This window comes from Sprattus sprattus, assembly GCF_963457725.1.
Source record: "Sprattus sprattus genome assembly, chromosome: 2".
NCBI lineage: Eukaryota > Metazoa > Chordata > Actinopteri > Clupeiformes > Clupeidae > Sprattus > Sprattus sprattus.
Genome location: NC_137921.1, coordinates 24,936,619 through 25,080,797, shown reverse-complemented (window position 1 = coordinate 25,080,797; position 144,179 = coordinate 24,936,619). Strand labels below are relative to the sequence as shown.

General features: G+C 40.9%; 2 protein-coding genes across 3 annotated transcripts; both read right to left on the bottom strand.

Annotated features, from left to right (window-relative positions):
- Window positions 1-17,900: 17,900 nt before the first annotated feature.
- Window positions 17,901-21,258, bottom strand: sf3b6 (splicing factor 3b, subunit 6). Its single transcript, XM_080831875.1, has 4 exons — window positions 21,125-21,258; window positions 20,567-20,685; window positions 20,263-20,401; window positions 17,901-18,468 (listed from the first exon to the last, which is right to left on the bottom strand). The coding sequence occupies exons 1-4, from the start codon at window positions 21,152-21,154 to the stop codon at window positions 18,379-18,381; spliced, it is 378 nt and encodes a 125-aa protein (XP_080688001.1). The 5' UTR covers window positions 21,155-21,258; the 3' UTR covers window positions 17,901-18,378.
- Window positions 21,259-23,735: 2,477 nt separating this feature from the next.
- On the bottom strand, window positions 23,736-112,491 carry vsnl1a (visinin-like 1a; the record flags this gene model as incomplete). 2 transcript variants are annotated; one of them, XM_080833145.1, is made up of 3 exons in its annotated part: window positions 23,736-23,933; window positions 25,076-25,291; window positions 112,330-112,491. In XM_080833145.1, the coding sequence occupies 3 exons, from the start codon at window positions 112,489-112,491 to the stop codon at window positions 23,736-23,738; spliced, it is 576 nt and encodes a 191-aa protein (XP_080689271.1). The 2 variants fall into 2 exon arrangements, with proteins under 2 accessions (XP_080689271.1, XP_080689272.1); XM_080833146.1 differs by lacking the exon at window positions 25,076-25,291.
- Window positions 112,492-144,179: the final 31,688 nt, after the last annotated feature.

Genomic DNA, 144,179 nt, shown 5'->3' with positions numbered 1-144,179 from the left:
AGGACCATCTTTTATAGGGCACAATACTGTAAACATAGTGACAGTCAAGCAGTAATGACGTTACAACAGTCTCAGAGAAAGAGTCTCACAGCTCCCCAACAAATGACAACTCTCAGACTAGAGAGTTAATAGTTGGAGCTCTCCTTTTAGTCATGACAAGGGACGTTTACCCATTACTTTCTCCAGATCCCGAACATCTATACCCCTGACACAGACACAGTCTACTCTTATTAATACCTGATACCACTCTGCTGCATTTGTCGCTTGATAGTGCGCTTGGACACTCGAAAAAGGTTCGCAATATCTTGTATTTTCAGGCCAGAGAGTGCGAAGTGTTCAATTGTGCCAGCCGAAGATCAAACAGAGTACGACCACCTCCAGGATGTATGACCTGTAGGCTATCACTCATCTGCTACCATCTCGCTGAGGATCGTGAACACATTTTCATCTATGTCTGTGTCAGTCAGGGCCGATACCGTTGATATAATCTCAGCGAAGCCCTCAATATGATTTTAAAAACAATGTGAATTGCAGTTGCCTCCATCTCCTCAGCTACAGCCAACATTTCGACTACTGTAGCATGCAATATTCCATTTATTTAATCCACACCGGGTGCTGCCATCTTGAATTAGTCAAAAGCAGTCAATTCAAATTGAACCACCAATCAGAGGCTTCAACCCGCCCCCTGACTTGGTGACGGGGGATGACGGATTTATTTTGCTGCAAGCAAGTTACACCGTGGACAATAAGTATGACAATAAGTATGACAATAAGTATGACAAAATGTATGACAAAATGTATGACAAAATGTAAGTATGACAAAATGTATGACAAAATGTATGACAAAATGTAAGTATAAATAAATATATGTAAGTATAAATAAATATATAAGTATAAATAAATAAATGTAGGTATAAATAAATCTAATTATGTATTTATCCAAGTATTTAACCATTCATTTATTTAGTTATTTATTTATTTAGTTTTGGCCCCGATAATCCTCCATAGGCTAGATCTGGGCTTATTCTACGTTGATTGACGGTGCCAGTGTTTGTTCGTGCTTGTTGAGAATGTAACGTATCGAAATATTTTATTTCTGCCATTATTTGAAGCACATTTGTGTGGGGGATAGGGCTGAACGATTAATTGCATTTGCGGTTTAATCGCGATATGATGAGACGCGATTTTCAAACCGCAACTTAAATAAAAACCGCGATTAAATATATATATATATATTTTTTTTTTAAAGATGGAAAATTTTGCACACAGTGACTAAAGCAGCAAAACATATCACTTGCTAATCACTAACGAGATGCTAGTGGCTCAAACTAGCGAAATCTCTTGAAATGTGCTTACTTTGACATTATGACCAACTAGTCAACAACTGTCCTAACACAGTCAATCATCAAGCAAGTGCACCACAAGACGGCAAATAAGCTACTTACTAGTTCGGCAGACAGTAAAAACCAGGCGGCTACAGGCACACCTACATAACGCAGTCATTTGCCTACGGACCCTGGTATGGCAATGGCACAGAGGCGATTCTCCATATTAAAAGTCATTGTAGCGCTCCAATTTTCAAAGCTGTTATTTTAAGGTAAAACTGCTTATCCTAACACTAACCCTGAAGTACAATTACTGCATAAGGCCAATTTAAAAAGTGCATACCTTGTGTTTATACTTGACTTTGTTTAAATAACTTAAATGCACAGTGGCAAAGCCACCGATTTGTTTCTGTAATGAGCAGTTAAATACAACTGTAAAATGTGGGAAAGAATATTTCACACAAAATGTATCTAATATTGGGTCATTTAAATCATTCAGTACGTTTTGTTGGAGAAAAAAAGAGGATAACATTTAAAAAGTCAGTCTAACAACAGATGCATGGACAAGTATTGCCACGGAGGCATACTTGGGCATAACGTGCCATTATATCAACAATGACTGGGAACTCATAAGCTATAGTTTGACTACTATGCCTCTTGAAGAGCCACACACTGCAGTGAATATTGCATCCTGGATTGAGACGGCAATTGAGAGGTTTGGGATTCCTACAAGCAGGATCAAGGCTGTGGTGCATGACAATGCAGCTAATGTTGTAGCAGCCCTCAAGTTGTTGGAAGAGAGGCATGGGATATCTTCAATCCGCTGTGCTGGCCACACATTGCAAGTAGTGGTGAATCAAGCACTGAAGAATCCACAAATTAACAGAGCAATTGGAGCGGCAAGATGCTTGGTGGAACATTTCAAAAAGAGTGAAATGGCCAGCTCCAAGCTGAAAACGAAACAAAAACAAATGGGCAAACCTGAACACAAGCTGATTCAAGACGTTAGTGTAAGATGGAACAGCTCGTACTATATGATCAGCCTCCTGCTAGAGCAGAGGTGGCCTGTTACAACAACTCTGTCAGACCCAGAGGTTACAGAGCAAAACGTTTCCTTGACCTCAAAGCTGAACAGTGGAGCCTGCTGGAAGAGCTAGAACAAGCTCTAAAGCCATTTGAGTGTGCAACTGTTTATCTTAGTGGGGGGGTCATACGTGACCCTCTCCTCTCTACCTGTACTCATTAAAGGACTGCTGAAGTCTACACAGAATGCAGCCTTTGGGCTCAGATACACATACGCGTTTTTGTAAAAACGGGACGCAAGCAAATGCATTGATTCCTATGGTACGGCGCGTTTAAAGCGTGCGCCCCTTCTCCACCACGCGTTGCGTCTTTGAAGCGTTTTTTAGGTGCGCTTAAAAGTTGAACTATTCTCAACATCAGCAGGTGTTACAGAGAAGAGGTCTGTGTCTTTGCTGGACACATTGCTTGGGTCGGACTCCGAGAAAACATCCAGCCAGAATGACAGTGTGGACGAGGCAGATGTCATCAGTCATTCTGTGAGAGAAGAGATTCTCAAGTATTTTGGGGAACAGCCTCTGCCTAAAAGTTCAGATCCTCTGCAGTGGTGGAAAACAAATGAGGCAAGGTTTCCCTCTCTGGCTGTTCTGGCAAAGTCATATGTGTGTACCTGCAACATCCACCCCTTCAGAACATCTTTTCTCCATAGCTGGTAACATAGCTTCCAAGAAAAGAGCTAGCCTGAGCCCAGAACATGTGGACATGTTGACGTTCTTACACTACAATACACATGTCTAACTGACATGATATTGATTAATATTTGAGTTGGATTTTGAGCTGGACACACTTACACTTACTTTAAACATGTTGCACTTTTACTTTAATAAGGGGTTTAATAGAAATAATAGAAAGGAGTTTAATAGAAAGAAAATATATTTTGGAGTTGCACTACTGACTTATAACAAGTCCTCTTTTGTATTTATTTTTATCATGTTGGGAGTTGCTAGTTTAAACCTGCAGTTTTGCACTTTAATATGTCAGCCTTTGTTTACATTTTGTTTTGTGCTGCATACACATCTCTCACTGATATGATATTAATATTTAAGTTAAATTTTGAGCTGGACACACTTACACTTTAAACATGTTGCACTTTTACTTTAAGGGGTTTAATAGAAAGAACATTTCTTTTGGAGTTGTGCTGCTGACTTATAACAAGTCCTCTTTTTTATTTAATTTTTTATCATGTTGGGAGTTGCTAGTTTAAACTTGCAGTTTTGCACTTTAATATGTCAGCCTTTGTTTACATTTTGTTTTGTGCTGCATTATGTACAAATAAAATGAATGAACTGAGCTGAAATGGTGAATTAAAAAAAAATAAAAATGAATCGTTTAGATTAATCAACTAATCGATAAAATAGTCTATAGATTAATCGATAGAAAAATAGTCGTTAGTGGCAGCCCTACATCCGTGTGCATCACCGTTCTCTCTTTCTATCGCTCTATCACACCGAACCCTGTAGCCCAGTGTTTCCCAAACTTTTTTTCAGGGGACCCATGTTTTAAAAGTCACAAGCCTTCGCGACCCAAGCCAATAGACATTATTCATAAATAACTAAATAAAAGGTGGATTTGACCATTATTAAACATTAATGGGGATATTTTATTGTTATTTTAGAAATTATATTATTATTGTTATTTCAGAACTTGTAGGCCTACTGCCATTGTCAATAAGCTCTCAGACTGAGTGACCACTTCTCTCTGAACAATTATCAAGTTTTAAACAATGAAAAGCAATGCAATTGAACCAGCAATATTAAAACTAGAATGCGTTTCGTGAACGAACTGCGAGAGTGTGCTTGCTCTGTTTTTCTCTCATGTTTGCTCGTTTATTGTGAAAGGGTCTAGTGTGTTCGTTGGCATAAAAAGTTAGTCTTCTCTTATAAGCCTAGTTAGTACATCTGATTAGAGCTAGCAACCATGAATTGCAGATTAAGGGGTCCCCTATCAGTGTTCATTTTGGCAGCTATTTTAGATTCAGTCTTAAGACAAAAATGCATATTAGTTTTAGTCGAAATTTAGTAATAGTTATCCTTCTTAGTTTAAGTCTAGTTTTCGAAAACTGAGCACACTACAATAGCTACGCTGTGTCCAGGTATCCTCAAACGTTTTTCAGGTAACCTAATGGTTCAAGGTCTCTCATGAATCATTACTCCCAGGACACGGGTTAATGTTAACTCACGCTATCGGTCCTCTCCAACCACATTAGCAACAAAATAAACTGGTGAGCTAACAAGTTAACCATTCTTTCAGTATAAGCTACTTTTGCATATCTACAACGTATAGGTCTAGGTAGCTTACGTTTAGCCCCGTACTCAGATATTACAGCTGCTTAACACAGCTAGGATAGCTAACGTTACCGTAGTAGGAATACAAGCCTTAACCCACTATATCCACACAACTAAATTCATGAATTACTTCAAAGGTTTACTTCACAACTTGAATTAAGGAAAATTATCCCCTGTTACGGCTAGCTGAAACTGCCAGTGGATACTCCCATGGATGGGAGACGTTAGCTGCTACGGCTAACTAACACTATCAGTTTCCATTAAAATTTCAGTCAGTACACTGAAAATGCTGCCATTCAACTCACCTTAACGAAGTGGAAATACGGTAGCTAGGTTAGAAACTGTAGTTACTCTTATTCTTTCTCAAAGTTGAATTGAGAGGGACAGAGAAATACGGTTCCTCTTATTCTTTTTCAAAGTTGAATTGAGAGGGATAGAGAAAATGCGGTTCCTTGGATTTGGCGGAGGTGTCAGTGAGAAGCAGTGCACAGGTGCAAGCCAGTTTAATGAGCCTATTATGATGTCATAATGCACAGAGTTCTGCCATGCAAGTCTATGGAGAAAAAAGGGGATGAAAAAGAGGAATAAAAAAGGAGTGGCAAGGAGTACCGCCACGAAAAGTCATAGCGGCTTGCACCGGATCGAGCCGGACATTTCGGTGTTTGAATGGCGTCTCTATCTCAAACGGGCGAGGAGTAGTTAGCTGCATGAAAAACGGGGAGAATAAATAAATAAATAAATAAATAAATAAAGAAAACTTGACGATAACAATACTGTGCTTCCCTTCGGGCAAGCACACTAATAAATAAGGTATCCAATAAGTACTTATTTGAACATTATTTGAACAAATGTAGGCTATTGAAAAAAAAGTATAGCCCATTTCTAACTCTTTTCAACATTCAAACTGACACCAGCTATATTGGAACAAAATATGAAATCATTACAAAAAGATTACAAATGATTCAAAGCATCATCATTTCTTAACATTTCAACATTGATAATAGGAAAGGTGGGCCTAATGAAAGCCTGAACATTTTTCCAATTAAGGAAAACATTGTCGTGACATCCCTGTAATTTCAATTCAGTTCAGTTCGTTGAGGGATGAAAAGATATCGGCCAGATAAGACAAATTGAGAAGCCAATCATCAGTGAATAATTCGGCAGGAGGGGACTTTTTCTGGATAAGGAACGCATGAATTTCATGTCTAAGTTCATAGAATCTGGTCAAAACTCTGTGGGAAACAGTAAGTGCGTGTGATCTGCTCCCATCTCACTGCACAGTTGATCGAACAGCCGGTTGTTAAGTGCGCTGGGCCGGTGGACTAAATGAAGTTTACAACGCAAATAACTTTGCTCAGTGTTTTGTCGGCGGGCGGTATGCCTGGCGGTGTATGAAACAATGATTCCATGTCATTTCCTTGCCTGCTGCCTCCTTCATTCGTTTTACAACTCCGCTTTTCCTGCCGATCATATTTGCAGCCCCATCGTTCTAAAAGTTTAAAAAGTAAAAAGCAGTAAACCTATGTCAATATGAAATGCACTCGTTGAGAAATTGTGCGGAGAACCACGCGATTTGGCCCGCAAAATACCCACATTAAACAAAAATAGCACTAGTTAGATCAACGTTTGCTTGTCAAAACATAATGTGACAGTCATTTGTACAGAAGATTGGTATATGTAAAAGCAGGAGGAAAGCCTATTATCATCATCTCGAAAACCAACACGGTGAGTGGAACGAAGTGCCAATAATTGACGCAGGCAAAACGTAGCCTACTCATGTAACGTGTCACCGTAAACATTAATAGAAATATTTTGAAATACGTTTTCTTGCGGTGTTAAACGAGTCGTACAAACTAAAGAGGACATATCTATCTCGAAAACCGTTAGTTTGGGTAAGATAATACATAACGTTAATCTATAAATAGATTTTTTAAACAACTATCCGATAACTGACACAGCTACAGTTGCAGATCGTGACAAGGCGACCCCAAAAAAATATCTTGCGACCCAGCTGAGGGTCGTGAACCAGTCTTTGGGAAACAATGCTGTAGCCTACGTGTTGCTCTTAAAGAAGCCGCACTATTATACAACACAGTTTTAACATTAGATGGGGGGGCAGGGATGAAAATGTGACCTGCAACCATAGTGCAAAAATGTTGATTGACGTCAGGGTATTAATTGCAGTGGGATTATGAAAAAAACTTTCCAGGCGCATGAAAGTGTAGTGGGCGATAGGCTAATATTGACGTTATGGATACATGTGTGACACAAAATACAGTCGCGGCCAAAAGTCTGCATCTGCAAATAAGCTTATCCGGAGAAGACAAGGTGAGAGCTACCATCAGTCCTGTGTCAAGCCAACAGTAAAGCATCCTTAGACCCTTCATGTGTGGGGTTGCTCCTCAGCCAAGGGAGTGGGCTCGCTCATAATTTTGCCTAAGAACACAGCCATGAATAAAGAATGGTACCAAAACATCCTCCGAGAGCCACTTCTCCCAACCATCCAGGAACAGTTTGGTGATGAACAATGCCTTTCCCAGCATGATGGAGCACCTTGCCATAAGGTAAAAGTGATAACTAAGTGGCTCGGGGAACAAAACATTGATATTTTGGGTCCATTGGCCAGGAAACTCCCCAGACCTTTATCCCATTGAGAACTTGTGGTCAATCCTCAAGAGGCGGGTGGACAAACAAAAAAAAACTATTTCTGACCAACTCCAAGCATTGATTATGCAAGAATGGGCCGCCATCAGTCAGGATGCGGCCCAGAAGTTAATTGACAGCATGCCAGGGCGGATTGCAGAGGTCTTGAAAAAAAAGGGTCAAAACTGCACATATTGACTTTTTGCATTAACTTCATGTAATTGCCAATAAAAGCCAGTGACACTTATTAAATATATTTAATTATACTTCAGCCTTCAATAGTAACATCTGACAAAAATATCTAAAGACACTGAAGCAGCAAACTTTGTGAAAATGCATATTTGTGTCATTCTCAAAACTTTTGGCCACGACTGTACAGAGGTTGACGATTCAGTGCCAAATCCACCTAAACCACCAAAATAATTTGCCATACCAGGGTCCGTATGCATATTACTGCGTAATGCAAGTTTGGCTGAAGCTGCCTGATACTACGGTCTGCCGTACTAGTAGCTTATTTGCCATCTTGCTTTGTCTTGTGTTGCACTTGCTTGATGTTTGACTTTGTTGGGAAAGTTGTTGACTCACTAGTTTGTCATTGTGTCAAAGTAAGCACATTTCAAGAGGTTTCACGTTCGTTAGCAATTAGCAATTCCTCCATTGTGTGCTTCAAGCCTGGCCTACCATAGGTAACACAATTTAATTGTAGGCCCTTTTTCAGGCCATTTGAGGCACGGACTGACCCAATGCATTTTTTTTCTCAATTTCTGAACTAATTGTATTGATTAAGATTTAGAACCTATCATTATATCAATACATTTGACCATTTTAAGCCTGGCCTACTAGTTCTTATGAGCAATGAGGAACTGGTGGGGCTTGAAAAGGTCCCATTGTTCAAAGTGGGGATGGACAGAAAAGGTTTGAGAACCACTGGGTTAGGCTAGGTAGCTTATCTCAGCTCTGGACCTCATGTGATGGTACACATAGGCTTTTTTCTCACTTGTCAGTATTATAGTGCACACATGTTTACATTTACATTTCGTCATTTAGCAGACGCTTTTATCCAAAGCGACTTGCAAGGATGTATACACATTTTACATTTTTACACAGATGGTACACTGCACATCAGGAGCAATTTGGGGTTCAGTGTCTTGCTCAAGGACGCTTCAACAGGGACTTGATCCAGCAACCTTCTTTTTTACTGAACGACTTCTCTATCTCCTGAACCACTGTCGCCTGTTTAAAGTAGCAGGGCTACAAAAGGATAGAAAACACGTTTAGGTTTGTCAACCATGGTAGCCCATCTTCTCAAACCTCAAACTGTTTCTCTCTCCCGCTTATCGGTCATTCCTCTTTTATGAAAACGATCAAAAAAATGTGTGCTTTGCACATTATCCTCGAGAAACAGTAGTATTTAGCAGTCAGATATTGTATATAGGATCAAAACAGCTCATTTCATTCACGCAATCCCATCGAAGATTCTTACAACAAGTATTTCTTACAGTTACAAGTAAAATGTTGAAATATTTAATACTGTAAAAAGGCCTTTACTGCCTCCTTTTTTCTTACAATTCACACTGACTGCCAAATGTGCGTGGGGCAGCGGGTCACAATGACATTCCAGACTGATGGGTCACGAGGGGGACTATTATTACACCTATCTCATCAATATTCATTGTGTAGGTCACTGGCCTTGAAAAAAATATTGCACACTTTAGTAGTCAAACCACATGATTTCTGAATCACCTAAGCAACACCTCTGTTTACAAGGTTCAGAGCTCAAACGTCATGGTTTTTATAGTGTTTGTTTTTTTAAACAATCTCAGAGAATAGTTTTTTTTAAATATATATAAAAATGTCAAGGCATCTCAGTCTACCTTAAATGTGGCTGACACACCTCCAACTCCACAGGGTTTATATACCTGGGCAGCCTGCTCAAGTTAAGTCTATGTGTGGGAAACACTGGGAAATCCCATGAGCAATTACAGACTTTACAACACAGTTTATATGGCATTTTGACATTATACGAACCAACACGTCCAGTCCAAGCATGGTTCCATTTTGTGAAGTAAACGCTGAAAAACAAATGTTACAAATGGGCAAAATCATTTCCTTCTAGGGATGCAAATGATTAATCGACTTTAGATTAATTGTCGATTAAGAGGTTGCTCGATCAAAATGTATTAATCACGATTAATCGCTAGAGGGCGCTAGCGCGAGAGACCGGTTGAAAACAAAATGAAGCGAGCGAAAAGAAGTGCGGTGTGGGACCACTTCAACATTGTTAATTCAGGCAAAGAAGTCAAATGTTCTCTGTGTAATGCGGTATTGAAATACAATAGTTCCACTAGCTCACTCGGTTATCATTTGAACACCGTGCATGCTGCTGTCCGGCATGGCACCACCAGTTCACCTGGTCAACCTAAAATCACAGCTACACTGTATTATACCTTCTCTCGCTTACTGCCGCGAGTTAAGGCTTAAAACTCAGGTTAGCTGTTAGCTCGTTAGCGGGCTAGCTCACCTTGCTATGTATGTGAATATCTCTCTACTCCCGTGCTAACGTGTGCCCGCGAGTTTGGCTCATGAGAGTTAGTAAGTAAGTAAGTAAGAGTTGAGTTGGCTATTTAGCTTGATAGCGGACTAGCTCACTCAGGCTTAATGATATTATATACCTAGCTCGTTAGCGGGCTAGCTTACCTTTGCCTGATGGCTTGCCATTAAGAATGTAACTACTCTATCCCTCACTACCGTGAGCGCGAGTTAAACTTCAGAGATGCAGTTTCTTCATAATCTATAGGCTCAATAATATTCTGTTTGGCTCTCTATTTAATTTCTTCTATTCTTTTTTTTTTATGTCTGTTTCAAATGCAAGAACTGAGCCAGTCCATAATTTATTTCTTTGTTTCAGGGTTTAAAGCAAAAAAAAATCCTGTGCCTGAACTTTGTTTGAATGTGGTTGAGTGCGAGGGGGTGTGTGGTCCGGTGGTTCACACATTTACAGGGTCAAAAAAAAAAAAAAAAACATTTAGAAGTGAATGATGGCAGATTATGGTGGGACTTTTGAAACTGCAATCCCAAGAAGGTCAGCAATAGTACTCCACCTCACTACAATATGGTACTAACACATGTAGCATTTACGATTTCTCTTGATATCAAGTTTTGCTGCTAAGCTTTGTCCTTGGAAGATTTCAAGATGACCTACAATCATAAGGTGACATGTTATAAGGGTATGTGAAATTCAGTCAGTGGAAGAAGATTTGATTTGCAACCATTTCATTGAGGATCTATGAAAAAGGACAGTGATCCACTTTTTAAACCGTTGAAGTGCAACAGTGTAGATAATACTGTGGATTTATATTGCAACAGTTCCATAATTACTTTGTTCAAAAGAAATAATCGTAAATTAAAATGTACATATTTTATTCTAGCAGTAAGTGCTGAGGCATTGGCTATATTCATGTTCCTGCCTGGCAAGTGTTACGTTTTGAATGCATTGTCATCTTCATCCAAAAAACGAACGAGGACATTGTCTATGTTGTTGTTGGTGAATTTGTCGACATTTAAGAAAAACATGCCGTTTTTTAGCTTTTCCGAAATACGTCTTTTGGACTCTGGTGTTATGCCATGTGTTAAAATAGCTGGCATGCTGATTGGATATTGACAGTTTATTCAAAGCAATTTTGACTTCAGCGATTTTTTTGGCATATATTCAACAGGGGTTGGGCGAGCCTGGAAGACAGATTGTGTTCTGCGATGAACGTACACAAGCGTATTTCAGGGCACATTAACGGTCAGTTATTGATGCTGGTACATCAGATGTGGTTGTAAAAGCGTTGTGTGTTGGATATCGCGAACTGCTCTATGAGCGGGTGATGAAGTGGAAGCACTGGAAGCACTTTTCCCCCGCTAGTTGCATACAGAAGCTTTCTTGAGCTCAAGAGAGCACCTGCTTCTCTTAACTTCTTACACCGGCTACCAAAAGGCTTACCGTCCTTCCCCATCTCTTCTATCCATGCCCAGCGCCATGTATTTTTCAATCCTTTATCAACTAGGAGGGCATCATCCCAAGGATTCTTGAATTTACTCTGCTTCGGTGTGACAGTATCTCTACGTTTGTCTCTACGTAGCATAAGGCAGAGCCATATAGAAAAGCCGGTGCTGAAAGCACATTTTCACAAGACCCGCCCCAATCTACTTCTGATTGGCTAATAATGTTATTTTGAGCGCCTGAAAGTTGTGCTCCTTTCATATCATTGGCAGACGAACTCATAAACTCGAAAGTAATGGTGATGATATCGAGACGTGTGTTAAAAATATATATATATATATATAATTATATTAGACTTTTTTTCCGCAGCCAAACGCCACACGCCGGAAATCCGGCACGGTGCCGGAATGCTTTAATCCCTGTTGTTTTAAATTAAAGAATGTATTTTGTTATACCATAAAAAAACTTTTCTGCTTTCTTTTCCTAATGCATAATTACTTGAGGAATATATAATAGAATATAATTATCATAATGTAATGTAATATAATAACTCAACTATTTAGCTGATATTTGTAAAGGCCCTATTGAAGCACTGAAACTCAGGTGAAAAACGCCGCTTATCAATTAATCGAAAGTCGATCGATAAGATTATCAACTAATGATTAATGAATTAATCGATAATTTGCATCCCTATTTCCTTCAGGGTGAAGTGTACATTGAACATTCTAAAACTGATTGTTCAAATCCTTCATTGTGATTGGCTAAAAGCCGTTGTAAAATCCAGCATAACCTTACAGTTTGTCCTCATAACATTCTATGACAAAATTCCATATTACTGCGCAGCGAATGGCAAGCAAGGCAATTTTAATCATATAGCGCATTTCATACACATGTGGGGCAACATCATCTGGGACACTGAAGCATCAAAATCAGGATACCCCTGTCGCTGCACCAGCAAAGAGGAGCCCATTTGAAAACTATTTCAACAATTGCACTATTAATGGCGATATACAAATTAATGTGAATATATAAGCACCCCTCTTTTGTCGGTAGCGCAAGTGTTACATCTGGCTGTTGCGTTGCTTCAAGGGTTGCATGGCAACGATTTATTTATTCATATAGCGCATTTCATACACATGTGGGGCAACATCATCTGGGACACTGAAGCGTCAAAATCAGGATACCCCTGTCGCTGCACCAGCAAAGAGGAGCACATTTGAAAACTATTTCAACAATTGCACTATTAATGGCGATATACAAATTAATGTGAATATATAAGCACCCCTCTTTTGTCGGTAGCGCAAGTGTTACATCTGGCTGTTGCGTTGCTTCAAGGGTTGCGTGGCAACGATTTATTTAGGATCTATATTTTGTAGTGGCGGAAGAATGACGGTTTAAATTGAATTGTTTTTCTTTAATGAAACCATATCAAATATTTGTCGTGCCAAACAACTCCCCTTACCTGTTCTAAAATCAGCGCAAACCACGGCCCGCTTGGGGCTTATTGCTTAAATACAAAACATTTACTGCAGCCCGAAACACTTTACACTTGAATTGTAATTATTTAGAAATTTGTGTTTGTAACATTGAAATATGTCTGTATGAAGTATTATGGCTACCCAGCACAAGTTTTTGAGCTTTATGTAATTTTTAAGTCCTGTCCATAGATTGAATGGGTTTTGCTGACTTACACTGTATGATTGTCAAGGTGACAGACTTACAAAATGCTTTGGAATTTTCAAAACCATTTCCTTTTAGTATGGATATGGACTATATCCAAACAATCTAACTAAGGTTCAACGGCCCTGTTCTTAAACCCTTTCAACATGCAACAGACAGTGTTTAAGTGCACTGACTGTAGTAAAATAAGAACTTACAAACTGGATGGTAAGACAACTGGGGCATTCCTCTGAAACACTACTTGTATGGCTGACAGCAGCACAGTAAAGCATGTTTTAAGATCACATCTTATTAGGGATGCAAATGATTAATCGACTTTAGATTAATTGTCGATTAAGAGGTTGCTCGATCAAAATGTATTAATCACGATTAATCGCTAGAGGGCGCTAGCGCGAGAGACCGGTTGAAAACAAAATGAAGCGAGCGAAAAGAAGTGCGGTGTGGGACCACTTCAACATTGTTAATTCAGGCAAAGAAGTCAAATGTTCTCTGTTTAATGCGGTATTGAAATACAATAGTTCCACTAGCTCACTCAGTTATCATTTGAACACCGTGCATGCTGCTGTCCTGCATGGCACCACCAGTTCACCTGATCAACCTAAAATCACAGCTACACTGTATTATACCTTCTCTCGCTTACTGCCGCGAGGTTAGCTATTAGTTCGTTAGCGGGCTAGCTCACTGAGACTTCATAGAGTTAGCTACCTAGCTCGTTAGCGGGCTAGCTCACCTTGCTATGAATATGAATATCTCTGTCTACTCCCGTGCTAACGTGTGCCCGCGAGTTTGGCTCATGAGAGTAAGTAAGTAAGAGTTGAGTTGGCTATTTAGCTTGATAGCGGACTAGCTCACTCAGGCTTAATGATATTATATACCTAGCTCGTTAGCGGGCTAGCTTACCTTTGCCTGATGGCTTGCCATTAAGAATGTAACTACTCTATCCCTCACTACCGTGAGCGCGAGTTAAACTTCAGAGAGTTGTGTTGGCTAGTTAGCTTGTAATAGCCTAGATGCAGTTTCTTCATAATCTATAGGCTCAATAATATTCTGTTTGGCTCTCTATTTAATTTCTTCTATTCTTTTTTTTTTATGTCTGTTTCAAATGCAAGAACTGAGCCAGTCCATAATTTATTTCTTTGTTTTAAATTAAAGAATGTATTTTGTTATACCATAAAAAAAACTTTTCTGCTTTCTTTTCCTAATGCATAATTACTTGAGGAATGTATAATAGAATAGAATTATCAGAATGTAATGTAATATAATAACTCAACTATTTAGCTGATATTTGTAAAGGCCCTATTGAAACACTGAAACTCAGGTGAAAAACGCCGCTTATCAATTAATCGAAAGTCGATCGATAAGATTATCAACTAATGATTAATGAATTAATCGATAATTTGCATCCCTACATCTTATCCACCAACTGTTGTCTAAATATTTTACCTTCACCTTGTTAACTTTGAGTTCTAACCCCTAGCAGTGGCGTTTCTACATTAGGGGCACTGCCCCACCAGATCCAGATGGCAATGTGGAGCAGATAGCTCAATACATTGGTGCTTTGTGGCCAAATATATATTATTTTATTAAATATGCAAATTAGCGATTCAATCATGAATGTGTTTGCGTGAATAAACTAGACTCGTAAGCATTATGGTGCTGTTTTGGAGTAATTTGATTTGTGTGTGTGCTTGCTCTGTGAAATGCTTCTCTCTGCCGTCCCTCTCTGCACCGTGGGGCAGTACCGCAAACTTAAGACTGTTGCTATGGAAACAAAATGCAAGCGTGATCAAGACCTCCCAAAATTTACACCGGGTTTAGGGGCAGTTGTAATTGTGCCCCCTGAATTCTGCATAGCAACCTGTGACCAATACAAAATAAAATCACACATACTCCGCAGTGGCGGCTGGTGACATTTTAGGACACATCCAATAGATCAGTCGTTCTCAAAGTGTGGTCCGCCAGTGCCCCGTAATGGTCCGCGACGGCCAAAAGCTAATTATTGCGACATTTCTACCATGAAGGTGCATTGACAAGATGGTTCAGCCTTATTGGGCATTATCTCGCAGCAGAGCTGCATTCAAACAGCGTTTTTTTCTCCCGCTGCGGAGACAACAAGATGATAACTATTTTCTGTGTTGTGTGACCTTGGATAATGACAGCTCTTAATTCCGAAATGATGTCTACTAGGATGCATTTATGAATTCCAATGGGCTAGCCTACTGTTGGTACTGAATTACTGCGGTCGTTGTGCGCATCGTTGTATTTTGTGATACATTGGCCTGTCTGAGTGTGTGATGGGAGTATGAGGCTGTGAGCGAACTATAGTTTGTAACATAACCAAGTCACGCATGGAGCAGGGTTCCAGATGCTTTGCCTTGTGCATTGTCATATCTATAACCATTCTACCGGTACGTGAAAAAAGGAGAGCCCACCCGCGTAATTCTCGAAATGTGCCGCTAACAATGAGGCGTATTCAGTCACGTGACCCATATCCATGCCAACAACCTTTGGCGGCCATGTTGGGGTCCATGCACAGCATTGTTTTGCAGTGTTTTATACCGCTCTTCTCAAGAAGCTCTTCTTTTCTCTTCTCTTCAAGTCTAAGTGTTCAAAAATGTGTAAAATGGCAGGTGATTCATGGCATCTTTTTTCTCTTATCGGGATGATCTTGTAAATAGCAATGCTTTTGAAGTCAGAAAGAGAGAGAGAGGTAATTTCCCTCCATGAAAAAGAATGAGATCCCCTACATGGTCAAGGTAGCAAGATAAATGCAACAGATGGGAAGAATTGCTACATCGCTAACGAGATGTTCGCGGCTAAGCCTGTTGACATTTCTCTAACCGGGATGATCTTGTGAATAACAATACTTTTGCAGTCAGAAAGAGAGAGAGAGTGACAGGGCAGTTGTGAGAGCGAGGGCATTTCCCTCCATGAGAAAGAATGAGATCCCCTACAATGTAGCTACTTTAGCTACTTTAATACGCTAATATATCGTTAGCGATGTAGCAATATATTCCTCCCATCTGTTGCATCTAACTGAGCTACCTTGACCATGTAGAGCTTCTACAGTATTTCGGCACATCCATGTTTGGTGAATTTCATAATAGTCAAGTAAATTAACATGATGCTGACGGTGAGTTGCAAAAAAGTATCTATTAATACCCCGGGTTATAGGGGTCAAGGACAGAAGAATTGTGGTCCATTCTCCATCCATCCTTAGCCTACTCTTGGTATGAGGCACATACATGACCCCAAGACGGCGCGATTGAGCATGTGGCGTCAGATGAATTCGCCGGATTGTCTGGCGCCAGGTTGTTCCGGGGATTTTCTATTTATTTAGATGGTCCGCGAGTTTTCTTTAATTGGCTGAGTGGTCCTTGGTCTGAAAAAGTTTGAGAAATACTGCAATAGATAGATGGAAGGGACACCCTGCTTTGATTATATCTACCTAAAGCAGGCAGACATGCCCTTTGCTTATGGTGGATGCAGACACAACACTGTCGGCATTTCGATCTTAACAGTGCAATAGCCACCACTTTCCACCACTGAGAAATAAGTTAATTTATCATAACATTATTGTGAATTACCATGTTGGCCGCAATACACGCTTACATTTTCCCGCACACAATCGTTACAGCCAAGTCCTCATTGCAGAACCACTAAAGACACTTCACGGTAAATGCACGACTAAGAGTTTTACTAATGTTGACCATATTTACAAAATGATTAAAACATTGGCATCTTGCAGTATTAGGTCAAGTTCCGGAGTTTCACATTTGCACTTAAATAATACACAAACTATGGCTTCATCTAGCATAGACTGTTGCATTACTTAGCTATCGGTTCTGACAGTCAGCACATGGCCAACTAGGCTCAATTAGCTTGAAAGCTAGATGACTAGCGATAATTAACTAGCTAGACAGCTAATTGTTCCTGACACGCCACTAAGCAGTGTCCAAATCGTATTGGGGCCTTTCAATACATTCACTCAATTAAACTAGCTAAGTATTGTTAGTTCAGTAAATACAGTTTATGTGGAAACAATTTGTGCTATTCAGTGGCTAATTATAGAACTTTTGGCTAACTAATAGTTTTGCCGCTAAAATGGGTAGCACCAAGGTTAGCCGTCCTTAGATGCTAGCTACTGGCATTGAGTAGGCTAACTGTAGGAGCAGGTGGCTATTTTAGCTAGCTAATCAACAAGTGACTTGAGGAAACGCTACAAACAGCCTCATGGTACACCCTAGCCATATCATTTCACAAATTGCGTTTCTAATATCGCGCGTGTTCGCTTGTAGGCTTTACTACTTTTCTTAATATATTTAACTTTTTGTATGAAGAGGCGCTTACCTGTGGCTTCATTTCAGGTCCGCCAGCAAATGCATTCCTGCTGATTTGGGCGGTTTTTAAATGAATTCTTCACTCCACTTGGTAGGGTAAATGATTTAGCAGACAAGACAATGTGTATAAATTATGTTAGCCCTCTGCCAAAACCAGCAGGTTTTAGGGAAAGCGTAATTGTAGTAAGGGGTTTTCCAAAAGTGGACAGATTTCACGGTTGGTAAATTAGGAAATGTCGCTTTACACATATCCACATGCCTTCCTTTGCTCACTCACCAACACAGGTTAATTCTGATTGGACCAGAGACATAAGTACTTTTTATGTATTGGACGTACACTTGGAGGGTTCCCATAGTAGTTTATATAATCATTAAGATATGAACAATTAATGTTTTTCTTCAAAGTTCTTTAACCAACCCGCACAAAACACACTATGTTTATGTATTGTATTGAGTCGTATTGAGTTAGTAACGTTGTATGGCCTTCATAGGACTTAACAGTAATTCGACGTGCTTTGCTGCCATGTTCTTCAATTTCTACTGGTGAATGATTACAATGTCAGAGTGGACCACAAGTTTTATTGTCATGTCACGGTCAAGACTCAAAAGCCAATGAGAGTTGCAGTGCTTTTGCATCAGCATGATCATTAATATTTGATGAAACCTTATATCTAAAATATTGTCATATGAATGGCATAAACTAATGCAAAACATCATTACTGATATGCAGATGTATTCATCATAGTCAGTAAGACTTAATGACGTGAATATTTGGTCAAAAAAAAGCTTATTTTTAATTTAGTAAAATAATCATCCAACAGCACCCATTTCTATGCTGTTTTCAATCTTTTTAAAAACCACTGTATTAAAGAAATACTGCTACTGCTTGTTATGTACAAAATTCAATGCAGTTTTATATGCTTTATAAAAGCGGAAACCAAATTAACAATACAAAATAGAAGGAGCAAATATTATGATGTAACAAAAAAAACACAAAAAAATAAAATGTAAAGTTGCACTTGGCAGGATGGTCGTGACTACTTTGGTGGGTCTGTGTTTATTCCATATTTTTCCTTGAGAAGTTTTAGCTGTTCCTCTTTCTTCTTTGTGTCCATTTTCTGGAAGGCCTACGAGAGAAATGTAATAATATATAACATATCAAACCACAATCCAAACACATTGTAAGCATCCAACATATACCAAGTCTTATTTCCACCCAAACGAAGCATTCAAGCACCCACTCTTGCATAACAAGAGGCTTAAATTATGTCTGCACAAATGTATTGTCTGTCCAGTTCAGAGTCTGAGATATTTCCAAGCCATTTTAAGGAAGGATTTACTGAGGTCAAGCTAGACCAGGGTTTCCCAACCCATGGGCCGCGTAGCACTATCCATTGGGCCGCGGAAATGTTTCAGATTCCCCCCCCCCCCCCCCCCATTGGTGGGCCGCGGAGCAAGTAACTGATTTTAAATTGAGAACAATATTAATTAAGAACTTCAAAGTTAACGCGTACATCTATGATATTATTGTGCCCGAGATTAATGTGATACAAATATTTTAATGCAGTTAACGCAACTTTGTTTACTTCCGGTGTGCGTTGACCACTGACACGAAACCATCGCGTACCTACAGTCAGTTAGGCAGGAGTGACCGAGACGGTAGTGAAAGATGGAGAGCTGAGGGATTGTTTGGCGGAAAGTTTCTGTTTGAGAGGCAAAATGACGGAACAATCGACAAATCTAAAGTTGTGTGTAGCATTTGTCAAGAAGCAACCCGTCTATAAGTTATCACCTTAATGCAAAGCACCCGACAGAAAGCAGCCCCAGGTTAGATGATTGCCAACCCACACTCCACGTCGTTTCTAGGTAAATAACTAGACCAGTCCGTGAAAAGGTTACCAACGCTGTATCAGTTTAGGTTGGTGGTGACGGTCGGATTTACCGTCGAGTGGCAGCATTGTGTTTCGCATATATTCCTTGCTTGACGGCAAGAGAGCACGAAAAAAATACCATTAAACAACAGTGTCTTAAATACACGCTGTCTGAAGTGATTAGCCTACTCGTAAATGTATAGGATTCGACGGGCGTCAGTAAAGTTGCATTAGTGCTGTTTTTGTGCGTTATCATTGGAGTGGTTATGCTTTTCTGTGGACAGCTACCAACTCAAACGACTGCCCAAGAATGATTGGTGCTATTTATGTTGATAATAGATTGCAGCCACAGATTTAATTCATTATTTAAATTATTCTGATCATTATATTGACCTATTTGAACCTATTTGTTTGCATGTCTGAAGCATCACCTATTTTAATTAGGCCTAGCTGAGTGGTCTTGTTTGCATGTCCCATCACTTGTTTTGAGTGCATGCTATCTTTTGGGTCTTTTCTGGTTTGATTTCCTTGCTTGTTTGCTGTGCACAAATAGGCCGAGGCCTACTGAAATTAAGTTCCCCGTCTGTATTTTTGCTGTTTTCTGGTGCACAATACAATTTTGATGCAATATCTAGAGTTAGATTTTCTTTTATTTATTTATAGGCTTCCACCTGTGGCAGGTGCTGATGTTGCTTTTTCTCACACATAACAATTGCTTATTAATTAGAATGAATGGATTATAGATTCAATTAGCCTAATGGAATTTAGATTCGCTAAAATAAGCGAGATGTCTGTTGGGCCGCGACCTGTTACAAATACAAAAAGTTGGGCCTCGGAGTCGAAAAGGTTGGGAACCCCTGAGCTAGACCCCACCCTAAAAGCCCTTACTGAACATGGATGCCACGGCAAAATATCTGGCATGGCCTTGCCTTAGCAACTAAACATTAGGCTTCAGCACACCAAAACTGTATGACATTGGACACAAAAAACAAACATTAAACTGGAAGGCTAGTTGATGAAGATCCATACAGTTTTTTCTGTTACACTTACCCTGTTGGCGTTGTAGTACAACACTACCAGGTATCTGTTGCAGACGTTAAATCCAGACAAGTGGTCACAAGCATTCTTAGCATCAAAGATGTCCTCATACACAACATAGGCGGTACCCCGTGACTCTGGTGTATTCCCACTAAAAATGGGAACATAATGACACCGCAGTTTAAACTTTGTGGATGAAATACACGAGATCAACAGAGAGACAGTGTGTGTCAACAGGCTCTTGACGAAAATTCATCAACTCAAAGTAAACACAGCGATGGTTTTAGGGTGTACGCAACACACTAATACTACTTACACTCGGATTTGACGAATGGGTCCATATTTCCCAAAAATGTCGTACATTTCTTCAGCCGTTATTTTATAAGGTAGATTACGAATGTACAATATTCTGTTCACTTCAGGAGGTAACCGAATCTGAAAAAGAACACGTATTATAACATTGAATCATAGTATAGACCAAAGAGCCTGAGTTTAATTAAAACAAAGAAAAGGGCAGGCACAAAATACTGTAAGAACAGTCATGCCAACTACGCAAAATAAGCGCGTGCTATTCAGCTAGTTAGCATGCTACCAAACATAAAGCCTCGAATGGGCAGGGGGCAAACGGCCATCAACAATAAAGAAATGATAGAAGCATTAAAGTATCTTATGATGATGGAAACGTATGATTAATGTACGTATTTCGGTACGTCATTCAACATCGCCAACAAAAGTTTTTACACTGTTTTGATATGTTGCTTAGCCCAACAGTAAGCTAGCTGGCTTGGTAACGTAATTTTTTAATCACGGGCTAACTATAATTCACAGAAAACCCAAGTAAATGTATTCTCCTGACACTTTAGTTTAAACTTACATTCGCACGTTTCGCTGCTTGCATGGCCATGATTGGATCTTATTTCGAAATCAGCAAATAAACAAAAAAAAAACTGAAATACACCAGCCACAGAAGCAGGCTACAGAAACTGCACAACAGTCCGGAACTGACGGAGTTTGATGACTAGCTTCCGGTTGAAGACATCATTTCCGGATAGCTTTTGTGGGAGCTTGATTAAGTTATTGTAGCTCAATATGCCCTTTCCTACCATCTAGTGGCTAATTTTATACATGCATATGTTTCTCAGAGATTTTAACGCATTTAAATATTCCACTGTTACACCATTTACAAAATATTATCATTCATTAATTATCGATACTGATGTGTCCGGTGTGTACACCGAATTCATTGAGTGAGTGCTATTGTTATGAAAATGGCATGATGGAAAAAACAAACAACTACATACTGGAGGATTATTGTTGAGGAGATATTAGGGCATGTTCAATTAAATTCACAATTTGAAAGCAGCCTGTTAATGTTTTATTAATTTAAACCACAACACAAGGAGTAGTGCAGCCATGTCATCAAGGGAACAATACGTGCTACATGTACAAAATAATCCTTGACGTTTTTTTTCCGACAGTTGCCAACAGTTGTTCGATCTGGAGTCTGATAATAATACAGTATTTAAGTACATACGGCTTGGCAAAGTTTTGGATCATCAACAAGACCCAATGTTTCTTATCATCATTGACCTGATCCGGAAACACTGTGTTTTTCATTTTAAAATCCAATCTATGTTGGAAAATGTTCTTAATGTGTCAGACAGTGCATGAACTAACAGCTTTGTTTCCAGACTACACAAATGAGAGAAACTAGGCTGGAGACCCTCTAAGATGTTTTCATCAACATTCACAAGCAAAGACACGAAAGGACGCTTCACCCACTCTTCACAGAGACGTACAGGAAAAAGAGCAGGCATACAAGTATGTATCGAGAGACGAGGATAGAAAATTAGAAAGGAAAAAGTTGAAAAGAAAAGAAAAAACTAACAAAAAGAGACACATCAAGCTCAGGGTAACACTTAGCAAACCCATTTGTCCTATTACCACAAGTGATTGAAAAGGATGCATTGTTGACTCTATATGTATTTTTACCCTCACCTCTCAGTATGTGCTGGGAGAGATTAGGAAGTGAGACGGACCAGAAAGCCAAACAATAGCTTTTGCTCATTTTTTAACCTCTCAATTCACTGACTGAGTAGCACTGTTACTGCTCTGATATGCAAGGTGTGCCTTTGTGACAGGAATACGGCTTGAAGAGACAGTGTTGGAAAATATGTACACTAAAGGCAGTGGAGATTCATGCTATATCTGTGCTTACAGCATGGTCTGTAGGTTCTTGAACAAGACATGACACTAGATAGGTGATTCTGATGCTCTAAATGACAATTCCTTCATCAGAGGCTCAGTCTACAGGCCTTACAGATACAAAGCATATACAGATTCATGTAATATGACATACCACTATAAGGAGTTTGTGTGATTGGTAGAAATTTGGTTATTTGCAATTTTGAGTTTAAATTGACCATTTCAAGTTAAATAGATAGATTTAAAATGGGAAGTTACTTTGATGGGAATTAGCAACATTGGTATGCACTATATTGACGAAAAACATGCTCCTACAGATAGAGGGGGGGGGGGGGGGGGGGGGGGGGATGCTCAGACAAATCACAAACATACATCCCTCACAATAATGTATCTAATGTAACATGAGTATCCTGCTTGGTCTTTTAAATCCAGTTTTCAGTTGCATTTTCCAATAAGGCGTTTTCTTCATCAGTCTTGGAAGGATGCAAAATGTGTAATTTCTTTGTGAGGCAAAACTTAACAGCATGCAAATAAACTACATTTGTAATCACTAACATTACAAGCACATTTGGAAGGTGAAATTGGACAGATCAGAATCCAGCGTGTTGTCTATTCAGCTCAAAAGTTTCATCAGGAGTGGATAGATTAATTAATTAGGAGACAGGATTACTTTGGAGTGAGATTTTGGTTTTCGTCAATATTACTCTGTAAATGAACCACATAGCTAGCATCAGTAAACTTGAACAATAAATAGTAGCTTAATTCAAAATAGCACATCACTGATGCGCAAGCTCCAGTGGAATGGGACTCCACGGGAAGTACTTTGCACACTGTTCACATTTTGGCAGTTTATTTTAAATAATTAATATATATTTATAGAACTATATATATATATTTGTGCATGGTGTTTTGTGTGTGTGTGTGTGTGTGTGTGTGTGTGTGTGTGAGAGTATGAGTGTGTGTGTTTGTGTATGGGACAATTCTGAAGTGTGTCAAATATTTGTCAGCAAATAACATTCTCATGCACACAAGTGTTTCAAACACAAGAAGCGGAATCTGTTAAAAGGTAGTCCAAGCATTATATCATCATCATAATTATATATTTTTTCTTCTTTTATCGGTGGGAATAGCTGCAAACTGAATGGAACATTAATCTTCTGTGCAGTCCACGGCGCCTTCGCCTTTTATCTCTCTCTCTCTCTCTCCCTTTCTCACTCTCTCTCACTCTTTCTCTCCTTCCTCTTTCTTTACAAAGAAGAGGAGAGGCGAGGGGTGGGCACTCATTTCTGTAGGTCGCACTGCAGCAGTAGTACAATGGATGGGTCGCTCTTGGCCGCCTCCTTGAACTCATCCAGTGAAATCTGGTCGTCGTTGTTTTTGTCCATCTTGGTGAAGATCTTATCCACGCGCTGCTCTGGCGTCAGGCCGTCCTCGTTCATCTTCATCATGATCACAGTGCCCACCATCTTATATATGGCCTGCAGAATGGGAGAGAGATGAAACACAAACCGACATAAGGACAGGTGCTCTCAAATCTTTCATCAATACTTGCAAACATTTTCATAACTTGGTACTTTGACATTATTTTCATTTTAATGAAAAAAAAACGTGGACTGCATTCATGTAAATAAAAAGACTTCGTAAGTTAATGAATGGTTGAGGACTCAATTCTGAATTCACTTATTATATCCTTAATTTTTCTTAGACAACAATGAGATTTAAAGTTGAGGCTTAAATCTCCTGCTTCTCAGATTTCTATATGAGCTAAATTTCACCTATGAGGTTGTAGGAGAGATCTCAACTGAGTTACACTCAGTTTTTTATTAAATGTTTAAACATCTCTGTAATACTTCTTCTGCTCCCTTTCAAGAAAACATTGGTGTTTGGGGGCGAGGCACACATTTTCTTTTTGTCAATAATGGTAGATTTTTACAACGAAGTGCCTCATCTCTTCTCATCATTTGAGTACAGGCAAATATGGCTTCTCTTTACTTCGATGCCCAGACACTGCAGTGAAAGCTCCAGGGCAAAAATAATTACTCTCAGATGTAATGTAACTGTTCAACAACGTAGCTGCCTGCCATTCTCCACAACCTAATTAGGTTTCCTGAGGAAAGGGCCGAGCAAGTTCATCAAAGTATGCCAACTCTCTGCCGAGGACAACTGGCAGAAATGCCTGGAGGTAGCAGAGTTATCAGACTCCTTATGAGAAAATACATATAAAGTGCCATTATTCATTTCAAAGTGTGCGTTTAAGGACATGTGTGTGACAGACTTGCAAATTCAGAGACTTTCTTCATTGGTCAGGCTACTGTTAAAAGTTGTGTGTCAATACAACAAAACTGTTTCTAGTTTTCCACTAAGCTTTGAGAATATATTCTGTCAAATCCACAAGTTGTATAGACTGTAGAATAAGCAGAGGTTCGAGTACATTTTCTTTATACTCATACCCAGCACTTTGTCGTAAAAACTGTACTTTACTGTAAATAAAAACTTTTGCTAAAGAAAAGAAAATATCAGTACATATAAGCATGCTCTGATGTCTTCATGGCCCAGGCATCAATTTAAAACAGACATCTATTGGAGCTTGCAGATATCAGATTGAGATTGTTTCTGTCACCTCAATGATCTCCAGCATCTCCACTCGCGTGATCTTGCCGTCTCCGTCCAGGTCGTACATGTTGAATGCCCAGTTGAGCTTTTGCTCAAAGCTCCCCCTGGAGGTGATGGACAGCGCACAGATGAACTCCCGGAAGTCAATGGTGCCATCTCCGTTCTTATCAAAGGTCCTGAAGGCGTGCTGGGCAAACTTGGAAGCGTCACCGTATGGGAAGAACTGAAGAGAGAAGAATGAGAGAAAGGGCCATGACGTGATGTTTGTTATGGAGGACACATCTAAGACCTGAAGTAAAATACAGAACATAGTACCAAGCCGCTCATTTTAGAGATTATTCCATGGCGTTTTGAACTACCATGATATATGTTTGGGCACAGCATATAAGGCGTAAAAATTACTGTACAGACAGATGTGGACATTGTGAAGTTTTTCTGTTAATGTAACACCTTACACCTATAGGCTGTCTGCTTGGGGTGCTGTCATGAGCGAAAAGTTCCGGGCTAGCCAAAAGTTCCGGGTGACGCAACAGAGACCGATCAGCTGTTTATCCGGCTAGCGAGAAGTTCCGGATGACGCAACAGACGTGATAAAGAATTTTAATATGACACCGAACATTACTAGGGAATTACGGGGATAAATACGATCAAATACCTTAATATCTCCGATTCTGTTCATTTAAAGCTCGCTTTGGACGTCTCAAAACTTAATTTGGATCGCGGACTTCACTGTTAAAGACTAGTTTGGCTGTGAACACAAAGCTATACTTTATGTATTAGGTAATTGGTTAGCTTAAACTACAGTATCTTGACCTAGCTAGCTAGCAATTGTCGTTGTAATCTCACCAGCGGAAAATACACGAAAACGTAAATAACTTGGATGACTGATAAAAAGATATATGTTACACATCACAAACACACGTAATCGATGTTTTTTTGTTTGAGAATAACGTAATTGGTTAGCTTATTTTACGCGAGCTAATTGACCTAGCTGGCTATACAGTGTTTGGTGTTTTGGGTAGCTCAAGCTAGCAATCTCACAGACACACAATTGATGTTTTGGGGGAAATAAGGTAATTGGTTATCTTAAATGAATGCATGCTGTTCACTTGGTCATTGTCATTTATACATTTTATTAACCCGTTGTGTTGCTCAGACGACTACTTAGACATGGTCAATTATGTTAGCTAGGAGTATGGTGTTACTAGTTCTAATGAACTCCGATGAAGAGGGGTGCAGTGCAGGAGTTTGTGTGTCACGGTCCTCATACCATGTGTCAGAGGAGGGAGCCCACCACTTTATTTTCATTAATCCTGGACTTTGGAAAACTCATCTCTGTCGAAGTGTCAACTTTAACAGGAACCCACACGACCTCCGGTCAAGGTATGTTGATTTACTTGCTTTGCAATTACAGATACAATTTGCATTTAACACGGTTCATTCACGTAAACGCTGGATTTAATTGTGTGTTAACTTCTGTCCACGTTTACCAATCCATCAGGTAGGCCTACTTATGGAACAGATGCACATTTCGCAAAGTGACATGGTCATAGTCAACATCGGAATTTGCCAAGCCACATTCCGAGACTTAAACGGTCAACTGAGTTCATCTGGATGACCGATGATGTAAGTAAAACTTTTTCAACAACCGAATGAAGTCTTTAGAAATGTAATAATGTAACACAGTATCATCGTAACTGGTAATTGAGCATACAAATTGGTCTTGCACCATGAGGATGCAGTTTGCAACTGGCAATTCAACTTTGCATTATTTTGATTCAAGGTCAATACTTGTTTTGACAGTGGTTCTGAGCAACCTAAAACTTGAAACTAGAATTGCTATAATTATGAGGCTGCTTAATCACTACGGACAAGTACACAAATGCTTTGTCAAAGTCAGAATTTCTTATTTCAAGCAACCTTTTCATCTCTACAAAAGGCTTTAAATGATTTTCAATTAGTTACTTCAACCTAGACACAGTTGCTATGGTAAGAGCAGGTGCAAACACTATCTGCACACTCTATTATCTCAATGATCAATTTCACATATGCATTGACTTCCAAACTCTCCAAAACAAATGGCAATATCCTCAACAGGACAAGCATCTGCCCAGATGACTGTTTTAGGTAACCAACACTTGAAGTTAATGTACCAACAGAAATTGGGTATGGCCGATCTCTTACCTCTAGAGGGGAATAAGGGAAACCAGAAATAGCAGAATTCACTGAGTCAAGACCTGTCTGCCTAGACTGAACAAGATGATTCACACGCATTTGATTTTTTAATGCCCTCCAGAATTGCATGCATAATGATTCTATTCATAATTTTATCACACTGTCTGACATGTTTCACCAATGTCCTTTTAGTATATGCATCCTCATTGAAGTGTGACTGCATTTCCTCCATAGCACAATACATTGTTTTTTCTCGGTTAATAGTTTGCATTTTACCACCACTGTACAATGCATCCACGTCTCCCTTGATTCTATTCAATATTACATCTACGACAGATTGACGGAGGTCTGCTGATCTAGCCATGGCAAGTAGCCTAATAACAACCAGTTTAGACCTGTATTTTGGATTTAGGTAGTATAATGTTAACAATTTGTTTTCTGATGGAAAGGATCCTAGTGTTTTACAGATCTCTCTTTCATCCGTGTACAAAACTATCTGCAATTTAGCATTGCTGTGTCTAGCCCTAGTCAAGACTTTACATTGCCCACCCCCCTCCTCACACTTTGCTTTACCTCCAATTCATTATCTATGTTGTACGAGCTCCCCTTATGATGTTACCTAAGTACTAGCTTTGAGTCTTTGCTACAGTGCAATATTAAATATGTTTGTGGATAATACAATGGAAAACTTCACCCCATTGCTTAAGAGAGGTGGCCGTTCAACTGTATGGACATCTTGGGGGATGATTAGACACAAACGTTATTTAAGCCCAGCCCCACTAATTGGCATGGGTTGGTCAAAATAATGGAAACACTCGTCAGTACAAGGCAATATTTGTCTTTCATAGGTATATCTTATGTTTAGTACTTATTGTTAAGTTATGTTATGTTATATTATGTGGAGTACTTATATGTTATGTTATGTCTTGTTATGGTAGTGTGGTACGGTGTCCTGTCCTAAGAATTTCAGTGCCCAGACCGACTCTGTTGTTCTGTGCATCTGACAATAAAAGACTTGACAATACAATTAAATTCAATAGCACTACACACTGCAGCCTCTTAAAAAGTTAAATGGTGTTAGGTTTATCATGTGAACCATCTTTTCCATTAAGTAGTAGTTTGGGGTGGCCATTATGTGTGCTAGCTTCTGTACGCATGCTTCCAAATCCATCAGGTACTGACACAACAGATCCACAATGCTGAAGCCAACAAAGACGTGGTCATGTTCAGTATTGGAAGTTGTCCTGCCATGTTTCGCGACTTTCTGGCAGGCCCAGATTTTAACTGGCTGACCGATGATGTAAGTAAAACTTAAAAAATACATTTTTATTTTTACTTTTTTCCAATCATGTTGTCATCAGATTTCTTTTTTCGTTCTTGTACATTGTAAATATGTGCATTGCAGCAATTGTTTCAGATCACAAACTACATTTCACTGTAAGAAGTTTCTATTTTCTCTCTAGTCTGACAAACTACTAGTATCTGTAATTGTTTTGTTATTGTTTTTTTGTCTTCACAGGACAAAGCAGTGTTCCATGCCCTTACCACAGACGCATACACGTTATGATGTCGTGACAGCACATAGTTGTGTTAATAACGTGCTCTATCAATGGCGTGGTGCTACTGCCCCGTCTCGTTGGTCTTGGCTCTCCTGACCGTGGCAACTTTGCTTTTTCATTAACGTTTTCTAGTCACTAACACCCCACCCATAACATGTATTTTTCAACTAAACAGGTCTTGCTTTGAATAGTGTAAGTTAGCAGGTTTTTAAAACAAGTATGCTTTGCAGTTTGTCTTGTATATTTCCATAGGTCTACAGAATTAAACACATTAAGTCTCAATTCATTTTGACTGACCACAGCATACAAGACCCTCCACCTGAAGACTGGCACCTATCTTCCTTTAATCACCAGATACTAAATGACTGACATTGAAATTAAAAATAAATCTTGTACACTGGCATAGTTCTGCAACATTGTCTATTGAACTTTAAGTTAAAATTCGTTCAGATATTGCTTATCATGTGTTTACATGAACATCTGCACCCTATTATAATTACTGCACTTGGTTTGGGACTGTACTGTTAAGGTGCATTCATGGGCTCAGCTACTGTGCTTTATGAACATTGCCTTTAAAAGCAAGCAACCAACCTGTAAATCAATGTGAAACTCAACCCAAGATGAACAGAAATTGTGAGTAAGAATGCTCTTTTTTTCGCAACAATTTGTGAAATAAAGAAACGTCAACATGCTTCAGTGTTCTGCTTCTTGTTTAACAAACAAACACAATTTTCATCTTCAGGAACTCATTTCAATAACATGATGCATACGAGGAGGTGTTCAGGGCTAGTCTAGGCTATTGCATTGATGTGCTACATGGTTTTGTATGTAACGCTAGTGTTACGGACAGTTAGCGTAATCACTTCGTGACATGAGCAACAGACGTTTAACCCGATGTGAAATAAACAGGCAAGCCAAGACGGCAATACGTTTATGTAGGCTAGCTTGTCACTATTAAAAGCTTATTTGACACGGTGTAAAAGTTTGATTAGCATGCTGGCTGTGTGTTGGTCGTATAGCTTCGTAAAAGTTCACTTGTGTGTTTAGTTCTATGACTTCGTAAAAGTCTAATACGTACTGTCTGCCGACATAGGCGATTAGGATAATGAAGATTATAATATAATAAAGAATTGAAATTGAATGCAGTCGCTGTCGCGGTCTCTGTAGCTGTCCGCTTGTGTGTGCCTGCGTATGTCAACCGCGACGTCATAGCAACCAACATAGCAACGACTCAAAGACGATTTGATAAACAGTTGATCGGAACGTCTGTAGCGTCATCCGGAACTTCTCGCTAACCCTAGTAATGTTCGGTGTGACATGAAGATTCGATAATCTTCACGTGAAAAACAAAACAGCTGATAGGAACGTCTCTATTGCGTCACCCGGAACTTTTGGCTAGCCCGGAACTTTTCGCTCATGACAGCGCCACCATTTTTTCAAATGTATTCATTCGTCAGTCATTACAGTTTTTGTGAAAACAGTCTATTTCCCCTAAGAGACAACCGTAATGATATTGTATTGTATTTCATTACATGTGTTAGACTTAATCGAATTGTGGTATATTGTCTGAAACTGGACTGGACAGAATAGAGTGTCAAGAGCAATACTTTCCTAAGAGGCTAGAGGAGAACTGTTATGTAATATCCTTGGAATGGATTCTCTTGGGCTGTATTTAAATCCTCTTGAGTTTTTCCCATCTCAGAAAAGTATTTTGGGAAAACACATACAGCTTCCAAGCTAAGCTAAAGTAGAAGGTTCTTATTTGGCATGCTTGTGTTTATGTACATCTGAATACTAATTTGTATGTGTGAACCTGTGTGTGTGCCTATGTGTGTGTGTTGGGCTGACACATTACTAGGCTGTGGTAATGGGCTGCAATGCGGCTCTATAGTCTAACTGACATGGCGGCTACTAGGCGCAGCAGATAGGGGCAGCAAAGAGCTAAGTTCATCTTTGAAGAGTAGGAACACTGACTGTTTCTCTGTCACTCTATCACACACACATGCACACACACACAAACACAAACACACACAGGCACACAGCATTTTCCAACACATGATTCATCTCTAGCATACTTTCTAATCTCATTGTGTTCTTTGCTCAACTAGGGTGCTTGTCTGTCTTGCCAGATGTCCGTCTCTCTTTCTCATTCACTGTCCCTCACGCTCTCTCGCACACACACACACAAACACACATTCACCACAGTTTATCAATCAGTAGGATGTTCTAATGGACAAATAATCTTAGATACATGGATGAACACACCTTCATAAACACGACATGACAGACATTCCATACATTGTCCTGCCTGCTGTGCCATGTAACTTCTACTCTGGACCACTGTTAATTAGTATTCCATGAACACCCACCGCCAGATGTGGCTCTCAAAGGAGGAGAGATGTTATGGCTAGTTTCTTATCCAACAGTATCTGAGCTCATGTGGGTATCTGTCTGTTATATTTGTATCAGAGAAGAGAGAGAGAACAGGTATAGATGGAAAGAGAAGGGGGGGGGGGGGGGGGGTGCAGTGCAGATGACTACAGCATGCTCAAACACCCCCACAGAGGATGAGCGATTCATTAGCCTTGACCTCCCACTAGCCTGCATCGACGAGCCAAATTCAGAGGCCCCAGTGACCATCTCACTGCACTCGCTAAGCAGACACTAGGGGTTACAGCCGTTACTGAATCACCACATCTCAATTAGCCTGCTTGAGCTGAGTCTTCCCTCCACCGGACCGATAACACCCTGCTGCTCACTAATATCATCCCACGTGTCCCCGTCTCTCCTGGAAAAAAAAAAGGATGCTCCACAGGTTTGCAGCACTGTAATACCTCCTATTATCCACCTGTAATGCTCCACGCTGACAGGGGTGCAAGAGGATAAAACATAAACATAACAAAAATAAGTGTTCCGTGTTCCCACTCACTTATGTATGCCTTTTTGTCATTCAGGTTTTTAGTAATTCAGTGATTCGATTCCTTTGACTATCCATCAGAATAGGCTATAATGCCTTTGGGCTTCTTCTCATTGATTTTCATAGCTTTTCATTTTTTCAACAGCATTTAATTAAAAAAAGACCATTCCATCCTCTTCTTATGCTAAATAAAGAAAGCTACCAATTAACTTCTGGTTAAAAATGAAACAGAACTACACAATTAAACTGGCCTACATTTCCTGAGCAGGACCAGGATGTCTTTTTCAACTTAACAAACCAAACATACAGTACATAAATTAAATTGTTTATGATGTGCTTAAAAATATTGATGACAATTTGTGACAGACTAGCTTGAGGGGTCATGCCACATGCCAGAAGCCTCAAGAAATGCATATTTTATCTGTCTATACTTCACATTGTACACAGACACAAACACACGCAGGCATCTTCCCATGTACTGAAAACATTCCAATCAAGCTCTTGCATCATGGCACTAATCTCTAAAAGTGTTTTTCCAAACACACACACACACACACATGCATGAACACTTACATGCACTCTACACACAACAGTTTCATCCAATTCCTCGTTCTCTCTCTCCTTATGCCACTAATCCGCAGTGTTTCCCCACACGAGGCTGCTGACGCAGGCAGCTCCAGGAAGCCGCTGTGTCCTGTCCATCTCTCTCCTCACATGCCCACGTACGAGCCTGCTGCCCAGCCCCGAATGCCCAGTCCCCTGGGGGATTCAACAGACTTGGAGGCCAACCCAACCCAGTTCTGCCAGGAAGTACGGCCCGCTGTGATGTACCGAGAGCGCAGGCAAAGCCCAACTCTCATGGGGTTCTCCCTTCTGTTAAGTATGAACACGCTCTTCCAAATGAAGACATATGAGCATGTTTGTGTTGTGTGTGGTGGCAGTGGGTTAAGGCCAGGAAAAAAACAAGCAAAGAAACAAAAATGTGCTTGAGGATGGATTCTCTTTACAATGAGAACACATGGGGATGTAAACACCAGACACACCCAGAGCATGTGAGCGGAGCGGAGCGCCGCGCAATTCCGCTCCCCGCTCAGGAGGATGTCCGCTCATTCGCTCTGCCGCTCAACGTTGTGCCAGGGCGCTCCGCTCAAAACCGCTCCGCGCTCATCTTAAATTTCCTGCCGCTCCGGCGAAATCGCTCCACGCTCCGCTCAAATTTTTAGGAGAAATTATTTTCTGACATTTTCCCTTCATGTAATTATGCCAGGGCCCTGGGACATATGGCGTTTGATTTAATGATGTCACCGAAACATGTGTCAAGTCTCATTCAGTTACTCGAAATGATGCAGACAAACGGACGGTCATATCACCTAACCTGCTGATAATAATGGGCCTAAACCAGTATGACTGTCAAGTTTTTGACCGAAAAGTATCACGTTTATCTTGCTGTACCAATAAAAGTGTAAACAAATCTGAGTTATCGTCAGACCCATCGCTTTGCAGGAACGTTTTGTGTGCTAATCGCCTACAACTGCAGGATTACCCAAAGCTACAACTGACAAAGTTTTCACTTAGATAAATACCCGTAAACTCATTCCAATATCGTAAAAAGGTACTAGAAGATGTGATAACGGTACAAGGACAGTTAACAAATCATCTTTGAGTCATCAATTACAACCAGGTATGATAAACAGCTATCTAGCCCACTCCATACAGCACTGCCTGAAACGTAGCTACGTTATAAAGATAGACTAGCACAAATAGCTAAAATGATCAACTATCGTTGGTAACAGGCACTGATGAAAACTGCGATGTAGAGTGGTGTATTTATTACAAATGATTAGGGAAAGTGAGTAAAATGTAACTAGAAAATGCATTTCCTGAAGGAAATACCAGTGCTTGAAATGCAAAAGTTAGGAAAGGAAGAAGAAAAGAAAGAAGAGTGAAAGAAGGAAATAAGAAAGGAAAGAAGAGTGGAAGAAGGAAAGAAGAAAGGAAAGAAGAGTGAAGAAAGGAGAGAAGAGAGGGTGAAGGAAAGAAGAGTGAAAGAAGGAAAGAAGAAAAGAAAGAAGAGTGGAAGATGAAAAGAAAGAAGAGTGAAGAAAGGAAAGAAGAGTGAAAGAAGGAAATAATAGTTGAAGAAGGAAAGAAGAGTGAAAGAAGGAAATAATAGTTGAAGAAGGAAAGAAGAAAGGAAAGAAGAGTGAAAGAAGGAAAGAAGAAAGGAGAGTGAAGAAAGGAAAGAAAAGTGAAAGAAGGAAAGAAGAGTGGAAGAAGGAAAGAAGAGTGGAAAAGAAAAAGAGAGTGAAAATATTGAAAAAAGGAGATAAAAATGGAGTGAAGAAGAGAGATTGAGTGTGAGAGAAAGTAGACTGAGAGGGATAGAGAGAAAGATGGAGAGATGGAGAGAAAAAAAAGTAGAGAATGGAAGGTGTCTTAATGTTCCTAGTTACAGTTAAATTGAGAGGGACAGAGAAGAGGTTCCTTTGATTTGGTGCAGCTGTCAGTGAAGCACAGGTGCAAGCCAGTTTAAAGACCCTATTATGATGTCATAATGGCCCAATGTAAGTCAATGGGAAAATTTAGATTCGTTTTTATTTAATATCTTAAAAAGTATAAAGTTTAGAAAAGTGAAAAATACATAGCATAAGTGTCCTTTACAAGACCTACGCGACAAAGTTTGAATGAAGTTTCTACGTTAAGCGGTTCGGGCTGAATTAATCGCAGAAAAAGGTAACAAGAATAACTAGAAAATGCATTTCCTCAAGGAAATACCAGTGCATGAAATGCAAAAGTTAAGAAAGGAAGAAGAAAAGAAAGAAGAGTGAAAAAAGGAAAGAAGAAAGGAAAGAAGAGTGAAAGAAGGAAAGAAGAGTGGAAGATGGAAAGAAGAGTGGAAGAAAGAAAGAAGAAAAGAAAGAAGAGTGAAGAAAGGGAAGAAGAGTGAAGAAAGGAAAGAAGAGTGAAAGAAGGAAAGAATAGTTGAAGAAGGAAAGAAGAAAAGAAAGAAGCGTGAAAGAAGGAAAGAAGAAAGGAAAGAAGAGTGAAAGAAGGAAAGAAGAAAGGAGAGTGAAGAAAGGAAAGAAAAGTGAAAGAAGGAAAGAAGAGTTGAAGAAGAAAGGAAAGAAGAGTGGAAGAAGGAAAGAAGAGTGAACAAGAGTGGCTCTGGATAAAGAGAAAAAGAGAGTGAAAATATTGAAAAAAGGAGATAAAAATGGAGTGAAGAAGAGAGATTGAGTGTGAGAGAAAGTAGACTGAGAGGGATAGAGAGAAAGATGGAGAGATGGAGAGAAAAAAAAGTAGAGAATGGAAGGTGTCTTAATGTTCCTAGTTACAGTTAAATTGAGAGGGACAGAGAAGAGGTTCCTTGGATTTGGCGCAGGTGTCAGTGAAGCACAGGTGCAAGCCAGTTTAAAGACCCTATTATGATGTCATAATGGCCCAATGTAAGTCAATGGGAAAATTTAGATTCGTTTTTATTTAATATCTTAAAAAGTATAAAGTTTAGAAAAGTGAAAAATACATAGCATAAGTGTCCTTTACAAGACCTACGCGACAAAGTTTGAATGAAGTTTCTACGTTAAGCGGTTCGGGCTGAATTAATCGCAGAAAAAGGTAACAAGAATAACTAGAAAATGCATTTCCTGAAGGAAATACCAGTGCATGAAATGCAAAAGTTAGGAAAGGAAGAAGAAAAGAAAGAAGAGTGAAAGAAGGAAAGAAGAAAGGAAAGAAGAGTGGAAGAAGGAAGGAAGAAAGGATAGAAGAGTGAAGAAAGGAGAGAAGAGAGGATGAAGGAAAGAAGAGTGAAAGAAGGAAAGAAGAAAAGAAATAAGAGTGAAGAAAGGAAAGAAGAGTGGAAGAAGAAAAGAAAGAAGAGTGAAGAAAGGAAAGAAGAGTGAAAGAAGGAAATAATAGTTGAAGAAGGAAAGAAGAAAAGGAAAGAAGAGTGAAAGAAGGAAAGAAGAAAGGAGATTGAAGAAAGGAAAGAAAAGTGAAAGAAGGAAAGAAGAGTGGAAGAAGGAAAGATGAGTGGAAGAAGGAAAGAAGAGTGAAAGAGAAAAAGAGAGTGGAAAATATTGAAAAAAGGAGATAAAAATGGAGTGAAGAAGAGAGATTGAGTGTGAGAGAAAGTAGACTGAGAGGGATAGAGAGAAAGATGGAGAGATGGAGAGAAAAAAAGTAGAGAATGGAAGGTGTCTTAATGTTCCTAGTTACAGTTAAATTGAGAGGGACAGAGAAGAGGTTCCTTTGATTTGGCGCAGCTGTCAGTGAAGCACAGGTGCAAGCCAGTTTAAAGACCCTATTATGATGTCATAATGACCCAATGTAAGTCAATGGGAAAATTTCGATTCGTTTTTATTTAATATCTTAAAAAGTATAAAGTTTAGAAAAGTGAAAAATACATAGCATAAGTGTCCTTTACAAGACCTACGCGACAAAGTTTGAATGAAGTTTCTACGTTAAGCGGTTCGGGCTGAATTAATCGCAGAAAAAGGTAACAAGAATAAGAAGAAGAAGAAGAAGAAGAAGCCTAGGAATTACAATACAGGGCATTTCATGCACTTTAATAAGAAGAAGAAGAAGAAGCCTAGGATTAACAATACAGGGCATTTCATGCACTGTAACTAGAAAATGCATTTCCTGAAGGAAATACCAGTGCATGAAATGGAAAGGTTAAGAAAGGAAGAAGAAAAGAAAGAAGAGTGAAAGAAGGAAAGAAGAAAGGAAAGAAGAGTGGAAGAAGGAAAGACAAAAGGAAAGAAGAGTGAAGAAAGGAGAGAAGAGTGGAAGAAGGAAAGAAGAAAGGAAAGAAGAAAAGAAAGAAGAGTGAAGTAAGGAAAGAAGAGTGGAAGAAGGAAAGAAGAAAAGAAAGAATAGTGAAATAATGAAAGAAGAAAGGAAAGAAGAGTGGAAGAAGGAAATAAGAAAAGAAAGAAGAGTGAAAGAAGGAAAGAAGAGTGTAAGAAGGAAAGAAGAGTGAAGAAAGGAAAGAAAAGTGGAAGAAGGAAAGAAGAGTGGATGAAGGAAAAAAGAAAGTCAAGAAGAGTGGAAGAAGGAAAGACAAATGGATGAAGAAAATAAGAAAGGAAAGAAGAGTGGAAGAAGGAAAGAAGAGTGAACAAGAGTGGCTCTGGATGAAGAGATAAAGAGAGAGTGAAAATATTGAAAAAAGGAGATAAAAATGGAGTGAAGAAGAGAGATTGAGTGTGAGAGAAAGTTGACTGAGAGAGAAAGATGGAGAGATGGAGAGAAAAAAAAATAGAGAATGGATGGTGTCTTAATGTTCCTAGTTACAGTTAAATTGAGAGGGACAGAGAGAGAAGAGGTTCTTTGGATTTGGCACAGGTGTCAGTAAAGCACAGGTGCAAGCCAGTTTAAAGACCCTATTATGATGTAATAATGGCCCAATGTAAGTCAATGGGAGAAATGTATATTAGTTTTTCTTTAATATCTTAAAAAGTATAAAGTTTAGAAAAGTGAAAAATACATAGCATAAGTGTCGTTTACAAGACCTACGCGACAAAGTTTGAATGAAGTTTCTACGTTAAGCGGTTCGGGCTGAATTAATCACAGAAAAAGGTAACAAGAATAAGAAGAAGAAGAAGAAGAAGAAGCCTAGGAATAACAATACAGGGCATTTCATGCACTGTAACTAGAAAATGCATTTCCTGAAGGAAATACCAGTGCATGAAATGCAAAGGTTAAGAAGGAAAGAAGAAAGGAAAGAAGAGTGGAAGAAGGAAAGACAAAAGGAAAGAAGAGTGAAGAAAGGAGAGAAGAGTGGAAGAAGGAAAGAAGAAAGGAAAGAAGAGTGAAAGAAGGAAAGAAGAAAAGAAAGAAGAGTGAAGAAAGGAAAGAAGAGTGGAAGAAGGAAAGAAGAAAAGAAAGAAGAGTGAAATAATGAAAGAAGAAAGGAAAGAAGAGTGAAGGAAGGAAAGAAGAGTGGAAGAAGGAAATAAGAAAAGAAAGAAGATTGAAAGAAGGAAAGAAGAAAGGAAAGAAGAGTGTAAGAAGGAAAGAAGAGTGAAGAAAGGAAAGAAAAGTGGAAGAAGGAAAGAAGAGTGGATGAAGGAAAAAAGAAAGGCAAGAAGAGTGGAAGAAGGAAAGAAAAATGGAAGAAGAAAATAAGAAAGGAAAGAAGAGTGGAAGAAGGAAAGAAGAGTGAACAGGAGTGGCTCTGGATGAAGAGATAAAGAGAGAGTGAAAATATTGAAAAAAGGAGATAAAAATGGAGTGAAGAAGAGAGATTGAGTGTGAGAGAAAGTTGACTGAGAGAGAAAGATGGAGAGATGGAGAGAAAAAAAATAGAGAATGGATGGTGTCTTAATGTTCCTAGTTACAGTTAAATTGAGAGGGACAGAGAGAGAAGAGGTTCCTTGGATTTGGCACAGGTGTCAGTAAAGCACAGGTGCAAGCCAGTTTAAAGACCCTATTATGATGTCATAATGGCCCAATGTAAGTCAATGGGAGAAATTTATATTCGTTTTTCTTTAATATCTTAAAAAGCATAAAGTTTAGAAAAGTGAAAAATACATAGCATAAGTGTCGTTTACAAGACCTACGCGACAAAGTTTGAATGAAGTTTCTACGTTAAGCGGTTCGGGCTGAATTAATCGCAGAAAAAGGTAACAAGAATAAGAAGAATAAGAAGAAGCCTAGGAATAACAAATACAGGGCATTTCATGCACTGTAATAATGAAAGAAGAAAGGAAAGAAGAGTGAAGGAAGGAAAGAAGAGTGGAAGAAGGAAATAAGAAAAGAAAGAAGAGTGAAAGAAGGAAAGAAGAAAGGAAAGAAGAGTGTAAGAAGGAAAGAAGAGTGAAGAAAGGAAAGAAAAGTGGAAGAAGGAAAGAAGAGTGGATGAAGGAAAAAAGAAAGGCAAGAAGAGTGGAAGAAGGAAAGAAAAATGGAAGAAGAAAATAAGAAAGGAAAGAAGAGTGGAAGAAGGAAAGAAGAGTGAACAAGAAAGGCTCTGGATGAAGAGATAAAGAGAGAGTGAAAATATTGAAAAAAGGAGATAAAAATGGAGTGAAGAAGAGAGATTGAGTGTGAGAGACAGTTGACTGAGAGAGAAAGATGGAGAGATGGAGAGAAAAAAAATAGAGAATGGATGGTGTCTTAATGTTCCTAGTTACAGTTAAATTGAGAGGGACAGAGAGAGAAGAGGTTCCTTGGATTTGGCACAGGTGTCAGTAAAGCACAGGTGCAAGCCAGTTTAAAGACCCTATTATGATGTCATAATGGCCCAATGTAAGTCAATGGGAGAAATTTATATTCGTTTTTCTTTAATATCTTAAAAAGTATAAAGTTTAGAAAAGTGAAAAATACATAGCATAAGTGTCGTTTACAAGACCTACGCGACAAAGTTTGAATGAAGTTTCTACGTTAAGCGGTTCAGGCTGAATTAATCGCAGAAAAAGGTAACAAGAAGAAGAAGAAGAAGAAGAAGAAGAAGAAGAAGCCTAGGAATAACAATACAGGGCATTTCATGCACTGTAATAACATAGCATGTATATAACACAATATAATATAATGGCTCAGTATAATGTGCAATGGAATAACATATATATATGATATATATAATATGGGGAACAATATATTACTAGAAAATGCATTTCCTGAAGGAAATACCAGTGCATGAAATGCAAAGGTTAAGAAAGGAAGAAGAAAAGAAAGAAGAGTGAAGAAAGGAAAGAAGAGTGGAAGAAGAAAAGAAAGAAGAGTGAAGAAAGGAAAGAAGAGTGAAAGAAGGAAATAATAGTTGAAGAAGGAAAGAAGAAAGGAAAGAAGAGTGGAAGAAGGAAAGAAGAGTGGAAGAGAAAAAGAGAGTGAAAATATTGAAAAAAGGAGATAAAAATGGAGTGAAGAAGAGAGATTGAGTGTGAGAGAAAGTAGACTGAGAGGGATAGAGAGAAAGATGGAGAGATGGAGAGAAAAAAAAGTAGAGAATGGAAGGTGTCTTAATGTTCCTAGTTACAGTTAAATTGAGAGGGACAGAGAAGAGGTTCCTTTGATTTGGTGCAGCTGTCAGTGAAGCACAGGTGCAAGCCAGTTTAAAGACCCTATTATGATGTCATAATGGCCCAATGTAAGTCAATGGGAAAATTTAGATTCGTTTTTATTTAATATCTTAAAAAGTATAAAGTTTAGAAAAGTGAAAAATACATAGCATAAGTGTCGTTTACAAGACCTACGCGACAAAGTTTGAATGAAGTTTCTACGTTAAGCGGTTCGGGCTGAATTAATCGCAGAAAAAGGTAACAAGAACTAGAAAATGCATTTCCTGAAGGAAATACCAGTGCATGAAATGCAAAAGTTAGGAAAGGAAGAAGAAAAGAAAGAAGAGTGAAAGAAGGAAAGAAGAAAGGAAAGAAGAGTGGAAGAAGGAAAGAAGAAAGGATAGAAGAGTGAAGAAAGGAGAGAAGAGAGGATGAAGGAAAGAAGAGTGAAAGAAGGAAAGAAGAAAAGAAAGAAGAGTGAAGAAATGAAAGAAGAGTGGAAGAAGAAAAGAAAGAAGAGTGAAGAAAGGAAAGAAGAGTGAAAGAAGGAAATAATAGTTGAAGAAGGAAAGAAGAGTGAAAGAAGGAAAGAAGAAAGGAGAGTGAAGAAAGGAAAGAAAAGTGAAAGAAGGAAAGAAGAGTGGAAGAAGGAAAGATGAGTGGAAGAAGGAAAGAAGAGTGAAAGAGAAAAAGAGAGTGAAAATATTGAAAAAAGGAGATAAAAATAGAGTGAAGAAGAGAGATTGAGTGTGAGAGAAAGTAGACTGAGAGGGATCGAGAGAAAGATGGAGAGATGGAGAGAAAAAAAGTAGAGAATGGAAGGTGTCTTAATGTTCCTAGTTACAGTTAAATTGAGAGGGACAGAGAAGAGGTTCCTTTGATTTGGTGCAGCTGTCAGTAAAGCACAGGTGCAAGCCAGTTTAAAGACCCTATTATGATGTCATAATGGCCCAATGTAGGTCAATGGGAAAATTTCGATTCGTTTTTATTTAATATCTTAAAAAGTATAAAGTTTAGAAAAGTGAAAAATACATAGCATAAGTGTCCTTTACAAGACCTACGCGACAAAGTTTGAATGAAGTTTCTACGTTAAGCGGTTCGGGCTGAATTAATCGCAGAAAAAGGTAACAAGAATAAGAAGAAGAAGAAGAAGCCTAGGAATAACAATACAGGGCATTTCATGCACTGTAATAAGAAGAAGAAGCCTAGGAATAACAATACAGGGCATTTCATGCACTGTAATAAATGAATCGCTGGTGTTTCAAAGAATTAGCTGGGACAGGTAACTTTTACTGGGTATAGGTAGATGTAAGATAACCACTGACTTCAGGAGAACTCCGCTCCCTCTGATGCAGACACTGATGTAACTCATAAAAAACAAAATTATCCCAAATTAGTTCAATACTTGTATATGGTTATAATCATGAATATATGTTGACAAGAGTCAAATATATGTATTAGGCTTGTAAGTAACATTCAGAAATAACACTCTAGCTTGTATATGGTCACTAACATTGGCGATTCCGTGGTGAAGTTGAAACACAGACATGTACGTCACATGACGCGTTTTATCCAATCAGGTTGCTTGGATGCTCCCATTGAAACCCATTCTATTCTACGTGAACCACCTACATGTAAGCCGCTAGAAGCAGTTAAAATCGGAGCGGACTGGAGCGGAGTGAAATCACCGCTCCGGCCTTTGAATTTAAAACCGCTCTGCGCTCCAACCCGCTCCAACCTATTTCTTCCGCTCCGCTCCACCACCCGCTCCACGCTCCGCTCAAATGCTCTGGACACACCCTTGCATCAATACTCACAGCACATTCAAGTATACCTACACAAACAGCAAGACACTGTCTATCACACATACCTGCATATACGCACACACACACACCCTGCGACGTTACATGGCACAAAATGTGGCAGGTTATGAAACACTCTGTTATGTAAAACTAGGCAAAAAAAAAGAGAAGAATGTAGGGCAGGACTGAGCGATCGAGGGACGTCAAATTCTCTTTTTAAGTTTCCGTTCCAGAGTGTGCTCACGTCGTCTAACCCTCTCCTCTCCTCTCCTCTCCTCTCCCCCTCCCTTCCCTCTCTCCGCTGTTTGGCTGTGAAGGCATCCAGAAAAGACAGCTGGTATAAATAGATTCCTCTTCCAGCACTCTGATGCCACTTCAACTGACAGGACCAGCTGAAAAAGAGCTCTCTTCAGATGATGAGCTGGGTATGCCTGATCGCCGTTTAACTACCACCTTTCAGCCACCATGGCTTTAAAGGGAAACCACAGCCTTTTTAACCCTCCAGTCTCCGAGAGGGGATACATTGCCTTGACTTTAATTCGAAAAATTCAACACTAGAGACTTGTAGATAATTTACATAACACACAAAGGCCATTAAATATGTTGTCTTGACAAACCATCTTTGCCAAGGCCATCATCAGGCTGTGTGAGGACTGTTTACAGGTGCTGTGCAGTAAGGATAAGTAGTCTTTTGCGTAACACTTTATTTGAAGGGGTCTACATAAGGGTGACATGACACTGTCATATAAATGACATGACACATGTCATACACATTAATGACACGTTATTTTTGTTCATGACTGGTTCATGACTGTTGTCATCAGGGCTTTGAACCAGAATTTTTTCCCAATTGGTTCGTTCCGAACAGAAACAGTATTTTAACGTTTCCGGTTTTCGTTTCAACCCTAAAATTGACGTTCCTGAACCGGTTAGAACAAAAAAATAAAGTTCCTGAACCGGTTAATAGCGTTCCATGTCAGCTGCGGGACATACAAATAAGTAGGCTGATCAATAGGACTTTAAAATAACCTTTTATGTCTCTATCCTGTCATTAAACATTAAAAAAGCACTATAGGCTACATTATGTAAGCGGCATAACTGTAATTCTGACATTTTGTAAGTATTATACATGAGTTAAGACAAGGAAAATGTATGCTATGTTGTTTATTGGGCAAACAAAACATAACAGCATTTGGCAAAAACCTCCTCAGGGCCCAACCGTATTAGCTAACGTTTTAAATAAAGACTTAAAAACTAGGGTAGGTTATGCTGGACAATAGCCAGGTAGTCTACTGCCAATTCTAACTGTCCAATTTAGCTATAATTTCATTAACTTGACCCTGCAGATTTTTACAACAATGCATTGAACTTCGTAGCCTATCTTAAAAGATAGAATTCCTATTGAAAAACAAACATGTGTGAAATACTTGGTACAATATTTACCTCTTCTTAAGATTGAGTTTGAAAGACTGGTGGCTACAGCTTGTGCATATTTTGTGCTTGATTTGATCCGATAAGGCTACTAGCTGGCAGTGGCAAGTTCTCTATCGAAGTGAACAACCGGAAGTGAACATCACCAATCATATTGAATTTAGGAATCTTGTGAAAGAACGAAAAAATAACGTTATTAACCGGTTACCATTATTTTAGGTAAACGATTCTGATCCGGAACATTATTTTTTTTAAAGTTTCTGGTTTCCTTACGTTCCTAGCAAAACATCAAAAGTTTCTGGTTTTCGTTTTCGTTCCGTGAACCGGTTCAAAGCCTTGGTTGTCATAATGTGTCATTCGGTGTTTGTAATGTCAAGTTTTACATTGTTTTGGGCGTCATCATTATGACAACTTGACATTAGCGAAGATGACATTATGTGATGGTGTCTTTGTTATGACAACTTGACATTAGGCAATGAAATCTAATCCGTTCACAATATTGTCATGACAACTTGACATTAGCCAAGAAAGATATGCAACCTGTTTGGTTTCAACGTTGTCATGACAACTTGACATAATAGTTATCATTACATTAATCAGTTATTCTGGGCCAGGCTGGCCCGACATCTTCTAGATTTGTGCTGCAATGTGCCTGAACAATTGGCTGTCATGACACCATCATAACCGATTTTAATTGTGTCATGAATACTTTCCTTGACCTCAAGTACAAGTGTTGACTTGTCATTGAGCTGTCACAAAGGACCATTATCCTGACATTAGCCAAGAAAGAAATGCAACTTGTTCTGTTTCGATGTTGTCATGACAACTTGACAATACTTAGACCTATATTATTACATTAATCAGTTCTACTGGGCCAGGTGTTTGGCCCGACATCTTCTAGAATTGTGCTGTGATGGGCCCAAACAAATTTGAAAATGTTCAATACATAGTAATTTGGCGTCAACCTGCACGTTACCGTAAACACCACTACCATGGTCAAGTGCAAACGAATTCTGACTATGACTCGTGGTTAACTTCATAAGGACTGTGCTAACCTGAAACCCTGGTGCAGTGTTGGAACAGAAGAGAGAAGAGGAAGCATTCGATAACCTACTGATAACCTACTAAGAGGTAAGTTAAGGTTAAACTAAGCATGTTAGTTGTCATTTCTGTGTAATTTTTTCAGTGTTCGGTGAGCTTGCAGTTAATTTTTCAGTGTTCGGTGAGCTTGCAGTTAATTTTTCAGAGTTCAGTGAGCTTGCAGTTAATTTTTCAGTGTTCGGTGAGCTTGCAGTTAATTTTTCAGAGTTCAGTGAGCTTGCAGATAACATTAGTTAGCGTTAGCTAACTTTTGTTAACCGTAAATTAGCCAACGTTAGATTCAAAAGTCTTTTCTTTTTCGCTATCATATCATTTTCATAGTAGATAGAGAAAGAGTACGATATCATTTGTTTTGGCTCTTAAAATGTGCAATTCCAATACATGCTAAGTAGTGAATGAGTGTAGGTGTGTATAAAATAGGGGATGATGTTGACTCCCCAGAAAGGACTGTATGCTGGTAAATTGAATGTTTAGTGACAATCGCCACAGGTTGTCCGGTAAGAACAATACAGATGTCAATGTCCAATGATGATGATGGTTTATTGCACACACACATGAAGTGAAGAGATGATGAAGTGAACAGTGAACTGAATGAGACAATGAATATAATTATCGTTGTAAGCGACTTATATCCAATGAAGTTGACCCGTGGTTTCTATGAATGACATGAATCACAAGACGTACAGATATTAACAATTGTATATACAATAAGAATAAATATAGTATACACAATGGATGTTACTATACTATGATTATATGCGGATATGTTCCTTTCACACCATGCCGCGTAACGGTGAACATTCCATATCTCCGTAACAACAGTAACTGATTGAACTGATAGTACCAAGAGTGAAGTACAACTTATACAGTTGACATGATAACTACACTAAATGACTTACGTATATGATATGCACTGATATTAACAGCCTCACAAATAAACACACATATGACAATAGAGTTCCTGCGCCTGTCGTCATAGTTGCTGGTCGCGTGCCTAAAAACGATGGGCGTAGCCATTTTGGCAGTAATCGCGTCAGTTATCTGACAGGCACTGACTGGCAGTCACGGCTTCAGTTGACTGTCATTTAGCCGTTGGGAGTGATTTACCTATGTATGAAATTCAAAAAATATAAATTAAGGTTGAAAATCACAGCCACTTAGGTTGGGTACGTTCAAAAACACAAACTAGCAAGTTACAGATGCACTGCAGTAGCTACCCAAGATAATAAACAAACATGCTAACGTGACACTGCCGTACCTAGTCAAGCTAATAAAGAAGCAATGCTAACGTGACACTGTCTATCAAACTGGGATCATTTAATACTTACCCTTGCAGTGATGATGCCGAAGTTTTTGGATGCAAGACTCCACAGTCGAAGTTGTGTTATTAAGCCGGACTGACACCATTTATAAGCCTCCAAGCCTTTGTATGCTCTGAGGGAGTCCCCAGTATAAACTAAGGGAAAATTGAGCAGATAGCTGTGGATGTCAGCGTAGCGCAAGTCAGGTAAATATATTCTTCGTTGTAGGATGTTATGCTCTTGAAAAGCACCCCAGGAGCGTTATATGGGTCACTTATATTTAATCTCTGTAATTTTGGCATCATCACTGCAAGGGTAAGTATTAAATTATCCCAGTTTGATAGACAGTGTCACGTTAGCATTGTTTGTTTATTAGCTTGACTAGGTACGGCAGTGTCACGTTAGCATGTTTGTTTATTATCTTGGGTAGCTACTACAGTGCATCTGTAACTTGCTAGTTTGTGTTTTTGAACGTACCCAACCTAAGTGGCTGTCATTTTCAACCTTAATTTATATTTTATTTATTTATTATTATTAGTTATATACGTATATTCGCTCGGTATGAACTCTTCAAGGCTGGCGCCGGTCGTAATGTTTACTGCCAAAATGGCGTCCGACAATCAAAAGTCACGTGACGCAGGAGCTCTATTGAACACTCACAATCTTAATGACGCACGGCACATGAATGATAGTGAATGTCTCTGATTGATGAAATTAATAGTCCAACAAGCTCCTTGATGCTCCTCTCTCCAGCTCTGCTCCCACACACTTGCCAGAGAGAAGGTCGGGCTTATATAGGGGGTGACACTGCACGAAAACCAAGATTATCGGGCCCGTACACGCTGTGATACAGCCGCGAATGCTCACCATTCCTGGTTGATCGCGGACATTCCCCTGAAATATCCGTCTGCCGCATATGAACGGTAATTCCCGGAAAGGAACCTGCGAGGGGAGGGGGGGCGATGTGCTTAGCATTCTCACCTCCCGCTGACAGAGGTGCGAAATGCTCTTATTAGCATATTGACTGTCAGCAGTCTAGCCACACACACCCTGCTGCAGCCATGGGTTGAAAACGACAAGGAATTGAATTAAAACGTCTTGTAATGAAACGGAATGAGATTCTGTCTATTGGTCAGCTTTCAACTGACAAAACTTATCCCCTCCCATTTACAGCTATTGCCCCATAAAAACGAAATTAAAATGTACTCGATAATAATTTAATAAATATTCTGTCTTTAGGGTTTTGCTCCGGGGTTATGACATTTCTTAATTTGCCTTCCGTTTTCAGAATTCTGTCTTTTAGGGTTTTGATTTCGGGGTTATCACGATTTTTGCTTTGCCTTTAATTTCTGAGTGCGAGGGTTGATCTGTCTTATTCGAGGCTGTTCCACTCATATTCCGGAGCTTCCTCTCTGTAATGTTCTTGAGATTCACTTTTGGCATGTAATTATACAGAGTCGGGCTTACTCTGATATTGGGATAGTCATTTCGCAACTTGGGACATGTTTGCCACTCGTGAATATCTAACCTGTGTCTTTTCAGGTAGATTTTGAAATCTTACGCGAGCTTCGAACCTGCGCTCTTCAGGTTGATGGTACTGTGTACCTGTGTCTAACCGCTTAGCCACGTTGCTGGTGTGGATTTAGCTCGTCGGTGCGACCAAGTAACTGGTTTATCATTCCTCCCTCCTCTGGTTCTCTTCTGTTACTGGAGCGTGGGATTTCGGAATTGTTTAGTGGACTTATGTGAAGTTTTAATTAGCCTATGTTCACTTAAAGGCGCCCGAGGGAACATTAGAAACTTTAGACTCGAATAATAAACGTTCAATTTCTAGTCTTTTTTACACGTAGTAAGTTTCAATAACACCATACTAATACATATCGACATTCAAGGAGCAAAGATGAGACGTCGAAATCGCCTGCCTTCTGTTTTCCACAGTAGATCGCAGGTTTTGCTAGAAATGGCTTAGCATGGGTGGGATGGGGAAAGATAACACCTTTCCATCCAGACGCAAATTTAGCTAATCGGAATCTGTAAGTGGTTTCCAGATATATATATAGTTGATCTGTCTTATTTGACGAAGCAGTGAGTTAGCTGTCTTTCAATGTCTCTTGTCGAATTATCTCATATGTTTATGGTGGTATGTGTTTAAACGTTTTAATTTAGGCTATATGTAATGTTCCTAAGTTATATATTATTATTTCACCTTAATGTTCTTGAGATTCGTTTCTGGCATGTAATTATACAGAGTCAGGCTTACTCTGATAAGTCATTAAGAGTCGTTAACAGTCGTTAAGCAACTTGGGCCATGGTTGCCACTAGTGGGGATCGAACCTGTGACTTTCAGGTTTTTTTAAATCAGTGAAGCAGTGACGGGGTGCCTCCCCTGGCGGGGGGGAGTTGTTTTCAATCCAGGTCAATTCAATTAACATAACAAAAGCTAGGCCTGGCCAAGGGGAAGGGGGGGGCGGTTTTCACACCAATGTGGGCTTCTACGGCAATACACAGGGTCGAAGATTGTCGTAAATCCCACATTTCATGCAGTGTGAGGGGCTGAGAGACATGTCAGGACATGCCTCAGGGGGAGTCTTGAAACTGTCCACTGAGTTATGTGGGGTTTCCTTGAAACTGTCTTGGTGGTGGCCAAATAGACAGTGGCATTCCACTGTTTACGACCCCCACAGAACCTAGGGATCAGCTGATAGGCTGACCTTTGCCTGGACCCCAGGCCCTGCGAGTGGCCCAAAACAGCAGGGTGCCTCAGCTGATGGCTCTGGGGGAGAAGCCTTTTTTACATTGTGCATTTGTGGAGGATGACTAACATGTTGGGGCATTAGCCTAAACCAGGGGTGCTCAGCCAGTCGATCCTGAAAATTGCTCTTATTAGCATATTGACTGTCAGCAGTCTAGCCACACACACCCTGCTGCAGCCATGGGTTGAAAACGACAAGGAATTGAATTAAAACGTCTTGTAATGAAACGGAATGAGATTCTGTCTATTGGTCAGCTTTCAACTGACAAAACTTATCCCCTCCCATTTACAGCTATTGCCCCATAAAAACGAAATTGAAATGTACTCGATAATAATTTAATAAATATTCTGTCTTTAGGGTTTTGCTCCGGGGTTATGATATTTCTTAATTTGCCTTCCGTTTTCAGAATTCTGTCTTTTAGGGTTTTGATTTCGGGGTTATCACGATTTTTGCTTTGCCTTTAATTTCTGAGTGCGAGGGTTGATCTGTCTTATTCGAGGCTGTTCCACTCATATTCCGGAGCTTCCTCTCTGTAATGTTCTTGAGATTCACTTTTGGCATGTAATTATACAGAGTCGGGCTTACTCTGATATTGGGATAGTCATTTCGCAACTTGGGACATGTTTGCCACTCGTGAATATCTAACCTGTGTCTTTTCAGGTAGATTTTGAAATCTTACGCGAGCTTCGAACCTGCGCTCTTCAGGTTGATGGTACTGTATACCTGTGTCTAACCGCTTAGCCACGTTGCTGGTGTGGATTTAGCTCATCGGTGCGACCAAGTAACTGGTTTATCATTCCTCCCTCCTCTGGTTCTCTTCTGTTACTGGAGCGTGGGATTTCGGAATTGTTTAGTGGACTTATGTGAAGTTTTAATTAGCCTATGTTCACTTAAAGGCGCCCGAGGCAACATTAGAAACTTTAGACTCGAATAATAAACGTTCAATTTCTAGTCTTTTTTACACGTAGTAAGTTTCAATAACACCATACTAATACATATCGACATTCAAGGAGCAAAGATGAGACGTCGAAATCGCCTGCCTTCTGTTTTCCACAGTAGATCGCAGGTTTTGCTAGAAATGGCTTAGCATGGGTGGGATGGGGAAAGATAACACCTTTCCATCCAGACGCAAATTTAGCTAATCGGAATCTGTAAGTGGTTTCCAGATATATATATAGTTGATCTGTCTTATTTGACGAAGCAGTGAGTTAGCTGTCTTTCAATGTCTCTTGTCGAATTATCTCATATGTTTATGGTGGTATGTGTTTAAACGTTTTAATTTAGGCTATATGTAATGTTCCTAAGTTATATATTATTATTTCACCTTAATGTTCTTGAGATTCGTTTCTGGCATGTAATTATACAGAGTCAGGCTTACTCTGATAAGTCATTAAGAGTCGTTAACAGTCGTTAAGCAACTTGGGCCATGGTTGCCACTAGTGGGGATCGAACCTGTGACTTTCAGGTTTTTTTAAATCAGTGAAGCAGTGACGGGGTGCCTCCCCTGGCGGGGGGGAGTTGTTTTCAATCCAGGTCAATTCAATTAACATAACAAAAGCTAGGCCTGGCCAAGGGGAAGGGGGGGGCGGTTTTCACACCAATGTGGGCTTCTACGGCAATACACAGGGTCGAAGATTGTCGTAAATCCCACATTTCATGCAGTGTGAGGGGCTGAGAGACATGTCAGGACATGCCTCAGGGGGAGTCTTGAAACTGTCCACTGAGTTATGTGGGGTTTCCTTGAAACTGTCTTGGTGGTGGCCAAATAGACAGTGGCATTCCACTGTTTACGACCCCCACAGAACCTAGGGATCAGCTGATAGGCTGACCTTTGCCTGGACCCCAGGCCCTGCGAGTGGCCCAAAACAGCAGGGTGCCTCAGCTGATGGCTCTGGGGGAGAAGCCTTTTTTACATTGTGCATTTGTGGAGGATGACTAACATGTTGGGGCATTAGCCTAAACCAGGGGTGCTCAGCCAGTCGATCCTGAAAATTGCTCTTATTAGCATATTGACTGTCAGCAGTCTAGCCACACACACCCTGCTGCAGCCATGGGTTGAAAACGACAAGGAATTGAATTAAAACGTCTTGTAATGAAACGGAATGAGATTCTGTCTATTGGTCAGCTTTCAACTGACAAAACTTATCCCCTCCCATTTACAGCTATTGCCCCATAAAAACGAAATTAAAATGTACTCGATAATAATTTAATAAATATTCTGTCTTTAGGGTTTTGCTCCGGGGTTATGACATTTCTTAATTTGCCTTCCGTTTTCAGAATTCTGTCTTTTAGGGTTTTGATTTCGGGGTTATCACGATTTTTGCTTTGCCTTTAATTTCTGAGTGCGAGGGTTGATCTGTCTTATTCGAGGCTGTTCCACTCATATTCCGGAGCTTCCTCTCTGTAATGTTCTTGAGATTCACTTTTGGCATGTAATTATACAGAGTCGGGCTTACTCTGATATTGGGATAGTCATTTCGCAACTTGGGACATGTTTGCCACTCGTGAATATCTAACCTGTGTCTTTTCAGGTAGATTTTGAAATCTTACGCGAGCTTCGAACCTGCGCTCTTCAGGTTGATGGTACTGTGTACCTGTGTCTAACCGCTTAGCCACGTTGCTGGTGTGGATTTAGCTCATCGGTGCGACCAAGTAACTGGTTTATCATTCCTCCCTCCTCTGGTTCTCTTCTGTTACTGGAGCGTGGGATTTCGGAATTGTTTAGTGGACTTATGTGAAGTTTTAATTAGCCTATGTTCACTTAAAGGCGCCCGAGGCAACATTAGAAACTTTAGACTCGAATAATAAACGTTCAATTTCTAGTCTTTTTTACACGTAGTAAGTTTCAATAACACCATACTAATACATATCGACATTCAAGGAGCAAAGATGAGACGTCGAAATCGCCTGCCTTCTGTTTTCCACAGTAGATCGCAGGTTTTGCTAGAAATGGCTTAGCATGGGTGGGATGGGGAAAGATAACACCTTTCCATCCAGACGCAAATTTAGCTAATCGGAATCTGTAAGTGGTTTCCAGATATATATATAGTTGATCTGTCTTATTTGACGAAGCAGTGAGTTAGCTGTCTTTCAATGTCTCTTGTCGAATTATCTCATATGTTTATGGTGGTATGTGTTTAAACGTTTTAATTTAGGCTATATGTAATGTTCCTAAGTTATATATTATTATTTCACCTTAATGTTCTTGAGATTCGTTTCTGGCATGTAATTATACAGAGTCAGGCTTACTCTGATAAGTCATTAAGAGTCGTTAACAGTCGTTAAGCAACTTGGGCCATGGTTGCCACTAGTGGGGATCGAACCTGTGACTTTCAGGTTTTTTTAAATCAGTGAAGCAGTGACGGGGTGCCTCCCCTGGCGGGGGGGAGTTGTTTTCAATCCAGGTCAATTCAATTAACATAACAAAAGCTAGGCCTGGCCAAGGGGAAGGGGGGGGCGGTTTTCACACCAATGTGGGCTTCTACGGCAATACACAGGGTCGAAGATTGTCGTAAATCCCACATTTCATGCAGTGTGAGGGGCTGAGAGACATGTCAGGACATGCCTCAGGGGGAGTCTTGAAACTGTCCACTGAGTTATGTGGGGTTTCCTTGAAACTGTCTTGGTGGTGGCCAAATAGACAGTGGCATTCCACTGTTTACGACCCCCACAGAACCTAGGGATCAGCTGATAGGCTGACCTTTGCCTGGACCCCAGGCCCTGCGAGTGGCCCAAAACAGCAGGGTGCCTCAGCTGATGGCTCTGGGGGAGAAGCCTTTTTTACATTGTGCATTTGTGGAGGATGACTAACATGTTGGGGCATTAGCCTAAACCAGGGGTGCTCAGCCAGTCGATCCTGAAAATAGGTTTTTTAGAAGTTTAATTTTTCCTTGCGTTGGCTTTGACATGCATGGTCTGCACAGACAGCCTTCTGCTGCTGCAAACTACTGACTGACTTGCGATAAATTGAGTCTTTGGTTTCTTTTCTCATCAAAGGTGAAGTAAAGTCGTCATTTTAAAAGTAGCTTGCAAGCCTTTGCCTAAACTGTACCAGAATAGGATAGAGTAGTAAAAGTTTCAGTAAAGGTCTGTTTTTTCAAAAACGACTTGGTTTAGTTGGTCTTATGACCAGCTTGTGCAGGTCAATTTTAAATGATGACAAATGGTGTGTTTTTTGCTTTTCACTATTTTGGCAATAGCCTAGAGAAACTCGTGGGAAGAAGTGGTGTGGTGCAGGAAGCAAAAGTAAGACAGATGACAAATGCCTGGAGGAGCAGGCTAAAGAACTTTCCCCCCCAAAATCATGTAAGTTAAATTGTATTGTAAAAGCAAATACATGCACCTATCCCAGCCTACAGATGGTGATCAGCAAGTTCAGATGCAAAACCAGTCCATCTTCAGAAAAATATGTAAGTTTTTTAATAATAATGTCCAAGTAATTTCTGTCAAACTGCAATTATAATGTTATTATTAAGTAAAAAGCAAGCATATTTCTGTAAATTCATCACAAAGGGACTTAACTTGCATCTGGACTCTTCAAGTATTGTCATATCAATGGATCTACTGCAGGTTTATCTTTTGAAGAAGATAGTTGTACACTAGTCATACATTAGACCTACATAATTTGCATTCTAAATTCAGACTTGTGTTGTGCTAGGAATATAATTCACTTAATAGTCTTTACAAGAACATGTAGATGCTGAATGCTTCATATATTATTTAGCGCCAAATTGTCAATTTGAAGTGTCTCAAAATTATAGTTACTGATATTAATTATCAAATAGTATTTGCTGCTGTCTGTGTGTTGGCAACAGATCCCCCAAATTTCTCATATTGGCTGATCTCACCAGGCTTTGGGCGTTAAATTGAGCCTATAGGGTTAGTTACTGTATTACTGCATGGGTTAAAATAACTGATATCTGTTACATCTGTTTGATAATGCCCTAGTTGGTTACTTTGATACAGTTTAATGTAAATTCAACAGTTTACCCCTAATCTCAGCTGGAAATCTTTTTCAGCCAATCTGAAAGTAGTATTTAATTTCTCCAAATGATAATGCAGTAATGAAGCATGCTTGAGTCAACGTGAGTTCAAAAGAAGTAACACATTTTGTAATGCTAATTTGTCTTCAAAATGTGTAGGGTCACCAACTGGTGCGATGCAGATGACCAAATTAAGAGAAGACAACAAATTGGCACAACAGAAGATAAGCCATCTTGAAGAACGTGCTAAACACTTCGAGGAGGCCATTATTGACCTTAAAAGGGACAAAGAGTTCTTGGTGGCACAACTAAAGGAAGCACATGGTGAAAGCAAGGAGCTGAAATCAAGTATAAAGCCAGGTACGTCATCATCTGTAATGCATGAAGTGCTCGATTCTCAAACATCAATAGTTTTACAATACCAGAGGGTAAACTTTGAAGGTAGGCTACAAAAACCTGGGAAATGGTTTCAAGTATTTGAGTTTTGTTTACTTATACATCTTTATGCTTGTCCACCCCACACCCGCTTTCACAGGTTCCAGCAAGACTTCTAGCCACCTCATTGTATTATCTTCATGTTCTCCTGACCCATCCTCTTCTGAATTCTCAAGCTCCGATGAAGGTGACCAGAAAAAGTCCAAAAAGAAGTCCAAGAAGAAGTCAAAAAAGACCCATAAACACCTACCTCTAGATTCTCATAGCCGTTCGAGAAGTAAGTAGAGATATAGATATTTACACATAATTAATAGATTTAAATTTACACAAGTAGTTTGGTATCCTATAATTGGTTGTATAATTATGTAATTAGGTTTCCTCCGGTAGGAGGTAACCTATTGTTATCGTAGGTATTATTATTCTTGTACCATGGGAGTCAATGGCAGCCCCTAGAACCATATGGTAACTTTTTCTGAAATTTGGCACACTCATTAAGGACAGTCCCTTCTTCATTCACACCAAGTGTCATGGCTCTCATTAGACCACTCTAGCGCCACCAACAGGTCAAAGTTGGACTTTTGTAACACACGCAACTTTTGAACCGTATGGCCGATTTTCAAAAATGAGGTACCATTGGATTCCCTGGATCAAGACGAATTAAACCCACCCCATGGCGTCAATTTCCGGTTATAAAGATTTTCTGCTATTTTCGGTTTTATCAAAAACCTTTGAAAGCCTACTCCTCCTACAATTTTTGGCAAATCTTCTTCAAAATCACCAGAGATGATCTTCAGACCTAGCCTCACAAAAGTTACTTTTTAGAATTTTGATCCACACAACCGTTTGTCCGGTACAGCCACTCAAATTCAGCAGAAAAGTCGCCAAACAGGAAAAGAGGTCATATCTTGGCAAATCTTTGACAAATCAACACCAAACTTGATATGTCACTGGAAGACACTACAACATGTTGCCATGTGCAAAGGCAACTTCATATCTTGAAAAATGATTGATATAAAGCAAATTGGATAGATTGTTAACGCTAAAACAATGCTTTACACATCAACAGGTCAAAAAGTGATACTCTGATTGAATCACAAGTTCATGTGAAGACACTTGAGAATGTTTAGAACACAAATCTGAAAAAAATTTGACTGTAAGATGAAAAGTAGATTTTTGGTGAATATTTGAAATACGCATGCTTGGCTAATTGCTAGGGTGTTTCTCAAGTCTGCCTCTCTGGTCTTGCGCGCGTGTGCGCTCTAGATTCTCTCTCACACACACACACACACACACACACACACACACACACACACACACACACACACACACACACACACACACACACACACACACACACACACACGCACACACACACACACACACACACACACACACACACACACAGGGACAGGCTCCTTTGACACGCGCAAGCACACACACACATCATTTAAGGAAATTTAGGGATGACCACACCCCTTCTCACTCTTAGCTTGAAGCCATGGCCCTTGAGGATCTTCAAAGTAATGCATTTGAAATGTAATATCCCATTGGCAAGTCTGCAGCATGGATTTTTCTATACAGTGACAAATTGTCACAAAAATACATTTTTCCCTGGTTCGCAATGTCTGGAGGAGGAAACCGCCATCGCTGCTTGCAGCTATATTTTTTGTTTTGTTTCTTCTTTTAAAGTGACAAGTGTGGAGGATGTCGTAAGGCGTTATAAAAAAGATGTACCAACAAGCGGGATCTATGAAACGGGCCTTTGATAAAATAAAGGTCGACAGAAACACCATTGCCAGAACGGCAATAATCGGGGAGCTGGCAATGGTGTTCCCTGATGTTTTTAATAAACCTGCAAGAAGCACAAGGGGCTGAGGGCGAAAAAATTGCAGGAAGATGCCGTGCGGCAGTCACAGCAGAAATGGCTGCAACCCTTTCTGCCAAAAAAAAAAGTGGGGGGCTTCTGCCAATTGTCCACAAATACACCTAATTTGTTATGTTTTTGTTTATGTTCTGTTTATTGTGGTATTCATATACTGTATATTGCAGTTTTTTGTTTGTTTTAGTTTGCCTTTTTAACGGTTGTCTGTTGGATGTGTACACAAGTATTCTGGCTTGTTTTTGATTAAACTGCTGTTTGTTAACTTGAGTTTGAGTATTGATGTCATTAAACAGGTTGTGCAATGTAGGTAAATGTTTGTTCTTTCAGAGAGGATACACTATACCATACTGCAGCAGTGGCACATACTGTATGTTGCGTTGTGTCCTAATGTCAGTGAAACAGCCATAACCCTCCATTGCCAGGACTAATATTTTTAAAAGCACATGATAGAATAATGACACTTAATGACATGTTCAGGAAACATCTCAAACGGTCCACTGTAGTTTGGGTCAAAGGTAAGTATTCATGACACTGTCAGGAATGTATTTTAATGTGTAGTAGTCCTTTGTGACAGCTTATTGACAAGTCAAAACTTTTCCACTGTACTTGAGGTCGAAGAAAGTATTCATGACACGGTTATAATGGTGTCATGACAGCCAGTCTGGGCCCATTACAGCACAATTCTAGAAGATGTCGGGCCAAACACCTGGCCCAGTAGAACTGATTAATGTAATAATATAGGTCTAAGTATTGTCAAGTTGTCATGACAACATCGAAACAGAACAAGTTGCATTTCTTTCTTGGCTAATGTCAGGGTAATGGTCCTTTGTGACAGCTCAATGACAAGTCAACACTTTTCCACAGTACTTGAGGTCAAGGAAAGTATTCATGACACAGTTATAATCGGTTATGATGGTGTCATGACAGCCAATTGTTCAGGCACATTGCAGCACAAATCTAGAAGATGTCGGGCCAGCCTGGCCCAGAATAACTGATTAATGTAATGATAACTATTATGTCAAGTTGTCATGACAACGTTGAAACCAAACAGGTCACATATCTTTCTTGGCTAATGTCAAGTTGTCATGACAATATTGTGAACGGATTAGATTTCATTGGCTAATGTCAAGTTGTCATAACAAAGACACCATCACATAATGTCATCTTCGCTAATGTCAAGTTGTCATAATGATGACGCCCAAAACAATGTCAACTTGACATTACAAACACCGAATGACACATTATGACAACAGTCATGAAACAGTCACTAAAATAACGTGTCATTAATGTGTATGACATGTGTCATGTCATTCTTATGACAGTGTCATGTCACCCTTATGTATGGAAAGCCACAAATGACATAATTAAAAATAAATACATATGTAAAAATGTGAGTAATAAATAAATAAAATGACTAAAAATGCACCAAAGAAAAGCATTAGAAAAAATATATCATGCAGTTATGTGAATGGAAATGGAAAATTAGTCCTTTTTATTTACTGTTACATTTATTTAAGCTTACATTAATTCCCAAATACATTTCTTCCTCCTTTTATTTTTTTATTTATTTACACATTTTTTACCGTACTATTTCCCGTACCGTATTTATTTCTTCTCGCGCCTTTTTACATTTCTTTCTCCTACATTTACATTTCTGGCTGCATTTATTTCTGGCTGCATTTATTTCTGTATTCATTCTTGTCTCGGTATGCAAATGAGGTGGGCTATCATTGGCCGGGGCACCGTCTCTCTCATTGGTCGAGCTGCTTACCCCACTCTCCCCTATCTGTATTCTTATAACCAAAGCTATGCAAGCTAACCAGCTAACTCACGTTAGTCACCTTCACACACACATATCACCTTCACACACACTGATCATACCCAAGCTGTCAACCTCAACTTTACACGTATGAGGTTTATCGTTTTGTTTGCCATGGTTCAGTTAGTTTCGCCAACGGAAGCTAAGCAGTGCACAGTTAGTTTAGCTAACGGAAGCTAACCAAGTTAAACAGTGCACCTTTAGTTAAGCTAACAGAAGCTAAGCAAGTTAACCACAACCAGTGCACATTAGCAGTTGAGATCCTTGTCCGCTCTCGTCAGCTCGGTTGTAACGTGAACTGCAGGACGTGATATATAGCTTTTGCAGAGCTTTGTCAACACAATATTCACCCTAATGACAAGTGAGAAAAAAATCGCTGGATTTGTCACCCTAACCCATGAAATCAGGCCACACATAACGTGAGGATTGTAATAACTCTAAGGCAATGTGTGCAGCTCTTTGACTTTCTCAAAAAGTTGATAGATAGTCTCTTTATTGATCCCTCGTGGAAATGAACTGTCGTGTATCTACAATGAAAGTACTATACACCAAAGCTATAAAATGAGACGTTTGGGTCCCCTATTTTGTTGCTACATCCCACAGCACAACAGGTAGCAGCAGGCATCTTCGTTTGAGTATGGCGTATTGTAGCGAGCGAGCAGGGTAAGAAATCTGGAGTCAAGGTCTCAGCCACATAGACATCCTATTACGCTCAGCCATCTCTGCGAAGACTCGAAGCTCCCTCGCCACCATACTCCAAGTGATCGGTGGATTCATTAAAAAAAATTGTGATTCAAATTGCATCAAAATAGCTTTCAATCTCTTCCGATCTCTTCATACAGCTTCTCAGTTCTCACTTACACCTAGGCCAGAGGCCTAACGAGACCAATGAGCGAGACGGTGCGCCGGCCAATGATAGCCCACCTCATTTGCATACCGAGACAAGAATGAATACAGAAATAAATGCAGCCAGAAATAAATGCAGCCAGAAATGTAAATGTAGGAGAAAGAAATGTAAAAAGGCGCGAGAAGAAATAAATACGGTACGGGAAATAGTACGGTAAAAAATGTGTAAATAAATAGAAAAATAAAAGGAGGAAGAAATGTATTTGGGAATTAATGTAAGCGTAAATAAATGTAACAGTAAATAAAAAGGACTCATTTTCCATTTCCATTCACATAACTGCATGATATATACTTTGGTGCATTTTTAGTCATTTTATTTATTTATGACTCACATTTTTACATATGTATTTATTTTTAATTATGTCATTTTTGGCTTTCCATACTTATGTAGACCCCTTCAAATAAAGTGTTACCGTCTTTTGCATGTATAAAGACAAGGGGCTTGGGTTGTGGAAATAACACAAAGTAGTGTGTTTTTGTCATTTAAAAATGGCAGAGATCTCTGAATTATAAGTTATAAAGTCACAATGAACCGGGTGATGCTCATCCTCATGGCAGGCCATGTATATGCTGATGTCTGTGTGATTAATGACATTCGTAGCCTTGGCTAGACTAATAGCTTGCGTAACTCGAGCTGAACATTATTAAGACGTACCTGGCTTTATTTAGCATCACCTCTACGTGTCGCTTAAAAGGCAGAGTGAGTTACTATAGGCAACACTTCTGATGCAGCTCTTTCAACTGAGAAACAAACAAGGAGCCCATGACTCACAACTTGATGGAAGCTACCTTTACCGGAAGAACAAACTGAAACTGTTACTGTTGTTTTCCTCATCTCTCTTTTTTCTCTCTATTTCAATGTACAGAGCAAAACATCCTGTTTTCAGTTCATCAAATGGATAACATAGTAATTCATAGTTTGTAATACCATCTCGAGAACAGTGGGCTCTTGAACCATTTTTGTCACTCAACAAGTAAGCCTATAAAAATGGCCTGATGAAAAATTAGCGCTCCCACTCTATTGCCATATTCATTCTGCTCTGGGGATTGCGTCATTGCAACATCGTCCAAAGAGGTGTGTAGTTTATGACCCAACGATAAAACTGCCGGTTTTATGCTCTCAATTTGGACTAAAGGGAGTCAGAGGACCAGATGGGCTCCCCCCAAGACACGACGATGATACAGCTATGCCATCACACTGCTGAAACTAATCTAGAAGTCTACACTGAGTAAAAACTCTAAGATGAAAAATAACCTGAAAGATCAGTGTTAATAATTGAAAGATCCATCTCAAAGACACACTGTAAAATAACGGTAAATTACTGGCAGGTACAGTTGCCAAACAAAAACCGTAAAACATCCTAATTCAAATAAAGTGCAAAAACACTATATTTACAGATATTTCCATTTAAGGATTTAAAGAGAAACACTGTTATTTTATACATTTTTCCTCAATTTATCAATCAAACACCATTAATAAAGTGACAGCCCTAACAGTTGAGCAGAGAAAAACTGTTATTTTACAGATTCTTCCAAATGTATTACTAGCAAACACCTTTAATTAAGTTAGGGTACTAAAAGTATTGCAGAGAAACACTGTTATTTTACAATGTTTTCCTCAATATTTAAGATCAAAAACCTTCAATAAAGTGGCAGCCTTAACAGTTTTGCAGAGAAACACTGTTATTTTACAGATTTTCCCTCAATTATTACAATCAAACACCTTCAATTAAGTGACAGCCCTAACAGTTCAGCAGAGAAAAACTGTTATTTTACAGATTTTTTAATCTATTATTAATATCGAACACTTTCAATAAAGTGACAGTACTACAAGTTTAGCTATTCTTTTTTGTTATTTTACAGATTCTTCCTAATTTATTACGAACACCATTAATTAAGTCAGGCTTCTTTAATTAAGATTAAACACCTTCAATAAAAGTGGCAGCCCTTACAGTTTTGCAAAGACACACTGGTATTTTACAGATTTTCCCTCATTTATTACAATGAAACACCTTCAATTAAGTGACGGTACTTTACATTTAGCAGAGAAACTATGTCATTTTACAGATTGTTCCTACATTTTTATGATCAAACACATTTATTAAAGTGGTCACACATGCTCAAGATTGTAAATTTATGGTTTTATTTTGGAAGACAAAAATAAAAACTCTAAAAGTACTGTTTAAAATGGATAACAATTATTTCAAACGTTGACTTGCAGGGTTTGTGTTTAGAGTTTATGTTTAAACAAAACAGATACATCTAGAAGTTTAAAATTAAGTTAAGTAAAAAATCATGGCACAAAAGGTAAATTAATTTGTACCAGGCCGGATTATACTCAGTTTTAAATGCAACGCGTAAGCACGTAAGATACACAAGAGCCCCTTGCGCAATGACCCTCTTTACGTGCTTAGTGCGTGCTTAGTGAGTCCCCCCCCCAAATTTTGGACTATCGTACAAAGCCACTTCGGCCCCACGCAGCTCGCAAAGACTGTGATTGACCTGCGAACCGATGGACTGAGAGATGAGCTAAACAGAGAACACAATGGAGAACTACGTATTTAACTAAATACACACTGAGACAATCACTAGACATAAACTAAATCACAAACAACAACAGCGTCCAACTCTGGGTGGTGATCGCGAGGGCACGTTACAGACAACACTGGGTAACACAAACGTGGAGAAACTAATAAACTAACAACATACAGGGAATACTACATTAACACAAAGAACAAGAACTAGGAACATGAACTAAAGATCGCACAGAGTCTCACTCTGGCTACTGTGCGCAATGGCACAGAACAGAGGTACACGGCTACAAGCCGGACAAGACAGTCACGTTACTCCCGGTGCCGTATGCACGCCACTCTGGATAATGCAGTCCTGAAAGTCTGGCGGCACGGAACTGGCTGACTCGGAAGCCAGTGGACAGGCAGCTTGCTGGGCTGGACACCCGCAGACAGAGAGCTAGAAGTCTCCTGCAAAGATTTCGTCCTTGTAGCGACGAGACCAGACACAGCGTGAGGGGAGTCCAGGTTATAGGCTATATAGGTGGTGAATCAGGTGTGTGTGATCGTGTGATTTAGGAGATTTTAATGCAGTGCAGCTGGGATGTTGAATGACACTGATGACATGCAGCTGGGAGTATGAGTGAGAGTAAAACAGGTGTATGTGCTTGTGTGATTGGGAACCTGAATGCAGTGAGTGAGCTGAAGGGGGCGTGGCTGGAGCGGAGCTCAGCAGGACAGTGACAATACCCTCTACCCACAGCAGTTACAACATTTGACTTCAGACTCATGTTAAACTACACGGAGTGAGTCAGTCCATTGCAAAGTAATTTCCCCCTTGTCTCGTCTTTATTGTTCTGCATTGCTCTGGGCCAGCCAGATCCAAGGTTAGGTCAGGTCAAAAGTATTGGGACACCTGACCATCACACATATATGAGTTTCACGCACATCTCATTCCAAAACTGTACCGCTCAAGACCAGGCCAACCTACAGAGGGTGGTGCGCTCAGCTGAGCGGACGATCAGAGCGTCCCTGCCCAACGTGAATGACATCTATCACAAATGGGTGGTCGAGGGTAAAAAATATCAGGAGGGATGACACACACCCCAATGCCAGCCTCTTCACCCTGTTGCCGTCGGGTAGACGCCTACGAAGCCTAAACTCAAGGACTGAGAGACTTAAGAGAAGTTTTTATCCACAGGCAGTGAGACATTTAAAATCAAATTTTTAATTCAACACCTTATTTTTATTAGAGTTATTTTTAAATTTTATTTTATTTACATTTTTAATTTTATCTTCATAAATGAATTAATTTATTTTATATTTGATTTATTTTTGCACAGTGTGGAGCATATGCCCTTTTACATTTCACTTCAATTTATTGTATGTGACAAATAAAAACACTTGAACTTGAACTTGAAAACTACTCTATAACAGCTGCCTCTCTTCTAGGAAGTCTTTCCACAAGATTTTGGAGTCGGTCTGTTGGATTTAGTGCCCATTCAGCATTAGGGAATTTGGACAATGCTCTTGTGTGACTAGACCAGGCTTGCAGATGCCGTTAGAATGGGTCCCAAATATGTATAGTGGTGTTTGGTTCAGGGGTGGCTTGATTTTAACCGAATGAACAAAGTGAGGTCTGTACAAAAATCTTTGAGTGTGGTGTGGCTTTAGCGACAATCTTGTCGCTAAATAGGCACCAATTCCCACAGACACTCCAAAATATTGTGGTGGTTTGTGTGGAATGGAAACTACTTCCGGTTCAGGGAAGTCTTGTGTTGTACACGGTCAAAGGCAAAAGTGTATATCTATGGTTGAAAGGCCATCATCTAACCTCTTCAATGACCCCTTGCTTATCAGGATAACCCAATCAGCCAGCAAGATAAGCAAAACTGTAACTAATATCATAGGTTGACTGACCTGTCAGTCTGACACAACGCGCGCACCCAAGACTATTTTATTTACAGTTGTTATCATATGCCCATGGTTGCTATAGTAAACTATACTAAGTCTGTACGTGGAAAACATAAACTAATACTTTTCCTGACTGGTCCACACGTGTGTCAATCATGACTGTAGACCAATGAGATGCAAAGATATCCAAGTGCAGAGAAGGTGGGATGTAATCAGTAATTCACGTGCATTTGTTTTGCCGTTTAGCCAAAGTTAGACAGTTTTAGACAGTTCTATACGAAATGCAGTTGTACAACGAAAAACATTTATTCTACATCATCATGGCTTCTAAAAATAAAACAGAGAATCAGCCCCAAAAATGATTGTTTTTATGGGGTAACAGCAGTATTGGAAGAGCTTCAACGGTTGGTTGACGAGAAGATTATAATAGAGTCTGGTAGAATCAGAAAGCAGCAAAAGTCACGGAAGAGTATGGGGAGGTCACCGATTATTTCTTACTTATTACTTTTGATTGGGATGAGATATCAGTTCCAAATTTGTTCAGGTGATGGCATACAATTGGAGGCACACAATTATATGACAAAACTGGCCAATTCAATTCATTTTTCCACTTACATCCACAGTAATCTAGATGTAAAAGAAAAAAAAAATTAAAATCACATTTTGGGAAGGTTATCAACATCTTTCTAAAATTTTAGATAACATATATGGTACTCTAAAGGTATTTTATCATAGCTTGAGGGGTACTCTGTAACATCAACAAAAGTAACAAAAGTAGGCCTTTACATTTGGGCATGGAATTTTAGGTAGAATTTGGCAAAAATGTTTATGCTGAATTTTTGAGGAATTCACTGTAAATGTACATGTTAAATTGTAAGTATGTACATAACCCTTAATATAATGAGCTTCATATTTAATCACAGTGTATTTTTATTTACATTTGCATGTATTTTAGAAAAATGAAATATTATGTATAAATAATAGTTATTTTCTGTAATCCATGTAATTTGTCATTATTGGCATTATCCTTAAAATAGCAGTCGTGTTTTTAATTTATAGTTAACCTCCATTATTATATGTAGTTTTGTATACAATTTTACAAAACAGAAAATCACTGTAAAAATACACCTACTGGTCTGGATTCATCCTGAAATTGCTTAGACAAAGTTGCTACCACACAGCACAACTTTGCCAGAAATATAGTGGGTCAACCTCAGAGACAACTCTATCCTAAAAGTACTTAGGTCACATGAAAGGTTTCAAATTTAATAAATCCCAACCAGTACTAGACTATACACAAGCCTTTAGCCCATAATGCTCCATTCAAATGTCTTTTTTGATCAGATAAAGGTTTCAGCTGTTTCTCAGTAAAAGTTGCAAACACTCTGTTGGGACAATTTGCACAATAACAACAATCTTATGGACTGTGAAGTCAAGATTTTGCTCTGTGCAGACTAGGGATGCATACCTAAACCCACGTTCAGGTTCAGGTCCGAATTCGAATCCAGATGTTTAGGTTCAGGTCCGGACCTAATAAGTCCGGACCTGAACCCATGGCATATTTGAATATATGAACTGTTTAAAGTATACTATTAATATAAATACATACAAAACATTTGGCTTCAAACTACAGCTTTTTTTTTTTTTTTTACTTCAAACTATGAACATTATATTAACTGTAAACAACAGTTTATAGTTTACTTAAATAAATATAAATAAGTACAAAAAACACACACACTACAGCTTCAAACTTATTTTGCAAAAATATGAGCATATTTTTCTTTGGAGTCAAAAATGTATTATTTTGTTTGTATTGTATTATTTATTTCATGGAATTTCACCATTTCTGATACCTATCTTTTCTATCTGTTTATAGTTAATCTTTTTACTTGAACACACTGAGTACGAGAAAATGTGCACTTCCCCTTTAAGAGACTAGGATACGTTTTGCTGTGATCTCCGTTTATTTGTCAGTCTGAGGTTGCTGATTTGCTGTTGACCTTCTCCCCTCTTTTGCATTTGCTGCACGTCGCGATGTTTGAATCTTTTTGTGCAAAATACAGCCACACTTTTGACCGTTTACCTTTCGGTATTTTCTCTGTTAAAAGGTTTATGGCTAGCTCTGTTTGTTCTTGTTCTGTGAAATGCTGCCTGCTCTTCATTGTCATAAGACTGTTGCTATGAAAACACCAATGAGCAACACAGGACAAAGTTTATATTGGGAGCTAGGGCAGTTGTGATAGTGCCCCACGAAATCTGCCTGGCAAAAAAATACAAAATAATTCATATAGATCATAGTGACACCACTAACGTTACTGCTAGTTAGCTATCGCTAGTTTTCTACTGTTTTGGAAGCAGCCCCTGTGTTTCATGTTGCAGCCTGAAATAATTCCTGTTTATAAGACACATTTTACATACGTTTTCAAGATTTAGCTGCATGATTTGTTCCTGTTATTTATTTAAATCGGCTCAGGCACCGAAATCTGCGTGACATTTCGGTCTGGGTAAAGGAATGACTTTTTCCACCGCGAATTCCGCGACCTATGGAAGGTTTAAGATGGTCTTGAACGAAAAGAATATAGTATGTGAGTGCTAGATTTTTTTACAAGTCCAGTACCGAATCACTGGGGTTTCGGTTTTTCTGGACCTGGACCTAAACGTTTTTACAAGTCCAGAACCGGTCCGGCGTACCGGTACGCATCCCTAGTGCAGACACATAAATCAGAAACGGAAAAAAGTGTAGCAGGCATGCTGAAGTGTGTGCTGCAAGCATTGGGAGTGTCCTTATCACTCTGACAATGGTTACAACGTGGCGGAGAGCTGTCATTTCATGTCCTAATTAGGCCTCCTAAAAATGAATGTAGAGCCGAGGGTGCTCGATATGTATTGGTGATTTCTATATTAGCCCCCTTTGGATACGGTTGAGTTTTAAAGTTTGTTACAAAATGGAGAATATTAGCTCTAAATAGGAGCTACCATTGGCTGATACTAAAAAAAATACAAATGTGTTACTTATAGAGCCCATTTCTTTGTATGCATTTATTTACATTTCACATTTTCAATAACACCTGAATGATAACTCAATGTACACAGTAAAAAATGGGTTGTTAATATTTCAGAGTTAAGTTATTTAAAACTATATAGTGTAATTTCATCATTGTGAAGAGTTCATTTGACCAAACAGTTGAGTTAAAGATGAGAGTTAAATTCTGTTTACGTGCAGTGAAAACTTTGACTCTAGAGCGTGATGAATTCCCCGCCACTTTTGCCGAAGATTTGTAGGTAGCAGCACACTGGGAATTTCTCTGACTGGAGATAGACACCGTTGCCGTTGGGTAAGTTACATTCCTGTGTTAACATCAAAAACGTATTTTTAATGTAACAAAGCCTTATTTTAGAGTTGCATCGATGATGAATGAAGTTAGTTAGGCTACTTTTACCGTTCATATCTAGATTGTATTGTCAACTCTAGCGTTAAAGTTCGAGTGAGCCGTTTGACTGGGTTAAACGTGGGGTGAGCTTGCCGTCAACCCGGTGTTGTACCCGATTCAGCACCCCCGTCAGAATATGCACCCCCTTGACGCACCACTCGCAGTTCGCCTAAACAAACGCAGGGAAAAATACTATACTACGTTTCCATTATTTGTGAAAGAGATGGAAGAGAAGAACACAAGTGATTACAGTCTTTAGAACTGTTCTAAAGAGTACAAACAACCGATGTTTTTCTTCCAAAAGCCTCGGATAATAGCGAACGCAAAAGAACACCTTTTTGTTCTGTGGAAATATATAGCCTACCCCAGCCATGACTACAATTAATTATATATATAATTATATATATAATGAATTAATGTAATTTTGAATGAGCAAGTTGAATGAATTTGACACGGTGTTTCACAAGACTAAATAACGAAATGCAGTTTAGTATCTAACAGGAAGTGCAAATAAGCAGAAAGTGCAGAATATGAATGGCAGTGGTATATACATAATGAGATAGTATAAGATACAGTATGATACAGTACTCTGCATACTCATACTAGTCCCATGTCTGTACTCTGAAAAGCATTTGATGATCGGATCAACAGAATTATTTTAAAGGGGGGGGGGGGGGGGGGGGTGCATATCACGACAGGCCAATTTCATTCAATTCTACTAGGAAGGTGTCACATGCATGAAACTCACTGTGCTTACTCATACTAGTCCCTTGGCTGTACTCTGAAAAGCATTTGATGTTGGAGAAATAGGCCTGTCGTGATATGCACCCCCCCCTTTAAAAGAATTATGTTGACCCCAACATCAAATGCTTTTCAGAGTACAGACATGGGACTAGTATGAGTAGGCAGAGTGAGTTTCATGCATGTGCCACCTTCCTAGTAGAATTGAACAGGGGGTGCTTATTCTGACTGGTGTGAAAATAGGCCTGTCGTGATATGCACCCCCCCTTTAAAAGAATTCTGTTGATCCGATCATCAAATGCTTTTCAGAGTACAGACATGGGACTAGTATGAGTAAGCACAGTGAGTTTCATGCATGTGACACCTTCCTAGTAGAATTGAACAGGGGGGTGCTTATTCTGACTGGTGTGAAAATAGGCCTGTCGTGATATGCACCCCCCCCTTTAAAAGAATTCTGTTGATCCGATCATCAAATGCTTTTCAGAGTACAGACATGGGACTAGTATGAGTAAGCACAGTGAGTTTCATGCATGTGACACCTTCCTAGTAGAATTGAACAGGGGGGTGCTTATTCTGACTGGTGTGAAAATAGGCCTGTCGTGATATGCACCCCCCCCTTTAAAATAATTCTGTTGATCCGATCATCAAATGCTTTTCAGAGTACAGACATGGGATTAGTATGAGTAAGCACAGTGAGTTTCATGCATGTGACACCTTCCTAGTAGTATTGAACAGGGGGGTGCTTATTCTGACTGGTGTGAAAATAGGCCTGTCGTGATATGCACCCCCCCCCCTTTAAAAGAATTCTGTTCATCCGATCATCAAATGCTTTTCAGAGTACAGACATGGGACTAGTATGAGTAAGCACAGTGAGTTTCATGCATGTGACACCTTCCTAGTAGAATTGAACAGGGGGTGCTTATGCTGCATGGTATGAAATTGGCCTGTCGTGATATGCACCCCCCCCCCCCCCCCCTTAAAATAATTCTGGTGATCCGATCATCAAATGCTTTTCAGAGTACAGACATGGGACTAGTATGAGTATGCAGAGTACTGTATCATACTGTATCTTATACTATCTCATTATGTATATACCACTGCCATTCATATTCTGCACTTTCTGCTTATTTGCACTTCCTGTTAGATACTAAACTGCATTTCGTTATTTAGTCTTGTGAAACACCGTGTCAAATTCATTAAACTTGCTCAATCAAAATTACATTAATTCATTTTGTAGTCATGGCTGGGGTAGGCTATATATTTCCACAGAACAAAAAGGTGTTCTTTTGCGTTCGCTATTATCCGAGGCTTTTGGAAGAAAAACATTGGTTGTTTGTACTCTTTAGAACAGTTCTAAAGACTGTAATCACTTGTGTTCTTCTCTTCCATCTCTTTCACAAATAATGAAATCGTAGTATAGTATTTTTCCATGCGTTTATTTAGGCGAACTGCTTTCCTTTCCGATCAAGCGAGTGGTGCGTCAAGGGGTGCATAGAAAAACATCGGTTGTTTGTACTCTTTAGAACAGTTCTAAAGACTGTAATCACTTGTGTTCTTCTCTTCCATCTCTTTCACAAATAATGAAATCGTAGTATAGTATTTTCCCCTGCGTTTGTTTAGGCAAGCGAGTCGTGCGTCAAGGGGGTGCATATTCTGACGGGGGTGCTGAATCGGGTACAACACCGGGCACTACAGCATATTCATTTAAAAGAACGTTTCTTTCTCTCAGTTGACCTGGTCATATCATTTGTTATGTGGTTCTGTAAATTCCATTTTGTACAGGTAATAGGTAGTGTTAACCACAGTTTGTCAATCCATTTTGATGAAGGCTAATTGTGTTAGTCTTGACGCTAACTGCCAGCGACATGTTAGCTAACTAGCTGCTAGCATTCTGTATTCTCTCTCTTTGTGATGGATGTTCCATGTTGTAGTATTTTTCATTAACTAATGATGTCAAGTGTCAAATTCGTAAAATACCGTTAGCTGGGTGTCGATAGCTAAAACAACTACTGTATTAACATGTTTAGCTGTTCTTAGCCGACTTAGCTTAACTATATCAACCTTGCTATGCTGTCCACAGAAACCAGAGTGCTTTGAAGAAGCTGAGAAGAACCTTGACGTCGGTAAGATAATGGAGCAACGTGTCACTTCACATATTTGCAATAGCCTACCAAAGAATAACGTTAACGTCAACCAGAGGATGTATAGCATTCATAGGAGAAGCATTATTTTTGAAAAAATAAATCAATAAAACGGCGTCAGAATGGCGAATATGGGTGAAGCACCATTTATTTTTTTTGCAACCCTTTGTACCCTTAGTAATGCTAACATCCTTAAGCCACCACTACTTCCATTAGTGCAGTTTACTTCTTGTAATGCTTGATGTCAGAGTGCTGCTCAATGTTGTTCTATATATTATTCTATTCTGCTTGCTGCCCCAGGATGTAACTTTGTTGAACTGAATTACTATTTTTTTTATATAGATAAATTCACAATGCTGCTACGAGTTCTGTTTGGGGGAGAGCAAAAATACATCAAGCTGTCTGAGCTGACATTTGAAACTTTTTTGAAAGAAGGTTAGTATGTTAAGTTAAAAGAGTATTACAAGGGTTGTACTCCTAATGCATCATATTGAACCGTTCCTTTTGAGAACTAGATTGTTCTGAGCAGGAAATGCATGTGATTTCAAACTTTTGAAACACTACATTTCTGAAATGTCCTGTTTTTTCCCACATCAGTGTGCCTGAAATTCAACATACCAGAAGGCAGGCAGCTATTTATGAAGGTTTATGACCAGTCTGACACAGAGGTTGACTCTGAGGTTTTTGAAGAGATAGTGAGGGATTCACCTGGAGCCTTTCGAATCATGTTGGGCAGTGAAGAACTTGGTAATCTTTGAGACCAATCACAGACATGTTAATTTAGCACGAAGGCTGATGCGAGACTATGTATGCCATTAAATATAACAGCTCCATACAACATGTTTCTATTTTGTATAATTTTCATAATGCACAGGTGCCTCGCAATCATCCTCATGCTCTGTAACATCTGAGGACACTGTCATTTTAAACTTCTCGATGTGTGACGATGAAGAAGCAGCTCCTGTTGGAGCAAGTCAACCCAAAAAGCCATGTCGGATGAACTATGAAGCAAAAGTGGTAGGTAGTTGAAATTTTTATGCTGTCTAATCTGAATAATGTTCCATATGATAAGGGATGTTCTTGAGATAATTGTGTTTCAGCGTTACATATGGTTTAAAATTGACTGAAAGCATATTTTATTTCACTTGAAGTTGGTTGAAAAAATCCTAACATCAAGGCCTGGTGGTGAACGCATCCTGCAAGAGTATGGGAAAACTAAGGGCCTGATTTACTAATATGCGAGCGCTTCTTAATCTGCGTTCGCAAATTAACGCACGGTGTTTTTGCGCATTTTACTTGGTATTTATCAAGCCAGATCTGCGCTGGGCAAACTGTGCTTACTCCGCCCTTTAAAGAGCCTGATTTACTAAGATTGATTTGCGAACGCATCTTTGCCAGGCGCACATTAACGCACGGTGATTCCCCGCATTTTTTTATCAAGCCAGATACGCGCTGGGCAATCATTATTTAGCGCACCGTTAAAAGACTGGAGAACTTGCCAGCAAGTTACTGCCACCATGGAGATTCGAGGAAGAAAAAACTAAGGTTCAGCGAATAGATAGCGAATAGATAGCGAATAGATCGCTCAATCACTGAACCTGATTCAATGGGTTATATTGTTGTTTTGCCCGCCATCATCTACAGCGAGATGTTTAAAAGAACACGATTATAAATAGTATGCTATTGGTGGCATTAATGCATAAACTGTCTATTATAACAATATATATGTGTACATGGCGAGATTAATACGTTCTACAAGGGACATGGGTTCACTACAATATATCCCCACTGAAACAAATACATTTACCAAGTAGACAGGCCTCTCCAAAATCACCGTTGCTCAATCATGGATAAATGGCACTATTCCGAAAGATAAAACTGTCATGGACAGACCACTTCCACGTAAGTAATGGTCATGTTGGCATCACATATGACCTGGACATTCATTGAATATGTGTGCGTTCTGTCGGTAAACGTGTTCGCGGATTGAAGGTGGGACTGTTTGCATGTGGGTGCGATCAATTTCTCCAATTACGTTCGGAAAATTGAATTTCATATATATGAATATATGAATTATACGAGTTGAAACAAATATTTCTGTTCGCTGTCTCTGTCTATGTCTTTGCCTTGCTGCTGCCATATCAACGTTTTCAGACTCAGTGGAAATGCGCTTGGTTAAGACGTGCTTTTATGAGGCGGAGAATTAGCCTGCAAATCAGAGATGTGCGCTCGCCGGGCAGTTTAGTAAATACCACGCAGTTCATCATTAGGCGCACTCCTCCCATTAAATAGCGCTACACGCCTACGTTACCACCCACGTTTCCGAACCATCCCACCTGTTTGCATGTACACACCCTCAAAGCGTTAATATGCGCTGCGCCAGCTTAGTAAATACCGTTTTTCGTTACGACCGCTATTTTACGCCAGAAAATGGGCGCAATCCTGTTAGTAAATCAGGCCCTAAATCTCTGACAGATGCCACTAGAAGACAGATGATAAACATACTTACTGCTGAGATGACAGAAACACATGGGTAAGCATCAAATATTAGGCTATCAAGATATATTGTTAGTATTGACAGGCTATATAGACAATTGGTATTTATAGTACTGTGCAAAAGTTTTAGGCAGGTGTGAAAAAATGCTATGAACTAAGAATGCTTTGAAAAATGTAAACAATAAATGTTTATTTTGTATCCATTTACATGGTAAGACTGAGCACAGCAACAAGACACAACGTAGTTATACTGCATCAGCAGGGTCTCTCCCAGACAAAGATTTCAAAGCAGACAGGGGTTTCAAAATGTGCAGTTCAAGCTCTTTTGAAGAAGATGTTGAGGATCGTAGACGCAGTGGTCAGCCAAGGAAACTTAATGCAGCTGATGAAAAACACATCAAGCTTATTTACCTTCGAAATCGGAAGATTTCAAGCAGTGGTATCAGCTCAGAACTGGCAGAAACCAGTGGTACCCAGGTACAGACATTTACTGTCCGGGGAAGTCTGGCCAGAAGTGGTCTTCATGGAAGAGTTGCAGCCAAAAAGCTCTACCCCGACAAGGAAACAAGGCCAAGTGACTGAACTAAGCACGAAAACATAGAAACTGGGGTGCAGAAACATGGCAGAAGGTGCTCTGGACTGATGAGTCAAAATTAGAAATATTTGGCTGTAGAAGAAGGCAGTTTGTTCGCCGAAGGGCTGGAGAGAGGTACAATAATGAGAGTCTGCAGGCAACAGTGAAGCATGGTAGAGGTTCCTTTCCAGTTTGGGGCTGCATTTCTGCAAGTGGAGTTGGAGATTTGGTCAGGATGAATGGTGTCTTCAATGCTGAGAAATACAGGCAGATACTAATCCATCATGCAATACCATCTGGGAGGCGTATGATTGGCACCAAATGTATTCTGCAGCAGGAACATAACCCCAAACATACAGCCAATGTCATTAACAACTATCTTCAGCTTAAAGAAGAACAGAAAGTCCTGCAAGTAATGGTATGACCCCCACAGAGCCCTGATCTCTACATCATCGAGTCTGTCTGGATTTACATGAAGAGACAGAAGAATTTTAGGAAGCCTACATCCACAGAAGATCTGTGGTTAGTTCTCCAAGATGTTTGGAACAATTTACCAGCCGAGTTCCTTCAAAAACTGTGCGCAAGTGTATCTGGACGAATTGATGCTATTTTGAAGGCAAAGGGTGGTTACACCAAATATTGATTTAATTTAGAATTTTCTTCTGTTCCTTCACTGCATTTTGTTAATTTATGAAGAATTGATGAAAATAAACTGTTAACACTTCCATTTTTGAAAGCATTCTTAGTTTACAGCATTTTTTCACACCTGCCTAAAACTTTTGCACAGTACTGTATTTGATTTGTGTTGTCTAATTGTCAATTGAGTGTGACGGTCATTATGTGATTCTTGTATTAGGACATCGCCCCCCAAAAGTGTCAGAGTGATTTATGCACAGGGGATAGTTGCTTTGTTTCCCTATCTGGAAGACCCATATTCACAACATGGATATGTAAGTATATCACAATATTGCATCATTACAACATTATGCATATATTCACTGTTTGAATTGCTGATAGCATTCCCTTTTGGATATATTTATAATTACATAGGAACATTATTACGATCCAGAGAGCGGTTCTGGATACCTTGCATGGCGATTGAAGACCATCCAAAGAAAAAGTTCAGAGGAAAGAGGTGGCTCAGTTAGCAGATCTCCCAAAGGTAAGTTCAGTATCTGTTATCAATGAAATTGAGTCATGAAGTATCGAGATAGGAGTCTACAAATTTCTGTTTTGTTTGAAGTTGGTGGGCCAAGCCATGGTCGACAACCCTTCATAAGTGACAAAGTGCTATCTGATGAGGATGTGGAAGCAGCAATTGCAGTTTTGAGACACTCTGCTGATGAAGACACTATCCGTGAGAAGATGAAAACTACCTTCATTTATCGTCAAGCAATGGTCAATGATCAAAGCAAAGCAGCAGATGTCTTCTTGGTCTTTCCACGGTTTCTGGACACACCAGGACTGGTATGATGTCTAAATTCACCGAATCATCAAAATAATCAATGCAGTATCTGGTATCACTTATCATTGCTCTCTATGTATGTTGTATTGCAGATAGAACAAGATTTCAGACTCTTGTTTGGGGAGCCCACAGCCAACACATTTTTGGAGAGGTGGCCAACCACTTTCAGAGCAAAAGTCATAAAAGAAAGCCATGGACTGGTGCCTACCACAGAGCTTTTGGATTTAATGCGCAATGTTGAGTCAACCGCTGAAGTTGAGAACGGTATGAATACAACTGTTTTCACTTGGTATTGTTGCTTATGTAAGTGGACAATATACTGTGCATTTTGGTTATGGTGCCGGCTTAACATAATTGTGGCATTATATTGACCTAATGTTGTTGTACTGATCTGTAGGGTGGGACAGTGACATGTCTGCGATTTTGCTGCTGCTACATCTGCTACCACCATCTGCTCAAGGTCGAAAAAGGCCAGGAAAGATATCTGCATCTCAAGCTGTAGATCAGCTCATCAGATTTCAAAAGGTATACGCAACAGTTGTTGAAAATACTTTCCATCACAATAATCAATACATTTACAGCTTGAAGTGGTCTGATCTGATGTCTTTTGTTATTCACCAAATGCTTTTGTTGAATGCCTTTTGTCTTAGGCTGGAACCAGCGTGCAACAACATCTGGACAACATCACCCAAAGCAGTCAGCCCTATCTTCTTGCGCAGGGATCCACCAGAAGCAGCATTCACTCATTCTTCATTGTGATCGACAAGCACGCACTTCCATGCAAGGCAACAGGGTCAGTGGGAGCCTTTGATGAACTCATTAAAGCCCATTACGTCTTTGGTACATCATACAGTTCTTCCCTGAGCAGCTTTTACACTTTTGTCCAAACGACCATCTACAATATTGACATTGGCGAAACAAAGGAAACTCCCAGGATTGAAGAGTTGCGAGCAAGAATGTTGCATTGAGAAAATAACTTTTGAGATCGAACCATGAGGTGTTTTATTTGCAAAAGTGACCATGGACGTCCAAACGACCTTGTTAAGCACTTCAAGGTCATTCATGGTCTTTGTGCAGGCAGGACTCTTTATCTTAAATGTGGCCAAGTGGGATGCTCACATTCTTTTCGTAGCTTTTCTGGTTTTAGAAAACATCTTAACAAGTGGCATGTAAGCAGTTCATTTGAGTTTGTTGTAGATGATTTTTCACATCCCTCAAGCATGCTAAACACAAGTAATTAGGGATGCAAATTATCGATTAATTCATTAATCATTAGTTGATAATCTTATCGATCGACTTTCGATTAATTGATAAGCGGCGTTTTTCACCTGAGTTTCAGTGTTTCAATAGGGCCTTTACAAATATCAGCTAAATAGTTGAGTTATTATATTACATTACATTCTGATAATTCTATTCTATTATACATTCCTCAAGTAATTATGCATTAGGAAAAGAAAGCAGAAAAGTTTTTTTTATGGTATAACAAAATACATTCTTTAATTTAAAACAAAGAAATAAATTATGGACTGGCTCAGTTCTTGCATTTGAAACAGACATAAAAAAAAAGAATAGAAGAAATTAAATAGAGAGCCAAACAGAATATTATTGAGCCTATAGATTATGAAGAAACTGCATCTAGGCTATTACAAGCTAACTAGCCAACACAACTCTCTGAAGTTTAACTCGCGCTCACGGTAGTGAGGGATAGAGTAGTTACATTCTTAATGGCAAGCCATCAGGCAAAGGTAAGCTAGCCCGCTAACGAGCTAGGTATATAATATCATTAAGCCTGAGTGAGCTAGTCCGCTATCAAGCTAAATAGCCAACTCAACTCTTACTTACTTACTCTCATGAGCCAAACTCGCGGGCACACGTTAGCACGGGAGTAGACAGAGATATTCATATTCATAGCAAGGTGAGCTAGCCCGCTAACGAGCTAGGTAGCTAACTCTATGAAGTCTCAGTGAGCTAGCCCGCTAACGAACTAATAGCTAACCTCGCGGCAGTAAGCGAGAGAAGGTATAATACAGTGTAGCTGTGATTTTAGGTTGATCAGGTGAACTGGTGGTGCCATGCAGGACAGCAGCATGCACGGTGTTCAAATGATAACTGAGTGAGCTAGTGGAACTATTGTATTTCAATACCGCATTAAACAGAGAACATTTGACTTCTTTGCCTGAATTAACAATGTTGAAGTGGTCCCACACCGCACTTCTTTTCGCTCGCTTCATTTTGTTTTCAACCGGTCTCTCGCGCTAGCGCCCTCTAGCGATTAATCGTGATTAATACATTTTGATCGAGCAACCTCTTAATCGACAATTAATCTAAAGTCGATTAATCATTTGCATCCCTACAAGTAATGTTACTCATGTTGAAGTGTCAGCTGAAAATGAGTCAGAGACTGAATCTGAGTTACCTTCGCCAGACCTTGTAAATAGTTGTGCAGCTGTAATTGCGGATCTAAAGGCAGCAGGTGTAGGGCAAAGTACAGTGAATTCTGTAGTGATTTCCATGGAAGAGCTAGTTCAAGATATCCATCAGCATGCAAAAGAAACTGTCATTAAGACTGTATTTAGTGATAAAAGAGAAACTGAAATGTGCAAGAAAGTTGAGGCATGCTTTCAAGAGTTAGAGAACCCTTTCACAATTCTGAATACAAAAGAGCACATTTTTTTACAAGCAAATGGGAAACTGTAGAACCAGTTGAATGTGTAGTTGGATCGAGATTTGATACAAGGCGAAATAAAAAGACTGGAACATATGATCAGGTTGTAGTTCAAGATACATTTATGTATATTCCAATTTTATCTACACTGCAGTCAATATTTAAAAGTCAGTATGCTGCAGAAATGTTGAAAAGGCTAGCTACTGACAATTCAAGACTCAGAGATATTTGTGATGGATCTTTCTTTAAGAGTCACCCTCTGTTTTCAACTGAAAAACACGCTGTACAGATCCAATTGTTCTATGATGACTTTGAGGTTGCAAACCCGCTGGGTTCCAAGAAAGGTATTCATAAATTGGGTGCAATATATTTTACTTTAAGAAACTTTTCTCCAAAATGGAATTCTTTTTTGTCTAACATACATCTGTGTGCCTTATTTCATGCACAAGACCTCAAACGGTATGGTTTTATTGAAATTCTTGCTCCCTTTGTTCGAGACATTCAAGTGTTGGAAAGTGATGGTATTGACATTCCATTATACAGTGGTAGTGTACGTGGCAGTGTGGTACAGGTTACTGGCGATAATTTGGGTTTACATGGCTTGTTTGGTCTGGTGGAGTCTTTCAGTGCAAAGTACTGCTGCAGGTTTTGTTTAGCTGAAAAAGTTGACTTTCAAACAGAATTCTCTGAAGATTCCTCCAAAATAGTGTTACGCACCAAGGACATGCACACTGCTCACTGTCAAGAAATAGCATGCAATCCATCTCTTCCTTACGTTTTTGGTGTGAAGAGAACATGCTTACTAAATTCACTGAAGTATTTTCACACAACTGAGAACTTCTCAGTTGATGTGATGCATGATTTGTTAGAAGGGGTGGCACAGTACGAATTGAAGTGTTTGTTTGTGTATTTAAAAGAAAAACATGTTACATTAGGGGAACTTAATTCAAGAATACAAAGTTTTGATTATGGATTCATGGAGAGAAACAATAGACCAGTGGCAGTCAATTTAAAAGAAGGGTCTAATGATCTGGGACTGAATGCAATTCAGTCATGGTGCTTACTGAGGAATGTTCCTCTTATCTTTGGAGATCTTGTCACTTCTACAGATCAACACTGGGCCCTGCTTCTTTTATTACTACAGATAGTAAACATTGTATTCTCTCCCTTGCTTTCTCAAGGTTTATGTGTATATTTAAAACATTTGATTGTTGAACACCACAAACTGTTTAAGAAGTTGTATCCCCAGAAAAGACTTTTACCAAAGCACCATTTTCTTATTTCTTATTTATTATTATCCCCGCTGCATCCAGAAAATTGGACCTGTACTTCATAGTTGGTGCATGCGGTATGAAGGAAAGCACAATTATTTCAAAAAACAGCTTAAGTCATTCAAAAATATTACTAAAACACTGGCAAAAAAACATCAGTATCATATGGCATATAGTTGGCGATCTTCAGCAACTTTCACACGATTAGACATTGGTCCAGGAAAAATTGTGTCTTTAAATATGGTAAAAGGGGGCTCTGCGATTGTTGATGCAATGCAAGTACCTAGTTGCATTCAGGTTATGAAAGTAAACTGGGCTAAACAGACTGGGGTTTTTTACCGCCCACGCATGGTTATTTGTGGCAAAGTTGAATGTGAAATTCCTCTGTTTTACCAGATTGAGTCTGTTCTGATTATAAATGAAAAACTGTTGTTGCTCACTTTGCCTTTATTTACAGTAGCTTTTCAAGAACATGTCCATGCATATGAAGTGGCAAGGTCAAAGCAAGATTTTGTTGTTTTTCATGTTGACAACCTGATTTATCCTAGGCCTTTTGATGTACAAATGTCTTATGGATTGAATGACAAAGCTCTGTTTATTGTCCCATATTGCTTTCTTTGGTGAGGTGTTTTATAAATCATTGTCATATCATATCATTTCATTATAGATAAGGTATGTATGTGTCGCACGGGAGAGCATTGTGACCCCACCTGAACTTGAACTGGGGTCTACAGGTTGCCAAACATGCTCTCTGACCGCAACGCCAAAGAGCCAGGCTCATTGGTATGGCAGTCAGAGCACAAACTCATCTGTAGTGACGATCACATCGTCACACTGCCCTCACCTTTGGGAAGCGCACCCTTGCGCTTCACGCACACAGGCATTCCTTGCGCATCCACCAACTGTGCTTCCCCCTTTTAGAGCACCCCACACACAAGTGGTTCACCCATCAATGGGGTCCTTCACACAGGGGTCAACCTACCTGGGGGTCCCTCACACAGCCGCGAGGTCATTGGAGGCGTGCCTGTAAAACTGTATGAAGGACCCCCAGGTAGGTTGACCCCTGTGTAAGGGACCCCTTGGGTGAAGCACTCTTGTGTGGGGCACTCTGGATAGGAGAAGTACAGTAGATGCGTTAGGAATGCCTGTGCGCGTGAAGCGCAAGGGTGCGTCTCCCGAAGGTGAGGGCAGTTTGAAGATGTGCCGTCACTACACATTAGTATGCGCTGACAGCCATGCAATCGAGCCTGGATCTTTGGCGTTGCGGTCAGAGAGCATGTTTTGGCACACTGTAGACCCGGGTTGAAGTCCGGGTGGGGTGACTACGCTCTCTCTTCGCTACAGTATGGGCAATTGGTTCATAACGTTTGAATATAAAAATGATTTATAACTCTAAAATAAACGTTGGTATTGTCATCTTGTATTTTGTGTTTCTCATTTGATTACAGTTGATTTAAGTACAGTTATTGAGCAGCATCATGTTATCTAGATTTATAAGTAACACTGTAGAGAAATCAAGATTAAATATTATAACACAATTTAAGTGTCATTTTTAAACTAAAATCCATAGTTAAATTAACTCTGTACAGTGCCATCATATTACTCTGAACAGTGTGACTAACCTATAGTGTTAAATATGTTTACACATTTCATTGTTAATTTTAACACAAAAATGTGTTAATTTAACTCTGAAAATCTGACACTGGTCAAAGAGTTAATTTAACACTAGTTTAGAGCGGGACCAAATGTTATCTGAAGCGGGGTTAAATTCAACTCTATAGGAGTTATATTAACACTTCTATTTTTACTGTGTAGTATCGCGAATGTATTATCATACTTATAATAGAAGTGGTCCATTCAGAGAAACATTCTGTTTACTTTGCCATAACTTTGCCACTCGAATCATCAAGTCACACCAGCAATGATGGGCATGGAATGCACAATGTCTGACGTTGAGGTCCCTAATGAACGATGCCAAGCCACGTGGGTGAGGTACTGCTGAGTAACCCTTCCGTTAAGCACCACATAGAGTGTTCTCTCTCCATTAGGACTTGGAAAGCTGGGCGTCCCAGACGACAAGACCCTCAGACCCCGGCTCTGGACTGCCTCCCCAGCAGCGTTCTATAATGGAGGCCATCGAGCAATGTCAGAACAGGAAGAGCTATTCTTAGCCTGGGACGAGACATCACTCTCAATCATAGGCTAACATGGCCTGCATGCAGAGACAGACCTTCACACACACACATATACACACACACACACACACACACACACACACACACACACACATACACACACCCATACACACACACACACACACACACACACACACACAGAGATAGAGTTACACAGAGGCAATATTATAGGAAATTTCATTTAGATGCATATGGTAAAGTAGCATTTACTGTAACATTGAGATTTGATTTACGATAATGTTATTTCAGGCCAAAATGGGTGTTCATTCAAAGCAGTCCTACTGATCGTATCATTCTTTCTTCCTTTTTTGATTCATACCAATGTGAAAAGTACACATGTGCACACAAACATAAAACCTATGGTATATGCATACATTAGTTTCACAAAAAAAACACACACATACCGTGGTCTGCAGTGGTGTTATAATGGACTGGCCTTGTCATGGGTGACCCTGCCCTCTAGGCGATAATACACACAGCCGCAATGGCTAATGCTTGTGCTGGAGGACTGCCATGCAATCCACACACACACACACACTCACACACAAACACTTAACCTGCAAGTACGCACAAAAACACACACACATCTCCATCCACTGAATCCTACACACTGAGCTGTGTACATCAAAACCACTTCAGGCATGATGGCCAGCCCCTGAGAATGTCAAAGTTGCAGTTAATGTGCACAATACTTCTCATATGATGAACTGCAGGGCAATGGCCTCATTCAGAGTGGCTTATGGTATTAACACAATTCATGTAGGTGTTTCATTGTAATGTACCTTAACTCTAGCACACAGAGTGGCAGTGAAACCAGGGATATTTAAGGGGTAAGACTCTTAAAAAGATATAACAAAGAATTTAAACTGAATTTGAAGAAAACAGATGAGTGACTGGAGAGAGAGAGAGAGAGGTGGGGGTGGGGTTGGGCTGGGGTGATGCAACTGATCTATGTTTGTGCAATCTAGAGGGCTTTCAGGGTTGTACTGTTGCTTTTGATGTTGATATTTGAATAATCCATCGGTTCAGTTGAGGAAAACTGGGACCACAGTGAAGGCCAACAAAACAAGTTTTCTTTTCACATTCTGTCAACACTTCTGGGACCTCCTCAACAAGAACAAGGAGGGATTTCTCATTTATTTCTGACACGGCCCACTCTGACATTCAACTTTTTTCAAGCTTTGATATCAGACATCGCAGCAGGGCAAACCCATGGAATGCTCTCACTGAAGTCACGCCAGAAAAACACCACTAGCACCATCGACGTGGCACTCCACTGCACTTTTGTCATGCATCAAGCATGAGCACTGCCTCATCTTTTATGCAATCCGCAGCAGGCACAGCTATTCTGAGAGACGGGAGGGCCCATGTCAGGCCTTGAACGAAGTGGAACGAAGGCAAACAAATGTAAAGATAGAACTGACAAAGTAGTTGTGTTTCCATTTTGGTTGTTTATCATGTGCAGCCGAGGGTCGTGCAAACTTTTGCTGGTGGAGATCAAAACAGTATGAATAATGCAGCATTTACAGTTTACCTCAATTTGTGAGACCAAGAAGTGACCTGAGGAAGTGTGTGGGTACCTGTGTGCACAATGTGAGTTCATTAATGTGTGTGCTTGTGTGTTTGTTTGTTTGTGTGTGCGTGCGTGTGCGTGTGCGTGTGCGTGTGCGTGTGTGTGTGTGTAATTGAATTGAATTGAATTGAAGCAATATACCACGAGTGGGTGTGGGGTAGGTAAGGGATAATCCCACGTGTGGTGTTCGGCCGTAGCCACCGAGGCCGCAGGCCGAGTGGCGTAGGCAACAACACCCGTGGGATTATCCCTTACCTACCCCACTCCCACACGAGTGCTATATTGCGTTTATAAAACAATTCTACCGTCAACAAATTAACATTTCAACACGAAGTTATTGATTAAAAAGGGTTTATTTTTTTAAATATTGTTTCTCCTTAACAAAAAATAGTTCCATTGTCAACGTCTTAGTTTGGAATTTTAAGAATTTTGAATTAACGGTTATCATCAACGCGAATATTTCATCGCGGAGTGATTTATTATTAGCTGTGAAAAGTCCCGTAACTGTTGGTATGTTGACGAATAACCTATAGCATGGAACGTCTCTCGTCCAATCAAAAACAGCTCAATTACGCGATAGAACCCAATTGTTTTATAATTGATATTCATAGGTAATAATGATATGCCATAGTCAATAATTCAATCTTTTTTGTACCTAGTATAAATGTTACTTTTATTAGCATGTAAGCATTCCTGGGTGAGACTCTTTTGATTTGACGCTTCCCCCTCCGGTTCGGGACAGAGAGTATTGCAGCCATGGCCTATTTGAATAGATGGTTACACCCCTAAACATTATGTATATAAGACCCTGTCCTTTAAGAGACAGGCAGATAATCTTGAGGCGAACCTCTGGGTGAGTGGAGCTCAAGCTCTGTCTCAGTATGGTGGCCACCATTGTTTCAAGATTAAACCTGGAAATGACTGACAAATCCATGACTGAGTCTTCCAATATACAGCCGCGGAAAAAATTAAGAGACCACTTCAAAATTATCAGTTTCTCTGGTTTTACTATTTATTGGTATGTGTTAAAGTAAAATGTACATTTTAGTTTTATTCTATAACCTACTGGCAACATTCCTACCAACTTTCAAATAAAAATATTGTCATTTAGATCATTTATTTGCAGAAAAATGACAATTGGTCAAAATAGCAAAAAAGATGCAGTGTCTTCAGATCTCGAATAATGCAAAGAAAACAAGCTCATATTCATTTTTAAACTACACAATACTAATGCTTTAACTTAGGAAGAGTTCAGAAATCAATATTTGGTGGAATAACCTTGATTTAAAATCACAACTTTCATGTGTCTTGGCATGCTCTCCACCAGTCTTTCACATTGCCGTTGGGTGACTGTATGCTACTCCTGGCGCAAGAATTCAAGCAGCTCGGCTTCTTTTCATGGCTTGTGACCATCCATCTTCCTCTTGATCACATTTCAGAGTTTTTTTTATGGGATTCAGGTCTCGAAATTGGCCTGGCCATGACAGGGTCCTGATCTGGTGATACTCCATCCACACCTTTAATGGCCTGGCTGTGTGGCATGGAGCATTGCCCTGCTGGAAAAAACACTTCTCAGAGTTGGGGAACATTGTCAGAGCAAAAGGAAGCAAGTTTTTCTTCCGGGACAACGTTGTACTTTGCCTGGCTGAGGTTTGTAAAAGACCATAAGGATTGAACCAAAGCCGACTGGAGGGTCTCCTAGTTCGTCTTCTCTGATGAGTCCAATTTCACAGTAGGTGCAAGACTCTGTGGCTTGTAGGCCTCTCCAGGTCTCCGTCTAACCATCAGACGACCATGTGTTGGGCAAAGCTGAAAATTGGACTAAGAAGCAACGCATTCTCTCACGCTGTTGAGCTGAAATGGAGGAAAGACCTAGAACTGGTAATTGTGTTGTTCTCACATAGTTTCCCTTTTTTCCACGTAGGATTTCCTGACTTTTGTTAGATCTTCAGTTTGGGAAGTAAGAATGCCGTGTTGTCAGGACTAGAATGCCGTTTTGGCGTTGTGTCAGGACTAGTGTTGTATCGATATTGTTACTCTTTTAGGACTTAACAAATATGTCAGCAGCACACGACCACACACACATTTATATGATTCTGGTGTGACATGGAGGCCTCAAAGAGTTAATTCCGTTGTGTTCGTTCACAGTTTTGGACACATGTGGGCGATTTGTATGTGGGCAACAATCGCATTGATGATAAACTTTACTGCAAACGCTGCAATAAATACATAATTTGTTAAAGATAAATCTGGTGTTTTTTTATTGTATTGCTTTTTGTGGAAATATATACACGTGTAAGCCATAAATTGCTTGGAAATATTGAGATCTAGAAAATCAGTATGACATCTTCTGTAGACATGAAATGGCAGCTTCAGCCTTTTGAAGCTACGAAAGTTTTGGCGGCTGCAGCAGCCATTTAGGTTTTGGCTGAGCTGGCTAGCCAGCCAATAACCTCATCAGCCAGCCATTATCCTCAAAACAAATGGCTTCGGGGTCTACTAGGCCGGCTAGACTTAGTGGGAGACCTTGATGTGACATTGGGTGAAGGGAGTGGCCTGTGTGTGTTTGTGTTTTCCATGTGTGAGAGCGTGTATCTGAACTGTGTTTATTTTTATTGTGTACATGTGTTTGAGTGTGCTAGTGACTGGATCTGTGTCTCTGTTTGCATTTGAGAAAGAATGTCTATGTGTGTTTGGGTGTGTATGTGGTGTGTATGTGTCTGTGTGTGTATGTGTCTCTCCTCTCTTTCTCTGTTTGGCTGTATGTTTGCTTACCTAATCTGTAGAAACATCACAGCTTGTTATTTCCACTCAACTCTTCTCTGCCATCATGTTGCAGGAAGTCACAGGATCAGGGGAAGTAAGGGGAAGGGGGGGTGGGGCGGTTGCTGCTTCCATCACCCTGGCAATCGAAGCTGCCTATCACAATGCACAGCTGCCAGCAATCACAGTGATTTCAGGGACCTTAACCCAAAATGGCCTCAAACAAACAAGATCAAACCATAGATTTTCCTTCTATAGAATACACATCTATAAGTCAGAACAATTCCCAAGGTAAGACCCCATCCAGTAGAGGTGACCCCCCTCCCTTACTGTCATCAGAGAATGAAATGGCATCCTATTGATTACTGAATCAACTCATGCTCCATGTGGAGGAAACAACCTTGCCTGACATTGAATTATACTCCTTCACTGACACTCCCTGTTGTCATTTAACTAATAGATCCTTCACGTAATTAACCTAAAGAGATTTCGCTTCCGAATGAATCCCTTGCCACTTCAAATGGCAGACATAATTTCAGTTCAACAGACACAAAGGTCAGACAGTCATATTTAGCACAATTGTAGCAGCAGATGTTTCAATTTGATGGAAAAGACCCAACTTTTGACACACGCAAAAATTGTTCACCCATACGTCATACAACCACAACTCTATAGAACAACTTACCATACGGCAGCCAAACCTTCAAATATAGTCTGGCCCTCACACACAACTCATGTGATTATTATGATTATAAAACTTAAAACTTGAATCACCATGATACATGCATTTTATATTTACATTAAGTCATTTAGCAGATGCTTTTATCCAAAGCAACGTACAAAGAAGAGAACAATCAAGCTACGAGCAATAGATACTATTTTACTAAGAAATAGAAAAAGGAATGTAACTATGGAATCAGATCAATGCCATAAATATTTTGTAATCTGTAATATAGATTTTGTATATGTAACATAGATTTAGTATCTGTGAAACCATCTACACTTTCAAAACCTATCTTCACTTTCAAAATGTATTTACAGATACAGATTTCAAATACGAAATGTATCTACACTTTCAAAAACTATCTACACTTTCAAAAACTATTTACACTTGCAAAAACTATCTTCACTTTCAAAAATCTATTTGCAGATACGGATTTCAGTTACGCATTAGGGATAGGGATACGGATTTCTGTTACGAATTACAAAATCTTTTTGGCACTGTCCTTACTGCCTTTCTAAATAGCCAATCAGCGCTTTTGGCAGATTTTCTAAAGCGCCAATCAACACATTGTATCCTCTACTGACTAGCCAATCAGCGCTAGCTTGCTGGCAACTGCTGCTGGCCCGCTCATTATTCAATAGTTATAATCTAAATCTGCCACCGCTCTGCCTAGGGAGAGATCTGGGGTCTCCCCCGCACGGTTTGAATACAATTCGGTGTACGAACACCGTGGGGGAAGTTAAACAAGCATGCCTTATGTCTGGCCCAAAGGGCTGATGAACACCTGTACTATTTAGTTAATCTTAGGCTCTGGCGATTCAGAGATCGCTTGGCTGCAGAACGCATTGTAACTAAGAAATTGGTCTCATATATCTCTTCCACTGAGACGCTAGAAAACTCGCTTCCACACAAAATACACAATAAAACGTTTTCAAGGACTTCAGAAAAGGGTTACAAATAGCCTACCCCAAAGTGCCATGAAAAGAAACGAAAATGACATTACAAGGTGGTTTTGAAATCAGGCTCAGAGGCTGGTCATTATCCAGCTGTTGAGGATGCATATGCACTTAATGGTATACCCCCACCATCACTTTGCATGTGTCTGGAGAACAAGACAATAGCAGTCTGTCTGCTAAATGTTCTCATCGTGATAATGGGTCATATGAATACTGTTCATTGTTAACTTAATTAAATGTGAATAGGAGATCGGTCACGAAAATGCTAACGTTAGCTTTCGTTAGCTACCAAAGCAGATCCTAATATCTTCCATACAACGACAGGTGTAACGAAGTGTGGAGTGAAAACCACTGACTATGATTGTGCGTTTTACAATGACTTTATTAACAACTCCAAATATAGGACTTCTTACTTGTGCCATTTCTCGGTCTCTGATCCATGACTGCTGCATACACCGTTTCACTCAACTTTCCCAGTTAACAGCAAGCTAGCGCCGCTGATTGGCTAGTCAGTACAGGATACAATGTGTTGATTGGCGCTTTAGAAAATCTGCCAAAAGCGCTGATTGGCTCTTTAGAAAGGAAATAAAGACAGTGCCAAAAAGATTTTGTAATTCGTAACAGAAATCCGTAACTCGTACTTCAAATCCGTATCCGTCTCCGTATCCGTAATGCGTAACTGAAATCCGTAACTGAAATCCATATCTGCAGATAGATTTTGAAAGTGAAGATAGTTTTTGTAAGTGTAGATAGTTTTTGAAAGTGTAGATACATTTCGTATTTGAAATCCGTATCTGTAAATAGATTTTGAAAGTGAAGATAGTTTTTGAAAGTGTAGATAAATTTCGTATTTTAAATCCGTATCTGTAGATAGGTTTTGAAAGTGTAGATGGTTTCACAGATACAAAATCTATATTACAGATTACAAAATGTTTATGGCATTGATCTGATTCCATATGTAACCAAGTTAAGTACTAGTAGAAGTGCAAGTTAGGAAAGGAGGTGTTATGCAGGTACATCTTCAGAAAACCTCGAATATACTGCTTACAGTGGTGAGAGACACTGAGAGATGAAAAGACAAAGAGAGATTTTTCCAGCCCATCACTAGCATGCATGACATTTTCGTGAAAGGGCCAAAATGACGCTGGTCACACATTTCCACATTTGGCATTATGTTGCGGAGGAGGGAGGATAATGGCTCTAAAGGTCAAACACTCTCCTTCTCTCCACCTGTCTGCTGCTGCCTCCTCTGCCACAACAAGCTGAAAAATGTGCTAAGTGTTCGGACTCCCTGCACACAATAAGGCTCTCCTCAGGCAGGAAGTGACCCCTAAGTGAACCCTAAGTTCAACTGACTTTTACATGTTCCTATTTTTGTAACTAAGGCGTATTAACAAATAAACACAGTGAATTTTAAATATATTTTAAAGCGCCTAGAGGCAATTGTATTGTTATGGAGCTCCTCCCTAGAACGGCCCTTGTCCTATCATACCTTAGCAACCGCTACTAAGAGAAGAGAGTCCGACAACTTTGAGGTCTGAGCAGCATGGTTAAACAGTGTGCCTACGGGACTTGTAGGTATGACATAAAGTTCCCTGAGAGATTAGAGGGACACATCGTTTTTTCCGCTTCCCCAAAGTCCAAAACAGAGGCGCAAAGGTGCCAGCTGTGAATTAAACAGTGTGGTCACCCCACGCCCAACTCAATACATCGCAAAATACACATATGTCTGCTCCAAAGTATATTAAGCTGCTTGCTGCAAGCTAGCTATCGCTAGGTATGATGGCTAACTATCTAGTTGATAGGACATCCCCACAGTTATGGTTCATGGCAACTAGTATTATTACCATCGGAACTACATAACTTGTTTGTCCAACCAATGTGTTAATGTTTAAATCAAATTGTTAATGTCACCGTCAAAATGCTAATGTTACCGCCTGTAAAATTGCACGATTAGCTATCGTAGCTGCCATAGCAAACGCCAGCTAGTTGCCAGGAGCTTAACATACTGCCTCAATGTTGAACAAAACGTACCAAAAGGCCATAATGAACTTTTTTTATTTAAATCTTTGTAGCATTTTGTGAATGGGCAACCTACCCAGTGGCGGTGCGTCAATACAGGGCGCTAGGGCAACGCCCCTCCTACAATTTTGAGATGAAAAAAAAAATAATAATTATTACATTTAAAAAAAAACATTATAAATCAAATAATTAAAATAAGAAATGTACTGTTTTAACGCGTTAAATGTGTGCGGGAGACCGTATGCCCCTGCCAACAACCATTTAAATGTGACCAAATATAATATATTGCCATTCGTTATCACTGAGAGAAGCCACTCTGGGCGCCGGCCAAGTTGAAGTCTATTACCTTGTTTCCTCGAGAAGCCAATCTGGCACCAGTTCTTGTGTTTCCACCGGGGCCGGGCTGGTGCCGGAGCTGAAAATCGGGCACCGGCCCGGCTCCCTGGAGGAGCTGGGGCCAGATCGGGCACCAACTACGTCACAGAGGTGGGCGGAGTTAACCCACCAGATACAGAAATTTCCGCCGCCATTTTTTTTTAGCCATCAACCTGTGCTATGTTCCGTTTCCATACGTCCATGAGTATACTTATACGCAGTACACAGTACACACTTACTAGGTACGCATATTCTCAGCAGGTGAGTGTTGTTCCAAATCTAATACTCCGTGGTGCACTTACCGGAAATTAACTACAGTCCCGGGTGGGGGGATAGCCAGCTGCTTAGCATAACTGCCATTCAGAACCAATGGTAATGCTACCAAGCTAGGCTAGCTAGGTATGCTAACTGTCGGTATACATCGTTAAAAACCACCAAAACACTCATGTCACTGGCTTTAATTTGAGAATGGCATGTTAGTAGTACATTTAATATCAGTACAGTTGTTTAATTACTGCTGATATTGACATTTACGGTCTGAAGCCTTGTGGTCTACTGACTATCGTAGCCACCGTAGCCATTATGTCCGCCATTGATTTCAAAATAAAACGCAAAGCTCTGCCAGGCTCCGTCTCTTCCGCTACGTAGACAAGATGGCGGCCGTTGAGAATGGAAAGTGTACCCTGGTTCCACACTCAAAGTTTTGTCCGTTATGAGTACACATACGGGTCCTTTGGGTATACTTCTTTTCGCCGCGATCGAAAACGGAACACCCTACATACTCAAACTAAGGATGGTAGGTACGGAGGGTATGGATAACGGAACAGAGCACTGGATGATGAGTGAAAACGATGAAAACATACGTGGAAAATCGATCCAGTAGTGGACCATGGATTAAATAAATACCTCGATAGCAATTTATCCATCAACAGAAATGCAAGACAAAATTGAAAAGTCAGTAAGGAAAGCTAAAATATATGAGGTAGTACGAGGAGAGTCTTAGATAGCAGGGTTCAAAAGGACAACAGACCTAATAACAAACACATTAAAACTAATAAAGAAAGCTTTCATCCATCAAAATGTGTTGGTTTGTCTGTCTTGTATACGTTAAGTCTTTCAATCTGGTCTGTTGTTTTTGTGTGATATTACACTTGAAATTAGTAGTTGACTAAGCAAGTTCTTGTAGCAGCTAGCTAACTAGCACTCGCTGCTAGCTGTCGTGGGGTACTACTACAGTTGTTATGCTAATCAACTAACTCCCATCATGAGCTGCATTGCCTGCTCGTAGAAAACCCGTAATTGCATCATTAACTGAGACCGTGATGTAGTGCTGGTTTTGTTTTGTGTGTACTGTAGAAGACGTGCCACTTGAAAACGAATAAAAAAAATAGCTCTTGACTAAGCAAGTTCGTGTAGTAGCTAGCTAACTAGCACTAGCTAATGTAAGGTACTGCTAAGGTTGTTATGGCAACTGGTTAGTATATCAGTGTAGAAGCTAGTCAACTCCGGTCATGAACTGCATTGCCACTCGTCTGATCTACGTGAGAAAATATAGAAACCCGTGGCCAAGTTAACAGAACTTTAACTTTAGGTCATATGATACTACATGGTATTAAAAAGTTAAATATAATTAAAGTTTTTATCAAAATGAATTTGCCTTCTCGCTGGAAGAAGACCACTCGTGAATAACTCACAACTGTAACCATAAGAGCATGTCATAACATTCCATGACGTTTAATTGGTGCTGGAACCGGCTCCGGCGGTGGAAACGCAGGCCGGTGCTGAAAGGAACCAGCTCCGGCTCCGCCTCCGGCCCCGGTGGAAACGAGATATATGAGAGGGAAAAAAATGGGCAGAAACATTTGAGCAAGGACAGCTCCTCATTGGCGGATGACAGTTCTCAATGCGCCCAAGCCAATGACAGGGTTTCTTATATAAACGCGACGGGACTGTTCGAATCAGAGACCTTTTGTCATTCCCTCATCCCATATAAATATCACATATCTACGGGAGAATCTCAGCCAGGAGAGAGTTACTCCTCCAGCCTGTATGCTAACCGGAGCTGTTAGCGGGCTGTTAAATGAGTAATGCGTTTTCAAGTTACAGTTACAGTCAAGTTACAGTTGATAGTTGTTATTGGATAGTGTTGAGCACTCTGTGTTCTTGAAATAAAGCTTCATTTTTTTTAATAAAAAAGTAAGTGTGTTTCATGAAGTTATAGTGTTTGAAGTGGGCTTTACATTGCTATTAGCAGCGATTTGCGATTAGCGTAATTATAGCCTAATAGTATCCATTAGCATGTTCTCTTATAGGTTCTCTTCTATTGACTTATATGTAATATTAAGGATGAGTTCATACTGTTCATACATACATAAATATAAAACGAAGGGCTATTATAAAGTGTTACCAACGAATGAGATCTATGTTGCTTAGTGTAATGTCCACTATGATGATGTGTAAGGGATAATGTATTGTCCGGAGGTCATTCTCCAAAAATAATTCCAGACGGGGCGAACAACACCCTGACGGAGGGTGTTGTTTCGTCCTGAAGGGAATTATTTTTGGAGAATGACCGACGGACAATACATTATCCCGCTTATTATACGGTTACTTGCCAAAAACGATAGAAGACATTCCTCCAACATATCTCTTTTTAATGATTTAGTTGCCGTTTCATGAGTCCTGTTTAGAAATAAATAGTTCTTCAAGCAAATAGAACTTTGAAGTTTCAGGTGTTGCATAGCAACCTATTACTTAATAATGCATTTTATTTGTATAGCACACTTTCACATACAAAGATGTCTCAAGGTGCTTAACAGGGTCACAATAGCAATTTAAAACAGTGCATACAAAAACAATACAGAAAAGAAATAAAAAAAACAGAAACCAGGACTTTAGGAGAAGGCAGATATAAAAAGATGGGTTTTGAGGTGGGATTTAAAAGTAGTGATGGAGTCCAAAGCCCTAATGTTCTCCGGGAGCTTGTTCCAGAGTCGTGGCCCCAGCGAGGAGAAGGCACAATCTCCCATTCTGGACATATTTGTCCGGGGAACTGCAAGAAGGTTTGCTTGTCCGGACCTAAGAGTCCTTGGTATGAGATGAGGGGTAAGGAGATCCTGGAGATAGGCCGGACCGGTGGTGTTTATGGCCTTGTGAACTAGAAGTAGGACTTTGAAGTTAATTCTCTGGTTGATTGGAAGCCAGTGGAGGGAGTGGAGGACTGGGGTGATGTGCTCGGATCTCCTTGTCTTGGTGAGAACCCGGGCAGCACTGTTTTGAACATACTGCAGCCTCTGGATGGTTTTTGCTGGAAGACCTGCCAGCAGAGAGTTGCAGTAGTCCAGACGGGAGCTGATGAATGCGTGCACCAGCTTTTCTGCAGCACGTTTGGGAAGAGAGGGTCTCAGCCTTGAGATGTTTCTCAGGTGGTAGAATGAAGTTTGGCAGATGGATTTGATGTGTGCATCAAAGGACAATGAAGAGTCCAGCTTGACACCAAGGTTTGTGACGAGTGAGGAGAGAGGGGTGGGGTGGCCATTTATGGTGATTTGGGTGATACCGGCCTTTTTTATTTGGTGGGGCATGCCAATAAGAATGGCTTCAGACTTGCCACCATTTAGCTGTAGTGAGTTGTTGCTCATCCAGTGCTGGATGTCATCCAGGCATTTGGTAATCTGTGATAGTGCCTGTTGTTTGTTGGGTGAAGTTCGGATGTAGATTTGTGTGTCATCTGCATAGGAGTGAAATGGGATGTTATGACCTCGAAGTATGTTTCCCAGGGGTAGCATGTAAATTAAGAAAAGCAGGGGCCACAGGACTGACCCCTGGGGGACACCGGAGGTAACGCACCTAATACTGGAGGTGATATTGCCAAGGGCAACATATTCCTGCCGTCCTGTGAGATAGGAATAAAAGAAGTCCAGGGCAGTGCCTGTAATTCCCACCTCCTGGAGGCGCCGAAACAGGATATTATGGTCCACTGTATCAAAAGCGGTGCTTAGATCCAGCAGGACTAGTAGGCTGGGTGAGCCAGAGTCTGATGACATTAGGAGGTCATTTACCACCCTCACCAGAGCAGTTTCGGTGCTATGGGAAGGTCTGAAACCAGACTGGAAGGATTCATAAAGCTGGTGGGAGTGGGGATGGTTATGCAGCTGGAGGGAGACGACCTTTTCCAGGACCTTTGCTAGGAAGGGGAGGTTTGAGATGGGACGGTAGTTTGAGAGGTCCTCAGGGTCCAGATTGTGCTTTTTAAGCACAGGTTTGATGGCTGCCAGTTTGGGGGAGGGGGCAACTTCACCAGTAGATAGGGACCTGTTTATTATGTGGGTTGTAGTGGGGACAATGGCTGTGAGGCAAGCTTTCAATAGAGATGTTTGATACTTGCTGACTTCAAATTAACATGAGTCTGTTACGTTAAAATGACCGGAATTCTTGCGGAATGATATGAAAGAGGTGAATTAAAAGTACAAAACCCGTTGCCAAAGACAACGGTCATTATCTTTTCGCAGCGGTCAGGAATTAATGTATGGGTATGACGTAGGGATGGCCCATTCAAATCAACGGTACTTTTTGGAACATTCTGAAGAGCCGTATAATAAGTCTTAATAATATTGGTTAGGCTATGTGTAATTGTTATAGTGTAACAATCATTCATATTGATGTAATCCAGTGCAGTGCTGATTGGTCCCTATTCCCATTGCAGACCACACCCATATGTACCATCTCATGCAGTGTCATGTAGTGAAAGCAGACATATATAGTCCTTTATTATACGGCTCTTCAGAATGTTCCAAAAAGTACCGTTGATTTGAATGGGCCATCCCAACGTTCTTCCATACATTAATTCCTGCTAACATACCGCTGTGAAAAGATAATGACCGCTGTCCTTGGCAAAGGGTTTTGTGCTTCTAATTCACATCTTTACTCATCTACTCAAAACCTGTTTTCTTCTCATTGTGGAGTGCTATTTAAACCGCGCCGCCCAACTGCGCCCCACCTCACCAGCCTCCACTGAACCTACCCCTGGGTATCCCAAGGTATGCATAAGGCACAACCTGAGGGCAATAACCTGGCGATCTGATACTAAACTGCTACGTTGCTGTACTGTTCTCTAGATTGCCACCACCCTAGCTAACTAGATAGATAGATACCACCCGAGAGTGAATACATAATAATAATACAGAATCTTTGTAGGTAATTAGCTAGCTTGAAATACTAGTATATACAGATCTTACCCAGTGGTGAAAGAACATGACTAGTCTACAAGGTTGTGTTGGTTGCATTTCATGAAGAGGTTGTGGGGGTTTCAAATTTTTATTGAGACCTGTATGCTTTTGCTTCGATTATTGTTGTGTTCCCCTTCGTTGTTAATTTTAATATTTGGATATATCTTTCCACTGCATATTGCAGTCCCTTTTGCCTTGATCTGGAGGATATTGCGGAGGTATTACTGCAAAAATCATGACTCATACTGACAGTTATAGCGCTTGTACCCGTACTCGCCATGGCTTTTAGGTTGATAGTTCTGGGAATTGTGTCGGACGCAGCAACAATAACTAGGGGGCGGAGCCCTGGCGATCGGTCAATTGAATTGAATTATTTCTATTACTATACGTATTTTCCAAAATCACCTAATTTCAAGGTGGAAGAAGAGTTCAGTTTTAGTTGACCAATATCAGGTAAGCCATAGTTGGTGTTTTAAAGCTTGAAAAAATGTTCCTCATGTGATTTCACAAGATTCCTGCCTGATCGTGCCAATGTAAGCAGGTGAGACTCGTTAGCAAAACCCACAGGACCGCAGCATCCCTGACAGAAGCGCATGGTGAAAGGGACTAGTTTCCGCCTGGCTGAGCTCCGCGGCTGTGTCTTTTTGTGTGTGTGGGTTTGAGTGTGTGAGTACATCTGTTCAAATGCTGTACATACGCTGTATGTAGTTTTGTGTCTGTGTTTGTCTGTCCGCATCTGTGTGTTTTATCATGCTCTCCGTGATGAGGATGACGGGCTACACACAAGTGCACACAGACAGCGGGCTCACTGGGACCTTATTTAATACGAACACCTGACACCAGACATCTGGGCTGAGCCTCCAACACACACAACACAAGCAGAGAAGAACACACAAGTCACTCTGATGCTGTTTTAATGAACAGAGCATCAGTGGCAGATTCAAATGAGCCATAACTAACTAACTAACTTAAGTATCCAACCATAGTAATCCCAAAATAAGAAGAGTGCAACTCTGTTATCCATTAATGGGGGGAAAAACTACTAGACAATAATCTTGAATCAATTTCTGAAACAAATTCGGAATCTTTGTAGGGGAAACTTCTATTGGGCGAATTTGTCTTGCATTGTTCCCCTGTACAAAATAGGCCTGCTTTTTTCCCTCTATACTTTGTAAAGGAAATAAATAAAAGGTGCTGTCTTGGTCCGAAAATCATTACCATCGTGGAGAATTATGACCACCGTGGCAAGGACCAGCACCCTTTTCACAGCTGTCTGCAGCAACTCAGGGCACTGGACCAGAATGCACTGCATCAATCTAGGTCAGCACACCCTGTCGTCAGATCTCTGGGGTTCGATCAGGTGTGTGTGTGTATATGCTTGTCAATGTGTAGAGAGGAAACTCTTATTTCACCAGATGATATTGACAAAACACTGGCTCTTTGCTCTGTGACAACAGTTGGGACAGCATGTATAGGCTACACCTAATGCTGTAAGTCCGGGCTCCATTGCTCATTACACTCAGAAATCAATACCATCACCCCTGACCAGTCTTCAGCGTTTCAGCGGATCTGCACCATCACCGGTTTCCATGCCAACCCTGCTCACATTAATGTTGTGGCTAACACTCAAGACCTCATTAAAATTCACCCCTACATCCCTTAACAGTTCCACATCAAACTTAATCAACAGAGCAATGAAAATGTATTCTTCTACGGAACCAACAGAAAAAACAAACTTGTATGTTTATTTTAATGTATCCCTTTGCATTTTCATCCAGCCTGAATGCTCTCTCAAAAGACATTTAGTAAGGTAGATCTCTTGCTGTGACCTCCACATGAAGCTAACAGTCACCTTTGAGTCATCATGAAGATGGTCAGGCTAAATCTAGGCTGAGTTTGAAAAAAATCCCCATGGAGTCTAAATGCCTCAATGTAGTCATTTGTATTTTGATAACATGCAAATGAGACTCCCTCCAGTGTTCAAGTGTGGACAGGCATGATATTACTCTTGTACAATAATAATGAAAATTGAGCTACAGTGTTTACACATTTGCACTGAAACAAATATTTTACATTTCTTTTAGTGCTGTCAGTTTAACGCGTTATTATTATTACAAACCCATTTTAACGCCGTCAATTGTTTTATCGTGCGATTAACGCGTTGTTAAATTATTATTTATTTTTTTATTAACGTTCATTTTGGCCTCGCAAACTGTGTAGTAGGCTAAGGTCACGTTTGAGTGAATGGTGAGCGCGATACAGCGAAATGAATGATAAAAAGCATCTGAATAGAAAGTTTACCTTTAAAAGTTGTGTTGTGCAAAAGAAGCGAGCTTCACTGTTGTCTGAAAATGTCAACAGGCAGCTGGCTGAGAGCATAGAAGAAGTAGGCTTACCTTTTATTGGTAACCTAACTGTTACGTTTCATTGTTTTTTAAATAAGAGGCCTGACTTGTATGTTCCCAGAAAACTTGAAAAAAAAAGAAAATATTGAGCCATGGTTTAACTGCACTATAGGCTGAGTCCTTGTTTATCTGAAATGTGCACACTTTATAATTTTATTATGTACCGCCCTGATTGGCAAAGTTGTTTTTCAATAAAATAAAACATTGCATAAAGCAAGCCAATCGACCCTTCCATGTTGATAAGAGCATTAAAATAAAATAAAAATGATGGAAAAAAGTAATTGAAGGGACATTTAGAATAGATCAAAATTTGGGATTAATTACGATTCATTTTCAGTTAACTATGACAAAAACGCGATTAATCGCGATTAAATATTTTAATCGTTTGACAGCACTATTTTTTTTGTTTTGCTGGAGTTGACCCAAACTGTGACTCAAAAAACGAGGGATGTGTCAAACTCTAAATAGTTTTGTTAACAATTACATTCCTAATGTCAACAAACAATAGGCATCTTCGGAGAAGCACTGATCCAAAAGAACTAAACAAATAACTAGTCTCATAAGAGCTAATGTGGTGTAGACTTTAAAAGTTTACATGGCACATATAGGTTGTAAAGCTCTCTGGAAATTAGACCATGGTTTACATTATCCCTCAGCTGTTACTTTTACATTCAGACCAGCAGAATTACATGACAGGGTCATTTTAGTCCAGATTATATCTGAGGTTTAGCAGGTGGCGGCATCACGTTTCTGGCATGTTCTACCCCACATGAGACGTAAAGTGAGGCCTGTCTGATGCTGACAGCTCAGCTCCAGTGTTAAAGGCATCGCTCAGCAGAGCTAGACCCTTAAGTCCATTACATGACTCTTTATCAGTGTTGACACAGCTAGAACATCCCCAGGACCTGTGCCAGCCCTATACACACACACACTCAAACACACACACACATACAGCACCACACAGAGAAATGCAAATGCTTACACATTTAAACACACCCACAAAGTGCGCACACACCCACAAACAGAGAGCACAGACAAGACGAGCCAGCACACTAAAAAAAGCATCCCTTCATTACAACACGTGTGTGTGTGTGACACGGGAACTACTGGCACATTCATCAACAAAAGTTCACAGAGGTATCCCTGGGAGCGCACAAATGGCTCCCTGATCGCTTGATGTCCCGATGCAGGATGAAATATGACAGGCTGATGTATTGCTGTGAAAACTTGAACGCATAGCTTCAAAACAGACTTTTTACACTGACACTGCCAGTTACACATTTCTTACACACATAATGACACATGAAAACATGAACTCATAATCACGCATGCAGACATAGGGCCCTATTTTAACGATCAGAAACGCAAGTAGGACAGCGCCAAACGCAAGTAGCTGTGTGGGCGGCTCTATGGCGCATTTGCTATTATAACGGCGAAAAAAACACACTTGCGTCCGGCGCAAATGTCAAATGGGTTGGTCCAAAGGAGGTTACTCAGCCATAGGTGTGGTTTGGGCGGAATATGCAATAAACCAATCAGAGCGTCATCTCACATTCCCTTTAAGAGCGAGGAGCGCATATTCCATAGCGGCTTGTTATTATAATGGCGGAATTACCTGGAGGAAGACCGGAAAGGTTCACAGCCGAGGAGACCGACGTGCTCGTCAGGGCCGTAAAAAGCCGCGAGATAGATATATATGGGGATGCGAGAAACCCTCCAAAAGTTAGCAAAGTCAAGCAAGCATGGGAAGATATTGCCGTGATTGTTTCTGCTACGGGGCACCCGAAAACGGCTACACAATGCCGAAAACGCTATAATGACGTCCGGAGAAGTGGGAAATCCAAGCTGGCAGGTAACACACGTTCTCGTGGCCTCACAGGATCTGCCTCGACCCAGGACCTGACGGCAGCAGAGGACATCGCCACGTCTACCCTCACGCCTGAGAGCGTGCAGGGATTTGGGGGCATGGAAATCGGCACCCAACCCAGTGCACCAGCTGACCAAACCCAAGGTACATAAATAAAGTCCACATACACAGAGATGAGTTTACAAGATTTATAATAATACTGGCATAAAATAAATGCAACAAAGCCATACAATAAATCAAATGCCACGCAGCTTCACAGGAAGAAGACCCTGGCCTCGGTACCAGTGCGCAACAGCCGCTCAGTGCGCATGGGCCAGCTGGGGAGGGAGCCGCGCCACCTCCAAGGGGCAGCATCGCCAGGCGCAATACACGCCGTGGCAGCATCGCCAACCCGGATGACCACCCGTTCCTGCAGCTCCAGCAAGCTGGCTTCAACATGCTGGAGCGGGAGCTGTCCGGGATGAGGCGGAGCACTGGTGCCCTTCTCGACCGAGTGGCGATGTTGCTGCGGCCACTGGAACGCATCGCCTCCAGCTTGGAGAGAATAGCTGCAGTGATGGAGAATGGGCCTCTATATACACCACCACCATGTTGAAATTAAATAAAAATCTTTAGGGAGTCATTTAAATATGATATAACTCAGATTCCAGAAATGACAACAAAAAAAAGTGTGCATGATTACAGTTCAGTAGCCGCCTCTTTTAAAAGATTAAATGTGTGTGCATCCACAGCAATATTTATGTAGTTAAATGAGACCTGTTTTATTTCCCTTGGTCACAAGCTTGCGTGTCCACTTAGAAAAACATTGATTATCATATAGTGAAGACCCCTTTTGCAATGCTGGCAGCCATTATGTTTGTGGTTCCTCGAAAACAAAACAAGAATGAGGCAACCAAATTCAAACCATTGATTATACTTAATTATACTTAAAACTACTTAAAACTACCCAGGCATTACTTAATCAGACACAAAGGCAGTTAAAACTAGCCTTAACACAAAGCGTTACAAAATATGACCGCCGAACTGTTCAGTAGGTTTTGGCACAGAATGAGTCATGTTTGTCAGTGTGTTTGTGTGGTTTTTATGTGTTTTGTGTGTGTAAATTGGTTAATGTTTCATTTGTATGTATTAAAGGAATTATTTGTGATAGATTTCGATGATTTGGTTAAGTAAGTTTTGTGTACTACTTTTTTGTGGATGGTTTTGATATATTTTTCTTTTGCAATGTAGTTTGTTAAAACAGGTCACATAAAGAGGTGTGGAAACAAAGTTTCCAACCACCAACAAGTGGATCTATAGGTGATATCAGTCAGGCATATGTATGCGTTTGGGCCGGATCCAGCTTCCACCCTAAGACATTTTCTCTGGATCAAACAATGTACGCAAGAGGTATAAGAGACTTTGTGTTTTGTGGCAAGCACTGGCAAGTTGGCAAAGTTTGAGGGTCTGCCACGCCCACACCTTCCGACTAATGAGAAAATCTTCTATAACTTTTAGTCGCCCATGGCAGAAGAGTAACCTGACCACATTTCAAGGCGTTACCATTAAATTTGTCGGAGGAGAGGTGTGCAAAGGCCGTCAAAACGCATCTTCCACTCAAAATGGCCGACTTCCTGTGGACCTGCCACCATGGCGTCAAGAGACTTTTTGGTGTCAAGCTACACCAAAATAACCCCAATGCGCAGGTTTTTTTGCAATGTTCTAGGGCAGTGGTCCCCAAACACCGGGCCGTGGCCCGGTACCGGTCCGTGAGGCATTTGTTACCGGGCCGCACAGAAAGAATAAATAATTTATATAGTTTCCGCTATATTAATTATTAGCGTCTAAAAGGTGTTTTATTTTGAAAAACTACCTGATTTTCTCGGACGTAACATTCGCCTGTGCCTCTTGTCACGTCAAGACGCTTGTCTCGTTCACGTGATATGTCACTCCAAAAATAAGCCCGCAAACTAGCGAAAATTAGTAAAAAACAAACGTCTTTGGAGAGCTTCTTTGTAAATAGGAAAAGGCCAACTGAGGAGCCAGAACAGGAGCCTACGACCTCCAAGAAAGAAAGCTGCTTTTAACAGACAATACCAGGAGTCATACTTAAAATACAGGTATATCGCAACAGGTGATTCTCAAGCACCAAGTCCGCTCTATATAATATGTGGTGACAAGCTAGCAAACGAGCCAATGAAGCCTTTAAAACTGCTTCGGCACATGGAGACCAAGCACTGATTCATCGTTATGGTGAGTTGTATTTTTCATGCACTTAACATTCGATTTCATGCAGGTGGTGTTATTTTATTTTTGCTCTATTTATCTGCCACACCTTGAAGACGGTCCGTGAAAAATATTGCGTGCATTAAACCGGTCCGTGGTGCAAAAAAGGTTGGGGACCCCTGTTCTAGGGGGCGCTACAGAGCCATTTTGCACCAGCCATGGACAAAAACTCTACCGAAGATGGACGGTTACAGTCTTGATGTCCCTGGCAAATTTGGTAATTTTTCGAGCACTTTGACATATATGCGATTGAGTTATAAGAGACTTTGTGTTTTGTGGCAAGCACTAAAAAGTTGCCAAAGTTTGAGGGTCTGCCACGCCCACACCTTCCGACTAATGAGAAAATCCAATATAACTTTTATTCGCCCATGGCTGAAGAGTAGCCTGACCACATTTCAAGGCGTCACCATTAAATCTGTCGGAGGAGTTTGATGAAACGCGAGGTGTGCAAACGCCGTCAAAACGCATCTTCCACTCAAAATGGCCGACTTCCTGTGGACCTGCCACCATGGTGTCAAGAGACTTTTAAGTGCGTCCAAGCATGATGAAGACGTGTACCGAATTCCGTCAAGCTACGCCAAAATAACCCCAATGCGCAGGTTTTTTTGCAATGTTCTAGAGGGCGCTACAGAGCCATTTTGCTCCATCCATGGACAAAAACTCTACCGAAGATTGACGGTTACAGGCTTGATGTCCCTGGCAAATTTGGTAATTTTTCAAGCACTTTGACATATAAGCGATTAAAACACTTCATTTTTGCTTTTTCATTTTTAACTAGGTGGCGCTATACTTGTAATGACTGGGTATGGTATGGGTTGACATGGCCCCTTAACACAAACATACAAGAACAATTTGGCCCTCCAAGGCCCTACGGTTCTCGGGATATTCAAAGAAAACTGTCGTGCCACCTACAGGCTAGTTGGTGTATAACCATATAAATCAATTTATTGCATGCCCCCCCGTGAACGGAATTCCACGAAACTTAACGTGCAGTCAGAAGGTGTCATAACGATCCCACACCTCCGATTTCGTGCAGTTCTGACCTTGTCAACTTACAATTAACATTTTTTACAACACTCCATTTTTGCTTTTTCATTTGTAACTAGGCGGCGCTATACATACATTGTGTCTTGTAAGTGGTAGTGGAAGGGTTGACGTGGCCTCTTAAGACCAACATACAAAAAAAAATTGGCCTTACGGCCCTACAGTTTTCGACTTATTCACAGATAACTGAATCGCCCGACCCTCTTTAAAAGGGGTCCAGTCCGACGGGGGTGCAACGGATCAAAACGAAATTCAATGGTTCCACGCTAATCTAGTGGGGCTACATGCCCACCAAATTTCGTGCCCCACCCTCTTTAAAAGGGGTCCAGTCCGACAGGGGTGCAACGGATCAAAACGAAATTCAATGGTTCCACACTAATCTAGTGGGGCTACATGCCCACTAAATTTCGTGCACCCCGGTGTTTCAGTGTCCCGGGAATCGTTGACAGAAAATCGGCAAACAGAAAAAAAAACAAAAAACAGAAAAACCAGAAAAAAAAGAACTCCGACTAAACCTATATGACCGCTGCAGCGCTGTCGTGCGGCGGTCATAATTAGATGTTACCAATATAGTTTAAGACAAAACGGAAATTACGTATGTAACTACGGTTCTATGAATCACTGGATGACCGCTAGACGGTGCTTTCAAGCACTGGATGATCTTTCTCGCGCACGCGCAGGTCGAGGAATAATACCAACATTGTCACGTTGTGACCCCGATGACCCCCGGATTGTCTATATCTTCCGGTGGGGTCAGGGAAACTGTTCCTACACAATCTTCTCGCGAGAGCACGAGGATTCTGAGTGACAGAACGGTCTAGCGGTCATCCAGTGATTCATAGAACCGTAGTTACATACGTAACTTCCGTTCTATTTCATCCTTACTGACCGCTAGACGGTGCTTTCAAGCACTGGATGACCTATACCAACAAAGTCACGAAGAACTCTAGCACTTGCCTTACTGAGAGGAAGCAGCAGAGTCACGCCACAGGACCACAGCCAACAGCTGAGGAGTGGCAACATACACCAGGTAGAACCTGGAGAAGGTACTAGGTGATGTACGTGACGCTGCCTCGCAGACATCTTCAGGGGAATACCCCGCGAGGCTGCCCAGGATGTCGAGACAGCTCTGGTGGAGTGGCACCTCACCCCGGATGGCAGGGGGTGCCCACTTCCTTACATGCCTAGGTGACAGGATCACAGCCAACGGCTGAGGAGTGGCAACATTCACCCGGTAGACCCTGGGAAAGGTACTAGGTGATGTACATGGCGCTGCCTCACAGACATCTTCCAGGGGAATGCAAACCGCAGAACCCGTCTGTGGTGTGCGCTATGGGTACATGAATTAGGCATCCTTGAGGTCTACTGACGTAAACCACTACCCCCTGGTTATTGTACGCAGAACCCCTTGCCATGCTCAGCATGCGGAACCTCAAGACCCTCGGGAGCCTGTTGAGGCCCCTCAGGTCGAGGATGGTCCGCCATCTTTCTTTGATACTAGAAAGTAGGTTGAGTAGAACCCCCCGGGTTGTGTCAGGGGGTCTACCGGCTCGATGGCACCCCTGTCCAAGAGGGTGGACCGCTCCTGGGTAAGGGCCCGGGCTTTCGCCGGGTCTTCATGATGGTCATTTTGACCCGGCCATAGGCTGGGGGCCGGCGTCGGAACTGAAGTCGGCATCAGTGGGTGAGGTGGAAAGCACCCCGGGTCCCTGATAGAAGCAGCCCAGTAGCTGAGCTGCAGCTGGGAAAAACGCAGACAGCCGGCCCCTGGGCCTCAGCGCCTGGCCCCCCCGCCCCTAGGGGCTCTGGGGGGACGATGGGCTGCGCACGAAGCGTGAGGTTGGCCCGAGGGCTGTCGCTCTGGACTCTGAAGGCCCGCGCTTGCCGCTGAACAGGCTGTGGGCGTTGGGCCCCGTAGTGACCCCTTGGGTGGACCTGTGACTGCGAGCTGCGCGGTGGGGCAGCCGCAGACCTTCCAGGCCTAAGACGGATCGGCAGAGCTTGGTTGCATCGCTGGGCCGGGGTCATTTATATTTACATTGTCATTTAGCAGACGCTTTTATCCAAAGCGACATAGAATGTATACACATTTCTACATTTACACTGATGGCACACTGCACATCAGGAGCAATCAGGGGTCCAGTGTCTGTTCAAGGGTGCTTCGACAGGGAATCGAACTAGCAACCTCTTGTCAGCTGTTCAGGTGACAGACCAAACAGCTGCTCTGCCCCAGCCAATCTAGCCGCCCTCACTGCCTGCGGTATGTAGCTGCAATTCATGCAGGGGTTGTCTGAAAACTCTGCCCTCAGGTGCTCGACACAGAGACAAGAGGGGCATCGCTCATGGCCACCCTCCACCTGCAGAGGGCCATGCAGGCCGCACAAGAGTGGTTGCTCACCATGTCTGCAACCCACGCACCACTGAGAGAGAACGGTAGTAGTTAGCCTCAGTAGAGGATAATGGTCCCAACATAATGGGGACAATCAGAATAGACTAGGTGCATGGAGAGGGAGGCAGGAACCGCTGCCTCCACCGACAATATTCACAGGCCATCAGTTACAACCCACACCTGTGCTGGGAGCGGGGAGCGAGAGCACTGTCCTCACCAGGAGAGGGGAATAGCCACACTCGATGGGTTAATCAGCATAAATATAGGATAGATATAGATGCAGAATAGATGCCGGGAGAGGGAGGCAGGAATCGCTGCCTTCACCGACAAAATATTTGCAGGCCAAACTACAAACCACACCTGTGCTGGCAGTGGGACGCGAGAGCACTACCTTCACCAGGAGAGGGTGGATGGCCACACACAACGAATTACACGGTGCAGAGCAGATGCCGGGAGAGGGAGGCAGGAACCCCTGCCGTCACCGACAAATACCTGCAGGCCAAACTTCAAACCACACCTGTGCTGGGAGCGGGTAGCGAGAGCGCTACCCTCACCAGGAGGGGGTGGATAGCCACGCACAATGAGCTACACAGTGTAGACTAGATGCCGGGAGGGCAGGAACCGCTGCCTTCACCGACCAATATTCTCAGGCCAACAAGTACAAACCACACCTGTGCTGGGAGCGGGTAGCGAGAGCACTACCATCACCAGGAGAGGGGAATGGCCACACTCAATGGGTTAATCAGAATAAATCTAGAATAGATATAGATGCAGAATAGATGCCGGGAGAGGGAGGCAGGAACCGCTGCCTTTACCGACTAAATATTTGCAGGCCAACAGCCACCAATACATGCATAACATGGTATGAACTAGGGCTGTAACGATACACCTACCTCACGATTCGATTCGTATCACGATTCTTGACCCACGGTTCGATACACCCCACGATATTATTATTATTTTTTTATTTTTTTTACCTCGCGATTTTTTAAATATATTTTCTAATTCACATTAGAATAAGTATGAGCTATAAAAAAATTAAGAAACAATTTATAACAAAATATTGAGGTTTTTATTACTCAAAGCAATGCTGTTGAAAAACATTCAACAAACTTCTGAAAAAGTAGCCTAAAAATATGAGGGAAACAACACATAAATAACCAAATAACTTAAACTATGATGGCAGTGTATGGCCAAATGTGACAGACCCTAACTGCCACGTATTTTATGAACAGGGCCCAGGCTAATCAAATGAATGAATATCAAGGAGGCAAGAGTTTAGCAAAATAAAACGTTTTATTTCTGTAGTTTAATAAATATCTGGTCACTGGTATTTAATGACATGACAAAAAAAGTTCTCACACACGCACACCCTCATACACTGCCATCATAGTTACCCACGATTACCCGCGATATACAGGCTACTGGCAACAGTAACACACCCACCAAAAAGAGCTATAAGATCTGGAATAACCCAACTCACGCACACGAACCAGAGCAATCAAACGTGTTACAATGTTTCAGAACACTACACACATTAGTGAATAGCCGCCACACTACTACACCACGTATTATGTTATGCACTTCCACACAATGCGCAAACACTTGGGAACCACTACAAACTGAACGTTAGGGTTACACAGTAACCCCGTACATCACAAGATGGCCGTTAAGTAACGAAAGCACACACACACATTCATACAAACAAAATACAGAAAGATCCAGAGAAAGTAACATAAAGTACTGGTGGCTCTCTCACAGCCTATTAACTCAAAACAATTTAAGTACGGGAAAACAGTGGTCAAAACACGACGCAGTGTACGTCTTTACTCCGGAGAGGGAGACGGAGAGACAGCTACGGAGCAATTAATGCACACACTTCTATTCTCCGTGCAGAGCAGTCCTCCAGCGACAAACAATCCGGCAACCACGTGCCAACAATTCAAATGGCCGATTCAAATGTCATCTGAGGTAGCCATTGCGCACAGCACACGTGTAGGCTTACTAGCGAACCAAACTTTTTGTATCACGTGACCGCTGAGGGCATGTCGCGGTTCTGCCTCCTCGCATCATGATGCAGGTTCGTGGCCCAGAGTGTCGCGATTTCTCGGTTCGATCCAATATCGTTACAGCCCTAGTATGAACCGAATGAACGTTGGTGGTGGGTCGGAGGGGCCGTTTGGCGCCAACTGGCTGCCACGCTTCCGTCAGTCTGCCCTAGGGCAGCTGTGGCTACTGATGTAGCTTACCACCACTGGTATGAGTGTCTGAATGTATGGCCTAGGCCAGACTACTCTGTAAAGTGTCTTTGAGTATTTAGAGAAGCACTATATAATTAATTGATCAGCTGGTTGATACAGACCACACCTGTGCTGGGAGCGGGGAGCGAGCACACTGCCTTCACCAGGAGAGGGTGGATGGCCACACACAATGAACTGAATAACAGTATAATACTGGGCTTTCCCTCAAATATTGCAGGGAGAACGTCTTTTAATGAATCTGACTCAATTCAATTTAGTGCCAGGGCGCCGGAGGCTGGGTGCGAACCCGGGTCGCTGGCGTGGTAAACCAGCGACCTGAAATTAATTCAATCGCGAATTCAGGTTTGAGTGAGGGCGCCGGATGTGGGTTGCGAACCCTGATCGCTGGTGTGGTAAACCAATGGCATGTCAAGTGGGCTAAGCATCACTGAAGAAAATATAGTTAACTGTAGTGATATAGTCGTTCACCATGCGCAAGTAATTCAGCTAGCGGAATTACAATTGCGTTTCCTCTTAGCACTGGAAGAAGAAGCGAAAGCGCGTCCTTCCAGTGGCTATGGGTGTGGGACAACCACTATGACAATCAATCTCTTTTAGCCACAATAAAGCAATCTACTGCCAACTCTACCGCTAGACTGGGCCAGTGGGGGTAGCGTAACAATCGCAATAACACAACAGTGTAGTATGGACCAAACAGACCAGTGATTTGAAAATTAATTCAATGATAATACATTTTCACATTAAAGCGCCGGAGGCGGGGTGCGAACCCTGGTTGCTTGCGTAGTAACCGGCGACTTACTCAGCTCAATGGGTTACAGATTCAGTATTCAGCATTCAGTATACGCAACTAATTCCCCTAGGGAATTGTAACTGCGTCTCTATGAGCTCTAGTTAAAGGAGCGACTACAGCACCAGTAAGGTAGTATTCGTAAACACAATAAATGGTGGGAGAGGGGCGAACGCAGCTGTCACCAAGATTATCAAACACTTTTCAGCGGCAACAGCTGGTTAGGCAACGTAACGTAATGTTCCCAGCTCCGACTATGTCGCAAGGCCAACGGCACGGAACAGGATAAAGCACTTAATTCAAGCTTTAGTTTCCTTACACACAACTACCTGCGAGCGAGAAGATGAAAAGGAACAGTCTCCCTGACCCCACCGGAAGATATAGACTATCCAGGGGTCATCGGGGTCACGACGTGACAATGTTGGTATTATTCCTCGACCTGCGTGTGCGCGAGATGGATCATCCAGTGCTTGAAAGCACCGTCTAGCGGTCAGTAAGAATGAAATAGAACAACATGGCTGGGCCAACTGAGTTGACAGCTTGCTAATACACACTCAAGGGATCTCTATACTCATTACAGAGATATGGCAAATACAAAACCAGACAAAGATATACGCTTTCCAAGAAAAAACACAAAACACAAGAGATAAAAACCAACGAACAACTCTTTAAACACTGCAGCTTTAACAACAATCATAGGATTCTCAGTGTGAAGAAATAGTCATTATCTTAAATAATTATTCATATCTTACTATAGTTGTCACTTAGAGCTTTATTTCTCTTGTCATATTAAAGACAGAAATCAATTGGCTTCATATACCAAGCTGTCAGGAAGCTAAATTCTCTCCCCTCACTCCCCCAGCCATATCCTCCAGTCTGACAGAAAGCTGAACCCCCAACCCCTCGCCCTCCCCCCAAAAAATCACTCAGGACTCTGCACTTTTAGCACTTGTTGACGTTTAAGATTGTATTACTTATTTATGATTATGTTTACTTAGTTTTAGGAAATGTCTTGTCTTATCTGTTGTGCCTGTGCACCTTAATATGTTTCACCGTGGGAGAGTGGGAAACATCCTATCGATTCCTTTGTATGTCTTGACATATTAAGTTTTTGACAATAAAGCTACTTTGACTTGACTTTGACATGTCATGCTGTCATGTCCTTCACATTAGTCATGATGACAGGATATAATGAAAAACGACTCACTCAGGCAATAAAATCGTATAACTATCTTATTATGATAGCTAGTGTCTATCACAAACTCAAATGAAATGTTTATATTGCCGTGTTTCATGTGGCTAAAAAAAAATTTGGAAGAAAGAACACATAGTAATACAATAGAATAGAGTAAACAAACAATCTACCTTCCTGCAATAGTTTACTTTTTGTCAAATTTCCAAAAAGATGTGGAAATAAACAATGTTACTCCATCCATAATGAATTGTGTTTGATAGGTTCACTTAATGACTGTTCATGCGCTTATTAAAGAGCTGAATGGTATACGTAGGAAAAAGCATTATTAGTCACAGCCAAAGCAAGATGCTAGAGTAATGTGCTTGTAACCAATCTTTACTATTCTAGATCTATTAATGCACAAGTAAGCCATTCTGACTTAAAATTGTGATTAAATTAAGGAATATTTAACTGAACAAGAGCAGTCGATTCTGCAAGGCAAAACCTTCAGTTGGATGAGGAGACTGGTTACCCCCAGAGTCTATAAAAAAGACATGCACAGACCCTTTTAAAGCAACCCATGACATTTCTGCTAAGAAACTTAAATACACATACACATAAATCGTCAGTTCTGGCTGCTCCCTAAAGGTGCCATTAGGGTACTCAAACGGTCGCATCGGATAGTCGGGCGGTGGGCGGGCGGCCGGATAGTACATAGTAGTTAGCATTTGTGTCCCGTTATAGTGCTCCAACGGCTGTGGGTGCTGAAAACAATTCACTGCCACAACAACAGGCGGAGTAGCGATTTACCTGCCAAAGATAAGGTAATTCATGACGTCTTTCTGCAATGGATATCGTTATTAGTTGGACTACCCTCTCCGCTAAAACTGTCACTTACCTACCGCTGTCACTGCTCAAATGCAGCAGGTGTCAGCAGACACATAACAAGGTGATTTTGGCAAATGTTATATACACCTGAAAGGGCAAACTTATCTCTATCACGGCGGGTATTTTTTGTGGAAGAAACAGTAGCAATCTACAACAAAATGATATGCTTATCTTACACTATAGAAACTATTAAAAAAACGATTCAATTAAATTAATACGTTCTTATTTTCTTCTGTATTTTCAGATGTTCAATTATGATTTCTGGGTAATTTTTGTGTTGTTGTCCAATGTCAAATCTCTATTTGATCATGTGACGATAAGATGTGTAGCCTAATGTTTACGAAGGGGCAACTGCTATCGTGAATTATACAATAAATAAGTTGTGAAATGAAAGGAAAACACATCACGGTTAAAGTTGTATGAGTATTGATTGATTCACATCGATATGAATGGATGACATGCCTAACAAGTGGTTTTTAGTGGAGATTTCGAAAAATGATCGCAACATATTGAAACATCCCGTGCTTACGTTGTATACGTGGACTTCAAGTTTACAAGAAAAAAAATATATCTTCAATGGTAAGACCCTTTTGTTGTGCCTCTTCTGGTGTAGCATACAATGTGAGTTTTATTAGCAGATGCCTATCATGTGTAATGTGTAGGGATGCACCGATCCGCTTTTTTCACCTTCGATACCGATACTGATATCTGAGGTTTAGTATCGGCCGATACCGATCCGATACCGATATATAAAAAAAACAGCGTGAAAGTATGGTAACTGTGTGTATGTGTGTGACCACACGTGCGAGAGGGAGAAAAGAGGAGTGCATGACATGAGATCTTGGTGCATTTTTTGCTCATTTGCTACTAAACATCATGTCTAGTCATCACTATCAATTCATAACATAGGATAAAAATAATCAAAAATAATGTACGTTCTAACTAGGGCTAGTCTTCATATTAGTTAGCAATCATATATCCGCTAGCGTCAACTTTTACGTTACATTGTAGAGGCTCAGCATGGTGACCTGTTAATGCATTTGCTGGTTCTACTCTGTTAAAAGACCCACAATTACCAAAACTGTATTCTTTATCTCTCTTTAATGTGCATTCATCAATTTCCATTACATGACGATGCATGTGATTGTACACGTGTGTGCCTGCAATGAGAATGGGGACTGCACTGAATTACTTTAGCATGAGTTATTGCTACACGATAACAATTACACAACTAACATTACTCGATACATATAATTGTGGACATTACACTAGGCAACATGAATCTCATTCATAGCTCATCCAGTCGAAATCTTAACAGGATGAACCCATCTTTATTACAGCGAATCAACATCAGAACATAACTAAATCTCCGCTTAGCATGCTTATCGCTACTAATAGCAACCTGCACTCATAATACTCTACCTATCACAGCCGTAACTTCATGAAACCCCTTACATTCATTATGTACGCACACAATGCCTCACATACATGTCGAACAATGATGATTTAAGCATTGGAAATGTATAAGGCACAACTACTTTGCCACTGATGGGCGACGAACTGAACTTGTCACTATTCACCGAACTTAACTGAGCAGACAGCGTTGCTAGGCAACGTCACTATCAACAGATAGTTTTTCATACAGTTAACGTGCGGGAAGGCTTTTGATGGCTGTTCTCTGGATTGTCTGCTATGTCTGCTATCGCGCCACCCTAAATCTTTGAATGTTGAATGTCGGCCCATTGTCACCGATACCCGATCTAGAAATGTCTTCAATATTGGTACCGATACCGATACAAATATCGGATCGGTGCATCCCTAGTAATGTGTAGGCTATTTCATTCCGTTCTTGCAATGTGAATAATTTAATTTCAATATGCTTATATCTCCCTCTCGTGCGCAGTTTTACTTTAAACGGGGCTTGTTTATGTGAGCGAGTACATATAGTAGTGGTGAAACGGATCAGTGTGTCCACGGTTCGGTTCAGATAACCGTTTTGGGCCTCGGTTTCGGATACGGTTCGGATTAGGATCATGTCCGTGATAGTAAAAAGGCGGACTTTTTTTGGACGGAGGGTTTGGGGGAGAAACACAAAAATGAATGAGACCCACAGGCTATTTGCAATGTGTTAATTGACTGCAATCAGACAACTTGCAAGGCTTTTTTGTGCAATAAATGTTCCCCTAAATGCATTTGAAAACATGGTGCACTGAGTGTAACATGTAAGGGATAACGGCCGACGAGGCTTAGAACTCTGGCGACGAGCCCAGCATGAAGCCAGAGTTGCCTCTACCTGTCCATTATTTCCATCGAACCCGGTCGACCTCTAAGGCCGTTATCCCGCTTATCACCCGTTTGTATTTATCTCCCGTATATTTAGAATATAATTGTATCAATTACTTTCTTTAAATTTAGGAATTGTGCGCTTGAACTTCAGAAAACAACCTATTACAGCTACCGTTACACTGGAGAGTTACAGTAAAATAGCCCCTTACGGTCAAGTGCGCCTTTACAATTTCCTCTTCTGTCAAACTTGTGTATCTCCCCTTGTCAGTCTCATTAAATGCCTCTTCAAGCCATTGTTCAAATGTTAAATCACCAAGAACATTTTATTACACAAAATTGATAACAAAATCATCTATTCTGTTCATCGTTTTTTCCGATGTCTTTTCCGCCGTCCATGACTTGTCAATCAACCGTCGGTTAGGCTACTTTTACTACTGTTGTTATGGTTACCATAACATACTGTTGTTATGGCTCGGGCAGCACTGGAGAGAATGCATTCCGCTGGGTCCTAAACACCCTTTTGTATCGGACGTAGGCTACAGTAGGCAAAATACGCTACATAAGGCAATGCCTTCATGAAACCGAAATCTGCGGATCTCCAGAATGCTCCGAACTGTGGTAAACGAACCGAACGGATTCGGATAAAATTCGAATCCGCTGCAGGCCTAGCATATAGGCTATCTGTTGATGCCGGAGTTTAATAAAGGCGGGTGGGTTTTAAATATGGCGGTATTGTGATATATAGGGAATAGTTTTCAAGGAAACGATCTGCGGCAATCACGTCCAATCACGGCCAAGTAGTATCCGTGGCCATGAACGGACCAACAGAAATTTTTGCGGGGACATGGAGAGCTGTCCGAGGGCTCTATCGATTACCTTGCTATCTTCACATTCTGATATAAATAAAACCGTATCAGTGATATACCGTTGCCAGGGAACACAACGGGATGTATTTCTAACAGGTTTAGCAACTGGCTGCTAAAATCCACTCCCCCACATCCCCCTTGCCTTAGATTATCCGAGCGTTTGTTTTGTGCTGAGCGGATCTTCCAGCCAGAGTAGCACGGTAACAGACAACACAGTGGCTGATGAGAGAGGTTTAAAAAGGGCACAGTGCAGGCCCAGCGGTTCAGCAATGACGAATAAGTCTGATACCCTGGCAGCAGCTCCATATCAGGGTTGTATTTGTCCATGAGTCAGCTCTGAACCTAGTTCCCTACATTTTTCTCTAATGTAGTTACTATAAATGTCTAGGAGAAAATGTCTTGGCATTTATGGTGGACTAAAACCCAATTTAATTTAGCTTTCAAGGGTCCCACTGAATGGAGTTTCACAAATAAATGGCGTTAGACACACAAAAAATTTTTTTTTGCCTGGTCATTATACATTGCGCAATGCTAATGCCTAACCAAATGTCTTGTATCTATAAAAGTTGGGCTAACTGATGGGGAAGGAGGTAAGGACTGCGATCTGGGTGAAAAAATGGCCACCATGTAGAAAAACACCTAAACTCAAAATGCATGATCAGCAGAGGCAGCTGGTGATCTCTGATCTTGAGTTAAAACTGATAGTCTAAGAGAATGCTTCAGGGAGCCCTAAAGTGCCATTCATTTTTACCTTAATATGAATATTAAATTATCCCCAAAATATACCACATTTCTGGCCTACAAAATGGACAATAATTAAAAACTCAAATGAACAATAAGCTGGTAGCGATGAATTGAAGCTGGCATGTGCCTGCACACACACACACACACACCACACAAGCACGCAAGGTAGCCTTACCTTGACATAAAGCTGTTGGAACTCGTCCAGGTTGAGGCGTCCGGTGGGGCAGTCCTTTAGGAAACCCTTGTACCACTGTTTGAGCTCGTGCTCGTTGAACTCTGTGCTCTTCACCAGGTCCTCCATTACCTCAGGGGTCAGCTTGCTGTTCTGTTTCCCCATCGTGTGTCTGTGGGGCAAGGAAAGGGAACAATCCACACAATTTAAATAAGTAGGTGAAGAGATGGATGGCTAGTGAATAGTGCTATTTACATACACACACACACACACACACACACACACACACACACACACAAGAAACTGCGACTCATAGAATTAATATCAATACTGCACTGTAGATTAAGCTAAAGTCTACCACCACACCATCTTTTACTATCTTCCCTCTGTTATTCACTGCTGATAAATAATAAAGCTTAATGTTCACACCAAACAAATGCTTCTTATTGGCTTCTTTATGGAAAAGTAAGAGAGACTTTTTATTCATTGCTAATACCCTCAGCCGGTATTTAAGTTAGCACCTGTTATCAATAATAACCCTCGCTACATTACTAGCATTGATTGCTAAGAGTAAGAATAAATGGGAAAGGTGTCAGCAATCCCCATATTGCCAAACACACACAAAATATGGACGGTACGGTACACATCAAGCATTTTATGGACACCATCGACAACTAGATCTCTGCATACCCACTTTTGGGTCATTTCAACACGACATAGACAAATTATTTGGTATAACCTACACCATAACATGTGGTCAGATGAAAAGGCAGACCTTAATACAAACTCAATCTCTGACTGACACATGCACACTTCATTGGCCTGTCTGTGTCGTGATAACTTTAAGTTAGACCTCCATTCCCTATTTCAACATCAATAAACTGAAAAGACTTGGGGCCTGATTTACTAACAGGATTGCGCCCATTTTCTGGCGTAAAATAGCGGTCGTAACGAAAAACGGTATTTACTAAGCTGGCGCAGCGCATATTAACGCTTTGAGGGTGTGTACCTGCAAACAGGTGGGATGGTTCGGAAACGTGGGTGGTAACGTAGGCGTGTAGCGCTATTTAATGGGAGGAGTGCGCCTAATGATGAACTGCGTGGTATTTACTAAACTGCCCGGCGAGCGCACATCTCTGATTTGCAGGCTAATTCTCCGCCTCATAAAAGCACGTCTTAATCAAGCGCATTTCCACTGAGTCTGAAAACGTTGATATGGCAGCAGCAAGGCAAAGACATAGACAGAGACAGCGAACTGAAATATTTGTTTCAACTCGTATAATTCATATATTCATATATATGAAATTAAACTTTCCGAACGTAATTGGAGAAATTGATCGCACCCACATGCAAACAGTCCCACCTTCAATCCGCGAACACGTTTACCGAAACAGAAAGCACACATATTCAATGAATGTCCAGGTCATATGTGATGCCAACATGACCATTACTTACGTGGAAGTGGTCTGTCCATGACAGTTTTATCTTTCGGAATAGTGCCATTTATCCATGATTGAGCAACGTTGATTTTGGAGAGGCCTGTCTACTTGGTAAATGTATTTGTTTCAGTGGGGATATATTGTAGTGAACCCATGTCCCTTGTAGAACGTATTAATCTCGCCATGTACACATATATATTGTTATAATAGACAGTTTATGCATTAATGCCACCAATAGCATATTATTTATAATCGTGTTCTTTTAAACATCTCGCTGTAGATGATGGCGGGCAAAACAACAATATAACCCATTGAATCAGGTTCAGTGATTGAGCGAACGTGAACCAATATATCTATCTCGCTATCTATTCGCTATCTATTCGCTGAACCTTAGTTTTTTCTTCCTCGAATCTCCATGGTGGCAGTAACTTGCTGGCAAGTTCTCCAGTCTTTTAACGGTGCGCTAAATAATGATTGCCCAGCGCGTATCTGGCTTGATAAATATCACGGAAAATGCGGGGAATCACCGTGCGTTAATGTGCGCCTGGCAAAGATGCGTTCGCAAATCAATCTTAGTAAATCAGGCTCTTTAAAGGGCGGAGTAAGCACAGTTTGCCCAGCGCAGATCTGGCTTGATAAATACCAAGTAAAATGCGCAAAAACACCGTGCGTTAATTTGCGAACGCAGATTAAGAAACGCTCGCATATTAGTAAATCAGGCCCTTGGTCCTACAGGTAATGGCAACCTAATACTAGACTCTGTGTGTGTCTGTGTGTGTGTCTGTACGAATGCATGGGGGTGTGACATGCATAATTCTGTGCATGTGTTTGTAAGTGTGTGTTTGTGTGTGTGTGTGCTTGCTTATCAGTGCAGGTTGCAGCTGTGTGCTCCACACCCCTGTGGACCTCCATCACAGACTGCGTCACTGGCTGGACAGTGCTGTTTATTTAGCTGCATAATTACTGAAACATGAATAAAAAACAAAAGAACAAAACCAGAGCTACATATAGACAGAGAGATCGTAACAACATGGGATCCTCTGCCAGAACTGATTGTGAAATATGCAATAACAACACTAAAAGAGAGAAAACCAAAATGGAGTGAGCTGAGAAAAAGAGAGAGGGAAATAAAAACAGAGGAGAAAGAGCAAGCATAAAAGAGGGAGAAAAACACATCTGCAGTTAGCTAGGTTCTGAGCGAGTGAATGGAGAATTTGTGCCCGCAGAGTTTATCTCAATAGAAGCGATTCACTCAAAGCACAGGCTGATGTGAAACAACAGCAAATCTGCACATAAAGGTCACTCACTACAATTAATTAAGGCCTCCATCCAGACACTGACAAATGAACAGCACGTTGACATAACTCTCAGGATAAGGGGATTTAATTGCTGCGAGGGAAAACATAACATTTTCATCAGAGAAAAATGTTTCTCTTTACTTTTTCATGACACAAATACTTAATAAGCCAGCCAAATGGGTGATACATTCCAAGGAGAAGAGAGGAGACTCCCAGAGAGAGATGCTTGTAGAAACACATGCAAGTCTTTGTCAGCATCCAAACCCTTTTAAAATCTTAAATTAATCAGTTTGCTGCAAATATGTAATCTCTACTCAAGCTATGCGCTGCTTCCGGTACAGTCCTTAATATGAACAGTTGTCTTATCGTTATCGTCAAGCAAAAGAGTACCATCCTGTGTCTGCCTATTCCCCTTGACATATATCTGATTTTCCTGACCACAGGATTGTATGTGTGTGTGTATGTGTGTCTGTGTGTGTGTGTGTGTGTGAGTGTGTGTATGTGTTTTGGGGGGAGGGGTGTTGTGATTTTTACATAGTTCATTAAAACATGACACATCCTGCACTGAGCAGCCTACAGTAACTCATGGCCTTATCCTGCATGCATCCCTCCCGCAAGGCAACCAAGGACAGTCCCTCAAGACTACAGAACAGTGGTAGTGGAATTAAGCCTGCATTTTTATGCTATTCTGTAACGACTGAGCCCAAGAGAGATAGGGTTGTAAAAACAAAACTGCCTGCACATGCCTCAATGCCATCTGTGTCATATCATGTGAGCTAAAGACAAAAGGGGAAAAAAGACTAAATTGCATGGGGAGTTTTACTGTCTGTGTTTGGTGCCAAAAGGGGGAAAATAGTACCAATGTGACACTACGTTTAGAAATGAGAAATTACTTCGGCAGAAACACACACACACAGAGGCTTTGGTGAACGGCTGCCAGCCTCTCTGCTCCTTGGTGTGTGAGACTGCAGTAAACACTTCCTGTCCTTTGGGATTACCCCTCCCTACAAGCCATCCACCTTTGAGAGACATGCACTCTATAATAGGGGGTGGGTATTGCCAAAGAAGTCACGATTCGATTCGTATCACAATTCACATGCCACGATGCGATTCTATCACGATGCATCGCGATACTTGAATTATTGCGATGCATTGCGATGCATTGCGATGCATTGCGAATTTTCACTGAACACTGTTAGAAAAAAATTAAGCCATTACCAGTGGCTGACTGGCTGTGTATGATCTGGATAGTGTGTTCAATTGATAACTCAAAGCAACTCAATTCATACAGCTGTATTTATTGAAACGACTTTTGGAGGTTACTTAACACAAATATTATTATTACTGGATACACTGCATGTTTTGTTTATGAATGACTTGTCGCAGTATCGCGCGGCCGGAAATGCTTGATGTTCGCCAACCATTCATGCAATTTTAATTATTATTATTATTTTATTTTTTTATTAATAATCGATACTTGGCGTCAACAATCGATGCAGTAGATCGTGAAAATTAGATTCGCGATGCATCGTCATGACGATTATTTGGCACACCCCTACTCTATAACCTACCTCATGCCATTGTACACAAACCCCAGATAGACAGGGCTATAGTCCCTTGGTAATTCCATAAAAATCCAACCTAATACCTGGCTACAATGTCATTAGGTTGAACTGTATAGGTCTACTGCTATACATGCCAAATGTATTCTTGTAGTGTGGATCTGGGACATAAGGACACATATTGCAACCAGAATACATCAGACACATCAGAGGGGAACTCCGACATCTTGACGCAAACGGTACGTTGCTTAGGTGTGTTGTTACTTGCATGCTCTGTTGTCCAAAAGACAGCCAGTGAATGGTAGCTATTACAACCAGTTTCATATGGCCTCATGATTATGAACTACAGCATTTACAAAACAAGAGTGGCTTGGTCATGAGTGCCTTTGAATGGGCATCTCTGCATCTCTGCCCAGCTGGCATGACTCCCTGTTGCCCACCTGCCATGCAAATTAGTTAACCCTCTATACCCCAATAGAATTCTAGAACACTCCAGCAAAATCCCACGAAAAACAGAGAATTCCTTCATTTTTTTGTTATTCTGTAAACAAACAGTTACAGTTAGAAAACAAAAGAAAAATTACAAGTTTGTTTTGTTTGAAAGGGCATAAATTCTTTGTTAATATGATATCAAATATGTATTAGTGACTTCTACAAATATTAAAATACAAATCATTACATACACCCTAAAGTTCAAATTCATACGTTTTGAACCGTACAGCAGATGTAGTTATTATATCTAATATATTCTTAATGTATTTAATTAGTATTTGTTATATATTTTGTAAATAAATGAATAAATATTAAAATAAATATTAAAATATTAACACTACTTTACCATACAGATTACCAACATTTTTGCTAATTTGGTGGAAAACACCTAACTCTATGCCTCTTCAAAAGCATCCTGGTGCAATACATTTGTGGAGGAGGTGAAGGTGTTTGTGAGGATAAACATCCTCATGGGTATCCATCATATACCCTCTTTTCTTGACTACTGTTCATCTGATCCAGCCTTACAAGTGACCTATGTGGCAGACACCAATGCCATGAAATAAGTATGAGGAGTTATGCAGATACCTACCCTGTTCAAACCCAACGATAGCAGACTCTGGTGACAAGCTTCAGAAAGTGAGACCATTACAGTTTTTTCCAATCATTTTCACACTTGGTTCAATACCATGTACTCTTTCTCAAAACACTTAACACATCCAGCAGTAGACCAACTAAATGGGATACTTTTCCATTGCTTAGATACAAAATGCAGTCAATAACCACTTCCAAAATTCATGGATACCTGTCTCAGTCAATGTTCACCACCAGCAAAATGCTGTGCAACTACGTCCTTAAACTTCTTTGACTATGTAAAAATCTTTCAGTGGGTGAGGCCATGATTAAATTTGACGGCATGTTACTTTGGAAATAGTATATGCCTAAGAAACCTGTCAGATGGGGTATTAAGATTTGGTGTCTCTGTGACTTCCTGAAAGGATACTGTTTAGCATTCAATGTATAAACAGGCAAAGAGGGGTGTGTGGCAGTTGATCTTGGTTCGGGATAGAGGGTAGTAATGGATCTAATGTCAGACTACTATAGACTACAGACTGTAATGTCAGACCACCTATACAAACACCACCACTTGTAAGCTGACAACTTTCCATCTTCAATTCCGTCAGTGAGAAACCTACTATGTCCTACTGAAGCTTCCTTAGGCTCATCAGGCCTCTCGCTGTTCCTCTCCCCCCATGTCCTCACTTCTCTTTGCTGCCACAGCACCCTCACTCACTTCTCTACCCTCAGATGAGGTGGAACAACTGACATCCTGTCACACATAAAAGAAAAAAAAACTATCCTATTATTGTAAGCCATCACAGTGGAAGTCATTATTGTTTCATCCATTTTTATGTCAATTGTTTTATGCCACATCAGCTCAATATCCAAGTGTGTACTACATACGGACAAGCTATATCACATCTACTATACATTTTTGTAGTAGTGATGTCCTATACCTTGGTCCTGATTTCATTGTGATTAGCTTTTCTACAGCATAAAAGCTGTACAAGCTTAAAATTTTACATCACAACATATTACTAGTTGGCTGTCGAATAATCTGCTGAATACCATTTCAATATGAGGTTTTCAATATTCAATGATGACCTTGCTATTGATTGTAGCTACTGATGTTACCATAAGCTTACAGCTCAAAACAAAGGAGGGATTTGAAATACTAGTAGAGACGAAGTTTTTTTTATTATACATGTTATTTATCTAAATCTGATCAGTTTAGTAAGTGATGAGGCTGAGTCAATAGCTGGCTATCAACCAACTCCAGACGAACTCATCAGACTAACGTTACCTCAGTCAATGTAGATAGCTAGCAAGTTAGCTGGCAAACTGGTCATGGAAATTGAGATGACGATACAAATTGTAAGACATTTCTTCTGAAAACCAGAAAACACAACCGATTACCCACGCCGTTTATTTGTGCAAATAATAGCTCTCACCCACAGACGCGGGTGCTTCCTTCGAAAATTGCGAAAGTCACGAATTGATCGCCATTTCCACAAGTGAGGTAACGTGAAAATGAGCTTTACTGAACGTCCCTCAAAGACCAATTATTAAATGTTACATATCTCAGCTAATAAAAGTGTCATGGGTTTACAATCTATTCAAACATCACTGATCTAGCTTTGACTTTTGTCTATGTATACGATGAGACTGGTGCTATTTGTAAACCAACACTTCTCAGTTACTGCCATACGAAGACATTACTGGCGAGTTAGCTAGTCAGAAATAAACAGGAGGATACTTATATTTCTATTTGAATACGGTTTTTTATTTCTGACTTCTCAAACAGGATCGTTACTGTCATACAAACGTGATTAGTCGTCGTCATTGGTGCACAAAAATACGGTATCATCCAGTGAGAACAGATGTAGACGTCTCTGATTTCTTGCCTTTACTCCAAGAGACACTGTAATCTTCAGGCGATCTGTCAGTACTAGCGACTAGCGAGGTTAAATACTTCAAAAAAGCCAATGACAGCATATCCAGTTTCCGGTTTCAAAATAAAAGTAAGATGTTAATCTATCCATTAGCGGGGTATTTTCTCATATATTAATGTTGTAGTATTAACACTGTGTCTTTTAAAAGTTACGGCCGTCAACGGCCGCTATGGGAGAATACAAGACGGCCGTCGACGGCCGCTATGGGATCTAGAGGGTTAAAGGGCAACACTCCATGGCCAATCTAATGGGATGGTGATTATTATGCTTGGAGCTGCCCCCTCCACCAATCCCCCACCCCACTTATCCAAGACTATGACAGCCAAGTTATTACAATTAGCTAATAACGAGACAGGGACCAATTAAGAGCCAGCCCAAAGCAGGGTGTACTTTTTGGATAGAAATGTCTGGACCATTTTTGTGGAGATGAGTGAAAACCACCAAGGGTGGGGGTTAGACCTATTCCATTTGGTATTGGCCCACTGACCAATGACAACCCACATCAAGGTGTATCAACCAATCAACATCCATGTTTGTCAGGCAAGGTTAACTGTGACATAGAGCCAACATCCAATGCAATTCATACTGTTTTTGTCTGAATCAGGGTCCTTTGTGCTAAGTTGCACACATGAAGAAGGCATCAGTGGTCTGCTTTTTTCTTCCCATCTTCATGCAGAGCTACAGTGGGAGGCGAGAGGAAAACTACTTTCACACCACAAAAGAAAATCCAGTGGTGTACTTAAGTACAGCACAAAACTCTGCTCCTGTGACTAGAAGCTGAAAATGTTTTTTCACTCTTTCTTAAGATACATTTGCCACAGTGTTCACGCCACAGGATAAACACAAACAGAAACACAAAAAAGTACCAGCAAAGATCACGCTATGCATCACTATTAAGAAGGTAAGCTAGCAATTGAATGAAAATTGTATAGTAGATCAGAGCAATCAAGCTTAAGAATTCAACACATTGGAGTTTAAAGTAAGAGGTGCTGTACTGGTATTTGCTAGATCACTGAGCATTACCATAAGCTTCACTTGGTCCATGTCAATGCGTCACATGTTATAGGCTATGTGGCTGAACGCATAATCGACTGACTGAGGCAATCTGACTGAACTAACACATTATGTAACATCACGCATATTAACATTTTCCACTGAGTAGTGACCTTTGAATACTACCATTGCTAGTAAGTGTAATTTTGTAAAAAGGCCTACTTATATATCTATTTTCCAACAAACAGACAAAATTTCGATTGGCTATAGGCTACAGTTTTGAAACCATTCCACATTGTATCAACGTGCCAGAGAAGACGAGAGAGCGGCTCCCTATACTCAAATGTCAGTTGAAATGTACATTGTTGTACTACAACGTAAGGACAGATTTTAACTTCTGAAGGAAGACAGTTATAAGCCTTATGATCACACCACGCTCAAACCTGTGAATGTTTCTGCACAGAACATTTACATGCGCATTATTACCCCAAATTGTGTTATTTGATTATTTGTCTCCTTCTGGATTATTCGCAGACAAAATACAGAAACTAGATCAAACTAATTGTTTATCAAGAGATTACGTGTGTTAAATGGTGGGTAATTCATTTGGTTATCCTAAATGAAAAGAAAAACGCAGTGTGATATGGTGAAATATTTAATTTCTCACACCACACATTCCTCATGTGCCAAGACGGACTTGCTTGCATCAGTCGTTAACATGATGACAGTGATGTAGCCTAGGCTATTCATAAAAATACTATGCTAAAACGCGATGTTGTAGCAGATGGCTGTATGCTACAGGATATCCCATGTCAGACTATAATGTAGGCTAAATCCTCTCACCAGTTAACCAGATTAAACCTTTCATCTGCAGTTTATTTTTTTAGTTATCAGATTTGATTTAAATTGGCTTACCTTTGCGTGTATGCTAAGGTTGTGGAGTTCTGGTTTGCGCTCTATGCAGCAGTAGGGTATTTATCTATCAACCGCTGCGATATCACTGGAGGTGAGAACGGAGAAATTAGCCAGGTCAGGGCGCAGGAAGGACCGTTGGGGCTCAGCGCAGCAAATGATGTGCCGCTAAACGATAAAATGAACGGAAGCCAGTTTCAGACCGTGCGCATCACCTCCGATGTATCTCTCACAGTGTATCTGTTTTGCAGCCAGGGGTCCACTCGCTTAACATTGAACACGTTTGAGTTTGCGCACGTCTTTCCTACTCCCTGAATCTTGTGCGTTCTGCCTAGCAAATAAAATGACATCAGCAATTAGACCAGTTTATCAAGAGTCAACACGAACCCTCCCAACTTTTCAGCAGGACTGTAAAGATTTGAGCGTTTTTATATTGACTTCAATGTGCCATCACGACTTTGTTTTTCATAGCTTCCATTGTAAATACAGGCAGATGCAAACCACGACCTGACATTACTGCCATACACTGTTATACAAACGATATGGGTGTGCGCTTGACTCGAGCATGTTTTCATCAGTTATGAAGCCTGCAGCGCGTGTTAGATTATGAAGCTTTTCTGTTGATAATTTCGCGCCCTTAAAACATTAGCATACTGACTGCTTCTTTTTATAGAAGACTTGACATTTGGAGTGTACCAGGATTTGTATTTCAGTCAACACTTGTATGGTAAGAGCCATGTCAATTATTTATTTATTTAAACCATTTAACAAACTGAGCGCTGTCTTTCACCGTCACATAGTCAGGGATCTGTGAAGTTCAGCAAGTGTTCAGCAAGGAAAGTGTTTGTTAGCAAATTAGCAAACCATAATGACAACTATCTAGTTGGCAAGCTTAGTTCACCCTAACTAACGAGTAATTTGTACCACATAACCGTAACCTATAATTATAATACAAATAATGCTCACATAAACACACTATATTATGTATACTTTCTGTTAGTTCACTGTGTAACATTATGAAGCAGGCACACTCGGACCAAGATCAGACATTTACCTCTGATATAACGTTTAACGTTATAGCTCTGTAGCTAACTCACAAGATGTCGCTAATTTACGGCGTAAGTGGCAAATTGGCAAACTTACAGTGGCCTCGTTTCCAGAACGCGCACTTAGCCTAAAAAGGACTTGAAATCGTTCGTAAGAGGAATCCTACGTTGCAGACCGGTTTCCCGACGCGGCACTTAGCTTAAGTTTATCTTTCGTTGAGAAGAATTCTACGGGTGGTCAGGACCAGTAGTAACTTCACACTTACACTTAGCGATGCAACGTACACTTAGCGATGCAATCCAGTAGTAACTTCACACTTAGCGATGCAATCCACCAGGGGCGTCGTTCGGCCAATTATAGAAGAAATCCAAACGATATTTCTGTGTATAGCACATCATGAGAATGTCATTGTTTCACCTGCCTATTCCCATCAAAATAGAAATAAAGAATATTGAGTATTTGAAAATAAAGATTAGGCTATACAAAACTAGTGCAGTGCCCGTAGGAATTATGCATTCTGTAGTGTTAGCAGACGTAGAGCTGTTGGGTAGTGTAATGGCAAGACATATTTGCACTCCACATAGGTACAGGTTACACCAGTGGTGGTCCGTCAGGGCCTTCAAGGCCTTCTCTGCTGGCCTAAACATCATCAGAAAATAAATGTAATAAAATAAATTTAATTTTAATATTTTCTTTTCATAAATATTTATTAAATTATTCCCCATAGTCCATTATCTTCATTTCATAGCTTCCAGTGTTGTTAATTTATGTTAGAGCTTTCATCCAATCATATTTCAGCTATCATGTGTTGCCACGCTCCGAGAAATCTTCCCCGAGAACAGAAATCTTCCTTGAGGCCTTCAGAATTCACATTGAAGGCCCGTGTACATCTGATTGGTTATCACAACTGGCTGTTTCAGTTCATTTAAGTTGAATGAACGGAAACAGACAGTTGTGACAACCAATCAGATTTCGAGTTGGCGACACTGGGCCTTCTAGAAGGTGCAGTGCTTCAGTACTCAGTGTCGCTGCCAAATGTGAGGACCCTGCCTGATGTGAGTCCGCCGCTGCCTGATGTGAGTCCGCATGCGCAAACACAAACGGTTTACGGCAGAAGGCTCAGGAGCAAACTATCCAAGACGTGCATTCTCATACATGGTTTAATATCAACGTATCTGGCTTCTCTTAACGCATAATGTAGGTTTATTTAACGTAGTGTTTTATAATTTTGTCAACGGTTTACAGCATAAGGCTCAGTGTCAACATATGGGGCTATGTTGTATTACTGTTACTAGTAGGCTAATGAATGCACTGCTTAACTAATAATTCAATAAACATGAAGCTTAACATCATAAACCTTGGTGGATTTCAAACGTAAACAAATGCGCTTGTCATTCCACTTCATGCTGTAGCCTACACCACCAGCATTGCCTGGCTCGTTGTACTACAATAGTGTCGCAAAGTTTGCGCATGCGGACTCACATCAGGCGGGTCCTCACATTTGGCAGCGACACTCAGTTTAGCTGGCTAATGCGAAAACGACGTACATCGGTTTCAATGCTTATTATGCTAGTTGTTTCAATTGGTAAGACTACATATAATTACATTAACCAACTCAAATAAACTAGTTTACACCAACTTGATGATTCCAGTTTTTGATACAATTACAACGCCATTTTCAAGACGGAACTTTCAAGAAAAACTGGATATCGTGAGGATGGGAAGTTTAATGAAACTGCTTTGCAGGTGGGACAATGCGATGTTTAGTGGACAAACTTGTTAAAGCTCATATAGGCTACTTTTGGTGGACTTTATAAAACTTTGAAGACTAATCCCTGAAAATCGCCTTTTATTTTTAGTTGTGACAGTAATATCCAAGCGATCATATAACTGATAGTTTACTACTCTTAATGTATTGTTAATACGGGTGTATTGATTTTAAATGCTCCGGAAATATTAATAAAGTCTGTTGTACTCGACTATGTTAAGGTGCTGCAATGCTCACTTATACTGCCTTTCTGTAATGGTTCGAGAGCCATGGCGTCATAATGATGGTGGATTCACTCAGTTTAACATCGTGTAGGACATCGCTGAAGGCCTAGTCGTGAAATGCACGGACCGCCACTGGGTTACACTGAAGTATTATTGTGATGCATGTTTCCTTTTCATTAAGAAATGTGTTAATGGTAGCCTTTTTGGAGAGTTACCAACAAATAAAGTTTGAGATTATGTAGTGGATGCAGTTGAATATAGATGTCAACGTTGCTGTCTAAACTATAAACTACCTCAGCTCTGACCCCCGACACCTGTGGGGTGGCCTGCGACACATCACTGGCTATAAAGGGAGAAATAGCAGTGATGATCAGCCTGCCGCCTCTCTCCCTGACGACCTCAACACCTTTTACGGAAGGTTTGAGGCAACCAACCCTCTTCCTTCAGCAAGACTGGCCGAGGACCAGGACGACTTCACTCTGTCCCTGACCGTGGCTGACGTGAGGCGAGAGCTCCAAAGGGTGAACCCCCAGAAGTCATCGGGGCCCGATGGAGTCCCAGGCCGCGTCCTCAGGGGGTGCGCTGACCAGCTTGCGGAGGTATTCACCTCCATATTCAACCTATCACTGCATCTGTCTGAAGTCCCCACCTGCTTCAAGCAGGCCACCATCATCCCCATACCAAAGAAAACATCAGTAACCTGCTTGAATGACTACCGCCCTGTAGCACTGACCTCCACCATCATGAAGTGCTTCGAGCGGCTGGTCAGAACCCACATCTGCTCTACCCTTCCCAACACCCTGGACCCCTTTCAGTTTGCATACCGTCCAAACCGATCAACAGACGATGCCATTGCCCTAGCTACACACACCACCCTCTCCCACCTGGAAAAGAGCAACACATATGTGAGGATGCTGTTTGTGGACTACAGCTCAGCATTCAACACCATTGTGCCTGCCAAGCTCGTCCCGAAGCTCAGGGGCCTGGGTCTTAAAACACCCCTGTGCAACTGGATCCTGGACTTCCTGACGAGCAGACCCCAGGTGGTGAGAATGGGCAACCACACCTCCTCCTCACTGACCCTGAGTACCGGGGCCCCCCAGGGCTGCGTACTCAGTCCCCTCCTGTACTCCCTGTACACGCATGACTGTGTGGCAACTAGAGATGCACCGATCAATCGGCCGCCGATTAAAAAAGCCGGTTTTATATCCAATCGGCCACAATCGGTGACCTGCCGGTCACTGTCGTAATTTCCAGTTTTCGGCCGATCAAACTGACCCGCATGCGCGGTGCGTAGCAGCTCAAGGCGCCCAGAGCAAAACAGCTAAAAACTAGCAAGACTCGGGAAGAAAACATGTCGCTGATTTGGACTTATTTCACTGTGTGCCAGGACGACCCAAAACACGCTGTTTGTAATGCTTGCAAGTCACAAATAAGCCGTGGAGGATCAACGCCTAAGACATGTGTAGCGTCCGTGTTAGGGCTCTCTCAAGAACTCACACTGAGAAAATATCTCTTTGGATAAGTAGCTCTCCGTTTAATAAAAGCGTGTTTCACTCGTGGAATGCTACATTCGTCCCCCCCATCAAAAAGGAACGTCCACGTTACGTAAATTAATATAAACTAAGCAAAATGGCATTACACTGCACTCCCCCCAACCAAAACATAGCAGAAGAAAGAACTCACACTGAGAAAATATCTCTTTGGATAAGAAGCTCTCCGTTTAATAAAAGCGTATTTCACTCGTGTTCAGAACAACCACAAGTCAACCCATTACCATGGCAAGTCCCCTAACAGAAATCCCGTTGCCACTATTCCCATATGGAATGCTACACATGTATGTATGGCTGCCAGTGCAGAAAAAGAAGTTTACAAATCTATGGATATCTTTACAAATAACGATTAAAAAATGTGAAACACACCGGGATATTTAGCCGATCATTATGCAGAATAATATTCCTTACAGTTGAGTAGAATATGATTGTTAGAAAAAGATCGCTATTTTCACAATGAACGTCTGTCTAAGCCGGGTAACGTTAACGTTAGGATGTAAAAAACGCTGGCATGAAAACAAAACACACTACCCTGCACTTGCCCCGCTTGCCCAAGCCTACCTCTCTGCTCCATGTACAAGCGTCGATAGTGAGCGCCTGTTTAGCTTGGCTAGTAATGTCATAGATGAGAAAAGAAACAGGCTTTCTGGTGAGAAGGCAGACATGCTTCTGTTTGTGAAGAAGAACCTGCCATTGATGGTTAAGTGATTGCATTTGGAGTGGAATGGAGTACTTTGATCACAACCTTAAACTACCTGTTTGTATTGATTGTTTTTTTTTTTATCCCATATTATGATGCACTTTTTTATTTAGAGAGGTCAAAGGCCTGAAATGTGCAATTTACTTTGAGAACCAGTTTATTTTCAGTACATAATAGTGCAGTTTATCTTTTGTTTGTATTTATTTTAGTTTTATCCTAGTTATTGACCTGTAAACTGGACTGAATGTCAGTGTTCAAAATAAATCTGCTCAGGAGGCACTGTTGAAACTCTCACTCTATTTCTTATTTGTGATGTTTTATTCTTGAAAAGGGGAGTTATGATAGCATATAGCCTACCACTAGTTGTGGTTTTAATTGCAGTTATATAAGCAAAATGTTGTCTGGGAGAAGGGTACTCAAGCCAAACAAATATGGTGTCTATTATATGATTATAATTATTTTATTTTTGGCAGGTCAGACCTCCTTAAAAACCGGAAATCGGTATCGGCCAAGAATTTTGCAATCGGTGCATCTCTAGTGGCAACACACAGTTCCAACATCATCCTGAAGTTTGCAGACGACACTACCATCCTGGGTCTCATCTCTAACAACGATGAGACTGCCTATAGAGATGAGGTAAGGGTCTTGGCAGAATGGTGCCAAGACAACAACCTGTCTCTGAACGTCTGCAAAACCAAGGAGATGATCGTGGATTTCAGGAAGCTGCAGAGGGGGGGTCAGGACCCCATACACATCGAGGGAGCTGAAGTGGAGAGAGTCTCCAACTTCAAATTCCTCGGTGTGTACATCAAGGATGACCTAACCTGGTCCATGCAGGCAGGCTCAGCAGTCAAAACTGCACAGAAGCGGCTATACTTCTTGAGGAGACTCAAGAAGTTTGGCATGTCTTCAAAAACATTAACAAACTTTTACAGATGCACCATTGAGAGCATCCTCTCAGGCTGCATCACTGCCTGGAATGGTAGCTGCTCCGCTGCCGACCGCAAGGCCCTGCAGAGGGTGGTGACGACGGCGGAGCGTATCACCGGCAGCCATCTCCCCTCCGTGCAAGGCATCTACAACAGTAGATGCCTGAGGAAAGCAAAAAAGATTTTGAAGGACAACAGCCACCCAGGCTATGGACTGTTCTCATTGCTGCCGTCTGGTAGACGCTACCGGAGCATCCGAACACGGACTACCAGACTCACAAATAGCTTTTTCCCCCTGGCTGTAAGGCTTCTGAATCAGAAACACTGAACCACTGAACAGTTGCCACCTCCACCTACTCCCTGCTCCCCCACTCATACAATTCACTTCATAGATATATTTGCACAATTTTTAAAAACTTTTAACTTATTACTTCAGTTTTATTCAGTATTATACTTCAGTGTAACCTGTACCTATGTGGAGTGCAAATATGTCTTGCCATTACACTACCCAACAGCTCTACGTCTGCTAACACTACAGAATGCATAATTCCTATGGGCACTGCACTAGTTTTGTATAGCCTTATCTTTATTTTCAAATACTCAATATTCTTTATTTCTATTTTGATGGGAATAGGCAGGTGAAACAATGACATTCTCATGATGTGCTATACACAGAAACATCGTTTGGATTTCTTCTATAATAGGCCGAACGACGCCCCTGGTGGATTGCATTGCTAAGTGAAGTTACTACTGGATTGCATCGCTAAGTGTGAAGTTACTACTGGATTGCATCGCTAAGTGTGAAGTTACTACTGGTCCTGACCACACGTAGAATTCTTCTCAACGAAAGATAAACTTAAGCTAAGTGCCGCGTCGGGAAAACGGTCTGCAACGTAGGATTCCTCTTACGAACGATTTCAAGTCCTTTTTAGGCTAAGTGCGCGTTCGGGAAACGAGGCCCTTAATAGTTAAACATTACCAAAGTTAAGGAGGTTTTGGGCAGAGCCAGCCAGCGATATCAAAGCATTTGAAAAAGATCTTGTTTCAACAAGGAAACATAACCTGGCACATAATGTTCTTTGCCAGTAAGATGAATAAGGTTAGCTAATTAACTAAGGTTAGCTGGCTGCGAACAATATGTTGCCCCAGTGCAGAAGAGCCAGAGGTTGATTATTTTGGTCAACGGTAACACAGTATTCAATCATGAAAGTTTTTCTCTCCTGAATATTGTAAGACACACATTTTGGCCATGATAGGTGGAAATTCAACTTCGACTTAAACTTTAAAATTCTAAAGTCAGCTTGATTTAATTTAAGAGGCTATTCTGCTTCCAGAGAAAAATGGCAATTAAAGGACAACATTTAGGAAATGCGTAAATTGTTCCATAAATTGCGGAACATTTATATATTTTTGTTAAATGTTGAATTACATTTGTTTGGTAAATGAAATAGAAAAGTCATATCAAGATAGAGAAGACATAGCACATGTTAGTAATGGATGTAATGTTATGATTTGATTTGCAAGTGATAGATGGTAAAATACTTAATATAGACTACAAACTAAAGGAAGAAATATTTACAGGTACGACTGAACACCACTGAAGAAATGGAAATCTTTGGCATTACTGGAAGCATTTCCCAAAGGCAAATAGGCTCTGATGTCATGGAAGCTGGAGCTGAAATGAGTACTGCCTGTGATATCAAGGTGGGTAGTTCATCTCAGGATGAAAACAGTACTGCCCCACCGACAGCTAAAAGAATGAGGCTTGACACAGACAGAATGGACCAGCCGGCAGTGCCTTTCCACACTAACAACTGCAGATCGCAAATCATTGAAGCTGAACAAGAAAGACTGCTTGCTAAAAGTAGTTCTTTGACACACTATGCTATACAGGATATTGACCTCACAAAAAAAGTGGGAGACGAGTTGGAGAAAAGAGAGATTGTAAAGTTGCCTGAGAATAGTAAGGTACACAGTCAAGAGTTCGCCAGTCACCCATTTGATCTTATTATTGCTGAGGAAACTGAAAGTGATCTCATAGGTCAGGTCAGAGGAACTCCAGGTGTCCTGCAGGGTGATGAACATGTTGTGAAATCTCACTTGGGCCCCATCACATATGATGTGGAAGCCAGTGCCTTTGCACTGAGTACTTATCCAGGCCTCAGAGACAGCAATGTTACTGCTGAAATCAGTGTCTCAACCATTGATGAATTTCAGCAAGAGTTTTATGATAATGCCTATAGAGAGCACAGGACTGAAGAATACCAGATTCTCCTGGCATGTCATTCCGTGTCTTACTCGTCTCCCTCTAATGATGCCCTATCAGGCCACAAAGAAACTGAGATAAATCAAGATAGACTCGAGAGTCTTTTTAGAGAAAATGCACATGACTGTGATGGAGAGACAAAAGCTGAAGTTAACGAGGAGTGCGTAATGTGTCATGAGGAGTTGGCTGATTATGGGAACACAGGCTCCATCTTTACTTATGATGTCGCATTAAGTGGTGATTTGGGAAGTAATGAGCCCAAGATCAATGCGTCTCTTGCTCACAGTGTTCCCAGTAATGCAGCCCAATGGCTTTCCACTGACATAGCAACTGAAGCCGAAGGTTTGCACAAGTGTGATGAATACACAGCCATACCCGCACAGTCAGGCCTTAGTCAGATGCCAGCCAATGTGTATAATGACATGGCATGTGTTGCTGAGATAGACACAGGCCATGAAGGTAATGGACCAGATCAAGATTGTCACATTATCCCAGAACACGAGCAACCGGAGGTGAACTCTCAGATCAGTGATTCAACATTTGTAACAAGTTTGCACAGCATGTCTGACGTGACACTGAATGGCGTCATAGCATTTGAGGTAGACACTGCTCAGTGTCATCCCTTTCCTGAAGCCTATGCAGAAGCTCCTGTTGTTAGGGATGAGGTGTGTGAACTTTCTGACGATCACTGTACTTTTGTGTCACCTTTGAACAGTGACGTTGAGAACCTAAATATGGTACTTAATCCAAGAAGTCTATCTGAAGATGAGGAACAGCTTGTGATTAATTACGTCAGTTTAAATGCATCGTTACTCGGAACTAATGGCCGCCCAGGGGAAGGAGACACCACAGAGGAGACAATGAGGGTCCATCACCAGGGTTTACCAGCTTTTGGGAGCCTCACCAATCCTGCAGAGAGGTTTGACATCAGTGTAGAGGCAGTTGCTGATTCATATAGTCATCATTCAGTAGGGGCTCAAACTGATTTACTTGCGCTGGCAAGTCTGGTGTCTGACTCCATGGACCATAATGAAAGTAGATTCGAGGCTGCAGTGTGCTCATCCCCAGGCAGGATCTTGGCCATGGAAGAGAAGGTTATTTGTTTTAATAGTAGCCATTCCCTGAGTGAAATGAGTCTGAAGCTTCAGTCGGAGGACTGGAAGAAGGAATCAGAGGAGCTCTCAGATGGAGTAGCTTCGCAGCAACTAGTCACACTGCCTTGGGAGGAGAATGCGAAAGTGACTGATGCAGTCGTCCACAGTGACACTTCACATGAATTCACCGTCAAGGACATGCCAGTGTTCACGTTGTGCTCTGACGCAGTTGTCCCTGGATCACACTCAACTTCCACTGAGGATGTGTCAAAAGAGAGCCCAGTACTGCCTGGGTATGTTTTCTTGGACTGTGTACATCTGGGTTTCGACTCTTTTGAGAAAGTAAAGATATCTCCCGACAGTGATCTTGAAAACAGCCCACTCCTTGATGGCTCACCCACTTCTTTGGTTGCAGCTGCGGTCACACATGTTCACACAGTTCCTCCACCTGATAATAGCCCTGTGATGCTAACACATAGTGGGAATCATTCAGACAAAACAATGGAACTAATATCACATTATAAAGACAATTTTCCAGTCTCCGCAGCTAGTTTTTCAAAAGACAGAGGAACCATATGGGAAGGAGAAGAAAGCCAAAAGTGCATTACTGTTGCTTCTTTACCGATGGCCTCTCCACAGCAGAGTATGTCTTCCTTTGAGCCAAAAGAAAACATCAGCCCATCAGACAGGATCACAGTTAATGATGTTCCTATGCTGGAAATGAAAGAGATGTTTGACTCAGTCATTAAAGAGCTGTGTATGTACTTTGAAATTGGTCAAGAAGAAGAGTCAAATGCGGTATCTACTGAGTCAAGAAAAGAGGACAGTGTACCCTGCTCTAGTCCATTCTCCAAATCTCAAGATGTTATTGTGTCAAAACACAAAATTCTTGACGTTGAACAAGTGGAGGTAGAATCTTCAGATGTTCACAAAGAGCTTGACTATGAACAAGAGGTCCCCCTAGAAAGTGGTCACACTCTTCTCGAAGGAGAGGACTCTATGTATTCAATTATGAAGAGCAAAGGTACATATTTTTACATTATTGATTTATACTTAAATAAGAAGTGCAGTTATTCCATGTGCACAATTTCCTTACAGAATTCAGAAAAGATGACAGCTACAAACCCTGGTCTCCTGCATTCCTGTTTGTTCCTTTCCTCGGACATCTTGGTGAAAGTGAGTTTTTAAGTGGTACTTATCCAAGCTTTACTTTCATTGTGTTGCTAAGAATAGTCTGTGCAGTCCTGTAAATTATAAGGCAACCCACTTAATCACAATATGTTGAAGGTGAGGTGTGAAGTTTAACTGTGTGCTCTGTGGTAAGTCTGTATTTAAAAACATAATATTTCCTGAAATTTTGCCCCTAATGAGATTACATCCCTATCATCGCAGAATTCTGCTCAGAATCTGGTACATTAATGTTAATGTGAAAGTAATTTAAGTGCTTTCCTTGCACATTCAAAAACTCTCAAAATGAAATTCACCTTATACATTCAGTTATTACTGCTTTGTGATGTACATCACATCCTTTTAAACAAATCACCCTTGGCAAGAATTATTCCCATAAGGAAGCAATTATTTTTAATGCTATTTAGGTTCAACATTTGAATACAGTGGAACTTATCACAGAAGTTCTTTTATAGTGTTATTCACAGTTGCTCAGTTATTGTGAAGTTTTTTTTCCTTAATCAATGTTTTTGGGCAGCACATAAATGAGAAAGGTGTGCTCACCCCCAGGACAAGTGGAGTCACCACCAAAAAGACTGGAGCCTCTGAAAACCTGCAGCCGCCCAATCCGTGTGGGACTCTCCAAAAAGGCCAAAACAAAGCAGCTGCATCCGAACCTGAAATAAGCACAGTCCAAGGTACAACGAGGTCTGTTCAGATATTAAATATGGCGTGTGTAAGCTGCAGACCTACATATGGACACTAGTTAGAGCAGGTATTAGCATTAGTATTAGTGTATACTTTTTTGCTTGGCCTTATTCCAAACCTGGTATGCTTTTTAATCTATTTATGAATGAGCATCTCTCTATCATACTTAAACTGTAAAATGTATGGTATATACAGAGGCGCTGCATCCCATTAGACATACCAGGCAATTGCCTGGGGCCCCGGGCCACTAGGGGGCCCCCTAGAGCGGGTCAGGATACGTTAATTACCTGACGGTGGACCAACGAAATTTTTTAAAACTACAATGCGAATTTTACATTGCCGGTTGCGTCACGAATCTCAAACACAAGAATTTCATGTACCCAAATATGTGTCTATGGTGTGTAATGCAACGAAGGGATTAAGCTATTAGAGAAGAAGACTCTCTGACCAGGAGTGAATTAGAAAGTCTCACGGTGACGGTGTGTACCGTTGTGATCCCTGTGAAAATATCCATGCCCGATATAGGTTAGCATGACTGATACATGCATATAATATGCATGTGTATAGTAAAATAATGTGTTTATTATAACACCTTATTTTACTTTCAATGAACAAATGAATTCTCGGACCGATGGGTAGATGGCCAAGCGCAGGGCAGTGTAGGTAAAGACGACTGCGTATCAAAATTCCGATTGGATTGATTGACATTGGCTTTGCCCAGTCAAAATCCAGCCCAGGATAGAACAGGTGGATACAACGTTAGGGAATGTGAGATGTTCGGAACAGAACGAAGCTGAGGGGAAATGAAGAGGAACAACTGCTCATCTGGTAGTGAGAAAAGGAAGAAGAAAAAAGAAGATGAAGAAAAGAAAACGAAAGACAGCGGTAAGTGGAGTGGAGTGGATGATTTAGGCTTAGCATAACGTTAGCAGACGACTGCTGTTATTGAAAAATGTGGCTAGGCTACTTTGTCCAACTAATAACTTGAATAGCAGCTAGCGTTAAAGCAAACCTATGCAGAAATAGCTAAACGCTAGTGATGCTAACGAATAGCAAAACCTGTTGAAATTAGCTTACTTTGACAATATGACGAACTAGTTAGTGAACAACTTTCATAACACAGTCAAACATTAAGCAAGTGCAACACAACAACACACTTAACCCATTGTGAAGGGTAAAATAGTTGCATAATGTTGCTTTTATCTTGTTAATGCTGTGATAGCAATGAAAGCCATGCTCAAGGAGAAAAATTAAATATCTCTTCCCTATCTCTAATCCCTCCTATGACGAAACGGACAGATAAAGTGCCCCTACCAAACCCTGATGATGAAATCCGTAAGTCCAGTGTTCCACTTGAATTGTTAACTGTAGCTGCTACCTGTTTGATTGCTATGAACATACACGGCTCTTCTTAGTGCTGTAGAATGCTCCATTCATTTGAAATGAATGGGGCTTCCCAACGTTATGTTGTCAACTATTTTTCGATAATTGACCATTGCTATGTTTACTTTTTACTTTTACTTGAGTAGATTCTAAGATGGGTAATATTACTTGTACTTAAGTACAATTTTATCAAAGTAATTGTACTTTTACTTGAGTACAACATTTCAGTACTTTTTACACCTCTGGAGTTCAATATATTTTACCTCAATTGACCCTTCCGCGACCACTCCCCAAAACGGTAACTGATCAATCATAGCATAGCAACGGTTACTAAGCTCGGGACCTCAGTCAAGCGAGCCATTTTGATGAATGGAAGTCAATGAGAGAGACGTCTGGTCGAGAAGAGAAAATGAAACGTTGCGCTTATGGAGTGTGTAATTCTGACAGCCGATTTCCAAAAAGGCTGGAGGGAGGGGTAACATTTTATCCCTTCCCGAAACCCAAGACCCAGAGAGAGAAATGCCTGCTGTGGATTAAACAATGTTGACGACCCCCCCCCCCCCATCAGCTGAATGTCAGCAACGTAAACAGAAGCACCTACGTTTGTTCCAAGAAGCTATGTCGCTCAAATCTGCCCACTGCATCGAAAACGTGAGAAAACCCTTGCTTAAAATACGATTCAGTTTTACCACCTTACATGTTTGCGTAGCGCGACTGTGTAGATATTAGAACACATAAACATAGCTGGAATGAACCTGTTAGCCTTAGCATTTGTCTGTCTACAAACACGGCATGTAATGTCGTGGTTGTAGCCTATATAAGCATATTGCAGACCCTTTTGCCTGCTTCGATCTGAGATCTTGCCGTTTTTCCAAAAAATGCTTGTGATTTCTTTGGGTAGGGCTGAAATTGACACGGTTGAAAACATGTTGCCACGCCATTCATACCAATGCTGAGAACCTGGGAAACGTGAATGCTTGACTGATATAGCAAGCGTTGCTAAGGGGGGGCGGAGTTTGCGGAAGGGTCCATTGATAACATGTGACATGCTCTGAAAAGATTATTTAAGATATACCCTGTTTTTAGTTTTTTTGCATAAGGTCTAGCATCATCCACTTCCAGTGGAAAATAAGTGTTTTTCATGTTTGGAACATGTTCTAATATTTTACATACTAATATACATTTCGCGTCGGTCAGATTTTTTTGCCTAACATAAGGGTGATGAACACTGGTCGGTAGGGCCCCCTAAGAATTTCTGCCTAGGGCCCCCACACTCCCTAGAATCGCCCCTGGGTATATATTTATGCATATGGTCTTCAGTGCCCGTTTCATGATTATACATTTAAGTTGGGATTGTTCATGACTCTCACTATTTTGTTTTATTCTGTTTATTCATTGGCATAAAATTGCATGGTAGTTGGCCCAGACAAAATGTAGGCACTGTAGTTGGTCGTTTTTTTAAAAACCTGCTTTAATTGATGATTGAATACGTAAAGATCAACAGTGGACTCATTCTCTTAACAGACCAAGCAGCATCTTTATAGCAGCACCCATAGAGATATGAAAAGAGACACAGAGACAGGGATAGAGAGATTTTAAAAGCTCCCTGTTATGCCATTGACAGATCAGGACAGTAACTTCTAAAAGCTCTTCTTTGCAGGAGGGATTTATTTGATAAGAATCCCTGCAAAAACATCAGGAACAAAACAAGAGCTTTAATCAATATCTAATAACTTTGTGAGATGCACGAAATGGTAGAGAATGGTGGCATCATTGAGGTTCTTGGCTCCCAATTACATCCTGGTAGCTGAATGGTATCTGCTTGCATAATTTCATTCAGTGAATTGATGTCATTTGCATTTGGACAAGGATACTCTGCGCCCTCTTGAAATCTGAGTGCACCGAAATAAACCAAAGACCGGAAACCAAATGCTAATAGTTGCATTGGCCTTTAAAAAAACATAACTAGTAAAATCAGAGTTTGCCCAGCATCCTTTTAAAATGGGTCCCTGGGGTAGCACCACAAATTATGCAAAGAAGGTAATTTAAGATAGTTTCCCATGTGATATGGTTACATTTCATGTTGTGTCTGGATTGAAACCTTATTCAACCATGCTTGAATGTTAAATTGTCTAGTGTGCTTTGATGGTCAAGAGATTTCAAACAGCCACCTTTTTTCCGGTCCTTATGCAAACCTTATTTAATTAGTGGTCAGGGTTTGGTGGTTTCTCTAAAAAACAATCAAGCGCTTCTGTGACATGAAAGGGAGAGCGCAGCACGGATTTTGAAGACATCAAAGCTCTGGACAGAGCCAGAAGGCCTTTTTTGAAGTTCTTATGAAATTACTCTCTGCAAGTCGACCACGTCATTCTTTTAACTACAAGAACAATAGCAGGATCCGGTGATTGTGTGCGCTGTGTGTGCATTATCATGGGGGTGATGGAGGCAATACTACATACGGATTTTATGTACTGAATAAATTGCGCAAAGTTGGAAGAATAAAAAAAAGAATTCTCTGGTAGCTGAATATCTAAAAAATAAACTTTTTGGCCTTGAAATTCAATATCGTACGTACATATGTACAAATGTTTTTTCCGATATTCCTGAGATTGTTAGAGCTGGGGAGAACACTGTGACCTTAGATCTGTAGTGAAAAAGAAAAAGGCTCGCTGGAGTCTGTTATGTCACTGTTATGCCCCCTGGCAGGGGCGGAGTGGGACACAAAAATCCACCGGCTCTATTCTGACTGCACCGGCCCACCACCGGCCCACAACGTGCCCAAAACTGGCCCAACCCATCCCCTCCACCGCCCATATATCAACTACACAAACAATTATTGTTAGATTTAGTGTTGATGTGTGGGTGACAGACGTGTGTATTTGTATGTACATTTATGGAAATACGGAACAAATCGCGTCCCGTTTTGGCTCAAATGTTATGCTAATTCGCAACAATGTGTCCTGTCAACTCACTTGCATCACCAGTTGACGGCTGGTTGAATAAATCCGTAATTCTTGGACATTTTGATGCACTCTCCTCCAGCATCCGCCTCTTTTTCAGTCTGGCCTTTTCGACCCCTTCTTTCTCCTTTCTCTTATGTCCCTCCATCAGGTCCACTTCACCTGCTCTCTCTCCCTGATAGCCGCTAATTTTTTCCCTACGCTCACTTGATAAAGGCAGAACGTTAGCATTTCCCATGAGGCTTTGTTGCGACCATTCTACAATGTATGAACAAAAAAACGAATTAAATCGCTGGCCAATTTATATTTGTGGTCATGAAAGTAATGTAGCGTCTGAATAAAAAGAATTACATCAATATAGGAGGCTAAACTAAAATCAGTAGGCTGGATTAATGAAAGTGAGTTTAACACCCACCATGAGTTAGAAGTAGAGAGACAAATAGTGCTATAAATATTGGTTGGACCGCCATGTCGTGTAACTCTCTGAGAACTTAGAGATTTTCGCGCGACCAACATTTGAAGTACATGACAACTAAATTGGCCGCTCATGAACTTGACACGGCTGCGAAGGCTGGCCTGCAGGCTGCTTCACGTGAGTTCATTGGCCGACCGGCCCACCGGGAAACGTCCCGGTGCTCCCGATGGCCACTCCGCCCCTGCCCCCTGGTTTTGTAGACAACCTGCGCAAGACATCAGCAAATTACTCTGCGTGTAGCGAGATTCTTCCATTCTTCTAAGACTTTTCTGTGACTAAGTTTGTGTTTTAGATTTTCACTTCAGATTTATGTTCTTCACCACTAAACCAGCAACCAGCAAATCATACTTTACTGTGACCAGCTTAGTGTTTTAGATTTACATGTCTGATTTATGCATTTCACCATCTTCTTTTACCTTACAAAATAAATATTTCTCTCAAAGGGCATGGAGGTAGCTGAAATGCAGCAGCCACTCTCAGACAATGGCTTTTTTTATTTGTATATGTGTACTAGGGAGAAGGGAGAGTTTCCCCTGGATCAATCCCAATTTTCTCTGTACGGCCAACGAAAGAGACAAAAATACACTTTTGGGCTGCTACAAATTTCATTTCCAGATCGATGGGGTAGTGATAGCACAGACAGGGCAAAAGGAGCACATTGCTCGTTAAGCTGTTTGAAGGAATTAAAATATGCTTCCCATTTTATGGACCTGTTTATAGCAGACAGGAGGCAAAAGTTGTCGCGTTACCTGTAAATTGTGGGTTGTTCCGCATGCAGCCTAGAGGCAGATGAGACACTCATAAACGCCACAGCTCCCAAAGGCACATTTGGATTGTATTCAGTCATGTGTCATGCAAATGGTAGTTCATTTTTGTGACCAGGACTCCAGATGAGCCTGTGTAATACTGACCTGAGACCCAGTGTATAGGCAGCGGCTGTGTGGGTACAGTATTGGTAAACATCACCTTTTCAGAAATCCGAGTGGAAAGCTGAGAAAGATGCACAGATTGCGGCTTGGCCACACACGTCAACTTAAGTTTGCTCCATCACATACATACTTCTGCGCCTACATAATGAACATTTGTGTGCTTAATGCCTGCACAGTCCTCCCACTCGGACAGATGAAAAACCATTAGCAGAGAACCATGTGGTGATAACCATCTCTAGAGCTTTTCTCTACCAATAATTACAGATCGTCATCGAGTGCAGATAATGCACTAATGAAGCGTCTACCTCTCTCTGTGGCTTGGATCAACATGAATCTTGTCTTGTTTGAATTAATTGTGTTTAATTAGTTAAACATTTTTCACTATTTTCAGTTGCTAGCACAGTTATCAACATGTTTGATGGACATTGACTGCCATGATTAATTTTCCATGCAGATGCAGATGTCACTCCTGTGACTGGCTATTCCAAGTAAAGGCTTCATTTTTTAAGAGTAATGTGTGCTGGAGTAGGTACAGTAAAATATGAATTAGTGCATTTACACTCTTCTATTACTGATACAGTAACACTGATCATGATTATCATTATAATTACAATAACATTACATTAGCTGGTCTGATCCTTGAGGTGCCGTTTTTTAAGGGCAGCTTACATACAGTTATAAAGTCATTGTCCCACAATACAAAAATGAAAGATGGTTAATAATAGTAGTTATCATACACAAAGATACCCAAGGACCCTCATGAATATGAAGGTGGTTTCTATCCTAACTCTGTCATGTTTTCAAAAGACTGCCCGACAATACCACAATCATTTCTTGCTTTCTCTTTTTCTTACACACAGAAATGATTGAGTTTGCAGTAGTTCCTACTTAATCTGTTCAAACTGCACCACAACAGACAGAAAATAAACTTGACTGCGTCAATGAACTGACTGCAGACTCTCTCTCTCTCTCTCCCTCTGCCTCTGTTGTCCCCTCAAGGGGGTCGGGTCTGGAGCCCAGCCGGGCCACAGCCAGCAGTCTGCAGCTATCAGCTGAAACAACACCACTGCGTCTCTCTGGCCAAGAGGCTAACAGAGCCTCACAACAGACATTGGGTGTGACTGGGGACAGTTTTAAGCTGAATAGTCTATATGCATCTATACGTGTGAGATATAGGAATGCGGCTTACCACCAGACCTCAGCTGAAGGGATTCATAGTACAGTGAATACATACATAAATTGATAAATAGGCAGCCGATAAACAAGGCACTGCGTATGTGATGAGGAATCTCCACTCTTCTCTCAAAAATCCAGGGACTTAAAGAGCAATTCCTACCAACATCCTCATGTGTCACCTATTTCTGTAAACTGCATTACTGTGCCTAAATAGCCATAGAGACAGATAGACAAACAGAGGCAGACGGACAGGTAAGAATACACATTAAACAGAAAACAAAATGAGAATATTTCCAATTTCACTGCCTCTCATGCTTGCTTTCCATTACATGTGAGGCATAATCAGTCAAGTAGGTTAAATATTTCACTAGGACCAATACTCTGGATTGTCCTGCTGCCCATCCCCCACCCAACACTCTCAAAGGCAGCACTGAAAATGGTCCGATGATTGATTGGCAACTCTTCATTCAGCCCAATAATGCGCCTCTCTCTGTCTGTGTGCGTCAAATCATTGGCTGAGCCCTGAACATTGCCTGACATGATTTCTCAGAGGAGAAACACCTTGAAATTACATTCAAGTCAAAGCCGTTTTTCAGTCTGGACTGGTCAGATTTTTCAAATTGCTCTCCAATGGCCTTTGAGTGAGTCAGAGAAGTACCAACTGCAAAAGCTGCCAATTCATGTTTGCCTCTCAGTACAGCCAGGTTTGTCTTCAATTGTCATACTGTAATGAACAAAACGAAGAGTGCCATATCCCAGTTAACTGGCTGTTCTTTAAAAGCAGTAGTATTTAGCTGGCCTGCAGTGATGATACAGATGTGTCCAAGCAGAGGATCATTTATATACTTTGGCCAAAGACTTGCAACTGAGTTGAAAGAGGACAAATGTAGAAAGTAACAAATCACCAGCACTGTCGTGCCTCCTTTATTCACATTAATTGCCTCCACTGAGTGCACAGAGCTTTTCATTTGACTGATGTGGAGGAGGCTTTAGGTCAGACTAGTTCCATATTAAATGTGGGAGGGTGCGCATTTTTGTTTTGGTGTAATTGTATCGTAAGTGTGGGGCTGTGTGGTTGGAAGGGGATTCATTGGCCCATTGCCATGATAACTGCATGTTTGGGTGTAGGTGAGGAGGTTGCTTAGTGGTTACTGACCAAATTCAGATGCTTGACTAGACATAGCAAACACACTAAGGGCCCTATCTTGCCGATCAGAAACGCAAGTAGGACGGCGCCAAGCGCAAGTAGCTGTGTGGGCGGCTCTATGGCGCAGTTGCTATTTTAACGGCGGAAAAAACACACTTGCGTCCAGCGCAAGTGTCAAAAGGGTTGGTCCAAAGGAGGTTACTCAGCCATAGGTGTGGTTTGGGCGTAATATGCAATAAACCAATCGGAGCGTCATTTCACATTCCCTTTAAGAGCGAGAAGCGCATAGTCCATAGCGGCTTGTTATTTTGATGGCGGAATTACCTGGTGGAAGACCGGAGAAGTTCACAGCCGAGGAGACCGACGTGAGATTTACACCAATTTTTTGGCAAGCCATATATAATTACAAGGAAAATAAAGTATTTACCACTTGAGGAAATCATTGTGAAATCCATATCCAAGATATTTTAAAAATAAGCATACATGTAGCCTACACATTGACCCAAATGATTCCGGTTAATTGAAGCTGCGTGACATTTGATTTATTGTATGGCTTTGTAGAAAGCCGGGAGATAGATATATATGGGGATGCGAGAAACCCTCCAAAAGTAAGCAAAGTCAAGCAAGCATGTCAAGATATTGCCGTGATTGTTTCTGCAACGGGGCACCCGAAAACGTTGCCGAAAACGCTATAATGACGTCCGGAGACGTGGGACATCCAAGCTGGAAGGTAACACACGTTCTCGTGCCTTCACGGGAGGTGGATCTGCCTCGACCCAGGATCTGACGGCAGCAGAGGACATCGCCACGTCTACCCTCACGCCTGAGAGCGTGCAGGGATTTGGGGGCATGGAAATCGGCACCCAAGCCAGTGCACCAGCTGACCAAACCCAAGGTACATAAATAAAGTCCACATACACAGAGATGAGTTTACAAGATTTATAATAATACTGGCATTAAATAAATGCAACAAAGCCATACAATAAATCAAATGTCACGCAGCTTCAATTAACCTGAATCATTTGGGTCAATTGTGTACGCTAGATGTATGCCTAGTTTTAAAATGTCTTGGATACGGATATCACAATGATTTCCTCATGTGGTAAATACTTTATTTTCCTTGTAATTATATATGGCTTGCCAAACAATTGGTGTAAATCTCTCGTGAAGACGACAGAAGTAAAGTGTAGCCTACAGGTCCTATACTGTGCGGGCAAGCACATGCGCCCTTAAAATAGCGTTCTGAATACGCGTTACAGACTTTAGACATTGCGCCTCACATTAGACCAGCTTTTTTTTGGTCAATGGCGCACGGCGCACGGCGTTGTTTTGAAAACTGCAAAATACCACTTGCGCCAGAGAAACGCCTTCTCTGTTCCGCCCCCGCCCATGTCGGCGCAAGTTCATTTCGAAGCGGACCTCTGGAGGGAAAATCGCGCTGTGCGCCGGGTGCAAGATAGGAATGATACTTGCGTCGGTGACAATGTCACTTGCGCTGGGTGCAAGATAGGGCCCTAAGCCTTAATGTTAAGGTTTGTAATACAGGTCCGTTGCACGACATATTTGTGCACTAAGACACGTGGGCGGAGGATTACCCCCCTGCCCTCGTAACGTGGAGGTGGGTGGCGGTGGGGTGGGCTGTGGGTGGAGAGGTTGTTGATAGTATATTGATCCGGGCACCGTTTTGCATTCCGCACCAACGCTGATGTGCCACATGCCGCTCTGGTTTCAGCTCTCATCTCCAAGCTGCCACTCAGCCTCAGATGGCAGGGGCTCCTGGCAGCGCACCTTGACAGGATGACGGAGGGAAATATTCAATCACACGCTCAGCAGCAGGAGGGGTTCTGAATAGGAATTTATGTTTGTTTGTTGTCAGGTACGATTGTGCCAATTATCTTGTCCGCATAGAAATACGATGTGTTTGTCCAATCATATAAGCAATGGAGCGCATCTACAACCCTGACTTAAGTCTCTTTTTTAAGCAAGGGATATCACTAAAGGGTTTCCCCTAAGGTGACACCATTTGACTGGGTTGTATAGAACAAACCACAGCAAGATGAATCAGAATTGTATTTATTGCCAAGTTGGTTTTCACCTACCTGAAATTTGCTCTGATAGGTAGGCTCAAACATGTTTGCTGCTGGTAAGCCAATGGTTACATTGTGCAAAATCACTCTCTAAATGCACTCTATCAGCCATTGGATTTGTGGATACCCCGCAAACAGGGAACGTCCCCAGGACGTTAACAGGACATTCGCAAGGTCCCCAATCGTCCCCAATTGGTCCCCGGCACAACGTTCGCTAGAGGACGTTACCAGAAAGTTTTTGACGTTCGTAGCAAGTCTACGTTTGGTCCTTCTGTGACGTTCGCATGAGTCTTAAATCGGACTTTTAGGGAACATTATAATTTGGTCTCTCAGCACACGTCCCCAGGACGTCCTTCAAAAACGTCCCTGTTACCTTATCCCGCAGGTCCTCTGCGTGACGTTCGCATGAGCCTTAAAACGGACTATTAGGGAACGTTCTTATTTGGTCTCTCAGCATACGTCCCCAGGACATCCTTTAAAAACGTCCCTGTTACCTTATCCTGCAGGTCCTCTGCGTGACGTTCGCATGAGCCTTAAAACGGACTATTAGGGAACTTTCTTATTTGGTCTCTCAGCATACGTCCCCAGGACATCCTTTAAAAACGTCCCCGTTACCTTTACCTGCAGGTCCTCTGCGTGACGTTCGCATGAGCCTTAAAACGGACTATTAGGGAACGTTCTTATTTGGTCTCCCAGCCTACGTCCCCAGGACATCCTTTAAAAACGTCCCCGTAACCTTTACCTGTGGTCCTCTGCGGGACGTTCGCATTCGGTCCTTCCAAAACGTCCCCTTGACGTCCTCTGATGGTCCTCTCTGTACCAGAGGTTCCGCTAGGGAAAAATGTTTTTCATTTGCGAGACATTTTAATGATAAGCCGGCCAAATATCTATTTCTGCTTCTAAATTAGCCTATTGAAGAAAACTGACGGCCTGCATAGCTTAAATAATAACATAATCAGGTAGTTTAGAATGCAACATGTTTATTTTCCTAAGTTTGGGCTACAATGGGAAACAAAAACATTAATGTCTGA

Excerpts from the sequence above, each read along its gene's own strand:
- sf3b6 (XM_080831875.1), bottom strand. The coding sequence starts at position 21,154 with ATGGCCATGCAAGCAGCGAAACGTGCGAAT. Across the intron at positions 20,686-21,124 it reads AAGCAGCGAAACGTGCGAAT|ATTCGGTTACCTCCTGAAGT; the intron begins GTAAGTTTAAAC and ends GTTCTTTTTCAG. Across the intron at positions 20,402-20,566 it reads CCCATTCGTCAAATCCGAGT|TGGGAATACACCAGAGTCAC; the intron begins GTAAGTAGTATT and ends TCCCATTTTTAG.